At 39.1% G+C, this 144179-nt stretch overlaps 2 protein-coding genes and 2 long non-coding RNA genes across 10 annotated transcripts in view; 3 read left to right on the top strand and 1 right to left on the bottom strand.

Annotated features, from left to right (window-relative positions):
* The window catches only part of LOC117244462, an 87486-nt gene extending 70189 nt beyond the window's left edge, over positions 1-17297 (top strand). Inside the window, exons 5-9 of one of the 4 annotated variants that reach the window (XR_004497630.1) lie at positions 12564-12707; positions 13649-13848; positions 13995-14141; positions 14523-14572; positions 17016-17297. This is a non-coding gene — a long non-coding RNA (uncharacterized LOC117244462). Of the gene's footprint in view, positions 1-12563; positions 12708-13648; positions 13849-13994; positions 14149-14522 lie in introns of all 4 variants that reach the window. The other 3 variants (XR_004497628.1, XR_004497629.1, XR_004497627.1) reach the window with 3 other exon arrangements.
* Positions 17298-28408: 11111 nt separating this feature from the next.
* Positions 28409-90498, top strand: EEA1 (early endosome antigen 1). 4 transcript variants are annotated; one of them, XM_015628036.3, is made up of 30 exons: positions 28409-28529; positions 36390-36482; positions 38992-39114; positions 49548-49675; positions 53458-53512; positions 53631-53696; positions 54525-54564; positions 55355-55462; positions 55598-55719; positions 57148-57303; positions 59710-59826; positions 61757-62095; positions 65222-65371; positions 66360-66479; positions 66706-66909; positions 67615-67815; positions 68020-68133; positions 69345-69500; positions 71239-71378; positions 71937-72267; positions 73687-73788; positions 74870-75064; positions 76298-76480; positions 81596-81781; positions 82228-82359; positions 84091-84276; positions 84579-84817; positions 86258-86378; positions 86719-86817; positions 87846-90498. In XM_015628036.3, exons 1-30 carry the CDS (start codon positions 28506-28508, stop codon positions 87966-87968), a joined length of 4353 nt encoding a protein of 1450 aa, XP_015483522.1. In that variant the 5' UTR covers positions 28409-28505; the 3' UTR covers positions 87969-90498. The 4 variants fall into 4 exon arrangements, with proteins under 4 accessions (XP_015483522.1, XP_015483523.1, XP_033370094.1 ...); XM_015628037.3 differs by lacking the exon at positions 38992-39114; XM_033514203.1 differs by lacking the exon at positions 55355-55462.
* LOC117244399 lies at positions 39122-42293 on the top strand. Its single transcript, XR_004497380.1, has 2 exons — positions 39122-40160; positions 40343-42293. It is a non-coding gene; the product is annotated as an uncharacterized LOC117244399 (long non-coding RNA).
* A 4195-nt stretch (positions 90499-94693) lies between the features above and the next one.
* Positions 94694-124942, bottom strand: PLEKHG7 (pleckstrin homology and RhoGEF domain containing G7). The gene is made up of 15 exons (XM_033514688.1): positions 124211-124942; positions 123034-123056; positions 118226-118353; positions 116947-116987; positions 115014-115109; positions 113896-114045; positions 111802-111897; positions 108101-108214; positions 106289-106463; positions 104786-104901; positions 103891-103984; positions 103339-103418; positions 101875-102034; positions 97925-98022; positions 94694-96409 (listed from the first exon to the last, which is right to left on the bottom strand). Exons 1-15 carry the CDS (start codon positions 124913-124915, stop codon positions 96302-96304), a joined length of 2184 nt encoding a protein of 727 aa, XP_033370579.1. The 5' UTR covers positions 124916-124942; the 3' UTR covers positions 94694-96301.
* Positions 124943-144179: the final 19237 nt, after the last annotated feature.

Below are 144179 nucleotides of genomic sequence, written 5' to 3'. Positions count from 1 at the left end.
TAAGTCATTTGTTATTATTTCCATTACCTAATTGGAGGAGAATAATTTATAATTAGCAGGGTGAGTTTGGCTTTCTGAATAAGGTAGTCATTTGTGGGATGGGGTTTAACAGGAAGTGGAATTAGGACATTTTCCCTTTCCTTGATTATACAGGTCTTGTCCTTAGAATCAATCCTGGAAAGTTAAGTTATTCTTAACACTTTAGGAAGGGAATATCTTGGTTTTAGGAACTGTATGCTATTTAAAAAGGAATGCAGCTCTACACTTGATAATAATTGTGAGAGATATTGTCAGTACAGTTTGGTTTATGTCAGGGTGTATACAACATGTGCATTGTGTCTATTGTGTACTTGGATATCTTTGATCTATGGGCTGTGGCTCTTCAAGCCACCCGTCAGCTTGGACCTGTGATCAGTGATAGAAGTGTAGACAGAGACTAAAGGTTTGGTGCAGGGTTCTAGTTAAAGCCACTCCTTGCTCTTAAGGTGGCTTCTTGGTACCTTCTGTTCTGTGGTACATGTGGGTAAATGAGTTAGGATTTTTGATAGTTAAGAGCCAGGAGTTTATTGTTGCTTCCACTTTTGGTTGGACTGGAAGTGTTTATAAGGATACATTTAATGTTAAAGTCAGGATAATGATGAGAGTCAGGACTAGTTGGAGACTTCAGCTTCTGCTGAATCTATATAGGGATATTATACTCTGGGTAGCAGTATTAACTCTGGACAAATCAATGTCATTATGTTGCTTAAAATATTATTTCAAGCTTCAGTTTTGGATTGATTTTAGTAAGTTATTCTTTGGCATCTGAAGTTTCAGTTCGATCTGTATTTGGCTTTCAAATTGCATTTTGAACTCTGCCCAGTAAAAATGAGAGACTGAGAAATAGAGCAAGACTTAAATAAAAATAAATAAAAATAAAAAGTGACAGGACAGTGCATTGAGCCTCTCACTGGTCAGTGGTGAGTGTTTGAGTATTGCTTGGAGGGTAATTTCAACCTCTGAGCTTATACAGAAATGATAAGTTAGATGTTGCAGTGAATTATATTCAGGAGGTGCTTGCCACTCTTCAAGGATTATACAGAGGGACTTGTGTGATCTGGTTTCTGACTCAGATGTCTGCATTAAATACCTGCTTCTAGATAGAATTAATCAGGTCTTTTTACTTTTTTTTTTTTTTTATGTTGGCAGTAGCACTAATGAGGATCACTGAATTTTCAGTACTCCTTCTCTGGAATTTCCTTAGATTGTTTTGTTCAGTGACTGAACTTCTTTTCAGTTATTTTAAATAATGTTTTGTGTCCTTTTGGCAAATACAGAAATACTGTGAAGATGGGAAAACTGGAGTGAAGGTAGGTTAGTTCATTCCAACTTTGTTCAGGCTTGATCTAACTCTGAAGCAAATGCTTTTCCACAAAATGTTGGGTGGAGACATCCCAGATTCTGTAGCTCAGCCAGTCTGGCTATTTCTGTTGGAAAATTTTATTCATTTTATACTTCTGTTCAGGTCAACTTTCTGCTTGTTTCTTCTTTCTGACACATGTACAGACTCACCTGGTTCCTATACATTTAATAGAGTTTTCCCAACAAGTTCAGTGGTGTGAAAATATTCAGTAAGTAATACTTAATCACTCTGCCCCACCCCTGGAAAGAAAATTGTAGTGGTGAAGAGGCTTGAAAAGGAATTGAATCTTGCTTATCTGAGGGTTGGTATGAACACAGAATTCATTAATCTGCAGCTCTAGCTCAGGCAGGCATTTTCATTGCTCTTTCCTCCTCATTTCCCCTCATCCTCTTGGCTGCTTGTCTTTGTCTGGCTCTTCCTCCACCATGGTTGTGAGTATGACTACAGAATATGTTGGACTGGGAACTGTTCTGGATAGAAAAAATTATTATGATATTGGTGGTACAGATTATATTTCAGCTGATTCACTTCCTTAGGAGACTACACAAATGTTTGTGCTGGGAGGACACTGCGAGAACCAGGACTGGAGGTGGAGTAGGAACGGCTTCAGCTGGCAAAAGCATCACTGCTGCCAAAGCCTCAGTCCCAGGAAAGTGCTGTGAAAGCAAAGGCAAAGCTGATCAAGTGACCAGATATGGTGTTGGCAGTGGGTCTGCTTGGAGCAGGGTGTTGGACTAGGTGAGCTCCAGAGGTCCTTTCCAACCTTAATTATTTTGTGGTTCTATGATTCAGACTTAAATCCTGTTTCAAGCATCCTTTGGCTCTGCCAAGCATTGGCACACATTTCATTCCGCACAAAGATCAAATATCAAAACTGTTCAACAGAGATAGAGGCCCTCTGAACATTTGGTTTGTTCAACGTAGTAAAAGTTAGATCACATCCATACAATTTTTATTTATTAAGAAGAACACTACTGTTACTTTTCTTTACTCTTTTCTGCCTTATCGTAAGAATTGTGAACACAGTACTAGGTAGGCTGCTGTATTTCAACTTGTTACAATTTGTTAGTTGTAAATGTTGTGAAATCTGAAAGGGTGATGTCTAGGTACAAACACCACTGCCAAATTTTCTGTGGTACCCATGCCTGTTCTTACATAGCCAATGACAAAGCCAGCAGTGCCTTCTGTGGTATGAGACTATCCTTGAAAGCTCTGGTATCCTCTCTCAGGATCAGGGCCACAGTAGTAGGTAGTAGGCTGTATAGTGATGTTGAACATATACCTATTTCTTTCTTCCTTGCCATGAAGCTGCTGCTGAGAGCCCTTTTCCATTCCAGGTGCCTGGACTCATGCAAAATGCAGAGGGAGCAAAAGAGAAGGCAGCCCCACTGTAGCTGCTGTAATGCAGATATCAAAGAAAGTGCTGAATTCCATGCTTCCCATCCATCTGGCATGTCCCCCTGCTATTCCAACTCTGTCAGCCCCTACTATTTTCCAATGAGATGATATTCAAAAAGACCACAACATATTGCACAAAGAGATCCAAGGCCAAAAAAGGAGCACTTCGTCCAGGGCTCAGTGATGTACCATGCTTTTTCAGCAGCCTGCACAGTATCAGTTAAAAAAAAAATCCATAAAATTATTTTTATGCATGAAAGTAAAAACAGGACACCTAATGCTGAAGTGTAAATATTCTGAAGTGTTCTGTAGCATTTTGCTGTGTGGTTTGCTGCCTCAGGTGGCTCTGCTGCCACATGTCCATGGTGAGAGATCATATGTACTGACCAGTCCCTGTGTCCTCTGAGTGGGGTGAGCCAGGCTGTAGTCACAGCACCTCTACTTGTCAGTGACGTCAGGGGTGAGACAAAGTAATCCTGAAGGAGAAGTTGCCCTATTAAAGGAAGGCAGGGAGCAATTGCACATTACATGTTGGCATGATATATACCGGTTATTTGAACTAGAGAGGGCAAAATACCTTAGGCCTGTTGCCCAGGCTTTATGGGTTTATTTAAGTATGTTTGACAGCTTGCTGTCCCCAGCTCTGTACCTCACCCAGGATGTGCAAGGTGCCTCTGAGTCAGCTGCTGCATCACCTCTATTTACATCATGGCTGTGGTCTGGAGTATAATAGGCCTGATTCATGTTGATTCATCAGCAGCTCAAATGTCTATACAGTCTGTGCTACATTATTTTTCTGGGACATTATTTTTCTCCTTTCTTCCTATCTGAGGTATTCCTACTCTTCACCACTCTTTGCCATTAGCCGAGCTTGACTATGAGATGATTTAGTGTTCTGCAGTGAATTGCTAGAAGTTCTTCCTTCTCCTGCCCCCACCTCTCATTTCAAGAGACTTTTTTCAGTCCTCATTTGCAGAAGCACAGTGTCAGATGGGTCCTCGCTGTGCTGCCAACCTGTGCGTGTCTGCAGGGGGCTGCCCCTTCAGTTCTTGATGGCCCATTGAGGCAAGTATTTGGCAATTTTGTTTCCTCTGCTTTTCTGCTGGCTTAACTGGGTCTTAATCCGTTCTTGTCCCTTTTAACTTCACGCAGAACTGAAGAACATTATGACACAACAACATTAAAAGCATTGTAAAATGCTCCTGTGTTTTCTGCACAGCAGTTGTGGACAAAGCTCACAATATACTGGGTTATTATGAGCTGCAGGGAAAAATAATGTCTATTGTACACAGGCTGCTTCCTTGCTACTGTGAATGCTCCTTTCTGAGCCCCTGGTGCTCTCTACAGGGCAGGGACACCCTAAGCATTTCTCTACCTAACCTCAGGACTTTCCTCCTTCACCCTATACTCAGCCTTTCATTCCCATCCCTGCTCCATCCTGCTGGCTGTGTCCCTGCAACTGCGTGCCAGGAAATGGATTGAAACCTATTGCAGAAATGATTAAAACTGAAGGAAACTCCATTTCTGAGGGTTATTTATACTCCTGATGGCTGCAGCAGTGTAGTCAGCAGCACAGCACCATCATCCAGTTATCAGGCAGTGCCTGGCAGAAAAAGTGGCTCTGGCTGGATAGGAACCTCTCTGGTGGCTTTGCCCTGCAGAAGACTAAGTTTTGTGGAGCTGCTCACGCCTGCCAGGGGCCTGTCAAAGGAGCTTCAGTGTAATAAGAGTGGGGGATCCAGAGGATTGGCTCAGCAAGGCCTTGAAGAGGTGGTGGGGCACGGTGAGAAGAATGGGAAGATAGGTGGAAAAGAGGGTATGATAACTCAGTGCATCTAGACAAGGCTGGGGATGCTGTCAGAATGGAGATAGGGTTAGAGTAGGCTTTACTGGGGAGGGAGAGAGCTGAGCATCAGATCAAGTAGAGAGAGGGGTGTTGAAGGGGAATGTCATATATTGCTCAACAGGTATAGCTAGAAAAAGCTCTGACACACTTCCAAACACGCTGACTTTCAGTGGCATGGAGATGAGTTTATGTGCCTGAAAATCTACTTGGTTCCTATCCTTATAATTTAGTAAAAGTAAGACCTTCCCATACAGATATTGCCTTGGTCGTGTTCTCAGGCCATCACAGCTCCAAAAGCTACATGAATACAACCAGAAGAAGAGACAGAATGTGTGGGGAACTGGCAGTTGGTGGAAAAATTCAAAGGCAATTCTTCTTGCCAGATTTCCTAAGGCCTCTAACTTCCTTAAACAGTCTCTGCCCAGCAGTAGATGTTACATTCTCTGGACTCCCTAGAGTTCAAACACCTTTAAGGTCTAAAAATGCTCACCTCTCAGTTTTAAAGCCGAGTCCCTCTTGGCTTTCATCAAAATTAGCAGTGCTACCCAAATAGTAGATATGATGAAGATCAGTCTTTTTCTGTGAACAGACACTGTCTGGAGGAAGTCCCCTAGCCTATGGTAACACACAGCCCTCATGTTTTGGGTTAGGGAAGGGCAAGCAATGGTATACAATTTCAGGGAGGATCACTGGTGTGCAATTTCTCCAGGAAATTGTAATGTTCACTTAGCCACTATCCTTAGTCTGAATACGTTAAGCCCACTGGTGAAAAGATAGCCACAATTTAAGTTAATTGTACAGTTACTGGAAACAATAAGAGCTCTCTTTGTAGTTAATCCTCCCACTCATGGTATCAGCTGGTTTTGTATCCTTGCTATCTCACACCACAAACCAGTGGAGAGAAAATAGTAATACTTGACTCTTTAAGTGGAGGAGGCAGCATTTTTGCCTTCTGTGCAGCTTTATTCACCAGCAAGTTTGCATTTAACTGCAGTTTTCAAATGTCTTGCAAAAGATTATCACAGATATCCTGAGAAATATCAGCAGTGGAACTTCCACTTTATTGTGAAGAAAGAAAAGAAGATGAAGTGAAATTGAGGGAATTGGTGACAAGACTTTCTGTCTCTAGGTTTAGTTTGTTAGTAACTGTTAAATGGGGAGCTGAGATGTTTTCAAAAGATTTTTTGATAAATTGTAATCCAATGCTTCCATACTTCCATACTTTTCTCTCCCATTTACACCACAGGGCCATGGAATAGGTAATGAGGTAGTATTCTCACCAGTCCTTAAATCCAGAGAAAGCAAGAGATAGAAAAATAGGCTGTTTGCCTCTGAAGTGCTAAGAGTTGACTCCAAAGGATCATGACAAAGCTTCTCATTGATAGGAGAATGCTCTTCTTTGAGTGTAAGAACACTATTTTGGGCTTTATGGATAGGGGCTCCAATGCTGGCAAGATTTAGATATTGTTGTGCAAAGAACTTTTCCCTGGACATTCAGAAGGAATTTTCAGTAGCTCTGCACATTTACTCCCTGAAGCAGGGGTTTCTATGTGCTTTCTGTGGACAAATGCTGGTGAAAGCAAATGAAAAACCATGGCACCTAAATTAAAGCCAGAAAAACTGCTTAGAAAACCAGATTGTTCCCTTTCCCTTTTCTCAGTCAGTCATCTCAATTCTTATGGAAACCTTCTTAACAATTGCAGCATAAGCATTTGTATGACTTTGTGGGGAACTATATTGCAAAAATTGCATATTTTTTCCCAGGGGCTGTTTTTCATCTGGATCAGTTCCTTAATCTGGTTAACCATGCAGCCACACAAATATTTATGATGGCACAGTACAACAGATGATCTGGGAGAAGTTGTGGGAGTGAGAGAAAGTGGGGAGTGCTTTATTGGTAATCATGTTCACTTAAAAGAATACCAAACTGTAGCTTAAAGAAGGAAGGAATAGCAGTGGAATGACACATCTGAGAAGGGAGTTAGGGCATATGCATTATTCTCCAGAAATGAAAATACAGCTTCAAATATCAAATGGTGCTGTTACAAGGGATGAATATCAGCTGACACAGCCGTTTCCAAATGTTGCAGTCTGCAGGCAGAGAGACTTTTCAGTATTTCGATACGTCTGAAACTTCACTTTTGAGGAGGTTGGGAAGCAGAAGATGCAGATGGTGGATCCAAACAGGAAAAGCAATGATCGGCCTGTAGATCGCCCTTGTGATTCACAAGATCTGAAGTGAGATGCTATGTGAGAGTATTTTGGATAAATATGCTGGTGTCTCTGTGTGTTTGTGTGTGTGCACAGATGGGTTCTTGCATGATATTCTTCTCCTGAAGGTACTCGTTGTGGGTTTCTTTTGAACGGGTTCTGTCACCAGAAGGAGAGCATTGCACACAGATGTATTTACTGCTATTTTCTTATGAAGCTGTGCTACTTGCAGTATTCTTCTGGGCCCTGCACATTGCAATGGCACAACAGCCTTTCCAAGTCCTCACAGAAAGATGACGTGGCTCCTTGTTCCATATTGCTGGTGTTCATCCTCACTGCTGGCACTTGACGGCCTCTGACATTTCCTTAAATATGTCTGAGTTTTATGTCTAAGTATTCTAATTCCAGTGCATTCAGGTTGAGAGGAGAAAAATTGAATAAATGTTGTTTCCTGCTTCATGAGACTCTACTGCACTTTTTAAAACCTCTCAGAGACAATTTCCAATCCAGAAGGGAGTTCAAAACATGCTTCACCATTACTAAGCTAAAGCAGTTGCCAAGTCTATTCAGAGCCTTACTGCTACATGTGCTATGAAATGCCTTTCTGGACAGAGGTTCAAAGTGCTGGGCTGTGTCAATGCTGCAGTTTCAACTCCCAGTTTGTAGCTGCTCTTTCTCTACAGGACCCAAGGTATGCCTTAGACAAATCCAAGCTAATTTTGAACATGTTAACTCAGTTGCCTACGGCAGTCTAGTTAAGGAAGCAAGGAGTTAATAAAAAATGTCCTGTCAAAAAATCAAGGTAGATTAGGCAGCAATGAGCTCCATGGTGCTGCAGGTTTATGACTGTCCCTGGTGCAAAAGAGAGAGATTTGGTTCTTTTCACATGATACAGTATTTTGGGGGCTGTCATACTTTTACATTGTGAGGGACTATGCTTCTTGAATACTGCTGACAAAAGTATTCCCTGTTCACATCTGCCTTATAAGAGATTCTCTAGACACTACTGCATATAGTCTCATAGTTGTACACAAGGTAAGGGAAGAGCTTTCTGCTCTGTAGTCAGTGTTGTAGGAGGATGGACTATGTTCAAGTACTTTGATTCTAGACTAAATGCCAAATCTGATTTAGCCTGGCACGTCTTGTATTAGTGTTTCCAGGGACGCATGAACCAGTTCCTTTCAGAAATGTTTTTTAATGAATGAAGTTCTGAATATCTAAGTGACACTTCATTATTCACTGCTACTTTATTTCAGTAGATGTTCAGTCAGTATCTCCCTAGCTTTTAAGTGAATAATGTCATTATACCTTCACTTCTTCAGAGGCTCCCAGGATCAAAGATGTCAACTGCACTGTGATCTTCATTAAAAGGGAAAGACAACAGGGAGAGGGCTGGCTCACGCAGTGAGAAAATATTTTAAAACTCTGTCTCTTCAGACCATAATAATGGAAAAATGACTCTCACTGGGTAATGGATGTAGGGTAAGAAGCAGAACAGTGCTGAAATTAGACAATTTGGTAGTTTTCTTCTTTTGTGCATGGGGACGGTTCTTTCCAGATCATTACAAATGCTTTGTTGCCCCCACGTTCAACTACATTGTAGGAAACCTGATGGGAAGAATGACCTTGGGAGTAGGTTTACAATTCCAGCTCCTCCAAATATAAGGGCAGGATTGTTGGCTTATAACACTATGACTGAAAAAGTAGCAAAAAATAATCAATTGCAGGACCAGAAATACGGACAGCTATTTTAGTGCTAATGTTGCATCTCTGCATAACTATACCAGAATCCTGAGGGCACCCCCGTTTCTGAATCCTCTTGCCCAGCCCTCTGGGGCTCCCCCCACACTGCCTACAGCCCAGGATCCCATGTCAGTCCCCTGAGGCTGTTGGTCCCTGCCCAGTGATGCTTCAGCCCCTCTCCAGCTGCCCACAGCTGTGAGTGCCCCAGGCTGGGACCACCACAGGCAGGCCTATGTCCCCATCCCCACAGAGTTACCCAGTGCCTGTGGACAGGACTCTCTTGGGTTTCCTGGTACCTCCCCAACATTTCTGTTTTGCTGTCTCTCATAGGAAGACCCCAGCCCTTGCAGGGCCCTAACAGTCAGGTTGCTTTTGCTGGAATTCAGCCAGCACCTTTCTGAGGGCTTTTTTCCTGGTGCTTTCTCAGATACATGAATACATCTGAGCTGACTAAAAATATTCTTATCTATTATTCAATAATCTCTTCATCTTTCACCTTGCTGCTGGGTTGCTTTGTAAAACTTTAACAATAAGCTCATTTGATTGAAGTGGAGATAAGGAGTCAGCTCATAAATGCAGATTTTTTTGCTGGGGAGTGATTTGTGAAACCCACGTGCCTTTGGCCTGTCTGCTTGTTTCAAGACCTACAGATACTACCATAGGCAGTGCCCTAAGAAGTGTGTGCTTGCTTATTTCCACAGACATTTCAAGTATGTAACATAGGACAAACATGTTCTTTACCCTTTATTTAAAAAATATCTATAACAAAAGCACTGAGCTTGACTCTAATACCCAGGAATAGCAAATGAGCTATTCACCAGTATGAAGCAATGCTCTAAACAGAGTGTTCTCATCACCGTATTTGTTTTTTTTTAATGATTCTTTTTCATCAGAATATTTGGTGAATGTATTTGACAATGTTGCCTTTAAGAATTTATGACAGCCACATGTTTGAGGCTGGAAGAGAGGGAGGAAGGGAGGGTTACTAATGTGAGAAGATATTGCAGACCACAACAACCCCCTTTCCCTCTTGTCCTGTGTTGGCTATTATGACACGGTTCTGGTTTTGGAAATAAGGAGTTTCTATTTATGCTCCTGAAAAAAAAAGAAAGGGAATATTTTTCAACAACATTGTGAGAAGAAACTGTAATTTCCCAGCCTGCACAACATTTGCATGCACTATACACAGGTGATGTGAGAATGTCTGTTTCATGAAGATTTGTTCAGGAGTGATAAGGGAAGCCTATCTCTAGCTCAGGCCATGGTAGTATGTGTGCTCTGAAACACTGGTCCTACCAACCTCAGAAAACTCTACTACAAAGTATCTGAGGGGTTGCCCCAGTACAGATTGGTGCTTATCTGTCACCTTGTCTTGCTTTTGCCACCAATGTGATAGGTGTGATAGCAGTGACTTTTTTATGCTTGCTGAAGAATCTCTTTCACTTGAGATATCCCTCTGGGTTTCCTGTGTAAGAAGTGCTGAAAAATAAACTATCTATTTTCTCAGGACTTCCTGGAATCATGGTCTCAAAGGAAGGGAGGGTAAAAAGCTTTTTTTAAAAAAGAACTTATTAATTAAAAATTAATTAAAAAATATCTTATTAAACCTCTTTGGCCTTAACTGTACTGAGAAAATATACTGATCTAACACATAACTTGCATAAACCACAGTTGTGTATAATACTGTCAGAGCATGTCACAAATTTCTGCCCTTGCTCATTCTAAAGACAAAACGATGTTTAACATTGGGAAAGTTAGAAAACAATTTTACTTCATACATTTTAACACTGCATTTTCCCTGTACAGTGTTGAGCTTAGTTATTATAATTTTGTCTTCAGTAAAGTGTTTCTAGTTTTGTTGTTGTGGCTGTTGTTCCCTAAGGGTATTTGGAAATGAGATTTAGCATTTAGAAAAATGCTTAGATATAACAGACCTCCAATAATGAAAACAATGAAAAGAGTATTTCTAACTATAAATCCTGAATACTTTATCATTAATACATGAAAATTGCTACTGTTTGTTGGGTACTGAGTTTTCCATTCCTGGTGCATGTAACCACTTATTTCTCCTGGGCATATTCTGTGCACATCTGGAAATCTCCATTCAGAAGGGCCAGTTGACATGTTTTCCACCAAAGTGTATGTCAGATGTGCCAGAATCCACAGGGAACCTTTTGAAAAAAGAGGGCTGTGTCACCAGTGCAGTGTTAGGGCATTATGACCAATAAGCTAGTTTAATTTGGAAGCAACAGCAGAAATTTCCTTTGAGATAGAAATAAGTGCAATTTTTCTTTCGCTTACCTGGAAAAGTTGGCTTACTCCAGATCTGGAAGGAGGCATGTATGGCTAGGCAGGATTCAGGAACTTTCCAACAGTGACTCTTCCCTACCTCTGTGCAAAGGTGATCCATATTTTGCTATATGTGCCTTCTCAGGAGACAAATTTTTCTTCTGGGGGGGCTCTTCTCCATGCTTCCTTGTTGACAGCAGCTTGTCTGCTTTACCCTGCATCTCCTCTTTTTTTATCTGAACCATTGAGGGAATCAGGAGGTAAAAGGAAAGTCCCAGACCAAGAACTTTGGAATGGCCAGTGCTCACTTTCCCTAATGACCATAGCATCAATAAAGAAGAATCAGCAAAGGTGCCAGTGGGGCCTACACTTGAAGATTTCTTGATTTACATACCTGTAGATTACTAAATATGATAATGTGTTCAAAAAAGACTCTTGCTGAGTCTTGTTTTCCAAATATTGGCCCAGAGCAAGTTTTCACAGCTGATACACAATGGCCTGTTAGAAATTTTTATGGTAGAAGTTCTGCCACGTATTTAATACCAGCAACAACCTCACTGGATGACTTTGTTGTCAGAATGACTCTTTCTTTTGCAAATGACAATATGTTTGGGGAATATTGCTTGGTGCTTCTAAGAGTAGAGTCTCTGTGCTGGTTGGTTGTTAGCCAAGCCCACAGGTCCTGGGTGCCAATGTCCCCGTGCAGCTCTGCCAGGAGCAATAAGGGTGGGTGCTCATGCAGCACTTTTTATCTTCAGGTGGGTTCACAGAGGGTGTGGGACTTGTTCCTCACCAGCTGCACTCACTGTTGGCTGCCGAGCTCCGGTGGCAGCTCTTCTGTGGCTCGATGCAGGAATGATCCTGGTGGTACATGGGACACATGCCACCTGTCACTCCACATGTTGCTTGGAGAAAAAGCAGCATGTGCCCTAAGCCAGGACATGCAGCACACCCCAGCTCAGGCACTCACTGCTTGCCATGGCTGGCTACCACATCATGCCTGCCTGGAGACAGGACTTTTCTATCAGCCTATATAGACAACCATGTCTTTACTAAGATTTTTTTAATGGAAACACACCCATGAAGCATAAGGCTTCCTAAATTCTTTTCACTACTCTGTGTGTGACTGTGGGAGATTTTCTACCTCCTTTTGCTCCTGATTTAATTTCCCAGACTTGGAGCACTCCTGATAAAGAATACCAAATAAGTAAAAATATATTGTGTGTCTGAGCAGTATTCAGTGTCCTCATGGAAAAAACGTTGACATGGCAAGCTCATGAGATGGCACTCTGCCTTTGTGAGCTGGATGACCTCTCTGTGGACATGACCTTGGGAAACACTCAGGAACAATGGTCTCACATGTTGGTATGGACAGAAGCTACCTAGAATTTGGATAAAAAAGCAAATGTATTTGCTGAGCCATTCTTGGTAAGACAACAGCTTGTACTGTTTGATAACAAAATATATTTGTTATCATTGGCCTAATTTAGCAGCAGGTTTTGTTCAGCACATAATGTATAAAAACCCATGAAAAATAATATTGTGATCCAAGACCACTGCACTTTAGCTAACATGGTACATTGCCTGCTTTCAGTTAGGCTCAATTCAATGAAAATTAGTGCCAGTTGTGTTTCATTAGGACACCAAAAAGAGAGCTGTGTTTTTGTTTTCCAGAAAGTTGCTGAATCACATCACTGTGCAGAGTACATTCCTCAAATGGCCTTTCTCTAATGATGGAAAAAAAAATAAGCAAAAAAGAAAGCAGAAGCAAACCTGCATTAAAAGTCAAATGATGAACCAACCATATTATGAGGAAAAGTAATAGTATCCTTTTATTTTATTTTATTATATTTCTATTGCTGCATTGCCTTGGAATTGAAGGGCATAGAGTACTCCTTTTCTGTTTTACTGCTGCATGGCTTGTGCTTAACAATTTATGTTGCAGTGCTAAGACCTGCTCTTGCTCCCCTGGAGAAACACACTAAAGTATTATTAGACCTAAGTGCATGGGAGGAAAAGCTCTTAGTATAATTTTTTATGTATAAATATTGCATACTTTATAGCCATTCTTAGACTTTTACCAAAATATAAGTTATCTGATGCACACTCTGGTGGCCAGTCTTTCTGCAAGAAGAACTCACAGGTGCAACATGGTAAATAATGCATGTGTGCTTGCCACATATTGTGCTCTGTATTTTATTTCTGATTGTAATTTTTAGTTCAAGAATGCACGTACCGCTCGGTCAAACAGATGTTTTTTAGCTGCTATTCCTTTGGTCTCTAAGATTGAAACAGGGTTGGTTTAGCAACACAGCTCCCTATCTGTTAGAAAAAGGAAAAAATCTCATCCTCTGTTTTACTGGACTATAATAAACACAGTAATGCAGAAGCTTTTGGTACAGATTTCTGTCATGCTCAGCAAACACAAATCTGTCTAGGATGGACCTTCTGGGCTTTACAGCCATACAAATAACCACCAGCTTTCTGGACCTTCACTACAGGTATACATGGCTTAAAGACTTAAAAATTTTTGTGTATGCATGTGTGAATTCAAATACATGTAATGTTCTGTTCAGTTACTTAGCCTCTACTGACAATAACTAACTATGACATTTCTGCATATTCTGTCTTCTGAACAGGCTCTGCTTAATACTGCTTCTCTTATGTTGTCTGTGACATGGTTAGCCTTTCTTTAGTTTTTATTTTTGTTCAACAGGAAATGCCAGGCTTTTCTGAGTTCATCTTTCTTTTTCTTCTAGGCACTGCTCTATTACTTTGGCTGTAGGTGTTGGAAGATGAAATTCTGCTCATCTTCCAGGCAAGCAAATCCCCATCCTGAAATGTGCAGATAAACTGCTAAAATGCTGGGACAGATAGATTGGGGGAAACACTAAGAAATTCCAGACTTCCTGTATGGCACCAAGTGTGAACACAAAGAAGAGGGGTGAACAGAAGGACGGTAGGTGTGAATCTGCAGCTCTCTTGTCCATCCCCTGAGAGGCAGGTCTGGTGCTGCTCTCCTTGTTTGCAGGGCAACTGCTCTGGCCCTTGCGTAGGGCTGTGCTCCCTATGACATTTTCCTCCTCTACCTTTCCTTTCTCTCAGGGTCATCACTTAAGGTTGTAAACTCCTCTTGCTAAGGAAAAGAAGGCGGCCTGCTCCCTCTATAGGCTTCCCTGGTTGTTGCTTTCACAAACCAGCTGTCCAGGAGATCAGAGCTGCATGCTTTTGAAGACTGTCAAAAATGCTGAAGTGAGAGGTGTTTTGTCTTTCTTTTAAATTTAGAGATGGTTTTTGTGTGTGTACATGTGTGTGAATATGCATTTGTGTGTGTATGCACGTGTATGTGTGTGTACATATGCCCACACATGTTCTCTAACATCTACGTGTAAAACTACTTTTCCTCCAAAAGTCACGTATGGAGCTGTTTTACTGTTTAGTCTTTTATTTAGAGCAAGTGCATAATCCTTTTGTGTGAACTTGCTGTTTGTTAATGGTTTGTGACAGCAACCTCCTGACTGCATCTTACCCTTATTAATGGAAGAGACACCATCTGAGCCAGCAGTTCCATGAACTCAGGCTTCCTCCCCAGTGTCCTCTATCCCAACTGCTTTTCTCTCCTCTCTGTTCCAGGACTCTGGCTCCTCAGTTGCACCAGCACTGCAATTTCTGGCATCGTTCTGGTAAGAAAAGCAACCTGTATTAAGAACAACTCTGTAAATAAAAAACCTATTTGTAATTTGGATCAGCTCAGTGACCTGATTTTGAGCACAAACCCTGAAACAGTAGCAGAGAAGCATGAGTGTGAAGAAGCAGCCAGAGGCAAGGCAGGGAAGGGAGACAGACGTTCCCAAGCTGTCCTTGCAGCTGAAGTCCCCCTTTTGTATAACTGCAGCTGCCGGTGTACCTTTGCTCTGGCACAGATATCAAAGGGAATTCCCCTGCGCTGCCTGAAGTAACACTTTAGGGAAAAACTGACACATTGGTGAGTTATATATTAACCATTATAGAGAGTGGCAGTATGAAAAGGCAGTGAGTTACAGATAAAAAAAAAGAGCAACATATCCATTATGCAGGGCATGGGTAAGAGCTCCTAGGAAAAAACAGCCCAGCTTTTTCCACTAAATTATACTGTTTTCAATTCTACCATACTTTCAGAAATGTGACTATATTGTTCAGATGTTTTCCATGTTAATAAATGCCTCTGAGTGTTTCTTGTGGGTAGCTGAGGGGAGAAGGCAGGAAATGTTTTAGCTAAAATGATGCAGCTATTTCCAAGGAAGTGTCAGAAGAGCAGTATACAAGATTTCAGGAGTTACAGAAAAAAAATAATCGTAGCAGTCATTCAGCACTGCGCTCAGTTTTCCTTCCCAAGCTCTGACCTTGCTCTATGTTCAGCATTATCAGAGATCTGCTGCAATGAAGTTTAGGTTCTTATGTCTCTTAGGACACAAATTAATTGCTTTAACTTAAGTTTAAAAGCAGAACCTTGCCAGAGATGACAAATGGGAGTATTATATATCACCAGTAAAATGACTTATGTTTTATTTGTCTTTGAAGTTCCTGGTGAAAGCTGAAGCATAATGGTGAAAGAAAAAAATAATTGAAGTTACATAACACCTCACATATGGAATTGATAATGCTCTGTTTTTACATGGAATACATCGCTTTTCAGTGGTTATATACATATATATCTCTCTATATATAATGAAGATGATTCTATTTGCTGTCCAATATGTGCTGGGCATTTATTCAGGAGATTCAGGAGATTTAAATTTTTTGACTGAAGATGAGATTTTTTTAATAGAATATTCTTCTTTCAGTCAGTGTATTCTGCTAATAATGAAAAGAACCCTGTCCATGTTTCAAGTCAATGGTTTCATTGTCTAGAGACATCACAACTGACCTTCAAAACCAAGAAATGATCCTTGCTTTAGACTAAAACACCATCTTTTTGAATTGAAAAAAAAACAAACCCAAACTAATGCCCCCCCCCCCTTTTTTTTTATTTTTTATTTTTCCCAAAGCACTTCTTATTTCAGTAGTAATATATTTCCTTAAAGTTGTGTGCTTGGAATTGAGTTGCGCGAAATTTATGTGGCCAAGGCTTTAAGCACTCTTACATAATGAATAATACAACCAAAATCCCTGAGGTCTTATCAGGAACTGAGTTAGACAGGCACTTAGAGAGACCCTTTTTCTACTCCCAATACTATGGGAAGTGTACTCTGCACTTGACAAGGTGAAATAAAAAGGGATTCAGATAAGGATGGTAACAAATACTAATGCTTACAGGAGAGTTGAGGGTAGGCCATGTTCAGGACAGGATATTGCTCAAGTGTATTTGGGAAGAAAAGTACTGACAGGGATTTTCTCTCCACCCCTTAGATCTGCTGATCTCTTAATGTGGGTCAGGGTTGCCCTGGCATGTGGAGGCTGCATCTCCTTTCATCCCACCCTGACCTCTTGAAGAAGACAGAGGCAGGAGTAAGGGAGATGAATGATTTTGCTTAAGTAGCTGGTGCTGGCTGCCAGGGAGGCAAACTATGACAGGACAAAAGTGGTGAAAGGCAAAAGGGGTAGGCAGGATTAGGTCAAAAGAAAGGCTAAGCAAACCCAGAGAGAAAAACATTTAGGCAAAGGTTTAGCCCAGGGATGAGTGAAGCAGAGTTTCAATTGAATTGATAAAACCCAGGATACAAGTGTACTTAGGAAAAGCATGATTGTTGTTTGGGTGCAAGGGCATTGTCTGTATACTAACATTGCAGATACTGATCATCTCTAAGCTGGTGCCAGAGGTCTGTCACACACACCAATTTGGAATTGCTGCTAGTTTTCTGAGTACAGTGTGTACAGATGATTATTACAAGCTTGCAGTAAGAAGCACACAAGTTATGTTTGTACCTGTTATTCAGACTCCAAGGAAAGGGTAAAGAAATGTGGGTCTTTTATGTGACAATTTTGATCGGTCTCATCAGAAAAAAAACCCCAAACAAACAAAAACAACAAAACTTTGTACTTGCCCATAAATCAAACACCTGTTGTGATTCAAATACAACAACATCAATTTCCGCTTGTTGTAAATGTCTTGCATGCAGGCTTTGGCAACATCATTTCTCCTCACAGGAAGAAGACTGTAAGACAACCCAGCATTACCTTTCAGAGGGTTGTGCCATCATGCTACTGTATTGTACCACCAGGGTGTTGCAAAGAATGCCTTGTAATGTGGAGCTACCCAAACCTAACAAGGCTTGGGAGCGACGTATTCATTACTATATGTGTGACCTCATCTTCAAAGGAAGATTAGCATTAGCTAATGCTAATCTTAAGCATTACAACAACCTAAGATGATGGAAAAGGAGGAGTTGGTTTAAAATTAATTTCAGTGACAACAGGATTCAATAAAAAAATAAAATCCATTCTTGTCATTGTCCTCTTTGCCAGTACTACATGAAACTGTTCTTTTTTATTTCTGCAGAGGCAATCACCACAAAAATCAGGAGGAACAAATTTCTCATGTATGTGTCAAAGCAACGTCAGAAAGTGGTGTTCAGAGCAGTTGGTATGGCTGTTTGGAATGCTCAGTGGGGGCCATGAAGATCATGCTTTGGGCTGGGGGCAGGCACCTGTGACTGCAGGGCAGTGGAGGGAGCTGCCAGTAGCTGCCAGCAGCTCTGGTGTCAGACTTATGCAAAGCATGACTAAAACAATGCCACTTCTGAATACAAAATTCCCCTGTTTCTTCCTTGCTTTAGTGAGAAGAGCTCTGCAGATGTGAAGACAGGGACAAAAGCAGCCAGTATTTCCTCTCTTTCTACATGCTAGTCAGCCCTGTTCATGGGGCACTGGCTCATTCCTCTGGCTTCTGAACTGAGAAAAGAAGATGCTCCTCTTCCAAGTAACTAATGAATCATCCCTTTTAGTACATAGCATGCATGACTGCATTGTTAAAAGCAGTCTTAATCACTCACTGAGAAAAATGTTATTGATCATTTCTCTCTTTTAGTTGTTAAGTGGAAGCCTTGGGAGTTGTGACTCACAGTCTGTGTGCTGTGGCAAGCCCAGAGAGACTTTAGTAGATTTTCAGATAATTGTAGGAGCCCTCTGCATCTTATTCCTCCTATCTTCCTAGCATAGCTATAATTTGGAAAAAATGGTCGATTTCTTAGTTTTCTATTATTCTAGAAATCACTGTTTTGCAGATGGATTTGGCCTGAATTTTACACCAAAATTCAGCAAAGAGAAGGATTTGTGGTAGGCAACTGACTTGTAGCAGGGGATAGGGCAAAACAACTTCTAGTCTGGAGGAAGCAGAGAAAAGCGATTAAGTAAAAGGTTTTCAATGTGACATAGAAAAAAAATATATCTGTAGCTATTTCAAATATAGACAGATATACTGATTGACACACTTATGTATTAACTGCATAAAAATACTAGTGTGAAAGATTATTATTAATGCAAAATGGTAATGTTTTCAACTGGTGCAGGATGCCATAGTTAAGACAGTCTGTACCCTCTTAATTCAATCTTTTTATGTTTGTATGAGTTGTATTATATGAGTATAATATGGCTCATATATGAATGAATATAATATGAATATGTATTCTATTATCACATCCAACTTATTTAATTGATTTAGTCACTTGTTCCACAGAAAAGCAAAAGAAGCTACAGGAGCTCCATGGAGATGAGGAGGAATAAGATATGTAGGGACATTTCTGGTAGTGAGTGATTGAAGCATGTTTGTTGTAATCAATTTTTTCTGTTATTTTCCCATAATAACCTTCCTCATTCAATCTGAACAGAGAGCTTCCCCACATACCACTCCATGACACTACATGCCATATTTCTGGTCAGCAGGTCCTCTGCTCTCCTACCACAGCCTTCCTTACCTTCTGGAAAATGGAACCAACCTCTGCTGTGACCAGACATTTAGGAGGCAGAGGTAAGAGGAATAAAAATGCACCCAACTGTTGATTGATGGTGTAATGATACTAAAAACACATGCATTACAAGATTTCATCCTATTTGACTGTGGCTGGGAGAAAAGGTGATGTAAAATATCACCTTTTGTATCACCAAAATGTATGATAATAGTTTTCTTTCAGCATCTTTGCCTAGCACCAGATGAGTAGCTTTTTGTTTCTTGAACTGTCATTGTTGGGTAAAGTATTTCCATCAGCTGTAGGTCTTAACCATATCCTTTTATATATGGAAAGGAAATGGGATTTATTTTGAGACAGAATCTTGTCCCCCGTGTGCATTGCTTTGGTGAATGTGGTCACTTGATGGAAGCATGCTGCCAGGGGGGAACAGCTCTCTGGATCTGTCCCTGTGTCAGCTCAGCTCTGAGAGAATGACAGAAATCATTGAGGAGGAAGCAGATGTTCCCAGTGGTATCACAAAGAAAGAACAGACAAGAAGACATTTGAGAAGAAGGGCATGCTAAAGACCCTAGCAAAACTGCATTTGGCATCTTCAAGAGAGGATTCGGTGAGAGCAGAGATTCAGAGTGAGCCTTGCTGGGCATAGCTCTGGAGAAAAGCGAGAAGTTCCAGAGGCATCCCCAGCCATCACAGGCTGTTGGTGGGGGTTCACATTTTGTGTGATGACCCTACAGGTGCAGAGGAGCACTTGTTGAGCTGAAATCCCAGCCATGCTCTGTATGGGGTCTAAAGGGTCCTAAAAGATCAGTGAGAAGCAAATAATAACTGTATAAAATTCTAGCCTTTACACAGTTTTGTCATTGTAGGAAATACCTTTGGCCTTGACAGCTGAAAGTGAACAGACTTGCTATAATCATCTGTAACAGTTTTTGCAGAGATGCAGAGATAGTTATAGTAGCTAGCACTTGTACTTTGTGAGTAGTAGGCATCAGGAAACCAACATCTTTAATAAGAAACAGCAATTTGAACTTCTGACTGGGACTTCAGTTTGGAGTCTCTCTAATACTCTTAAAATACATTTCAGTTTAGTAACCTCATTCAGCATCAGTTTTTGTTTGGATCTGAGAGAACCTTTTATTATCTGCTGTTCCTTATTTACAAAAATAGTACTTAAACATCAAAGGAACCTTTAAACAAATAAGCTTCTTGGAACACTTCAGTAAATGGCTTATTGCTACTAATTGCCCACCACTTCATAAAACCCCTTTCTCTTTTATGGCTCTTCCTTGCAAAGCCCCAGTGAGACTGAGATAACTCCATATCTAGTATCCCAATATTTAAAGTATAAGATTGTGACCCTCAATGCATTTTTTCCCTTCCTTTCCCCATGTATTTCTAAGTCTCAGGTCTGCTTGTGAAACTTCAGAGCCAGGCCATTGCATTGTTCATCTGGAGAATTCCCACTGGTTTCCACACTCAACCATGTCTATGGTTATAGTCTTATACTCCTGTCTGATAGGAACATCCACATGCTATCCACCTTTGCATGTCAACAGTGCCCCAAGCTGTGTTTCCACCTAACAGGAACACCAGTCCTTAACGGGAATCAAAAGTCAGGATGACCAAAAAAGCCCTGACCAGTCATGATCCATGTGTAGTGGGTTTTCTCTTTCCTTAGTGTACGCTGGAATATTGATTTCAAAGCCATACTGAGGTCAGGTCCCACTATGTGCAAGAGAGCCAAGAGTCCAAGGTTCAATATTGGGACATTTCTTTGAATGTCTTGAAACACTGAATGTCTCCTCATTTCTTTTTCTGCCTTGAGCCAGGCCACAAAATGGACGTTCTATACCAATTATTTGGGACATAATATTGCTGGGCAGCTGAGAAATGATGTAGCAGTAGATGACCCTCTCCTCCTTCCTAAAGACAAATGACATTTTTCAACTATACTGCCAGAATCTGGGAATACATTACACAAGCTCAAAACTTACTTGATTTTCCATTTCTTGATCATTCAAATCACCTGGCAAACTCATCAAGAGATTTTGGTGCATTAAACACATATTCTAGCCGGGTAGTTAAACCACCACTGAGAGATTTTTTCTGTTGGATGATTTTATTTGGTTTTGTAATCTTAACTCTTAAAAAAATCCTTATATGATGCTTTTCTTGCTTCTTTTGTTTTAAAACTTTCTCAGGCAGAGATGGCTAAAACCTTCTACAATATATATCCAGTTTTGGGGGAGCCATTTCAGTGCCAAGCTGCAAGTAAGGAGTGAATATTTATTTTTGGAGCAGATATATTACTGGCATTACTCTCATCATTACAGCTAACAGTCATCGAAGGAAAGAGAATTGTTGAGGCCAGGCGGGGTTACATGGCTTGGCAAATTGGGTTTTAGAGTACTTAACTGTAGATCAGGAAAGTTACCAGAACAAATAGCAAAATTCCAGGTATTGTGCAAATTCATGCTACCCAACAAAGTGTATTGACATTGTTTTAAAGCAGTAACTGTCTTCTGGACAGCTTTGTAATGGATTTGATGTGGAAGCTTTTTGCCTGCAATCAACAGAAAGTATAAAACTGCTTTAACACTATAACTCACACTCTTCTTAGCTCAGACAATACAGAAATTCAGTGGTGCATGTGTTTTTGTTCCAGATTAAATCTGTATTGTTAGTTGACCCAGTAATGCATCTAGGTGGCATTAATGGAAAGGAGCCTCAGCTGTTGAAGGGTTGATCCTTGCTAACTGTGTAACCATGTGGCATCTCATCATGCCACAGGAAATGCATTTGTTACTTTTTCCTTCACTGGTGCCCAGTGCCTCTTTGCTCTAGGCTTTGGTACATGCATTTTATTTTCCATTAATAAATTAGATGGCTTGGAGTTTTTTTTGCTTCAGTATTTTATGAAATTGCAAATTGTACCTGCTCTATACCAGAACAAGATGAGTGAAAGGTCCTACTCTTTTTTTTAGTGAGAACATCTTAGCTAAAAAAAAATAAACCAAAAACAAAACTAAAAGCAACAAAACAAAACACAAAACTGAAACAAAAAATCAAAACCAAAAGCCCCCCAAAAACCACACAAAAAAACAAAAAACCAAACCAACGAACAAACAAAAAAAACAAACCAGAAAAGGCTTAGTTGAGAAAGATTTTTAATCCTCCTTTGTTTATAAGCAAGATCCTTCCTCATGTCTAAATCATTACTACAATTGCTACATAGACAGGTTTGGCTAGTACTACAAGAAAATCAAGGGCTGCCCAGCCAGCATTTAGCAGTGTGTGCTTAGTTGTACACCTTAAAAACAGCATTTTGGTTCCTAGATGCAGTAGACTTTTAACATTAAATCTGGATGACTTTGAGAAGTTAACTTTATAATAACAGATACCATTAAGCATTATGTGATTAGTGTAATGCTACGGGTGTATTTGTTTACTGTTTTAAGAAAGCCTATTAATCTCCTTTCATAGTTAAAATTCAGCCTCTTTATTTAGCAGCCTGTATTCTGACCATTTAAAAATGTTTAACAGAATTGCTGATGCAACACATGTACACAGTGACTTTCAATAAAGCAAACATTTATTGCATCTACTTATATACAAGGCCATGAACAAATAGTGCATTAATGTTCAGAGAGAGAGGACAGTGTTTGAAGCAGCGCTGTATGGACTTTCCTATTTAAAAAAAAAACAACCCCAACCAAACAAAATAACCCAAGCAAAAACTTGTTATTGTGCTTGGTTAGATTTGTGTTTGAAAAAAAACCAACCCATGTCAGACCTTCAGCATTTTTTGCAGTTATGCAGAAGGTGACCAAAATGATGCCCCTAACTATTATCATGAAATCTTCAAATATTTAATCTCCATACACTGAAAATTCATCTAATGTTTCTGCTGTATTTAGGAAAGTCCTACTAAGGTTCATTTTAATAACCATTAATACTGACATGCAAATGATGATTATTTCCCCTAATTCTTTAATTTGGCATTTAAACCATTTCACTTAAAAATCTTTGAAATAGTCTCAAACATGCCTAGACTGATGGGGTGAATAAGTTTATGTCTAAGGAGGAAAAGAGACGCTACATATGTATATTAGCACATGCCAAGGTGAACAGATAAGTAACCCCAAAGAATATGTTATTCAAAATATTTTAATTTTACTCTGCAGTGAAATTCCACAAAGCCTCTTTCTTGTTCCTTTTGACCCATTTTCTGTGCCATTTACTGGAAAGTACCTAGGAGAATTGCCAACAACTAACATCTCTGGACAGAATGGCCAGGGTATCACCACAGCCTTTGATGGTGCAATTTGAAAAGGTTTCTTCTGTGACAGGCTTTCAACTTTATGCAGAATAATTTTTTAGCTAAGGCATTTGGCAAAGTGTGCTCTGCATGACTCAGCAGCAGATCTTCTCCATCTCAGATTTTGGTTATATTAATATGAGGTTTATTTTTTATACAAACTTATACATATTTATGACTTAAGTTCCCTTGCATGCTGCTGGGCTTTCTCTAGTTCCTGTCTCTCTGGCTACACCAGCAAAGCTACATGGCATGTGCTACACAGGGATTCAGTACTGAGGTGGGTGGAAAAGGAATCAGTGACTGGAACAATTATTTTTGTTGATAATAGAGATAATTCTGTTATTCTGTCCTTAACTGGAGTTTCTTAGGGAGAGCTGTGCAAATTTTACAATGTTCAGATTCTGTAATACTAGAATGAAGTCATGACTTGGAGCTCTTGGATTTGGTATAATGCTAGCCACGCAACCTTTATTAGTACACACGCTCATTACTCATGCAAGTAATTGCACTCACTTGAAAGAGGCTCTCTGTAGCACAGGAACCGGCCCCGAGTCACCAGCCCTTTGTTAGACATCACCACAGAGTTAGCCAGGTTCTAAAGCAGCTGAGCAAACACACTCTAATACATGCAGGAGGAAGTACTGGTGTTCCAGCCAACCTCCTCAGTACCATGAGTGAAGGATTATTTTTGTTATTTTGTTATTTTTCCCAATAGTGAGAAGGGAATGGGTCAGGAACCATTGGTGATTAGTTCAAGCATAGACTAAACTACCCTATGGGTTTTGCCTAGGTCCTTTAGGGAAGCAGAAGTGGCTTCTTGTGCCTTTCAATGTCCTTTCCCTCTGCTCCTCACTGCACACCTTTTGAACTCATGGAGCAGTAAATATCTAAGCAGAAACAGGTGTAGGTATCTCAAAGGCGGTTACATTTCTTGGGCTTCTAACAAAATTAATGACTGGGTAGAGGTGAAAGATCCATGTTTGTGCTACTGGAAAGATAAGCAATTTAAGCTCCTGTGCAGTTCTGAAGTGACTACAGCACATCCTGTGTGGTGGGGATTTTGAGTGGCCTGGGAGAGACAGAAGATGAAGCTTCTGTCTTCATCTGTAAAGTTGTGGGAGGTGTTTTTAATAGGACAATAGACTTAATGTCTTACACTGCTCATAAATAATTTGGTTATCACCACCTTACTGGTTGCCAATAAATTTACTAATTTACTAAATATTATTAGTAATATTTGACTCTTCTATAAAGTTTTTCATCACAAAAGTCCAGTGTCTTTTCACCATTGAGAGATATCAGTATTTCCTTTTTTAGTAACTGGAGAGTGTTACACAGCAGACAATTTTGGCCTGAGTATGAAATTATACAGAATTACCATGTCTAAGATTAGTGCCCAAGCAACTGATTATTTTGAATTTGCTAACAATGATTTAAAACCAGCCAAAATATTTTTCCAGGTTAAACACATTTATTTCTGCTACTAAAGCAGAGAGGGAAATGAAAAGTCAGTAACAAAATACTGAGAGTTCAGTCTAAACTGTCAAACTCTTTGAAGGCAAGATATGCTATAATTTTAATACTTAGCTATATTCTATTTTTAAATATATTCCATGTAAATAGTAAGATCAGTAACAAACACAGATTTTCATAATTTGAGAAGTCTGAAAAGCCTTTTAGCTGTTCTTGATATCTTAGTTCTCCTGTGGCTGCTGTGTATGTACCCTATTTATGCCAGTGGTAGGCAGGAAGGGACTGACAGCTGCCAGCTTTAGCACTGTCTGGCAAGGTCTGTGTACCCCCATTACCCAGCAGTTGTCCATATGTGCTGCTAAATAGCCTGGCCTTCAGCTGGAAATGTATTTTTGCCCAAATCTGCTCTTCATAAATCTTCCAAATTTTGACCTTTCATAGAGTCATTGAGGTTTTTAAATGACCTTCAAGATCATTAAGTCCAACCTTTGACCAAATATCAGCATGTAAACTAAACCATATCCTTTTAACAAACTGTGTTCAATTGAGTTTCATAGAGCTCAGCTTGAAAGGACAGAGCTTCAGAAAAAGATATGGGTAAATTTGAAAGCTGCTTACTGAAAGTATATGGAACAGCACACAATGACAATCAAAAGTGTACGTTTAAAGAGCTACAGAGAAGAAAACCAACCAGAGGCCAATACCTTTCATAAATAGGATATTTTAAAACAACATCTTGAAAAAATGGGATACTTTTCCAGTGCAGCACATTGTGAACCAAAGGAACTTGTGACCAAGCAATTTTGAGGTCAGGAATTTTACATGACTGAAAATAGTCATCTGTATAAACACTGAAAACATGTAGGACAATAAATAGCCCAGAAACTTGTAGGCTGTAAGTGTAAGCAAGTATATGTACTGTGCATGTACCAAATGTGTTCCTTGCCATTTTCTACCAAATGACAGTTTCCTTGTAGCCCTCAGTCGGGGTAGAAGATTGTGTGAACACCAATTCTTGTGAGCCATGGTCCAGACATAATTGCTTTTTATTTGACTATTTGCATAGACATTAAAACCAAAGAATAACTCCCCAACAAAACCCCAAAGTTATCTATTGGAAAATCTGAGAAATGCTGGTGCACACCTGAGCCACCCTGAAAACTGCTTGTACAGTCAAAAGACTGATTTCAGTTCTGTACAGAAATAAAAAAATGCTGGCTTTGACAGATATGCCAGAGGCTGTTGTAGTTCAGACTCTCAGCCTTCAGCTTGTGTTTGAAAGAAAATGTACCTGTTCTCAGCTGGTTTTGGAAGAATCTTTGCTGTGATTGTGTTCTGACACTTTCTACCAACAATCTACTCTTTAGAAAGGCACCTTCTAACCCTCCAGTCACCAAACCCTTAACAGAGTTAATGAGCTTGCATAAAACGAAAATTTACAGCTCCCAAGCCTGAGGACACAGCCTATTTACCAACAGCTGAATATTCTGTTGAATTTTAGGAGAGCACATGATATGAATTCATAGACATTACCATACACACAATAATTAAAACCAAGGACTTCCACTATTTTTTTTATTAAGTTGGATTTAATTTTTTTCTCCTGGATCTCTTCCCCAAGAGTGAGATTTTATGTGCATTCTCTGGTACGTAAAAGCAAACACACTGCAATCTTTCCTTACAGCCAGGATTCAGTAGGGTCTTTCCTCTCCCTGGCTACCTATTTAAATTTGTAGGAACTTAGTATCTTTGAGCCTCATCTGACTCTGCTGTATTTGAAACTGGCCCACAGATTAACAGGTTACTGAGGGAATGATGCTTGGACAAGGAGACAGATGCATGTGTTCTAACATCCACACAAGGAAAGGATCATGTATTTCCTTTCAAGTCTTGGTAAGAAAAGCCTCTTCTGATACAAGGCTTTTAACTAGTGTCCTCAAATTCTCATCTTCCTCTGAGCACTCAGGAATTGGTAATCTAGGAGAGTAAAAAACATTCTACAAAGATGGTTTGGTCAAGTTACTTGGGTCTGGCAAATTAAGCACTCTGGCAGTTTGTTGTGTAGGCTGTCACTCTTGTTGAAATATCTATAAAACTTGCAGTCATTTCTGTTTAGATTCAGAGTAAGTATCTATGGTTTGCCTAAATATTTAAAGATCTGTAGAGCTGTACAAAACCACTCTTGTTCCCATTATTAATCCCAAATACAAAATTCAGAAAAAAAACACCTAACTGCCAAATTTCAAAGCCATCTTGTACTACGTTCACATGAAAATGATGTGATAGGTGTGGCCAAAGTCACCACTCATCAGCTGAAGCCATTACCAAGTGTGTGTGTGCTCTTAATGTGCTTCAGTTGTGGATCCAATGACATTAACATGAAACACACTGGAATCTCTAGCTGGAGCAAACTGAGTCCAGTCGCATAATGCTGCCATGCTTCCAGCCTCCAGCTGCAGCAGCCAAATTCTTCTGGTCATGTGCTCACAACTCACGCAATGTCTGAGGATTTTAGAGTACTTAGAAATGTCAGCTTCTGGGTGGAAAAATGTTTTTGATCTTTACAGCACAACTGGTGTTCTGCTGTGATATTTGTTCTGGTCGGCACAATTAGTCATTAAACAAGTTTATTATTTACTCGTGACCCTTTGTCTGGCATCCAACATGTGACAGTTGCAGCTTTTGGATAAAACAGGGAACTGTAACTTGTTGAATTACATATTCTAGAGGGTACAGGTATTCCAGCAACTCTCCTGCCACATCTGATGTGGGGTTTTGCCTCAGCACCTGTGGATACTGATTCTTTCTCAGTTAAGCTTGTCGGGAAAATTAATCCACAAACACCAGCAGTTTATTTCTAAAAAGGAGACAAACGAGTGCTGTAACTTTATCCAAATAAAGGGAGACGTCATGGGGCATTCCCCATGGAGTTCTCTCAAAAATTTTAGGGGATGAAGCTCCTCCTTTTTATCCTGATTTCCCGGCTGCATTTTCCCTCTCCCTTTCCCCACTGGCTGAGGTACTTCAGAGGTACAGACTCCCTGAAACGCCTAAAGACCCCCTTCTAATGGGTTGTGCCTTTTTTTTTTTTAGTTTTTTTTTGAAGGGAGGTGTGTGTTTGTGTGAGTAAAATGTTCTTTACTGATATTTAAAAGACACCTAATGGGTCACGCCACTAGGTCGTCTTTTCAGCTGAGGGCTTAAAGCAAGTAGTGTTCATCAGAATTAAAATTCCGGTTAATCATCCAAAGAAGTTTGGTTCAACAACCCTCACTGAACGCTAATATCTCAGTACTTTCCGTGCCACACGAGTAACAAAGTAACACTGCGCTGCATTTGCGCTTCGCCTCCTTCAGCGAGCCCTCAGCAGCACGCTCAGCCTGCAGTCCTTTTGCTTCTCTCGGCCGATGCCAGATTGGTGCCAGCAGCAAGGGGCCCGCAGCTATGGGGAGCCTGGGGCAGCCCCCGAGGGGAGAACGGCCGAAGGCCGGGGCAAGACACGGCCGCCCTCCCGCTGCCTTCAGCAGCCAGGACACCTCTCGTGCGGCGGAGACCCCGGGCACAGCGCAGGGACAGCCAGAACTGCGGCGCTGGGCCCGATGCGGCGGGAAGGAGCAGGGCCGGGGTCCCCGTGGAGCGATCGGTATTCGGAGCCCATCTCGCCCCAGCGGCAGCCCCCTGCCCGCTCCGCACCTCTATCCCGTTCTACCTCCCCCGCTCCTCGAAGCCGAGCGACGGCCACAGCCCCTTCCCCGCGGGACCCGCCCCTCCCCGGGGCGGAGCGCGGCCGCTGCCCCGCCTGCCCGTCCGCGGCGGCTGTCACGGGGCGAGCGGGCCGCACCGGGCTCCTGCGGGGCGGGGGCGGCGCTGCGCGGGGCCCCGCGGCTTCCCTTCGGCCTGGCCGCGGCCTCCCGGCGGCATCCGCGCTCTACCACCATGTTCAGGCGGATTCTGCAGCGGGTAAGGCAGCGAGACCCGCCCCAGCGGCGAGGGCGGCGTGTCGTGCCGGTGCCGCGCCGGTGCCGCTTCCTGGTGCCGGCCGGGCTCGGAGCTGCGCTCCCCGCGCCGAAGCCGGAGCCACCGACCCTGTCCGGCCCGTCCTGCGGTACAGGGTGCGGGTTAGGGCCGTCGCGGCCCCGGAGGCCGTGAGTTTGTCCGCCCCCGCCCTCTCGCCGTGGGATGGCCCGAGCACCGACGGGACAGGACGGGCCGAGCCGGGCCCGCCGTCCCGGCTGGGGGCGGTGTCGTCCCCCGGGCTGGGCGGAGGTGCTGGCGGCGGGCGGTTCCTGCGGCCGGGCCTGTCGGAGGGGCGAGGGGCGGCCCTGCCCGGCGCGGCTCCTTTCCCTAGCGCGTCTCCGCCCGTCGCCGCGGCTGCGGCCGCCCGCGCATAGGGCAGGATAAAGGGAAGCCCGGCCTGGAGAGAGCCGCCGCCGGGACCTGCGGTGATTTCCTCAGGGCTGGCAGGCAGGCAGGCTCTTAACGCCGAGAGCCAGCCCGGCAGCCACCGTCCGGCTAGCTCCCGTGTTAGGAATAGGAACCGGCTTTTCCGGCAGCTCCGCCGGGCTTGGAAAGCCAAGTTGTGACACTCGTTTATGAAGCCCTTCTCGCTTGGCCAGATCCCCGTGCCGGTGCTGGTCGCCTCGCAGTTGGCCTGCGGCTGGGCTGGGAGCTGCCAGGAGGCGCTGGCGCAGGGCGGGTGCCGGCGCGGTCCCGGCTCCGTGCGGCCGCACGGCGGGCGCTCGGCGCGGGGATGCACCGAAAAGGGTTGAGTCACGCCGGCGGTGGGCAGGCAGCGCTCCAGATCCCGGACCGCAAGAGAGCGGTGTCGGTGTCACGCAGGAGGCGCTCACGGATAGAGAGAGAACCCGCTGCTCTCCCCGTTTTATCTGCTGTTGCTTCTAAAGCGTGCTGTCTGTAACACCTCTGGGAAAGGGTGTTTTATTGGAAACGCTGGCTTGCTCCCCATATCTGCCATACAAAAAAGAGTTGCTACGGTAATGAGAGTTAGGGGAAATAAAGTAAGAATGCCAACAACTTTTTCAGTGTAAAACATACCTCATTATTTTTTGGTCGTAGACCCTGAGCAGGTGAAGATCTTGGTCTATTTGGAACTTTGTGTTTACAAGGAAGAATTTCCTTCCTGAAGCTTAATGGGAAGTCCTGCTAACAAGCAGGGAAACTTAGTAAGGACCTAATTAAATATTGGCAGCAGTTTACTGGGTGTTTATTGATTCTGAGAAATACCAGGCCATCAAGGAAGGCTTCTGTGAGAGATGAAGAAGCTTCATACAGTGCCAAAGGATATTTGCCCTAAGTATTAATTCAGCTAAACATATTTTATAAAAATGTAAAGTCAGTCTGAAAGTTTTTGTGTTAGAAACAGACACCTTTTCCTAAAAGACTGAACAAATAGTTATTTTCCAGTTGCTCCTGAAAATTGCAGGATTACAGGAGAGCTTATTGTCAAGAAAGGTGAAACAGACTTCTTGCTGCCTAAAAATTAAATAGAGAAATGCCAAGATTTTTGAAGGTGTTAACCTTTTAATTGCTGAAAATAACTATGCTTTTGAAAATTCATCTCATACTTAAAGGGGCTTTAGGGATTTTGTAAAAATGGTTGCATGAAGTACCTAGTACATACATACCATTTGGACTTGCACTCTGCTTGGCAAACTGAAAAATGCTTCTGCTGTACTTGGTATTTAACAGAATCTTAGCTTTATGTCAGATATTTTAATAAAGAAAATAGTTATTAATATCTTTTGTGTGTCTCGTGTAGTAATTTGAAGGATAAGAAACCTCCTCTTGACCCTCTTATTGTCCATCGTTTGTATAGCTGGCAAAAACCCCCTCCCTTTCTGTCACTGAAACATAGCTTCTTGCATATGTTTGTTGTATGATTGTAGGTGATGCCACCCTTTCTAGCTAGAGAGCTAATCATTAATGGTGATACAACTTGAGTTATAAAATTATGTTTTTGAAAAAGGAGTTCTTTATTACGTTCCTTTTTGTTGTAACTCAGCTGGCTGACAAGCTGCAAAGGAGGAAGACAACAACTACAAAGATATGGTTTATAAAACATCAGATGTTTTGTTTTTATACTGCTTTTCTACCTTGATCACCTTTTTATTTCTTCCACAGTTCTAATTTCTGATTTTAGAAGCATCTTCACTGTGACTTTGAATGACATATTTTCAAAGTAGAAGGTATTATATTCTGAACATTACTTACTTAGTTTTTGAGGTTAGTATCTCCATGCTGTCTTCAACTAGCTCCTCATTTTACATCCTTTCCCTACAAGCTTCTAAATTTTTTACAAGTTTCTAAATTTTATGTGTGTTTTCAACATGACATCTCAGGGATCCACCTGTGTTTTATGTTTGTACCATAAACCTCCCTTTCGTACATTGTTGCCACTTCCTGGCTTCATGCACTGTTCATCATGCTGATCTAGAAAAAGGTAGTTTTTCCCAAAAGGCATCTGCATGGAATGTCCAAGACACAACTTTCCTGCTCAAATAGTTTCATTTTTGTCAGTGGATTCCTTGGAGAGCAGTCTTTTCTTTATTGTGTTCAACTTTGATGCCTTTTGTGGGCATTGTGTCATCCCTCTGTTGTTAATCTACTAGTAGGACAGTGGTAGTTGCCTCTGGCCTGTTAAAGCAGAGCTCATTTCTTGTATTTGCAAGGAGGAGGCTTTTATTTTCAACTGGTAGAAAACTGATTACTTTGACCTCCTTCTGAGCCTTCTTTCCATTGCTGATGATTGTTTAGTGGATGACTCATCTATTGGACCAGTGTGACTGCTATTTATATTAGTAAATAACATTTGTAATATACTAATAAATAAGTTAGTTATAGAAAATAATGTCTCCCTTATTTTTCTTTAACTGAATGTCTACAACTGTTAGCTACTGTGCTATGTTTGGGTGCTCTCTGTACTCTTCTGTTGCTTTCTGTTTCTAACTAATGCTCAAGTTTTTGGTCTTGAGATCTTGGTCGCTGGGAGAGAATGGGGCTTTGCAGGCATTTCTATAGCTCAGGTAGTACAGTCACCTTTTCTCTTACTCCAGACTCATGCACAGAGATATTTACTTGTGTGAAATCATTGCATCTCATGCCTGACTTATAATTTTATTTTCATATGTATAAGTGCAGGGCTCGCTTGATAGCATATGTACTTGGAAGGATGCTGAACTGCATTGTGCCTCTGCCCTCTCCTCAGGAGTCAAAGGGAGCATGTGTGCCTCCTCCTGGGCACAAAAGTGTGCTTGTGTGAAACTGATGGTATGATGGGAAAGAAAAGTTTTATGCCCTCTGAAGTCAGGAGTCATTTCATTTTACAGAGTCATAAAGCAGTGTCATACTTCTTTAGAGGTAAATGGTGTTACTGTTCTGTATGGCAAAATACACTGTTCCTGGCACTGAGACTTCTTTGGCAACAAGGGCTTTGGCCCTCTTACCTTCTCATTTTTGTATCTTGTTTGTTGCTTCAGGAGCTTTTCATGGTTACAGTAGTACCCTGAGTAGTAGTATTTAAATCTGTGCTGAAAAAACTGTTAAATCTGTATTTTTTCATATTTTCTCAAGGCTTTACATATTTTTTCAGTGGTTTTAATTTATTCTGAATTTAAAATTGCTGAAAAGAGTATTCTGACTGAAAGCAGCATAGCTATAGACAGATGAAAAGACTATGCAAAAATGACTGTTAGTGGTCTGTATTTATACTCCCTCATCTTAAAGCATTAACTCAACTCATTCATTATATAATTTTCTATTCCTTTTCAGAAAACAAGCTGCAATCATTGTCATCCTTTTTGTTGTTAATGATGTTTCTTTATATTAGCTTGCAGTTTTGAGAAAACACAGAGAATGGCATTATGAAGTTTAGCATTTTACTTCTACAACTCTAGGGCTAGCAATAGAAACATATGCTTCTCTGCAAAGTAAACAAATGTAATTGACAGCTAGGAGAGAAGTATGCTGGATCAAAGACTAATTTTGCATTAGTCTTTCAACTCTGGGTATGCCTTCAGATGTTGAATGTTAATTTTGTAATTGTACATACACAGAAGCCTGTGTGGAAATTTTCTTTTTCTCTGGGATTAGTAAGTAATTTATTTGCTCCCCTGTATAGGCCATCTGAAAACAAAGAACATCATTCTGAGTCCTTTTGTAGATCACAAAGTCCAAATTGTTCAATACGTTGTGATTCCTTTTTTTTTTTTTTTTAGTGGAATGTGATAGCACAGTGGTACATGAGCATAGCATAACTGTGTGTGTGAACCAATTTGATAAGGCAGTGATAAATTAAAAAAAAAGACATTCCCTATGCTCCATTCTTTATTTGGATGGTGAAGGATATTTAAATTACATTACAGATTTGAAAGATGAGTTAGTTTCATTTTTGATTTTGGCTTCCTTAACATTCTTCCAATTTTTTAATTTAATTTTTCTTGCTACTCTGTATATTTTGAAATTTATACTATGGGCTATAACTAGAAAGTTACTTAATGTCCTCTTTCTTTCCTGCTCTTCTTCCCTCGCATGGCACTCACCAGAAAATGTGTCTAAATCTAGCTTGGAATTACGCTTTCTCTTTTCAAGAGCACACATTGATTTTTGAAAGGTTAAAAGGATTTTACCAGGTACTGTGTAATAATTTCTGTCATACAATGCATGCCGTAAGACATGCCATCCAGGGCATATTTCTGTGATTATGGCATGTCTGAAGTGTTTCATAAAGTGAGTACTTTAAGCAACCATGGAGTAATAACAGTGTACAGTGGAGCAATAACAGAAGAGCTTGCATCCTGGAGGTTGTAATAATCTCAAATTTGTAGTGCCAGAATTAGAAGAACTTAATGGGCAAATCTCATTGCAAAATGAAGTCAGCTCTGGGATGGGCAATTAACAGTGTACAGTAGTGTTGTATGAGGAGTTATGAGGTGAAGAAAATATTGTAGTTTGGGTTGAAATGATGCATTAGGTGTACTGAAAGTGTATGTTCAGATATTGCAAAAGTACAGGTAGATGCTGCCTGTCTAAAGAAACAGTTGGACCATCTCTTAATGCCACTGAAATGTTAGATGCAGTATTCTAACTTTGCTCTTTTCCTGGGAAACCTGGCTACAAGTTACCATTTGTTTTGGATACTATTGTTCTGATTGTCAATGGAGCACAATCCACTTGATCATTAATGGAGTTACTTTACTTGTATTTCAAAGCTTTCCTGTGGGATGTGTATTTCTGTGGGCAGCACTTCTTAGGCTACAGAACAATTGGGACAGGAAGGGAGCTCAGGATCTCCATAGTCTGAACAGTGAGCAGGATCAACCTGGAGGTCAAGAGCAAGTTGCTCAGGCCTATCTCATAGTGGAAAAGCTGTTCTTTACATCCAATAGGAATCTCTCATTTCAGTTTTTGTTTCTGGTCTTCCCACTGTGCGCTGCTTAGACCAGCTTGGCCTCCTCTGTTTGATGGCCTCTTCATGAGTGATGGTGTGGCTGAATTTTAGTACTTCCAAAGTTGTCTCTACTTCCAGGCTGAGCCTGCCATTCCCTCAGCTTCTCCCACAGGTGAGATGCTTCATCCCCACATGTGTTGGTGGCCTTTTGCTAAAGTCACACTGGTTTCTCAGTGTTCTCCCTGGTCTGGGAGAGCAGTATCGTGACATGGTCCAATGGGGGCTGTGGGCCAGTGGGGAGTGATCACATCCCTTGATCAGTTGGCTGGGCCCCTTGTTAGCACAGTCCTTTTGGCAGCTGTGTCTGAAGACAGGGCACACTGTGGGCTCCTGCTTGGCTTGCTGGCTGACACAAGGCCTTGGTCCTTTTCAGCAGAGAGACCTCTGTCACTGGCAGGAATTTTCCTTCCCTGGCACAGGACTCTGCATTTGTCCCTGTTGAATTGCATACCCCTTGGCCTGTTTCTCCTGGCATTTCTAGGTCTCTCTGTGGCAGCCCTGCCCTTGAATGTATCAGCTGGTCCTCCCAGTTTGATGTCGTGTGGAAACTTGAAGGGTGTACACCTGTGGTCCATGATGGGATGTACCTTGTTTAGTGTCTGCATCAGTAACCCTGGGAAGAAGTACCAATGCCTTCCCTTTGACATGTTTTGCACATGTATAGCATCTCTGCTTATCCCCTTTCTTGCCTCTCCTATTATTGCTTTGCAGAGCTTGTGTTGCTTTGCCTGTTGTTTTTGTGTGCTGTACTAGAAGGAAATGGTGTTCATATTATCTTTTGATACAACTTACATGAAAAAGTCATGGAGCAGGAAAGCCAGAGTATGTTGATCACTTAACTGATGACCTCAGAGAAGGCTGGAGTGAGGAGAGATGGTTGTTTTCTCTTACTGTCACCAGCTCCCATAGCTTAGTGCTTCGTTCCTCCTCACTTCCCTTTGGCCAGTCTTCAGAGCCTTTCCAAAACTGAAATGTATTTCAGTGGGAATTAAGTCCTTAATCAGTGAACCTGACCCGTTAGCAACATATTTTCTAGATTTGATAAATAGTAAAAGGCTGTTAGCTTTGTTGTCTGTTATCTTTTTTACCTATGAAAGTTGCAAATACAACTTTCTTTTTAAAACAAAGCAGGACAATATACTTAATATTCAAAGAACAGGAATAATGTCTGCTGTAGATATTTTATGAGGTTATAAAACTGATTTGTCTTAAAAAAAAAAAAGGATCTATTTGAGCAAGAAAATTCTCCAAATAAGATTTTTGAGGCACCAAGAACAAGAAACTAAAACTCTGCCCCTCTCTCTGTAGATTTCAATCTATATATTTAAATTCTTTATCCTCTTATATTAAATCATAAAATCCTTTATAGTGTTACAAGTATTTCCAGATGGGCTAAAATACAGTAGTAACATTATCCCATTTGAGATTGTCATACTGGAACTAGATAATGAACTTCTTGTTCTTTGTTGAAACTAGGATTGCATATTGAGATAATTTTTAAATGATGTTTGCTTTGAGAATGCTTACTCTTCTGCCATCAGTTAAGCAGTGACATTCTGGAGATGAGTAAGAGAAGTTAAATAAAATTTAAATCAAAGTTATTGTTAAATAAGGATTATAAGATACAATCCATCTACCCAGATTTTGAATTTTGTAATATTTAAAGTTTATTTGCTTATTTTATCCAAGTCTGTAGTTTCAAGTCAATACTGTTGTTCTGATTTTCAGCATATTCATAGGAGTATATCTTTATGGGTTGTCTTACTGATTAACATGTTTCAGCTTTACCACAGCCTTGATTATTTTTTTTTATTTTTTTCCAAATCAAGGCAGCTTGCTTGCTTGTGTGCCTGTTGAATTGACAGGGTTCTCAAACTTTAGTCTTTCATATGTTTAAGAGATTGTCCAGAAGGTAGACAAGCTATCAAGAAAGTAGGATGATACTAGTTTACTACTAATGAAACTTTTTAGATTGTAATTTCTACTGTTTTCCTGTAGGATATAGTGACCTAATTTAACATCTCTGAGAGTGATACAAGGGCAGAATTTAACCAAAGTTTTTGTTTTGTGGTGAGCATTCATGAGAGGAAGCGGTTTAAAATCCTGGCCTTTGCTTCTGGTATCTGCTTGGTCTTTTATGGATGGAGAGTGTTGGATAGAAGCTTTTGTTGAAGTGTTGTGCTGAAAATGATATAGTTGCTTGTCAACCTGTTCACTTCTTATGGAGGGAAAATACCTCTGTATTCCAACAGGTAGAAGAGAGGCCTTTGCATAGGATATGTACTGTGCTTTATTAAATATTTATTAAATATTAAAATGTGGACTCTCATTTTTGTCTTCCCCATCTATTTCAGACTCCAGGTAGAGGTGGGTCTCAGAGTTCGGATTCGGATTCATCTGCCACACCTGGAAATGCCGTGGACGTGAACAACGAAGGCTCTTCAGAGGTACTGTGCACCATACACAGGACTGGTGTCTTAAATCTTGGATGCTGTTTCTCTGATCCATGGAGCTGTTGCAGTAACTTTTGATGCCCTTCCTAAATATCAACTGTACTAAACAAATACTTGCAAATGTCATATTCTAAAAATTGTTTGGTATTTAAATAAAAAGAGGAAGACTAGGCCATGTTTATATGTAACTATTAATTAGGCTTATCTATCTAAGTGGTCACAAGCAATGCTTCCTGTAGTTTTAGAGATGAATTATTAAAATTGAGAGCAATGAGATGTAAGCTTAAGGCTTCTTGTTGATAAATCTTTCATGAGAGCTGCAAAAAACAAGGATTGACATTTTATCATGCTCATCCTCCAGTTTCACCTTGCTTCTGCTTAAGATATAATGTGTACTGGAAGCCTCTTCCTTCTTGTGAAATATCAAATATATTTGGTTATATTTGATGTTGGAGTATAAATCCTATCAGTGTTTCATACTGAATACTGTTCCATACTTAATCAGCAGAATTAGTTCTTGCTGCAATCCTATATTGCAATGTCTTTGTTTTTGTACAGTGTAAGTCTCAAAAGTGCAAACTGACTTCACTGGCTGTTGAAGCTTGTTTGTGCTAATATAGCCTGATTACCTATCTTGAAAATGTTTTGAGCTTAACATACAAATGCAGGGCAAGGTTAATTACCCTTATTACAACATTAAAGGGAGCAAAGTACCCTTTCTTACACTGAATAAAATGTGTGATGATTCAAATACTCCTGTGTGTGATACGATAAAAGATAAGATAAACTTTCACTGTGCTGTTTAAAATCCTGTCTGTGCATCTGCTTGTTTCTTCTTTCTTGAAGCCTTATTGCCATCAATTTAATCAAACATTGCTGCATGTTATACGTGTCACACATTTTTGAGTCCAAATCTGTTTTGTGTGCATATTTAACAATCCCTGAAGCAAATAAATATTCTTAAATTATAGACTAAAATCTTATTACTTTTGCAGTTGATTAAGACATAAAAACATGCAATGAGATGATTACTTCTTTCTAAAGTTTGGCTAGTGATACAGTTCTGTTAATACAGGTGCAACATTGCTGACTGTACAGCTTGTGGCTGCCGTAACATATCTCAATACTAATGGAGCAGTGTTTTCTTGATGTGGGAGCTTTCAGTGTGCTGGTGTGCCTGCACTATTGCCCCATTGGCTGTTCTTTCTACTGAGTCAAAACTGGGTCAGACCAAAGGCTGCCTTGTCACTCTTGATATGCAAGTGTTACATTAAAAAGTGTCTTTTAGTTGTCCATAATGTCCATCATTTCTTGCACTGAGTATTGTCTTTAACATAGAATTTCAGTCTGTTTGAAACTGAGCTCTGAACTTGGTGATGGGTTTTTAGATTCACATGTAATGCTACTCGAATCTGTTAGCCTTACTTTTCCCTCTCAGCTTGCCTGAGGGCTCGTCTCTCCTGGAGCTTCTCTTCAGGACCATAGTTGGTCTCTGCAGAATGTTTGCTGTTTGTTTTATTATGATATTCCTACCTGGTTCTCCATTGTTACGCAGTCAGAAGTCCATTAACTTGTTTTCACTCCAGTTTCTTGGCTAGATTTTTAGATTTGTATTGTTGTAAGATTCAAATGGAGAATAGTTATTAAATCTGTGCATATTTTTATGTTTCCTTTCTCCTCAAACCTGGTTGAAATAAATCCTGATTTTTAAGAATAGTAGTATGAAACAGAAGGAGTGAGTCTGAATTCAGACTACTCACACTGCTCAAGAAAAGGTAAAAATTTGGTCATGTCTTGTCTGTGACCATGTTGGCACTTCAGGTCACAGGTAGACCCATAATGAAATCTTTTATTCACTGCAATCTGTCCATGGGGGAAACATTTGAGTCTCTCTTACCTTTTTAGCTTAGGTCCCAGTGCAACTCTGTCTGCAGTACAGGGTTGCTAAATATTCCATTCTTGCAGTGAATCTACCAGTGATGAGATGCTCTCCTTAGTGTAATGTAACTGCGTTGACAGGTTTGCCTCAGCCTCTCCTGCTGCTGTTGCAAACTTGCTTATTAATTTATAGAGGCATTTCTGCAATCTCACTGCACCACTCCTCCCTCTTTCTCTGAAACATCCGAACACCCTTATGGGAAACCTTGCGATGGATGTGACATAACGCCTTGTAATGCTCCATTCACAGTTTGTTATGGAGTTTGTTCCTCTGTCACATGAAGGGGGCACCAAGACTGTAAGGAAAACACATAATTGTATGCAGCATGGTCCTAGTTTTTAAGGCATATTTTAGATTTATTTATTTTCATGTCCTCAATAACTCTTCCTTCTTGCTTTCTCTATGGTATTGGTATGGTTTGTGAAAGTTCTTTCTCCAAAAGGAAAACAGACTTTGCTTTTGGTGACTGTAGAGAGCTTTCAGTATAAGAATTCAAACTTTTGATTCCAGATCTGCATTTTTTTTTCTTTATTAGTTTCTTAAAATCAAATATGCATTTCACAGGGCTTCATCTGTCCATTGTGTATGAAAGTGTGTGTAACTCCTACTGATCTGTCTGAACATTACCAGAGTGAGCACCCTGGGATAGAAGGAAGACAGGAGCTTCGTGACCTCCCAGCTATTAGTGTGGGTCTTGTTTATTTTGTTTAAATAGCTTTGGTGATGGGCTGCTTCAAGTAACTACATATTTTCCTGGTGTTAGCCTTTTATATTGTTTCTTTTGATTTCTTGCTTAAACACAATGTGATTTCATATGCATGATTCCAAAGTATACATTCATCAGAAGAATTAATTCAGGTCTAGTTTTCTGTTCTGCAGTTGTCTGTCATATGAGACATTTTCAGTATTGGAAGACTTAGTATCATGATAAGTATGGTGTTAGATCAGGTACATCCTTTGTGAAAAGAAATGTTTTGAGCTCTTATTAGCTAACTTTTTAAAAAAAGTGGATTTCTAGTGCAAGACAGGTACCTTGGGTAAAAGAAAGCAGAGGGTGGTAATATAAAAACTCAGAAATTTCTCTTTTAGAACATGTTTAAGGCTTATGTATTGCAGCAACTTTATAAAAATAATTAGAAAAACAAATTTTTAATAGGTAATCTTACTGGATGTTTTTATCCCCCCAAGAAAATGCAAAGGCTGTTTCAGCTAATAGATGTAAATTGTAGTGCATTTCTAATTTATTTCCAGTTGTGCGGTGTAAAACTGCACATTTAAACCAAAATGTGTGGTTTCATGCTGCAGGACTAGAAGAATTTAGATTCTGGAAGTTAACAGCCTCCAGCTGCACAAGGCTATCTGATTCTTTTTGCTACAAACTGTGACAGAGTAGATTTGACTTCTGGGGATAGGCAGCTTGCTGTGCACTAAATGGCTTTGTATAGAGGTGAAGTTTTGCATTATTTCTGCCCATGTTACTTTTGTTGAGTTTTGAAATCTTAAGTGTTTATTCTAGGATGTATGTGTGATGCGGTTTTATTTGGTTTGTTGTTACATTTGCTAGGTAGTGCTTTTTCCTTCCTTATACTTGGTGTGTATTTGCAGTGTATTTTTGAAGGGAAAACTTCAAGTTATTGGATGTTATTCTCAAAAATGATGGAAGGAATCAACACCTTGATTATTCTAGAGATAACTTGAGCTGTCATTTCCAGTGTGAAGTGTCACCTGCTAAAGTGAGTAGGATCTGTGGTAAGACTGAGCTGTGCCGCTCTCTAGGAGTGGTGTGGGATCAACCTCCTCAGAGCCAGGGCAGCTTGAGTATGGCTTTTGATGGACTCTTGTTGAAGCAGAGGCTGTCAGTAGTGCTCTGTTGTGGTCAAGTCAAATTCTTATTTTCTTTATTATCTGATCACAGTGCAAGTGCTGTACTTGAAGAAGCTGTGGCACTCCTGACGTGCTGGTGTCAGTAGATCGTGGGATGTCAGCCATCAAAGGTGGTTTGATCACCTGAAGAAGTTACTGTTTTGTTTAAGCTGCTTGTGCTTAGCATATTTTATGGATTTGACTGAAGGGTTCTTGCCCACTGTGACTTTTTGTTTTTCCACTGACTTTTTGTCAGTTCCTTGGTCAGTACTTTTCACTTGTCAAGAGCTGATTATAGCTTTTAACTTGATAAACCTATGTATTGACTGTATAGTACTTGAAATATACATTCACTTGTTTCTAGCTGTTGTTGTTTCCTGCTGCTAAAGGAAGCTGTGTTTCTTTGTGCTGTGGTTCAGTAAATATCTGTAAGACATGAGAAAGAAGGAAAGCAAATATATGTGTGGGGTTTTTTTCAAGTTGATCTTTTATTATATGAGAATGCCTAGAAGCATTGAAAAAGTGGGGAATTCTGTTAATAACTATAGTCAATACTAGTATGAAAAGTTTAAAATGTTTGACTATTGAGAAGTCAACAAGCAAGCTGATTGTTTGCTGATGGAAAAGAATAGTTTGCATTTGTAGTGAGCACATTGAAACAGAAACACAGTATCACACCTCAATCTCTGCCGTTTCTGTGACAGCATTATAACAATGATCAAATGTTGTCATCTTACATAGCAGACATATGAAACATTGCTCATTTTGCCTTATTTAAATTGTTTATGTTTAGTGGTATTGCTTTTGGATAGTACTGTGGGTAGTACGTAGTCCTGGGAAGAGTTCAAATACCTTTTGTTGGAAACTGCTGAAGAAACTTGTGAATTCAGGATTTTTGCTAGTGAATTGTCCTTAAACAAGGAGATAAGATATGTAGCAAGGCCAGTATTTGGTTACACTTTCTGAGACCTGAAAACTTGTTACTTAGTTAACAAAAGCCTTAGTACCTTGCATTACATGTTAGATTTTATGTGCAGTTTCTTTGTTAACACTTCTTCCACTGATACACCTATTAGCTGATTAAAATTTTAGCAAGTGCCCCTCTGTTCTCCTTGCTCATCCTTCCTCTCTGTCCTGTGTGCAGTGAGAGTTGGTCTTAGTTTTTCAGTCACAAGCATTCACACCTGCAGTGTCCTGTTGTGGGAAAGGTTTCTTGCCACTTGCCTACAGCCTGACTTATGGCCATCTTCTTGAACAGCTCTCTGCAGCCCTCTTTTTCAAACTGGGGGTTGAAACATATGATGACTGGTGAAAAGGTCAGTGTAATACTTCCCTTGCCCCTCAAGCTGTGATGAAGCCTTGCTTTAAAATACAATGGCCTATTCAGCTGCAGGAACAACCACCAAAATGTTGGCAAATATCTGTCCTTGTATAGCCAAATTAACCAAAAAAATGCTGTATGAAAGCCACACACATCACCCAAACATTGTTTCCCAACTTCCATGCATACAGTGGTGTCACTTACAAAAGCTGAGTGGTGGTTTCTGTTTTGTTTCCTTATTTATTTATTTTTTTTGAAAGGAATGATAGCTTTCTAAACTGTGTAACTGTGCCCTGCATTTCCTGACGATCTCTGTTGGATGTTCAGAACATCTAAACAGTGAGTCAGTATAGAGGCATAGTTTGAGACTTCCTGTCCTGTTTTTATCTGAGGCATCCAAAGCAACCACTGAATAGTACCCCTGCAGCATTTAGAATATAGCAGCTGTTAATATCTGTTGTTGTATCTACCACTGGGCTAAATCTAAGACAATTTTCAGATGGTTCTTTCGTGTAGTCTTCATAAATTTCCAGATGTTTAGTAAGAATGTGTTTCTTGGCTGATACAAGGAAAATATGACCTTGATGTTTTCTGAATAGGTTTTCTGAATAGATTTACAGAGACTGTAAACTGGCATAATAGTTGTGCAAAAATGTGTGGTTATTAAATCAGTCTTTAAAAAGACCACGTTCTTCATGGTTTTTTTTCCGACTTGTCTCCTATTGTAGAATCTTCTTGATTGAAGATTGAATTGATTGAATCTTCTGTTTTTATGCATGCCCTTGGAATGTTGCAGACTGTTACTGCACAGAACATCATGTCAGTGCTTTAAAGCTGATATTTTATACTCTTTTTGTTGCTTCTCCAATTAGGTTGTGATGCCTGTTCTCACCTCAACAATACTTGCCTACTTTGCACGTGAACAAAAATTATTGATTGAGTTGCATTATCATATTAACTTCCTTCAACATCTGAACAATATTAAGAGGATGAAGAATTAGAGATTCTGATATGATTTGACTTGGCCACGGAATATAACTTTTCCTTAAGAAATAGAGATCCCACCAGATTAGAATTTCTAACTCATGACATAATTGTACTCTTGTAGGTTGTGACACAATTTTAGTCTTACTCATCAATAGCAGTAAAAAACAAAAGAGAACTGAAGTAGAAATTATGTTGGTTCTATTCTTCTTAGGAAGAACCTAGCTTCTTTTCTAGGAAGAAATAAATTCTAAATTCTGGTAGAAAATACTATATAAATACACCTTTGCTCTATTTGTCCAGAAATTTAAATACTTGTAATATTGAAATGGACTGCAGGTCTTAATTATATTCAACATGACCTTTTTACCTACTTTTCTAATTATTAAATGGAGATGTTATCTGAGAAAGCCGCTGTCATCTTACTGTTTACATAGAGGAAAGGGCTTTAACTGGTGAAAGACATGAAAAATGTCAACTGTATTTTCTTTTTAATAGTATATGAAAGGAGTGACCTAATTTATTTATTCTTTAACTTAAAGTATGTCATGATTTTTTAAATCAATGTGTAAGCCTTCTGAAATAAATTGTGAAATGCCCTTGCTGTCTAGGCAGACCATTTAATCTGCTTCTGAGACCTTCCTGAGGATTCACTTAATTGCTTTGATATATATTTGGAAAATACAATCTAGAAGCTACTTGATACATCTTTCAACTCTGAAATATCACTTATGTTTCTGTCCACTGGCCCTAAACATATAGTTTCTGATCTTCCATCATGTAAAATGTTTCAGACTTTAAATCACTGTGTAACTGGAGAATATCTGGGTTTTAGCTTGGACTTACTGTTTGAGTGCTGGTGAAGATGTGTATCTTGTATTGAGGAAAATTGTGGAGGTTCACTTGCAGTGGAAGAAGCATGAATGGTGAGCTTCCTAAACACACTGGACTTTATTCACAGCACACAGCTTATTGTACCAATACAGCTGCGTGAGAGTTGCTAATGTAAGTCTGGATTCTGGGAGATGGGCAAACATAGGTCATGCCCAGAAGGAGTTACAGCCCTGGGCTTCAGACACTGCTATTGGCTTTTTGTTCATTCAGCTCACTGGAAACAGGCTGTAGCTGGGGGTGCTGGCCTGGTATTTCTGGAAGGTCAGTGGTATAAATTAGATACTCAAATCTATTTAAACTTAAAGCCTAGTCATGTGAATGCCAAGCATGTGTCATGAAAGTTTTCCATATGGTTCAAGTGTCAGTTTTCCTGAAGTGATTCTATGGGGCAGAGTTTTTTTTATTATTTTTTTTGTTTGTTTACCACAGTTCTTAAATATTTTCCAAGAGTGGAAAACAGTGAAGCAGTGAATTTACTTGGTTCTCTAAGCTTGACTCACAATGTAAGTGCTGGAATAAAAATACAAGATGTTGCAAAAGCTTTGTATTAGTAAATGAAGTTCTGTGCCATATGAAGCTGTTTGTGCTATATGGCTCTCTACCACACACAGCTGTAGATCAGCAGCAATCATAACATCCTAATGGGACCACTTATTCAATTCTGTGCAGCATTAAAATGGGATTGAATGCACTACCATCAGGTACTGCTAGAAGGTGCTAAGGAAGCTGAGTTGCTACAGCTGTGACTTTAAAACTTATATAAGGTACCTTATTGGATTCTAAGGACATGAGCACATCTGAATTCCATCCTGTAAAAACTGTTTGGTCCATGGGACTGTCCTTCATGAGGTGTCATCTGTCTGCCAGGTAACTCCCGTTTTAATTTGTGAAAAAGGAACTTTGAGTAAAGTAAGCTGTGCCTCTCCCTTATTAACTAATTAAGGAAGGATTTCATATTAATGCTAAAAGACCATTTCATTAAAGCTCAGGGTAAAAGGAGGGCAGAGAAGAAGAGATATTGAATGCATCTGTATGTAGGGTGTCTCAGGCTCCAGTTACTGGTGATAGAGCCCTGGGAGTTGTTATGCTGACCCTACCTAAGGTTATACACATTTTTTCAGTCAGATGACTAGTTTCTTGCTCCATTAACTGTGTTGAATAGCTCTGCATTGGTAGTGATTGGGGAGTAGACATCTACATGTAAATGTTGGAGTTTTTTTAAACCTCAGTTGGGAGCCTTCAGCTGATGAAAAAAAAATCATTAAAAGTAAGACAATATTCTGAAAAGGCTGAAATTTTCAAAATACTTCACAGCCAACCCTATCACCCCTAGTCCTACAGAGTAATACAAGGAGAAGAGAGAAACCCAGAGACCGTTCAGTCCTACACATTCATTTTCTGGTTACATAAACTATTTCTGCATTCAGTTTAAAATTGTGTGAGGTTTAGTAGGACTCTGTGGTAGCTTGCAGCTGGTCTGGTTGTGTCTGCCTGTGGGGCTGGGCCCTGCTTTTGCTATTTCAATGTTGTAGGCCAAAGTTCTTCCAATGGTTAATAGCTCTCTAGATTATTTTAGTACAAAAAAACCCAAACCCCATGCTAGTTTTTCTAGCAAGACTTTCCTTCTGGTGTTGCTTTTAGTATCCTGGCATAGTTCCCAAAGAATGCTGTCTTAATGATTCATACAAATATTAATGTTATCAGAAGGAAATTATTTACCTTGAATGGCTTTAAGGAGATAGAGCACTGAGAAGCTTAACTTTATCAAGCCTGAAAGTAAATCTCAACTATTAGAGGGGAAAAGTAGTTTTTTGTTCTTTGGGCTTATTTGTAAGTCTATCTTGAGAAAGGTAAGTAAAAAAGTTTCTGGTGCTTTCATGGAGTCTGAGATTTTCGGTGAAATCTGGCATAATAACTCAAGCTGAATCAAGAAGCCTTCTTACAAAACTTTTTTGTAGCAGTTTCTGTTCTGCTGTGAGTGAAAGCCATGTGTTTTGGAGTCTTGGCACTAAGGAAGGCCTGTCTCACTGCAAACAGCATGGTCCTCTGCTGATGCTTGATGCTTGGCATGGCTCATGGGCCTCCTGAAAGAGGAACGTTTCCCTTGGGATCCGAAAATTGGGATTTGAAGTTTAGCATCTCACTCGTTTTCATTGGAATGCCTGGACTATTGGGTCAGGGACTATTCTGAGCTTTAAGTTGTGTGCTGTCTCCTAGTTGGTTGTTTGTGCACGTATATTGGGTTTTGGTTTGAATGCCTTTTTTTTTTTACTGCTCTTTCTGTGTATTGCTTCAGAAATTTTGTGGTGATCTCAAGAACTCTTTCATGATGAAAACTAGTGCATATAGTTGTGGTTTATTTTTTATTCTCTGCGAAACGGACAGGCATCTGCAAAAATCTTTGGATTCAATAAATTGTCATTTCTTGGTGAGAAGATATAAAAACAAACCCAAGTAATCATCATTTAACTTTTTCTAGGCTCTTTCCTTCCTGTGTAAAGTGAGATAAAACCCAACTAGAAACATCAGCTGGGGCATCTTGAATTATGGTGCAGCACTGAAGGGGATATAAGTGATGTCTTCGCTTTAATAAGTGAAGAATGTGAAATAACTTTTGCTTCTCTGTGGCTGTGCTTTATGCAAAGTAATTCCTAAGTACATGTTAAAAGGAAACCGACAAAAATTCAAGATCCTCCCATGCTTCTCTGAAGGATCTTCTTCTCTAAAGAAGTCTGTTAATTAAGGTATCCAGGTGCAGGCTTACCGAGAAGGATGCCTCAGCTCCTCCCCCAGGCTGTGATGACCAGCATTACATCTCTTGGTTGTAGCTACACAATCTCTTTATCCAAGGCAGGTGTGGTCCTGATGTAGGAATATGTTGGACCTGATAGGATACTGATTCCTGCAATAGGAAATAAAACAGAAATATTCACTAAATTTAAGCATCTCAGACCATCAGGTTTCTTCCCCTATTTTTACATGTTTGTCTTTAGAATAGTAAAATACACTTTAGAACATATTTACAAAGTTCATCTCAAGATGATTTTTTTTATTTGATAAAATATTTGAGATTTTTTATTTGGCTGTATTTAATTATATATTTTTTTTTAAGTGGTAAAATTAGTGATCCACCAACCCATTTTCCCAAACAAGGTTGTCATTGGGGTTGATAGTTACAGATCTACTTCTGCCTGTTACTGCCTGCTGCCAGGAAGATCCTGATAATTCTGATTTTCCTGCTCTAAAGAGAACTTAGTGCTGCTGACATCACAGTCAACACTGGATATTTTCAGTCTGGGAAGTGCAGCTGGTTCCTGGGTTCATGCTGTTTGAGGCTCTGATGTATGAGTGGTAGTTGCCTGCATCTCTAGGAGCTGGTATTCCTGCCCATCTCTGTACAGGAAAGATGACATTTCCCATGGCAAGGGCACCTTGTTGCTGGAGGGTGACGGCTCACTCTGTTAGAGCCTGGATGTCAGACCTCTAGCAAAAGCTGTCTTAGATTAAGGGTGCATGTGAGAGCTTATTCCAACAATGCCAGGTCCTCCAAAGCTGAGGCTAGGCTTGATCATGACAGTGCTGGTGGAGAGCCTGGGACTGGTGGATGATGCACACTTTGTCTCTGCTTGTGTGAGGTGAAGGCAGTTTCTAACAAGGAGGAGAGGAGGAGGTTTTGTCCATGTTTTCCCTCTCTGCCAATGGCAGTATGCCTGCCTCCCCAGAGCTCCCATCCACCCTGCAGGCACATTCCCTTTGCTCAGCAGCTCTGTTCTGCCTCTGGCCCCTTGTCCTTGTGGACCTAGCCATCAAATCTGCCTGCCTGGGAAATCTTGGCTGGCTTTGCCCAATAATTGAGATGAATGATTGCTGTCCCCCTGGGCTAATTGCACACGTAATCTATTCTTTCTTCTTCTCTAGGGCTCCTATTTGCACAGAATAAACCCCAAGCACAATAAAACCACAAAAAACCCCCAAGTGAAGAAACAGATTTTGCCATTTAAATGAAAAGAGATAAATGGCAAAAGGAAGGAGAGCAATTTTTTACACTCATTCATTCTAGATGCAGTTACTGGAACTATGAGGAACATATGCTTTTCTCTATGAGCAGCAGATCTTCCCATCACTGGGAAACTAAACACAACACTGAGAACTGCTTAGTAGAGTTTCATCCCAAAAGGATCCTGTCATTGTCATTGTGTGGAACTGACTGCTTTCTGTGTAAAGCTTACTAGGAAAAAACCCCAATCCTGTATTTTGTGACCCCCTATGGTTCGTTGCCTTTTGCTGTGTGCCAGGAAACTCTGTCTGGTTCTTGCGCTCAGACTCTGACAGGCATCCTATGCAAATTGTATCAGATAAATATTACTGGGAATCTAGTAGCTCAACAAATTTTCTTTATGCATACTTATATATTAATTAACTTGATTTAATCTGGAGTGATACTGTGCTGATCAACTGTGCAAATAAATGGTAGTTAAGGTTAAATGCCTGTTTCCTGCTTAGGAAGAAGAGTACACTGTTTTGTTTGGTCTAGTTGTGACAAAACTAGTTTTCCATATGATATGTGGTGAACTTGACAAGTGACTGTACTTAGTAATTAATTTCTGAAACACTAAATAAGTAATAGAAATTATGAAGGCTCTATTTAGAGCTTTGGCTACATTTGAGTAGCTGAACATGGTAGTTTTCCTGGGTTAAAACCATGTAAATATTGATCAATTCTTAGTGACTTATGAAACAAAATACTACGAATGACTAGTTAATAAATGAGTGCTATTTGTGGTTATCAACATAGGCATCAAATATGTTCACTTTGTGCCAATATTTAAAGTGTTGTGGCTTGTCTGTTAGCATCCAAATGCAAAGTTAAGAGCAGAAAAGTGTCAAAACTCTTCATAAATCATATGTGAGCCTGTGTTAGGTGAAGTGTGATAATCCCATTTAGAGGAGTGCTCTCATCTTGGGTACTGGACAGCCTTAGTTTAATGATGGAGTACACTACAATTTGTAGCGGCATAAGAAATATACATATAAATGTAAAAATGCATATTTGAAATGAATTAAAGAGACAGGGGGCCTTAAAAAAATTAAAGGCAGGCACCCCACTTACATGAGGTCCCTTTCACACTGCTTAGAAGTACAGGGAGTCTTTAGTGTGAGGTGTTCAGCTCTCACTCTGGAATGTCCCAGTGTTGCTACTGTGTTTCATTTTGGGCTGAAGTGTGGATGGGAATTGAGCTCAGAGCATGATAATCACATGAGCGAGGAGCCGCAGTGAAGTCCAGCAGCCAACACCAGATGTAATAAACTGAAAAATTAGGTGGATGGTGCTTCTGGTAAGTGGCAGCTTGGACACTCCACAAATGTTTTAGAGAAACATGAAGAGGAACATAACACTGTTTCCATTTGTGGGCTAATGGGTAGAAAGAGGGCATTGATCTGCTAAATTTCCACTCTGGTAAGCTTGTATATATGCTAGATAGAAAATGGATGATTTCTGACTCTTAAGGCTGTAGAGATCTCATTTTCTGGATGTGGTATTTATCTGAATGGTATTTTTCAATTAATTATATGGAAGGTAAAAAGTGATTCTTAGTTGTCTGGCACATATTAAAATCAATGTGGAGATAATTGGTTTATGAATAACTGTGCTTTAGAGTGGGTCTTTATATCTCATTTTTCAAGACCAAACTCCAGGTGCTACCTTCTATTTGGAATAAGAATGTGATTTTATGGAAAGTTATATTGAAAATTGTTTTATTGGGGGGTGGGGCGAAGAAATTGCCGAACAGTCCTTTTTATTTTGCTAAATAAAATATTGTTGCTAGTATGTAATGGTGTTGCGGAAGAACCTCGCTGAATAATAGAATATACCTTTTTTAAGCATTTTAAAACTTTTTAATTTCAAAAACTGTTATTAGAGCATGAAAGAATTAGTATGAATCTTCAGAATTGCATTTACTAGTCCTTAAACATGCAAACAAACTTCTGTGTAAAAATAAGATGGAGAAGAAATGTGTCTCATATTTTTTTTGTTTGTTTTTCCTTTTTGTAATAGGGCTTTATTTGTCCTCTCTGTATGAAGTCTCATGGATCAGCAGAGGAGCTGTTCAAGCACTATGAAGCAGTTCACAATTCTGGCATTGATTCAACTCGTGGAGGGGAAGGTCATCTGTCACTGGAAAGGTGAAACAGTACCCATTTGTGCATGTGCTTTTGTGCCAGTGTTGAGCTGCTTCTAGTTACACTCAAGGTTTTATTAATTTGAACTTATGCAGTCAAGTATTTATGTATGTCCCATTTCCAACTAGAATTAAAAGGCAGCTTGTAACTTATGTTGTCTGATACTGATCTGACAGTAGGTGAAAATCAGATACATGTGTTTATAGTACTAAGCCACCTGTTTCAGATTCAGCAGACAGTGCAGCATTACAGACCAGAATGATTTTACAAGTGTAGCAGAAAAAATACAGGTTTCTCCTAATTTCTGACATAGAGCTGAAATATCATTGTTTGAGAGTGGAGCGGACAACCCTAAAGATAGAGAGGAAACCCAATTTTGTCCGTAGTTAATTAGGATATTTGCTGCATAATTACAATATCAGTATATGCTTAAATAGCTTTCCTTACTCTATATTATAACCTATTCTATATTATAACCTAGTTATTTGCAAATCTGTGTGTGCCAGTAATTCTCCTTCTGTGTTTCAGAAACTCCATGTTGATCTTCAGAAATCTTAACTAGCTTATTTAATATTTTTCCTTTTGTCAAACCTGTATTGTTAAATACATCCCTAGGGAGAATATCAGATTGTTTTATTTTTGAGAGGGAGGGATATGTAGCAGGAACTGATAATGTGAAACTTTCTCTAGAAATGTTTAACTGAGTAGTCTGAGCTGCTTTGGGAAGGTTTTTCTTGGGGGTAAAATTTACATAAGTTTCCACTTGCTTCCTGCTAGTTCTTTTTCTGTTCAGTGCTTCTTTTTACTATTATAAATAGCAGTCCATGGTACTGTTTTGTCACAGGCCCCCAGACTCCCCTGGTTTGTACACAGGAGAGTCAGAGTGAGCAGCACAGAGACACACTGCACATGACCCTGTGGCTTCTGCTGATCCTGGGAAGTAAATAGTTCAAATGTTTTGTCACAAGCAGAAATGTGAACCAAAATGACAAATAATTACATTGAAAGAAATTCATATATTTATGTAGCTAACTCAAGAGAGAGTAGCTCTTTGGTGAGAAAAGAGTGTGGAATATAGCCTGTTTCAGTTGATACCCAAATACAGATATGCATCTCCCCAGTACTGAGCAAAGCTGGCAGGCCAGTAGGAACCAGCATTAGCAGAGATCTTGGATGACTCCTTCCTTGTGGATAGCTGCCTTCTTTCTCTCCTGCTGCCTCAAAAGAAATCAAAATCAGGCTTTACACAGGATAAAGTGTTAGGGTACTAGTGAAGTCATATCGGGCTTAATATGTGCACATTTATTCAGTAATGAATATTTCTTCTTTTTATGCCTGATTTAAGTCTTTTTGAAGTAATTTAACTAAGACTTGAAGTGATACTTTTGTTAGATAATGGCATTCATATGAGGGAATTATTGGTCATAACTGTATTGTTTATATAGTTTATTAAATACTTATTTGTATGCCTACAAATTTCCAAAGTCAGCCAGATGTTGTCTGGTGAAATTTAGATATTTTTTTCCCTGGCTTTTGACAGTTTGAGGACAAGTAGTTTTGTTTTCTCTCACATAAATGAAAAAGTGGACAAGGTCAGGGAGTTTTGATGGAATAAAGGGAGTTTGCTGAGAGCCATTGTGTAACACATGAGCTGTATTTTCCTGTTAGTGTGGCATTCTTTAATGCTGCACATTTGCCTGCTTGCTTGAGAAAACTCTCATTCAACATAAATATGTTTTTCCAAGCCTTGGAATTTCATATTAAAGAAATACTGCAGCATGGAGCTACTCCACTTGCTCTCCTTGTGTGAAGCTTATGTGCTTGGGACCAAGATTGGGAGGTGAAATTCCATATGTAGTCAATAGGAAAAGTTAAGTACTGGGAATTATACAGTTTCTTCTTCCTCCCACTCCCCAGTAAACTAAGAGTAAATCATGTAACTACCCCCAGTGTGATTCAGCAAGACCATCAGTAGTCAGTGCTAGGGTGGAGGCACTGGCATTGCAAGTGGGAAACCTAGTGGACTGTAATGAAGAGACACTAAGGGTTTTCCAGATGGTAGGCTCAGATGTGCTGAGAGGAGAAAGGGATTGTCACAGCACTAGCAGAAAAGGAGATTTGGTGAGGATTAGGATGACGGGAAGAAAAGCAAAGTTACAGTGCTTGTAGTGATCCCTTACACCAATTCCCCCCATGCATTTTCCTCTGGTTAAACTAAATTTAGGTTTCATTTTATTATGGTCTAGCAAAATTTTGTTGAGCTATCAAGGCAACCACTGTAGAAGGCTCCTTACATTACAAACTCATTCCTTTCTCCTCCCCTCCGCCTTATCATCTACTAAAAACTAGCTTAATACAGCTCAAACCATTCAATCTATTGTGAAGACAAGAGCATCTTAAATGCTTTGGTATTGCAGGTCTGGTATATGTTCTGCCCAACTTCAATACAGTTAACTGTTCCACCTGCTTATTAATTTATAATCTTAGATCTGAATCTTTTCTCTCTTACTTTTACTGATGAGAAAGTGGCTTGCTCTTCACCCACATCCAATGTACAAGTTTTGAGATGCAGCTACACCTGCCTCAGTAAAGCTGTATTTGCAAACCTCCAGTAAATGTATCACACTGGCAGAAAAATGTGTACATAACAAAATTTTCCTCTGAAAAAAGTAATTCTCCCAATATCCCATGTTTGTTTTGTCATTAAAATTGGTCCACCTTGGAGCTCTTGCTCCACTGGTTCAAACAGATGTTTCACTTGCTACTTGATGACCCAGACCTGATGTTAATATGCTAATGTAGATTGAATTTATTCTGCACCAGTTTAGATAAGGAATAACTTTCTTTGGTGGTTTCTTTTCTCCTAAGTATGAGATAATTTGATAGAACATCTGTGGAGGAGGGGATAATGCATACCAGCAGCAATAAAACTCTATGATATAAAACAGAGATGATTTGTTGGCACCTCACATATATGTTCTTTGTAACCCTTAGTGTTGCCACTGTACAAACAAAAAGAGTATTTTTGAATAATTTTAATTACCCTTGTATTCTTGGTGTGGAGTGGCTGTATCTCATTAATGCAACATTATCCTTGTGTGTATAGTTGTGCAAATCTGTAAGGAGACCTGTGATTTTGAAGGGTGCTGTGTGAATCAATTACTAGCAGTTATAGCCTTGGATCTTGTGTTCTTGTGTGGCTGGAGAATTGAGCATGGAATTTGAGAATTTAAAATTTTAAGGCTTTAAATGGTCAGACCATTAAGTGAATGTGTCTGTGGGGCAAACCAAATCGTTGTGTGGGTGAAAAATTACGTAATTGCATATTTCAGGAGTAAGATAGCATGCTGTCACTTAGCATTGTTTTTCTACATTATATGGGAAATGGAAAAGAAACATGTCCTTTTTGTACAAAGGCATGCAAAGCAGTGAAATGTTCCAATGCATAGCTTTGTCATTCTGAGCTCATGTGGTAGAGCTGATGCATTGGTTTAGATATGCATTCTAAATTCTAGATTTTCATGAGAATTTTTTTCATATCTACTTCTTTACTTATCCATTTAATACGTTTAGCATTTTTCAAGTGATGTGCAAAGTGATATTACTCTGGTTTGTTCCAAGTTTAAAAGAAATCTAAAATTAAAGATTTATAATTATGTAAGTTATATTTATGTACTACATGGCTATCAGTCCAATTACTTAACACACGTTACAACTTGTATGTAACTGACAAAATATAACCCCTGTGTATTCATTTTCTCCACTCTGTGGATGTATTTATTCAGAGATGAAGTATCACTGCTCCGACAAGAAGTCCAAGACTTGCAAGCTTCGCTGAAGGTTGGAAATGTATTTTACTTTCACTTGGTTCTTTGTTTCGAATTGAAGTGTTCCACTGTCTTAAGCAACCAAATTTATAGTCTCTCTCCCCATCTTCTTTTTTTTTTTTACCCCTCAGGAGGAGAGATGGTATTCAGAAGAGCTGAAGAAAGAACTAGAGAAATTGCAGGGGCAGCGGCAGCAAGTAATTGCTTTAAAATACTTGAAGCAGGTTTATCGTCAGCATTGACATTGAAGATTAAAACCTTTTTTGTAAGGCACGTGGCCTGATTTAGTTAGTTCTGTAATTTAAATATTGATGTGTTCTTGAAAACAAAGCTAGTTATCTCTACATAATGTAACTATATATATAAATGTAAAGAACGAAGTCAGAATAGATAACAATTCTTCCATACTACTCACTACAAGCTCAGTTCAGACTTTTCCTTCTGTTGAGCTTATTCAGAATTCAGTTTATTAAACAAAATAAATTGAGTGTGGTGTTTCAGACAAGGCTATGGAGTCTTTCTTTTAAGAACTTTTGAAAAACAGCAGTGGTATTTCATAGATATCCAGCTGAGCTTAAAAAAGAATGCAAGGCAAATTGTGATGTGTTGTGCCCTAAAGGAAACTCTGGGTTTTTTTTATTACTATGAGCTGCTTAGATGTGGGATAGTTACAAACCTCAGAAATTGTTTTCTGATAGAACTCCCTCTCAGGATGTACTTCTTGATGTCTGTAACCTCTGTTTTTAGGACAGATTTCTATCTTGAGGAAAGGGAGGGGGAGGGTATTCTTGCTGGAACCTTATGAGTGAAAACCTTTATAGTAGCAATATATGAAATGAAAAGTCATCTTGGCCTTTTCCAGTCTTCCAAATATAACTGTTTGAATTCAGGTATTTTTATACTGCTGTGCAGTATTTGAGCACAGAAGTCTTTATTTCCCTGTCTTTTCCAAAAAATGGATGAACTTTGGAAGTAGTAGTTTTTATTCCTATTGTCTAATGGTGCATTTATTCTGTTTTCTTAAGGATTCTAAATCTGATGGATTGACAACAGCTACGTCTACAGGTGGCTAACATTTTATTATATTAATTTCTACACTGCTTTGGAATTTATTTTGGTTTAGCTTTTAGGTAAATTAGCACTTCTGGTAAATTAAAGAGCTAGAAAGCTGGAATATTACAATTACTGGCAAAAAAAAGTTTATAGTAATATCTACTAAGAGCTATTCATGTTAAGCAGTAGGCTGTGGGAAATATTCCAGGGCTCAGGATTTGAAATTTTTAGAAGCAAAACAGGAGTTCTTCTGAATCTGAAAGCAGTTCTCATGAGACATTTTGAACACTTTTTTAATAATTTCATATATTCAAGCAGTCAGATATATACTATACCACTATACTGTATAAAGTATAGCACTTTTCAGTGACGGCTTTATGTAGTGTTTTTCTGTGCTCATTGCTAGCAAAGAAAACAGTGAATTTTTTATTTTTTATTTTTTTTGTTTTGAATACCTGTAATTTTTGCTCTGTTTATCTCCATGAGGCATTCACAGAATAAAATTTTCCCTATTTGTGCATAAGCTATCTAATTGATACTGATTAAAGTTTTTAATTGCAGTTCAGGGCTTGGAATTCAACATCATGTTGCAGTGATCTGAAGGGCCATTTGTGACAGAGTGCTCAACTAGGGACAGTGATATCATGTTTGCAGATATTTAACTTCAGTAAAGTTTGCTAAGGTGATTGGATGTTAAGGGATTTTGGATTACATATTCACCTCATGTGGTTAGTTAGGGGCATGAGGAACTGTATTGTCCTAATTCTTCTAGAAAATAATACTGTTCTTTTTATGGAAATAGAATCATTAGAACGGCAACTAGAAGAGATCCAAGTAGAAAATTTTAACATTAAGCAAATGAAAGACTTATTTGAGCAAAAAGCAGCACAACTGGCCACTGAAATTGTGGGTAAGTGTATTAGCATGAGATCTGATTCTCTCCTTTACTTGTGCAATTTGTGAAAGGGATCATGTATTCATCTTCTTTCTTATTAGATCTTAAATTATGATGAAGAAATAATTTATTCATCTTCTTTCTTATTAGATCTTAAATCAAAGTATGATGAAGAAATCAGCCTTCGGGAAGGTGCAGAACAGAAAGTGACAAACCTGAGACAAGAACTGCAGAAAGAGAGAAGTACAGTAGAAGACTTAAAGACAGAGCTGGTATTCACATCACATTAATGTTTTCGTTGTTTTCAAGTCAAGGGAAGAGTTTATTTAAATGCTTGCAAACACAGTTTTAAAGCAGTTCAACTCTGTTGAACTTGAAGATGACTGCTTATGGGCTGAAAAAATTCAGAGTACCATTGTTTTTAGTCTGCATTTTCAGTGTTTTTCCAGTGAGAAATTATATGTTGTTTCTGACATATATTAAAATTCACCCTGCATTACATTGTAGTCTTCTTACTTAATGCTCTACCCTTCAGCATTTCTGCAGTGTATTACATGTATAGATGTGCTGCACAGACCTAAACCTGGAGCATGCCATTGCCGACTTGCACAGCTATCTTTAGGTCACTCTTTTTCCATGAGGTGTTATGCTCTGACTGTCCTTGGGCAGCTGGATTTTTAAGAAGTGCTCAGAGAGGTGTTTTGTGACACGGTGGCTGAAAAACTGGCAACTGTCATCATCATGCCTATGTTAATCTTGTCCCTCTTGTGCTTGGCTGATAACACCAATGTGTGTGTATTCCAGGATTTTGGCTGCTGGTGACTTTTATATTCAGCCATGCCTCCAGGGAGCATTCCCAGTGACTCAGCAAGTTGGGCCACTTCTAAAGCAGTAGTGCAAGGAATTTACTAGTTTCTCCTACTCAGCTACTCCTTAGACTCTAGAGGAAAGGAGGATTTGTGCATCTCCCTTCATCTCTGTAGCTGACTGCCCTCAAGGGCCTATTGGCCTTGCCCAGATGCTGGACCTATCCACTGCTCCCTGTTCAGTTGTTTCTTGCATTCCATTTTTCTTATCTTTCTTCTGTTCCTTTTCTCTTCTAAAGATGCCAACACTCCTTTTCTCTGTTTTCTTTAGTGCTCCTAGTTTCCATCCCTCTCCTTTCCCTCCATACTGTTTCATGCTGAGGGGTGTTACGGTTCTTGAGATGCAATTACCAACAGATTTTACCTGTGGGTTTGGTATGAACCATATCTGATAGTATCTTCAAGACAGTGCCTTCAGCTGCCCTTTTGTTTTGTCTGTGGTGCTTTTCTGAAATAATTCTTGAAGACAGGGACAGTATTCTGTATCTAGCCATCTACCTACATAAATGTTACAAAAATTAAATCTTTGAAACAATTTTCCATTTGTCAGATTTGGTTGAAATCAACAAACTCAAGATTTAGCAGATAGAAACTGAAAACTAGCCCTTAAATTCTGTTTTATTTGGGATTTATAAGCACTTCTCTGTGGTTCTGGGGATTTTTTGGGAAGGTTTTTTATCTTTTTTTTTCTTTTTTTTTTTTTTTAAGCCTAGCTCTAATGCTGTATATGTTACCTTGTCTATAAATTGATGATTTGATAGATTTTTAGAAATGACATTGACACTGGAAGCATGTCTGCCAATGTGGTGTTGCTCACTACTCACAACTTTTCAGCTACAAAGGCCTGGTGTGGAAGATGTGGCTGTCCTGAAAAAGGAGCTGGTCCAAGTTCAAACACTGATGGATAAAATGACTCTGGAACGTGAAAGAGAATCTGAAAAGCTGAAAGATGAGTGCAAGCACTTGCAGGCAGAGCAGGCTAACTCTGAGGTAATAGTCATGCATAAAGATGTGTATCCTAGCTTGGCTGTGATTATCATATGAAAATGGAAAATAATAATTAATCATAATGAAGAAACATCTTTCTTCATTGAATCTTCTCACTTCTCCAAAAGTTTTGGTTATTCTGCTCTTCTATTGGTTAAGACTTCCACTTCCATACAAGCAGAGAAAAAGGTGTGCAGCATCTCAGATTTGGATCTTTAGGAAGAACTTTACTCCTCAAACTGTTTCAAACAGCTTCTGGCTAAAACACGGTTTTGCTAAGTGTTACTCACAAGAAAATAAGAACTGGAAGTCCTTCATTGACACATTGGCTGCAGTGCTTGACATAAATTTTTGGCAATGTTTCATTTCAGCTTTACTCTTCAAGACCACATCATGGACTGAAATTTTAAGGTGGTTTTTACTCTGTCCTTGGCTGTTTTTACAGGCTGGTTGGGGATACATGTATAAATATTGGGTTTCAAAGTGAGTATCTTTAAAAAAAGGTAAATGCTCAGTATGGGTAGAAAGAACAAAATATTACTAGCCATATAAGAGCATCCTCAAATACTGCAGGAGAGGGATGTGAAGGATAGTGTAGTCTACAATTGTCACCTAAATCTCTTGGGTGTTTATACCTTTTTTCAGAGCTGTACCTGAAACTGGCATCTACATCTTTCAGATGAATATTCATACTGAGCGGCTTCTTTCATCTTGAGTTTCTCGCTATAGTGGCTCCTGCATAGTAAATGTGCTATGAAAACAGCTGCACTGCTTTGGAGCTAAGCATTGCTATAAATCTCTGCTTATTGGGATTTGTTTCAGTATCTTATAAATCTTCATTAAATGCAGCACCTAGACTTAATCGTTAACTTGAGTGTCCAGAGAAATAAGCAAAATTAGTAGCCTCAATTGAGGGTAAATTTAATAAAACCAGGACTTGAGTTTTTTTGTTATTTTTTTTTTCCCTCACACTAAGCAAAGGCATTAGAAACACTGGAATATTTATAAAACAAATCAGAGGAAGTGTGCCTACTACAGCTTTTGTGACAGCTTATTTCCATCTTTCATCCATCCATTTTATTTTTCTGCTTTCTAATAGAGACATTTAAATTTGGGTTAATTTTTTTGGAAAGCATTTAATTTTTATAGCAAATTTCTGTCATATCTAGACAATTTCAAGATGTTATTAAATAAAAGCATTCGGATTTTTTTAATGGTGCATTATTCATACAGATGCACCAACAAGAAAATATTAGGACTGAATATTTACCTAGGATGTATTTCCCTGTTTAAAGAGAAATGCAGGATGATCTTATTGAATTGAGAACAAGAAATGGATCATTATGCATTTGAATTATGATTCTAGTTGGAAAGGCTGGAGTGATGTCCTTAGTTAGTTTTTGCACATTTTCTGAATTATATTCTCTCAGTATGAAATATCCATATTTTTTATCCATTGTTTTCTGATAACATCCTGGACTGTTTGGCCAGAGGCTGATTCTAAGATGTGTTTTAACTAACAGCTCTGTTATAAAACAGCATTGTAAAGCACAGTGTTGCAGAAAGTCAGTTAACTATATGCAGTCATAAACTGTGTTCTTATGTTCTCTTTGGTGTTTCTTTCTCTGTAGGAAGGTCGTAAATTGGATGGTCATTGTCTATTACTTCTGTTCTGCTTTTTTTTAAATTCAGTATTTATTCATTTGTGCTGAAATCTCTGCTTATGAGAGGAATATGAAAGAAAACTTCTTTATAAAGGTCACTGCTATATAGTGTATTTGAAATGAGTGCATTAATACATGACATGTTTTAGGGCAGCTGTGCCCTAAAGTGCTTTTCTTGTTTTCTTCCATTACTGTGTTCAAATACTGTGCAGTCATTGATATATTCTGTTCTGTACTGATCCTGTTTAATGGGGTAGTATTGTTCCTCTGATTATGCTGACCTGCAGGGTTGATGTGTCCAAAAGTCACACACCAAGTGTGCATCAAATGCCAGACTTGGCTTCTAGAGTCTTTTCCAGCACATTTCCCTTCCTAGAGTGTTCAAGATTTTGGCCATCTAACTGTAATGACTTAGAGAGACTTCACCTTTGGCTAGAACTGTGATAATTATCAATAAATAATATGTTTTGATTTTCATCAGTTTTGGGTTCAATCTGACATTTGCTATTAGATTGGGTCAGATTTTCACCTTCCAAAATAGAACATAAATGAATCTCAGCTGGGAAATTGTGCTCAGTGATACTTCTGATGGTGCTCTGACCTTAGTTTACAGGTGATTTTTTTCCTTAGGATTTTTATTTGTATAGAAAATTTATATTTATTTTGCTACCAGACACCTTGCTTTTGTTGGATTATGCTTGCAAAGCTTTGTTTTAAATGTGGAGTTTTCTGTTTGTCTTTTCAGGCTACCATTAACCAGTTAAGAGCTGAACTTGCCAAAGGACCTCAGGAAGTAGCTGTGTATGTTCAGGAGCTGCAAAAACTTCAAAGTTCAGTCAAAGAGCTAGAACAGAAGAATCAGGTGAGAATGCTATTATTTCCTATGCTTGTCAGCTCACATTAAAATGGAAACACATTACATACTGCCTTTGGAAGCAGTGAAGACTAAATTCTTGCAGAAGTTGAGACTTCCTTTGCCATTTTGTCTAGCAATTGGACTGTTACAATGCACAAGCAAACACCATATTTTAATGATCATCATATTCTACAAGTTGAAGTTGTTTAGGTTGTTATGATTGCAAATTTTGAGTTGCTGCAGTATATCTATCATTAAGCAGAATTGCCATCTCACACTCTAAAAGTAGTACCCCTGGAAGTAATACATTTTTCTAAAAATCATAATTTGAAAGATATTCTGAGCTCTCTTCCTTGGTTTTCCAGTTTCTTAGCTTTTAGATTGTACTTCTGTCATATTTTTCAGGCCATTTACTGGCATCATGAATGGTAGAAAATGGAAATTAATTCCAGAAACTTCTCAATGTATATTCTTTGAGAGCTGTTATCAGAGTTCTTTGAGCTTGCTGCATTTTGTATTTGTGTTTAGAAATCATGTGTTGTGGGGGCAAAAATGGAAATAAAATACATGCATTTACAAAGAGCCTTGTTAGCTTTGGAGAATAGGAAAAGGCAGGGACCAAACAGAGTCTATTTAATGTAACCTAATATTAAAGCATTTGCAAAAAATGTAAGAAGGTGCAATTAAAATTTGGTAAATGAAACTGCCTTTAGCAGGATGACTCGTTGCCTCACTAAATCGGGTGTGGAACTGAGAAGGTAAGAATTGTCAAGCTATAATTTTCCACAGACCAGCAACAATGAATCAAGCTTTTGGCAGAAGTGTTGCTGTATAATATAGAGCCCTTTCCTGAATCTGTTAATATTTCATTAACAATGTGTAGTGAAACAGATTGATGCATAAGTTAGCCACACATTAAGAGAGAGTCCTCTGCTATGTCAGGATAATGCCAATCACCACATGAGGAACAGGAAAAAGAGAAGTGGCAGTGAACTACTTTTCCTTTTTCAGTTTTAGTGACTTAAAGCACTTTACAGCCAATCTCCTTATGCAGCTTTTTGTAAAGTTTATAAGAATATTCCATAAGAATATATTCCATAAGAATGACATGCTAGCTAAGGAATTTTGGCCCTTGAGGAGTTTGACCTAGAACTGGAAAAGGTAAGACTAGCTTCCAGTGAGAGAAATTGCTTCCACTTTAAACAGTTTGTCATCCTTGCATCCTTGAAAAATCTGTCAGGGAGGAGTCATTATTTCATGATAGAACACATTGTATGTAGAATATAATACATTTGATATGAACATTGATTTATAATTCAGTTGCAACGTGGGAAGAGATTTCTGTGCATTGATGCGAAATTTTTCAAGCTCATGTACATCCTCAAGCAAGAAAGCTGTTTCTTACATTTTCAGGAGCTATACTGAGAACAAAGGTATATGTAAGTATATGTATAAGCATAAAGGATCAGTTCTCTGAGACCAGCAGGAACTCTCTTTTTATTATTTTTAAAGAACAGTAATTATGGGTCTTGGCTAGCCTTGCAGAAGCCAGTAAGGGCCTGTAGCTCAGAATATAGCTAGCATGGAAAACTTTTCAACTTTTCTCCAAGCAATCACAGTTGTAATAAAGTTAATTTGAACATTCAGGGGAAACAAATTATTTTCAGGATATGGAAATAGAGTTTGTGTTGTGTTCTCAGTAAGAGGAAGTGAATTTATGTGAGTGTGAAAAACAGTATTTCCACTTGAAATTGTGTGCTGTATGGGCTCCAGAATTGACATGTGTAATACAAGATACAGGTTAATATTTTCTTTAATGATGTTTCTGAACACATTCTTCACTGTTCAGCATCAACAGTTAGAAAGAAATTTGAATGATATGTTGAACAGCTGCAAGCAGAATTGTACTTGAATTGCTATATAACTCTCTTCACAGAGTCTGACTGAGAAGCTGCTGAAGAAAGAACAGGACTACACCCAGCTGGAAGAAAAACACAATGAGGTATCTGTGAGTAAAAAGAATGTGCAGGCAAGTTTTCACCAGAAGGACCTGGACTGCCAACAGCTTCAGGCAAAGCTGTCTGTGTCTGAAGCCTCAATACAGAGATTACAGACAGAGCTAGGTGAGAAGGCAGAAGCAAGCCAGAAACTTAAAGAAGAGTTATCCGAAGTAGAGACCAAGTACCAGCATCTCAAGGCGGAATGTAAACAGCTCCAGCAGCAGAAGGAGGAAAAAGAGCAGCATGGCCTGCAGCTCCAAAGTGAGCTCAGTCAGGTAAATTTCCTTAATGCTCCTAGACCATCCTCTTTGAATGGTTCTTTAAAACCATCTCATAAATTTTAAAACACTGCATATGCATATTTCTTATGAACATGCATTTACATTTCCGTATTTGAAGGAGGGTAGTTAACCAGTACTTGTGTTTTACTACACTATAGGAAGTTTGAGAAAAGTGAATCTTGGTTTTACATTAGAGCTGAACAGTGCTTGATTGGCTTTAAGTCTGAGTAGTGAATATAGTAGGGAATACCTAGTGTGAAAAAACAGGTCAACATGAAATCTTGATATTGCTTCCTTAGTGTTTCTCCCCAAACAATTTCACTTTATGTTGCTGATAGCATAAGAGAAAACTACCAGAGCATACATCCCCCCCCACTAGAACCTATTATTCTGCTGAGTCAAATGTCTTAGAGGACTTTCTTACAACATTGAACATTTTGAAACTTGAGGCTGGTTGAATTTAGTTTGTTTTTGGGGTTTTTTTTGAGAGTAATGTGTTAGACTGGAGAAATATTTGGGTGTCAGTAATGTCCAGTCTTAAGATGTAAAAAATTATATCTTTATTTGTTAGTATGACATACTTCATTTTAATCTTGCTAAAGCTTATTTATTTTATAGTGAGTGTTTCTGAGTTTTCAACCCTTTGTAAAATCTGAAACAGATCAAATTGCAAGCTCTTGTGTGTATAGTTTACCTTGGAAGGACTGTGACTTGGCTTAAACCACGTTTATGTGTGTATTACATGCCCAGAATGTCTGTCTCCTATTAGTCTTTTGTTAGGGTGAGAGAGATAATTATGTTAGTTATCTGTGTAGGAGTCTGCATTTTGTCAAACTGCCTCAGTCTGCCTGGGCAACAGAAGTATAGCCAAGAGGCTGAGCTGAAATCTGTCTCCAGCCTGAGAGGGGATTTTCAAGAAGGATTTTTGGGGTGGGAAAATGAAGGAGGAGGATGGTGAGTAAAGCATTGCTGAATGCATTCCTATTACTTCAGTGGAATTACCTTTTTATGCATGTAGTCCATGAGCTTACATTTAAAATATGAATTCTGTTTATGGAGGTATATGTACAGTTGTTCAATCAAATCCCAATTTTTAAGAATCCTTGTCATCTTCTCAAAATTCATTTGAATGGGTGCATGTCTGGTTAAGCTTGTACATTTTAGAATTTTGGCCATGTGGAAGAAGTGATCTTAATGGAAGAAACCTCAGTAATAGTGTTGGTCCCAGCACAACAGTAGACAAGAGAGTATGGACTCCTTCAGTTTTGAAGAAATGTTGATTGCTAATAAATTCTATTGAGAAAAATTGAATCTACTTGATTGTATCTTTTAAAGTCTAGATATTTTTTCATGATTTTTTTTTTTGCATTCTGTAATATAGGTTAGTCCTGGATTTTATGGTCCTGCTTACTTAAATGTCATCTTAAAGTTCTTCAAAAATACTTAACCATGCCTGTATTAAAAGTAACTAGTGTAAAATATTGTTTACTGATTTCCCTCTTTCAAAATATTTTTTCCTGGTATCAGCATAGCCATGAATAGTTAATAGTTATCTTGTTGCACCCTTTCTTCAATAGATTTTTTTCTACAGTTCTTTGTATTTTTGGTGAGGAGGAAATATTTGTAATTTGGTGATCCTTCAAGAAAAGACAAATGTTCTTTGTTACTGGAGGAGAGATTATGGTCTCTTTCCTCACCCTGTCCTCCCTCTTCTCCTACCTCTGTCCTAACTCTACAGTCACTGTTAGCAGTCAGCATCTTGGCCACATGTCAAACAGCTTTGCACTTATGATTTTTGTGGTTGTGGGCAGATAATTTAGCTTGACTTTTTAAGAAGGTAAGTCATGGCTACATTTATATCCCTGTCTCCAAACCCTTTAAACTTTTGCATTGTTTGATAACTTGAGCTAAATTTTGACATGGCCCAAAGGACTTCAGTCCTAAAGTTAAATTCTTTGGGGAACAGACAGCAGGAAAGAGGCTTCACCTCCCCTTAATGCCTGGGTGGAAAGTATAATGGTATCACAATCACTTTCCTTTTTCTGCTCTGCTAGGCAGCCAGTTGGTCAAACAGTGATTGGTTGCAGCGACCAATAAAATTGGGCTGCCTTTTGCATAGATATTAGTAGGGATTTAAGGGAAGCAAGAGGGAAGGCTTAGGGGTATTGAAGGGAGGACCTAGAATTAAATGGTTCAAAGGCCTCGGACATAGATGCATAGGGGAGGAAGCTTCATTCATAGCTTTCCCACAACCTATGGAAAGTTCTTGCTGTGCTGCAAGGTCTGCATTCTCTGGTTTTGAACTGAGTTGAAAGGTCATTGTGTCCTTGAACGTGTTCGTGTAGAAGTAGGCAGGAGGCAACCCAGGACCTATTGTGGCAGTAGAGTAAGCTGATTTTATGAAAAGAGCTTTTTAGAACAGTGAATTGTAATCCTTGCGCTTTGAAGACGGTGCAGTACTGCTTTTGATGACTGATAAAATCATGAAGCAGATTTGTGTCCAGCTGGAAGAGCATATCCACCTGCTTTCTCTGTGCTGCTGGAAAGTACTGGACTGTAAGCCACCAAAGTTGCTGTGTACCCTACACTGACTGCTCATGTATCTCTTCTCTGCAGAGAATGAATGCCATTGATGTAGCCAGCTGAAGCTAAAAATTACACTCTTAGTATTCTAGCAGTGCAGAACAGTATATTGTGGGAGGCAGTGGAGCAGGTAAAGGCAGGGTGCTACTGGATCTACAGGAGTCAGTCATTGAACTGGATAAGCCTAGATGGCTCAAAGCCATAACTATTTTACATGATGGTCCTTATGATTTTGAAGGATCACCCTCTTTCTGTTATATCTCTGTAACTTGTTTTGAAGGGCTCCTGTAGATAAATGAGAATGTTTCTGGGACCTTCTGACCAACTTTTTGAATATCTCTTTTTGCGTGTGCAGTTGATGCTGTCTTTTAACATGGTTTGTGTTTCTGAGATGTATGAGGTACATGCATGGCTTCAGAAGGTCATGGACTTGTTTTGCTCTGGGTTATGAAAACTTCACATAAACATTGAACAAAATGAATCTAAATCACTGTTGGCTAAGGAATGACTGAAAAAGTGGATGACTCTTTTTTGCAGCTGCACAGTAAACTCCTAGAAACAGAGCGCCAGTTAGGGGAAGCGCATGGGCGGCTCAAGGAACAGAGGCAGCTGTCCAGTGAGAAGCTGATGGACAAAGAGCAGCAGGTGGCTGACCTACAATTAAAACTTTCTCGTGCTGAAGAGCAGGTAGGAGTTTTTATGCAGATTCTATAGTTTGTTCTGGTTATAAGTCTGTACACATACTTGTGGTGATACTGCAGTTTATAAAATTCGTTCTCGTGGGAATTATTTTGACTAATAATGTCAAGGACTTGCAGTAAAAATCCAAATCTGCTTAGAATCTGCTTGTCTTTACAGATGTATGTGTGTTTGTGGTGCTTAAAAAATGAACAAAAGTTGTGCATTTTTCACCTACGAGTTTTGTCTAAAGGTCTTATGAAAAAATTACTTAGGTGCACATTTGACCCCATGGGTAGTTTCTTTTTTTAAAAAATAAAGCCCTACATGAAGCAAAAGTGACCATGGCACAGCAGGTCATTGATAGTTAATAATCAGTGTGGGGTGGATGGGCAGAAAACACTTGTTTTATTAATTTTTGATTTGTTTTAATGGATATCTTGTGTATGTTGCTGATTTTCTGCTGGCTGTAGGGGGATTGGCCAAATATCTGAGTGGTATGTTGTCAAAGCTTTAAACTTTTCTGTAGCTAATTTGCAAAGCCTTGATTAGTATAGAAGTGGAGAGACTGCTAAACTGAGTTGCTACTAAAATAATGACTGACAGTTGCTACTGAAATTGCCAAAAAAAGTAATAATAAAGTTGTTTTACAGGTATCTGTATTATCAGTCATGTTACATCTTAACAACTATTGCAAAAAACATACTAAAAATCCCTTATGTTTTAGATTATGAGCTAAATTACATGCATCTGATAATTGTTTTATAGTTCTTGCTTGTGATAGAGAATCTCACTGATTAATTGTAATGAATGCTTTGATTAGATTTTGATCTAGCATTACAGGTTTTTGTTTTTACAAGTTTTTAAATATCCATGTTTACACTAAAAACTTTTGTAGTTGGAGTGAACATTGAGTACAATTGGCATATTGAGTGGTGCTTTTTTCCCACTCAGTAGTCTGGTTTGTTTGGTATTTGGTTTTGGGTTTTTTTTTCAGCTAAAGGAAAAAGCAGCAAATTCCACAGAATTGCAACATCAATTGGAAAAGGCAAAGCAGCAGCACCAGGAGCAGCAGACACTTCAGCAAAATACGACAGCAAAACTACGAGAAGCCCAGGTAATGTAGTTGTGTATCTTCATGTGAAAGCGGGTTCCAGGTTTTCATTGTGCTAAATACTTTTTCTTTCTAAAAGTGACTTTCAGGAATTATGGTAGTTTCAATAAATTAACTTATAGATCTGGAATAGAATATATGGAAAGTGTTTGATAAATTTATCCAATATTTTATACATTAGGCTCAACTTTTAAGGTCCTTATAATTAAACTATCATATTCTTGTCTAGAATGATCTGGAGCAAGTACTACGACAAATTGGAGATAAGGACCAAAAAATTCAAAATCTTGAGGCTTTGCTTCAAAAAAGTAAGGACAACATCTCTCTGCTAGAAAAGGAAAGGGAGGACTTATATGCAAAGATTCAAGCTGGTGAAGGAGAAACTGCAGTTCTTAACCAGCTACAAGAGAAAAACCATGCATTACAAATACAGGTAAGAACTTGGAGATCTGTTTCCTTTCATTCATTCTCGTTATTGAATCTTGTTTCCCTTTTTTTTCCTATCTCATCAGGTGTGACACTAATCTTTTCTATACTGTTCCATTTCTTTAGAACTTACTTTCAAGATCTTACTGTAAATTTCACACGACTTGTGTTTTGGTGACTTCCATGCTACCAGCATAGGGAAATGAATTCTTAGATACTTCATTTGTACACATGTTAGTAATATGTATTTACAAATCGTTATATTATATAGCTATATAACTATATATATATATTTTTATATGTATATACTTGTAAAAAACTGTATATATAGTTATATATAAATAAATACAATACATATATTTGTTTCACTCATTTTAAAAAGAGGTTTGATTCCTGTTTTCAACAGCAAACTTCAGTTTAGCCTGCATCTGTTATCTCCTTAGTATTTTTTTTCTGTTGCATTAAGGCCAAGTTGACAATTCCCTTTTGCTTCTATTTTCAGCTGGTAACCTATTTAAATCTGGTGTAGCGTACAATATAGCTTTATTGTAATAGTTCAGGAAAAGAAATGTGATAGCATTTGGTCTCCAGAGCCATAAAAAAACATACTAAATTTTTTTGCTTCCTTGGACATGCTGTTCCAGCCTTTTAATGTTTGTTTTTTGTTTTTTGGTTTTTTTTTTTTTTTTTTGGTTTCTTCTTTCCACTGCAGGTAACTCAGCTGACAGAGAAGCTGAAGAATCAATCAGAAAGTCATAAACAAGCCCAAGAGAATTTGCATGAACAAGTGCAGGAACAAAAGGCACACCTAAGAGCTGCTCAAGATCGTGTGCTTTCCCTGGAAACAAATATCACTGAACTAACCAGTCAGTTAAATGAAAGTAAAGAAAAAGTGTCACAACTTGATGTGCAGGTAATGGATCTCTGTGTTTTATGGTTATGAACAATTCTGGTTGTGATTCCCCATTTGGGAAAAGGTGCATTTTTCTACAAGGAGATACATACACTTACACATGCATACTGCTGATTTTACTATTAAACTTACTGGTGGCTATCAAAAAATTAGAATGAGCTATGATAAAACAGATGTTTTAGTGAAATACAATTTGTCTTTCAGGTAAAAGCAAAGACTGAATTGCTACTTTCAGCAGAAGCGTCAAAAGCTGCTCAGAGGGCGGATCTACAGAACCATCTGGACACTGCCCAGAATGCACTTCAAGATAAACAACAGGTATTAAGTGACACATAAAGTTTCTGTGTTACCTAAAAACTGCTTAAAAAGACTAAGAATAGTCTTTTTACATGCTCAGTAAACATGTGAATAAGTACTGGGAAATGATTGTTTAGGATATTTTAACCATGTGGTATTAACTCGTTTCCTTTTGCTGCTCCAGAGCAGATATATTTTGCAGTGTAAAGAATCTACTTGGGAATCCATTCCTTGCTATAGGGTTATCATTCAGAATCTAAGCTTTCCTTAGGTATTCTGTAGGTATTATTCAATTCCTGTATGTATGGTATGAAGAAAAGATTGTAGAATGCACTCAGTGGAAGCAAAAACTCAACTCCTATTGCTGACTCAGATACATTTACTATCAGCTGCCAGTATTCACAAATAAGTCTCTGTGTGCCAGCTGACATAACAATTCAAAAAGCTGGTGATAAGAATTAAATATTTTTTAATTTGTTTTAGTCCTAGTGAAGCATTTTACTGTTTGTTGAATCAAATATTTGCATAGTTAAAATCAGTGCTGCTGTGGTCTTTGTGGAAACATCCACAGATGTTAATGTGGCATTTTGTAGCATGGGAATGTCATTATTTGCTGTAAACAGGAGACAACTTTTTGCAGCCATTAAATAATTAATTGATAACTACATCAGCTTCTTGGAGAGCAGTGAACTTTGATGTAGCTGTCATCATAGTGGTTACTAGGTGAATGTGCTCATGTCTCTTGCAGAATTTATTTGTTCTGTGTTGAGCAAAATGTTTTGAAATCATCTCTGGTATTTGGAGAACTGAGCATTTCCATTTTATTTGCTTGCCTCTTTGATGGTTGATTTTATGACAAAGACATCAAAAATTTTATCTAGGTTTTTAAACATTATTTTCTAGTAACTGCTTTACTATTTTGAGGATCTGGTGCCTTTATTACCTACAGTTCCTCTTCCATTTACAACTTGAAACACCTTTGTTAACATTTAGCCCAGAGCCTGTAAGGTTTGAGAGAATACTGAGGCTTTAAAATAATTTATTTCAGTGAAACAGAGGGAATTAGCATGTGTGTTTGTTTCCCCTTTCAATTTCCTGCTCCTGAGAATAAAAAAAAACCCATTATTTTCCTTGTTAATTTGAACACATTAGATCATTTAAAGCATATATGACATTAGTAATTTTTAAAGTTATATAAAAGGTAGCAAACTTTGTATTTTTTTTTTACCCAGGAGTTAAATAAGGTCAGTGCTCAGCTGGATCAGGTTACAGCTAAGCTGAATGACAAGCAGGAATACTGTACTCAGCTGGAAGCCAGTCTTAAAGAGTACAAAGAAAAATGCCTTTCTTTAGAACAGAAAACTGAAGAACTGGAGGCTCAGCTTAAGGTTTGTATTGAACACAGTATCTGAACTTACGGAAACTGATCTCTGCTGTTAGGCAGCATGTGGTAAAAGCTGTGCTCAAATTAGGGGGGAAGGATTATATCAATACCACTTCTGTTGGTTTTCCTTCTCACTAATGTTTCCTAATTTAATCCTGTTCTTCCATGCTAGTATATCACATTAAGAAGATAGGCCTATGACTATACTGTCATTTTCCTGTGTGGGTGCTTCTACCAACCATTTAGCCACGTGGAAATTGTTATGTGAGGGAACATGAATATGTCCCAAAATTAGAGTTTTGAAGTTTGAACATAAATACTTTACAAGTAGTGGCAGGGAATATATGTTACATTGGCTGGCCCTGCTTAACACCACCTGTCTGGTTTAATTTATGTTTGAAGCCTTTCAGTAGGCTTTTTAGGAAGATTTATTTATCACTATTTCCTCTCTTATCTTGATCTGGAGTTTTGCATTCTAGTTCTGAAATCAGTTTTTATTTTAAAGTCTGCATAATTCTGGCAGAAGGTTTTCAGAACTTTTTGGTGTTTTGATATAATAGTATTTTCAGTGGATTAGTCCTAATGCTTGAGAGCTTTAAAATTTGGGCTTTGACCTTTGTTGACTATTTTAAAAAAACATCTTGGTAGTCAATATTCATAACACACCAAAGCATTTGATACAGGACTCATGGGAACAATGCAGAACTGGTTTTGCAGTGTTGTCTGTCTGTTCTGAGGGAGGTTAGTAGTCTTTATGCTCAAGACTGAGTTGGGTGTTTTCCCTAGCTTTTGTGCTCTATAGGAGAGAAGAGAGATTGTTTTCCATGTGTGAAATTTTAAATCAAATGCTATTAAAAATTAAAGCTGTCATGTATTTAATTATCAGCATAATTATTTTGTTCTTCCATCTCTTCTTTTGGACACTGGGGATTTTTTCTGCCTACTTTGATTTTTGTTTTTAGTTTCCATTCTTTTGCTGAAGTTTCACAAGTAGCCAATAGACACAAATGCTTGGGAGAAATGCAGAGCTTCCTTGTGTATGATTTTATGAGGTTCCTAGTAGCTGAAGTGTGAAACTGAGCAGGGTTGTTGATGCTGTCAACAGGAATGCAATTCTATCTTGGCATCATCACCATTCTTTTAGATTATCCAGTTGAATGTGTGGCATTTAAAAAAATAAAAAATAAGAGAAAACAAAAGGCCCTCAGGAATTTTTTTTTGAGAAACTTGGCCACTTTGTTTTATGGCCTCTGTGTGAAAGCAGAAGTGCCTGTAAAACAGCCAGTATGTTAAAGAGTCTAAACAGTGCCCATTTGCTGAAGGCTTCTGTGTTCTTTATACTCTATTTGAGTGAAAAAGTAACTATGGAAAAAACCAGAATAAAACCCTCTTCCAAGCAAGCATAGAATTTCTTCACTGCTGTAGTTTGTGTCTTAGCTTTTGCTGTAAAGCTTTTTATCTATTACTGTGCAGTAAAATGCCTGCTTGGCCTTTCATTTAAAGATGCTTTCAGAATGTTTTGCAAAACCAAAATAGTTCAGTCTGGAGGAGCAGGTGATGAGCAGGAGCTAAATAGTGAAAGATAAATCTCAAAGTGATTAAACAAGTAGATGATGTGTGAGATTTGTGACTGCTTTCTACAGTTAATGCTACTCACAGACTACATGACTCTGCTTTTTATTGCTATTTTTATTTTGTTGGCTGTGTTCTGATGGCTCTATCTTTTTATTTTTCTCTCTCAGAAACTTGAAGGTGACATTCTTGATGCTAGAGCAAGTAAAGACCAAGCCCTTCAGGAGTTACAGCAACAGCAACATCAGTCTAAAGAATTAGACCTCCGGACAGCAGAACTGAATAAGCAACTTGAAGAAGCAAGAGAAGCGTATGCATTTCCTGTTTTACAGTACTTTTCAAAGTCAGACATAAAACTGGGGCAGTTTGGACTACAGTTGAAATTTTCTGCTTCTCTCCTGTGATTTCATAATATCATAGATAAGTGCTGAGTCCCCTATGGTACAAGAGCTGTGTTGTATCCCACTTGTTGTCTTTCATTCCATCTGCCATGTTGTCTCACAGGAATCACTGACTGCTGTGATTCACTACACTACTTTATTTGATTCACTGCTCTTGTCAGCTAAATATCTGAACAGTTTGATGTAGTGAGGTTCATATTTAAATATGCATAGCTCTGTAATCTTTTTCAAATACAAATTTGCAATTTATGCATAAGCAGCAAAGGAGTAGTTACTGTTCATTATAATTGAGGAAGAAAGAACCATCTCAATACTAGTTTCTGAAGTTGCTGTTCCATCTTAACTGAAGAGATGTAATGCCTATGAATGAAAAAAGAAACATTTAAGGATACAAGATAACCTGTGAAAAAGAAAAAAGTTTTATCTTTACAAAACTTTAAAAAAGTTTTATCCTTTTGTATTTGCAGGATGTCTAATGCTCAGTTGAATTTGCAGAAGAAATCTGAGGCTCTTGACCAAGCAAACCAACAAATTTCAAAGCAGGAGGCAGAAAAGGCCAGTCTCAAACAGAACCTTGAGAAATCAAATCAAGATGCAAGTAAACAGCTCAAGGAACTTGATTGTAAAATGCAAGCAGCCACATCAGAGCTGCAACAAGTGAAATTAGAGAAGGACGCTCTATTAAAGGACCTTGCAGATACCAAAGATAAGCTCTCAAAAAGCTCTGAATCCTTCAAAAAAAGAAAGGAGGAATTAGAAAAAGAAATTAAAAAAGGAAAAGCAGCTATGGCAGAAATGGTTAGTAGGTTCTTTAATTAGGTGTTAAGTTTGGTGTATATACATTCTGATAAAACGATTTTACTTACTGTTTGAAAACAGTGTACATATGATGACTCTGAATGAAAATTTATTATTGTAAGGAAGACCAAATTGTGATTTTTAGTAGTTCATACATGTTTCCCAACTTAAATTTTTGCCTGGATATTTACAGTAGTAAACATCAGTCATACCACATAACAGGATCCTTGCTTCTTGCTGCATGCCTTTAACATAGTGAAGAAGCTAAATGGAGATGACAAGTGGTGAAACAATTTGATGGGAAATGTCCCCCTTTTAAAAAAATACATCAACCATATTATAACAACACAAAGTTTTAGAACCTTTGCTAAAGTGCTGTTGCATTGAAGAAGTTATTTTTCTGAGGCCATTTTCATTTCCTTTCTGAAGTCTTCATATATAGAATTTCCTGTGCACTTGTCTGGACATGCCGGAAAGCTGCATACTGCAGGCAGAGAGAGTAACATCATCTGTCATTTGGGGAATGCCTAGCTTAAGGTATTATTGAATTTTAGAATGGTCTTACAAGTGACAGTGTAACAAATGCTTGACCACTAGAGCAACCTTTTATGATAAAGAAAGTAAACTATTACTAGGGTTAAAATACACCTTTTTCTTACCTCTTCTGCCTTGGTGATATGATTGGGCACTGTATGAATACAGTTGTTCTGACAGCCTTGTCTCAGACATGGCAAGGAGTGTCCTTCTCATAGTCTTCTCATCTTCTTACATGTCACCATTTTCCAGAACCCATTCAGACCTGCTCTTATTCTAAAAAAAAATAAATCTGCTCATAGTTATAAAGAACATTTGTATCTTACTCATTCACCTTTTGAAGAAAAGCTCTTTTGTTTGCTTTTCTTAGTTACTGCTGTTTAAAGATCTGTTCCTCCTAAAAACTTGAAGGATTTTCTACCCGGTTTAGGACTTAAAGATAGTAGTCCATATTCTGCTTCTAGTTCTGTAGTCTTTTGGAGGGTCTCCACTGTCTTAAATGCACAGTATTTGGGCTTAACATGTGGTTGCATATGCATGGAGGTCTGCAAATGTACTTGCTTGTGAGTTTTAGAACATGAGGGAATGAGCCTACTACTTCATCAAGAAGGGGTGCCAAGCACGGCTTCTAACAGGGAGATTCTCCCTAATCAGAAAATCTCTGGCACATGCCTGAGTTTATTAGTATAGGGCATCAAATGTGTGGCTTAGATTTGCCACATAAAGTTTTGAGAGGTTTTGAGCTGAAAGTGTCTGCAGATGAGAAGGTATGATTTTTCATTGAAAATGAAAGTGTTGTTTTTAAGGATATATAACCCCTGCAAAAATACTCTGCACATGGTCTGAAAAGCTAACAGGAATATTTCCTTGTCTTATGTTTTTTAGGAAAAATCTTGCCAAGAATTAAAACACCAGCTTCAGATACAAACAGAGTCTGTAGCTAAAGAGAGGAATGAATTGAAAAATTCACTGGAGAAAAAGGAGGGGGTAAGTTGTCTGCTTATTTTCAAAAGTCTAAAAACCAATAATAGTAAATGTTTAAAAGATTGATTTTCAGTCCCAGACCTGCTGGGACTGATGAGAGATAAAGAAGTTTCAATTCTCAAATTGTAAACTATCTTTGACACTGAAATAAGGTGATACTAAAACTTTCCTAGAGGGTAATGTGAAGCTTTAAAATATAGGTTTTAGTCTTAGTTTTCTGTGCTCCACATACCGTAGCAGGGGATTTTAGTCCTTCAGGTTTTTTCATTAGTGAAACTGTTACTTGGTATTACTGTGTCCCCATTTTCTTTTGTACTTCCATACAATAAAAGTTGTTATTTCATATCCTTAGATCAATTTTATTCTCAGTCTTATTCAGCATGTTCTCAGTGTAGTTGGCAGGTCATTCTCAGATATCCTTCAAGGACTGAATTGCTTTTCCAAACTTGTGTAAGTCATTTTCTCGTGACTACAGAGGACCCAAATGTACTTCTTTTTCAAAGATGAGCGTTCAGACGAACGCAAAGATGCAGTGTGTCTGGCAACCTGAAGGACATGTCTGCTTTCATGGGTTTCTTTACCCAAGCCATCTTCTGTTCCCTAAAGGAATCAGAAAGGATTTGATAGTGGACATAGTTTGATAGACTGTGATGGACACTTACTGTCTGAAAGAGGTGTGCAGGTGTAATGCTAATTGCTCTATGACTATTGCTGCTACTTCCCTGGCTCCTCACTCGTTCAGCTGAAGTGCTGTGGTGCTCAGTGGAAAGTGCAGAAGGATGAGCTTGGTGTATGCTGCAGTTGGCAGCAGGAGAGCCCAAACCACTGCTGGTGTGAGAAAAGTTGCCGATCTTAATTTAGAATGGATAAAAAAAAGACTTCTCTTGATCTCTGGTTAGTAAATTTGGAATAACAGATTATTTGAATGTGTTACAGTAGTTCTGAAAAATCGACTTGCTAGTGTTCAACCACATATCTCTGAAACAGCAGTGGCACTGTGGGATGGTCTGATTCTGTGAACAGCATGTACAAATAGTGATTTAAGTTTAAATTATATACAGTTACTTAATATTTTTGAATATAGATTTCTAAGCAGTTGTCTATAGACCTTGATTCAGCAAGAGCACAAGTACTGGAAATCCAGGGTCTTCTGAAGGAAAAAGAAAAAAGTGAGCAACATCTCCAGGGAAAGCTGAGAGAGTTAAAGGAATCTTTTGAGCAGAAGAAAAAACATAGTGAGACACTGCAAGCTGAATTAAAAACTGCCCTTTTAGAAAAGGTAAGACTGTTCTTTCTTACTCTTACAAGAAAATGAATGTAAATTCCTCTGATAAATACTGAGGCTTTTATGTCAATAACTTTGTGATAAACTCTGTTTGCTGTAGTCTTGTTGGAAATTATTAGGTCAGGATGTGGAAGTAAGGTCTTCAGATGCTGTTGGAGACAGAAACAACATCAACAGCAGTAATGAAAAGAACTAGCGCTGAAATATGAATTCCATAGGAATTTAATTTTAATAAAGGGATAAAATAAGCTAGACTGAATGTGGGCTTTTTGCTTCAGGAGCAAAGCAAGACCTTCCATTTTCTTGTAAAGCAGTAGAATTTTGTGAGAGTATTTTTAGACAAACTCTGCAGCATTTTAAAATGTCCATGGCAGTTTTAAACCAAGTCTTCTCATATTATACCAAAAGAATTTATCTGATGAACAGTATGAAACTCATAAACCATAATGGAAAGAGTTCAAATGTCTAACAACATTAGGAAATGTTGTGCTGTGTGCCATGCACTGTTAAATATGGCTCCAGCTTCGGCTGCCCACTGCTACATGTCCATATTTGTGCTTTAGACAGCCTGTGGAAACCTTTAGGTCTTGGTGTTGTGGTTTAACCCAGCTATCAACTCCACACCACAGAGCCGCTCAGTGACTTGGGAAGACAAACACCATCACCCCAAACTCCCTTCCCTTTCTTCTTCTGCCATCTCCATATGCTAGGCATGATGTCATATGGTATGGAATATCCCTTTGGTCAGTGGGATCAGCTGTCCTGGCTGTGCCCTCTCCAAATTCTTGTGCATCTTCAGATTTCTTGCTGGTGAGGTGGTGTGAGAAGCAGAAAAGGCCTTGGCTCTGTGTGAGTGCTGCTAAGCAGTAGCTAAAACATCCCTTTGACAACACTGTTCCCACCACAAATCCAAAAGACAGCCCCCATACTAACTACTGTGAAGGAAATTCTACCTCAGCCAAAACCAACACACATGGAAACATTATTCCAATATTTAGTGTTTAGTCTTAATATAACACACTAATTCACTTAGTCTTTTGTCGTGAATTAAATTTTGTTGTTAAATTAGTTATAAAATGTTGCTGTAAAATCACAAATACCAAATTACTGAACTGTTATTCCACAAGAAGAACAAAATTCTTGCAGTAGAAATGCATTTTGTTGAAATGCTTAAGCTAACTTTACTGTCTGTAACTTTAACTGAAACTTTCTATGCTTATGTTTCAGGCAGAGCTGGAGAATAAACTACAACAACAGTCTATTTTGTCAGCACAGGAGCTTAAAGCAGAGAAGGGCAAGCTAGCAGACTTACAGAAGGCCCATGATAAACATAAAGAAAACATGGAGAAGCTGCAGCTGGATCTTTATGGGAAAGAGTCTGAGCTGCTGGCAACCAGGCAAGACCTCAAGGTACTTGCAGTCATTTTAATGTCATGTGTGATTTAGTGGGATGTTATTACTCATTTTGAAGACCAAGAAACCATGCAAGAGCTGTGAATAAGTGAATTCACTTCAGTAAGTGAAAAAAAAACAAAACCCTTCCGCTATATATAGAATTTAGTGCTTTAGTTTAATCCCTTCCCCCAAGACAAAGGAAATTCTGAAACTAATTTAAAGGCAAACATATTTATCAGTTTACCTGAAATACCCTTGAATTTCTGGAGCAGCAAAGTGAAAGGTTGATTTGGTTTTATATTCATTAAAGAGTTATTTCTTTAATGTTGCTTTTCCTTGTTATATACTGTAGCTTTTAACTAATTGATATAGCATACCTAATTAGGGCAAGGTCTGCCAGTATGTGAGTAACTGCTGTCTTCCAGATGATTTAAATAGAATATTCCTGGCTGATGGTAGATGTTAGGAGATGTTGAACTGATAGAAACAGTAGGCTTACGGACCTCCTTGGAATACAAGTGCCAGAATTTAGTCCTTGAAGTTTTTGCTGTTCCTAAACTGAAGTTATCTGGTTTTGTATTAGTGTGCAGTGCTTTCAAAGAGGTATCGCTGAGAATTGAGCCAGTCAGTAAAGGTGTTTTTTAGCCCTTTTTTTCTGCCCTTCTGCTTTGTGCCAGTACTAAGGCAGTGCTTCAGTTAGTCCCAGGACATAGTGTGCCACAGAGACTGAACCCCAGGCTCAGGTTATTTTAAGAAACAGAGAAATACCTCCTTTACATATAGGCCACTGCAATTTTATTAGACTTGCTCCTCTGTAGTATTAAATTACCTGCCATGTTTTCCTGCACGTTATTGAAGCTTTACTTTCTGTGCACCATGGTTGAACTGCTACATTAAATTGTGGAGAATTTCCGCATGATTGACAAGCAGTGGTGGTTTAAGCATATTCTTTCTTTCAGTTTATTACTACTGCACATATATATCTGTGAGTTTATTTCCTGCCATACATTTAAATCACCATTTGGTAACGGAGTGGCCTGTTGGAGCATTGGATGTGTTCAGTAACTTGGGGTTTTTTTTTGGTACAGTTTTCATTAAAGAATCAGTTGTTGCAAAGTAGCCTTGAATAAGTATTGTTACTAAAGTACTTTGATGACCTCTGCTTCTGGCAAGTACAAAATAAGACAGTAAGTGTCTCAGATGTATTTAGACCCCATGGAGATGGTAGCAAGAGTGAGGGAGCGCTCTGTGCAAAAAGGTCAAATAAAGTGATGGCAATGGGGAAACAAGATTTTTAAGGTGTGCAATTGGGTAACTTGATTTATGATGTAAGTTTCTGTGGAGCCTACAGAACCTGAAGAAGACTGGGGTCCTAGGTACTGACTGGTAAACCAATTTGGAATGTGTTTGCTTGATCTAAAAATTTTGTAAAAAAACATATGTTAATTAGGATTAGTGGGGTCTAATTGATGCCATTTTTTTTTTTTTCTTTTATTCTGGAAGAGGGAAAAGGTGGGAAGCTGAACTTTCATCATGGCTGTGCTACCTCAATACAACCAACAAAAGCTTGTCTTAGAAAACCACTAAAGAAAAAAGCACATTCAGACAGCCTCGGAGTGACAATGTTAGTCTTGAGAGGTGAATATCAAAATGCCACTGAAGGCAGAACTTTATAGTAGAATTTAACAGCCTATTAAAATCAGTTGTCTGCATGATTTTTTTGCCTCGGGCAAGTTAATACTACTTAATAAAGGCAGCTCATTTGAGCCAGGGCTGTGTGTTTTGACTGAAGTTTGGAACCAAAGCTGATGGGCAGGCTGAGCTTTAGATTGATCTTAATCTTCTTAGTAGGCAGCGGTAGAAGTTTTAAAACTTGTCTGTATGTAGGGGTCAGCTTGGGGTTCTTTCAGTGCAGGATTTTTTTAGCAGAGGTATGAGCTCCGTGCCGAGCAGTGTTGAGCCAGGAGCCCAGCATTGTCCAGAGCAGGCCTAGCCAGGCCATATCGTGACATCCTAGCAATGCTAGATTTAGAAGGGAAAACTTAAACGTCCTTAAACACAACTTAAGCATGGTGCTGTGGCACCGTGCTGTTGGCGGGGCCAAGGTTCCAGGCGTGGGGATGGATCATGAAGGGCTGGTGAGGTGGCGTGGTTCCTGGGAGGGCACGGCGGGAGATGGGCTGTGCACCGAGCACCATCTGCTGGCACTGTCGGGAAAATCCCTGCTGGGATCCACGGCTCAGCTCTGGCTGAGCGGAGCTGGGCACTGAGGCGAGGATCGGGCACTTTTGCGGTGCGAGAGCCGGCGCTGCCCGAGGCAGAGCCACTGCCATCCGCACCGGCAGAACGCCCGAGCCGTGGGCCTGCGCCCAGCTGCCAACCCTGAAGCTCCGAGTCCCGCAGAGGAAACTGAAGTCTTGTCATTAAAAAAAAAAATAAAAAAATATAAATAAAGAATAAAATCGGAAGTGGGAACGGAGTTATAATTTTATGGATACTATTTGCTGCAAATTTAGTTTGGTTTAAAAATGTCTCTTAACGGTAACTTTCACGCAAGCTTTTGTCTTTGTGACTACAAAAAGAAATAGGGTAGAATTTCAGTGCTTGTTAAAGCTGTAGTTTTTGATAAAAAAAAGGATATATATAATTAAAAAACCCACTAAATTATTTTTGTATATATACACATATTTATACAAATATCTGTGTGTGTGTGTATATTCACACAATTTCTTTTAGTGGGAAAAATATACTTTTTATATAGAAGAGTTAATAAAAATGTACAAACTGTTATTTTTGCCTTGATTTTGACTTAGTGTGAGAATACTTTCTGTGAATGTGATCTCCTGAGCTCTGCCAAGTATTCTTGAGTTTTGGCATTTGTGCATTTTGTAGTCAGTCCTGGTTTCTTCTGTGTTTTTGAAAGAATGTTTCTTTGTCTCCAATGTTGGCATTGCTGTCAGCATATATTCAGTGAATGTTCTGGAACAGAACTCACACTTGCCAGACCTCAATTCTGAGGAGCCCAAGTTACATACAGTCAGTCAAACTCTTTTTCTTAGGGAGTGAAGAGAAATCAGGTTAGCATCTGTGAATAATTTAATGTTGGTCCTTGTGGACTGGGATGAGGGAGCACAGACTGAAATGATTGTTTTTGAACTTAATGTTCTTGTCACCCTGCTAGGACCAGTTGTGATGCTGGTGCTATGATTTGCACTGGCACAGCCCAAGCTTTAATGAATCAAACTGTAATTTTTTAATATTTTTATTTATTTAAACTCTCTACCAGTCAACCTAGCATTTCTCTTTTATTGACACAAATAAGTACTGAATGACCTCTTTTGTTCTGTATCTTGTCTCAGCCTCAGTATAGATGCAGTGAGATAACCTGTACAGTGCAGATACTTTGAGGGGTGGGTTGAGAGCGAAGTACCCACTGTGTGTGGGTGTCACTATCCACTTCATCAAATTTCATCATCTGGTGCTAGCAAGTTTGATGGAACCACATTTCTTCTGCTGGAAACAAATTTGAATAAAAGTTGTGGCTTTAGTATGTTCTTTCTAAAACTTCAGAGACTGTTGGGTTTTCCTGTGAAGATATTATATGATGATGCTGGACTTCCTATCCTTCCTCAACGTTAGGAAAATATGGTATTCCACTGCACACAATGGAACAGAGGGAGATAATTTTGCTTTCTGAAATACTCACCCTACTGAAACCTCAAAACTGCAAAAGTGCCTCCCATTTTTTTTTTTAAACAAAAAATTCTGAGTCAACACCTCTAAAAGTATTAAGTAGTAAACTCTAATATCTCAGAAAGCAAGTAAAGTAATTTGTCTGAAAATTAATTTTAAAAGCTGGTGTGAATTTTTTAGAGTCATGGGGATTGTTGAAAATGCTGTTGAATCAGCAGTGTTCCATCACTGCTGTTTCAAATTAAGTCTGACTCTACAAGCAACAAAGGAGGGTCATGAGGCATCAGAAATGAATTAGCTTTTAAATCAACATTGGAGAGACTTAAGCATATGCATAATTGAATGAAATGAAAATTCTGCTTATAGTTCCTTTTAAGACCACTAACCTTCAAGAAGAGGTTTGAGTAATATTTAAGCAAGAATTTCAAGAAAAATTGAGCTTATCTTGAAAGAATTTAAATGTTTACTGCTGCAATGAAGGCAATAAACTTATTACTAATAATGAATCTCAGCTCACCTTCTGTATCATGGCATCCAAAATTTCCATAAAATACCAATATTTTGGGAAAGCGGAGGATGAGTTTATTGTTTTTTTTTCTTGTTTTCAACTGGGACTAGTCTTTAACTAAGCTAGATTGTTTAAAAAACCTTCAGAATATTAACTCAAAAAGTCCTCCAAAGTTTGACTTTGCTGTAAGCCAACAGAATGAGCTTTCACTTTGGGTGCAAGTTTTGGTTTGTTTCTTGGGATTTTGTGACCTGTTTCAGCGAGATAAATCAAGGTTCTTTTTCTAGCTAATGGTGAGAGTCAGAAGCAAATAAAGTATCATCTCTGGATTATAAATGAAAGTTTAAACTTAATGTTTACAATGCTTATGCAGCAGAAACTGTGAAACATTTTATCCTGATATTAGCATTTTTATCTTAAACATTTCACTTCAGAATTTAAAAAAAAAAAAATTACAGTTGTCCTAGCACTAACATTATTAAGTCATTGATGAAAAATAGCATTGAATGTTTTTCGAAATCTTCAAACTATAGCTTCACTGCTTCTTAAGTAACAGCTGTATAGAGTTTTAGAACACTTAATTTGCCTAGATAATAAAATTAATTTGTGTGAGCAAATTCAAGTGTATTCTCTTTTTGTCAGTTACCTTTTGTTTTCTGCCTTTCTGCATGTTTTCACCTTTTGTTTGTGTAATGGTGCAAGCTGGAATATGTACAGTAGGGTTTTGTTCCTGGAAATGATGCTGGCATAGTTTCTTTTTACTTGGGATAACCTTGTAAACCAGAAGTTTTCGTAGTGTTCTGTCAACACAGGAAGCTAAATGTTGCACTCTAGCTAGCAGTTTTTCTACTTGGAAATGCTTAAGTTTCTGTTTAGTATCCAAAACTTTTATACTGACAGATAACTTGCAGAACTCTCTTTTTAATTAGTCCACAGAAGAAAAACTTGCTCTAGCTCAAGAAGAATTAGTTTCCAGCAGGAATCGAATTGCTAGCAATAATCAACAGATTCAGGAACTGAAGAAAGCTAAGTCTACACTGGAGCAGGATGCATCAAAGAAAGAACAGCAGCTGGGTGAGAAGACCAAAATGCTACAAGATCTTCAGAATGACAGGGTAAATGCTTCTGCCTTTTGAAATCACCACACAGGAGATTTCACATCCACCCCATGCAGGCACCCTTTATTATTTTCGATTACATCCCTAATATGAGAGCATAACGCTGTTATAGTGCATAATAATGACAATTTTACTGAACCTCTGGTGAAAAGACTTAAGAAAGAGACAATTGTAGTGAATTTGGTTCAGAATATGCTGTTAATTTGTTCTAGGCAAGTTTGTGGCTAGATAGGTGGGAAAACATTATTAGTTTTAAATCTAAAACTGCAATCATGCTGCTAATTGCTTTACAAACTGTGGACAGTTTGTAAAAATATATGGCAGTTGTTTGCCCATAATTACAAAGCCACCGAGTAGTTTTTGGGCCCTGGATGTTTTTAATTGGTTGGGTTTTGTATTTTGTGAACTTTGTAACTTTTCTAGCACTTCTATTTCTCTTCAAGATTTTGAAAGACAAAGATTTGGCTAATGAAAAATGTAAAACGGCAGAGCTCCAGGAAATAAGGAGTAGGCTTGAAAAAGAAGGTGCCAAGCTGGGTGAAGAGCTTAGAGTCTGCAAGCAAGAATTTGAGAAGGTACATTGAGACAAACTAAGTTTTCCTCATGTGTTCGGTTATCTGATGAGAAGTATGTGCCTACTCACTCGGTAGATGTTATCTGGAATGGCTTTGCAAAGATGGTTACTGTAAATATTGGTATTACAGGTAAGGGAACCAAAATCCAGATTTTATTTATCTTCCTCAGCAATGATGTCTTGGTAGGTGATGATCCTTAAGTGCCAGGCCTAGTGAGCCAGGTGGGCTGTGTATGTCCTGACTTTTCTTCAGTTCCACTGTAAATTCATTCTGCATACCCCTGCTTGACTATTCTGAAATGAAAAGCTGTCCAAAAAAGTCACAATGGTGAAGTTTTCCAGATATTCTAGGCACATCTGGGACTTCTCAAGGATGCTTGGTAGAGTTGAAACTCCCTTGGTGTTGTTTCTTAAAACATCTTAAAAAGTCACAGCTGGGGAAGCCTCCTAAAAGGCAAATATCAGGAGCCTCATAAAAGACAAACTCTCCTTCAAGATCATACTAATCAGTTGAGCTCTCTAAAGGATTAAACTTGGGAGGCTTTAATGAAATAATTTTTAGTGTGCAGTAAAACCGCTTCTTGCCACACTCTAAGGTTTTTAATCTCTATAGCATTCCTAAAAGGCTGCAGTTTGTTTTCCATAATGTACTATTAGCAGTTATATTTGCATCTTAAACACACTTTGTTTGAATTGTTGCAAAAGTATAAATGCAGGTACAATTCCCTATACACTAATAAGGAGAGAATAAGATGATGACTTATGACCTTCAGATGTTCTTTTGTTCTCCATTGTTTAGAAAATGGTCTGTAATTTTTAGGTGTAAGTCTGCACTTTGTTTCTCTCGAGCACTCTGTGCTTGGGGAAAGGTATTTTAATTCTTGTTATCCCTGAAATCTCTAGCCTAAAGAAAAAAAAATTATAAAAATGTAAAAGGTGTGCAAACCAATTAATAGTAATTTCTTCATCTCCCTACAAGCAATCAGACTGAAAGTCTCCTAAAGACTTAAATTCTGTTTCCCATTTCCTAGCAAGGAATGGATGTATCTGTAGGGCATCCTCTTGTTCTGAAGATATGTTCTTTCCACTGTCCTGGCTTTTCTTTTAACTAGTATTGTGAATTTTGATTTATGGAAAATGGTCCATCCCTATTAATCTTTTAGTACCTATATGCTTGGCTGTGTAATTTTAAGGAAAAGGATTTCTATAAATTAAATTTACTATTCTGCTTGAGTTCAGTCACAGAAGAGCAAGGAAAGCCATTATTTATATCATCCCACTTGCTTAAAACAGAGTAATTTTTTATACATTGAAGACTAATAGAAACTAACTTTCTTCCATCAGCATTGAGTTTTACATTTTCATTTATGTAGTTTTTAACCTCATTATTGCAGCCAGAGAACAATATGAAGTAAATTTTTGAACAGCACCTAGGAAATGACAGTGGATGTGTCATTTCAAGGAATGGTAGAAAACAATTCAATAGATCTTCCTCTGTACTTTAGCAGAAACATGCATTAACAGTATTTTTAAAATTTTAAAATTGAATGTTGATCATAATATAATCAGTGATCATGAAAATCACTGATAGTTTGCTCTATAAAGTTATCCTTTCTTCCAGTGACAAAACTAAAAATTATTGCTGTCCTCTCCTAGGAGAGGATTGCAGTATTTTTGAATTTAAATCCATTTACACTTTCAGTGCTGCTACTTTAACTTTGTATCCTAACAGGAGGTGACAAATCTCAAGGATGCAAACCAACTATTGATTCAACAGAAATTAGAACTGCAGAGCAAAATAGATAATGCGAATTCAACTCTGGAACAGGAGAAACAAAAACATCAAGCTATCAAAGATCAGCTGAAAAAAAGAGAAGAGGAGCTGAAGAAAGAATGTGGTGAAATTGAAGCCAAACTGGTTAGTATGTTAAAGAGAATGAGACTGCTGTTTTGTGAACATGCCTTTGGATTCTTTCAGGGACAGAAAGGAAGCAATGGGTTGACTTTAGTTTCACTTTACATGAGTTTTAAATTACAAGATCAAAAATCTTTGAAGCCTTTAATGGTATAGGAAAATTCAGTGAGGCGACAGCCTTGTCTAGTAGAGTATGTTGATTAAAAGTGATTCTATTACAGTAAGATTCTTTGCCTCAGTTAAATGTAGGGAAGAGGGAAAGAATGCTCGGAAGCTTGTTTTTCATTTTTCCATTGTTTTTATAGCACGCAGAGAAAAAAGACAAAGAAGAGGAAAAACGGAAACATGAGGAAAAGGAGACTAAGCTCACCATGCAGGTCACAGCCCTGAATGAAAACCTGGCTACCATGAAGAAAGAGTGGCAAAGCAGTCAAAGACGAGTGAGCGAGCTGGAGAAACAGACAGATGATTTACGTGGGGACAATGCTGTCTTGGAAGCAACAGTTCAGAATAATCAGGATGAGAGAAGAGCATTGCTGGAGAGGTAAGCTGTGGTCATGATGTTGTGGAAGTGTAGTTTGAGAAATTAAATGAACCTAGAATGAAAACTTGTTTGAGTTGATTTGGGATTCTATATTCATGCTTTATTTAAATCTGTATTTGTTCTTAGTGGCTATGGGTGCAGTTTCCAGAGTGCAACCTTCTGTCATCCCTGCCAAAGCACAGCAAGAGGTTTTGTGAACCAGCTGTGTTTTTTGTGATTGTTCTGTAGAAAATAAGGCAGGCTTATCATGATTTTTACTTATCACCAAAGCCACAGCCTTGTGCTTGCTCTCAAAGATTTATGTCCACCACTAAGAGCCTTCTAAATCCACTGGGCTCCTCTGAGATTTCAGGTCTATAGGCTGTGGCTTCTCATCTGTTGTGTCAACCTTGTGAGGCCTGGCAGAGAGAACTTTTCTTACCTGAACTAACTGTCCTTCTCCATCACTCTGAGGCTCCCATGCCTTGATTCAGTTCAGATGCATGCCAGAAGCTTGGAAGGACTCCTTAAGTAACACAGGATTAGCATAGGAGCTCCTAGGTGTGCCCACTTCTTTGTGTTAGGAGGCTGAATATGTAATTGGGTTAGACAGACTAAAGTTCACAAAGGAGGCATTTTCTTCCTCCTGAAAACCCGCAGTCTCATTTTCTCCAGTCCTGCTGTTGTCTCTACAATATATTTAAGTCTTAGGTAAGCAGAGTGCTTTTCCTTCAGGCAGCAGGAGGCCTTGCAAGGCAGTGGGAGCTACCTGAATGCAGTGATTTCCAGGGTAGAAGAAACACCTGTGAGACAGGAAGCTTTCTTTGTCCTTATTTCCTGATGTGTTTGGTGAAAGCAGAGGGGAAAACTTTTGTTGGTACTGTCAAGCTTGTTGATTGACTTTTGAGCAGTAAACCTTGAAAAAGCATGGGATCAGTTCAAGTGAGATCCTCTTTCTTTGGCAATCCCTTGCTGTACTGAGTTGAACTCATCCAGTAGCTGTTTACAGCTTGGCAGAAAAATACCCTTTGCAATTTGGTTTTGAGCAGTTAACTGAGTTTCAGCTGATGGCCTTGATAGAATAAAAAGGCTTCTTTTCTGCTCTGTTGCCTGACCTGATATGTGGTAGCTGGTTTGTGAGAGTGTCCTGTTGCACAGGGGTATTTATCAGGGCTTGCTGTTGAGGGACAGCATTCAGCACTGTCCCTGGTTTGGGGTGTAACTCCAGGTATTGATAAGCTGCACATACTTGGGAGCAATGACAGTATAATCTGTTTAACTGATTGTTAAACAGATACAACAGAATGTGTTCCTAATTAAGGCATCCAAGAACTTTTCAGAGCAAGGATTTTTTTGGCTGGATTTTAAGCAGCTAACTTCTCAGACTGACAACCAGCCCAAGGACATAGAGTCTACATTGTCTTAAATGCTTTGAGCTGACTAGTTATTATTTTACCTCAGGTGTATAAAAAGTGAGGGAGAAATTGAAAAGCTTCAAGCCAAACTTGTAGAAATGAAGAAAAAGCTGGACAATACAACCGCTGCCATGCAGGAACTTGGCCGAGAAAACCAGTCATTGCAGGTATAATTTGATTTGAAGCTGTTAAACCTCTTGATTTTCTGTCTGGGACCCTAGGAGAAGTTCAAATTTGTGTCAGATTGGTGGTGGGTTGCCTTTCTAGATGAATTAAGGTGTTACGTTTGTGGTGTGTGATACTTCTGCCTGTGTGTTACTAAATCTGCTTATAGTTTTGAATCTTGGAAGGTCTCCTCTCTGAACAAACATAAGCCCTGAGTATCATGACAGAATTGGTACTTTTATTTTGCAATGGGTAGTGCATGCTGTGGAAATTAGGATATTAGATGTAATTAGACATGCATTTTTTAAAAGCCTGATACTATTTTTTACATTTTATGTGTAGATCAAACACACACAAGCTCTCAACAGGAAGTGGGCAGAAGACAATGAGGTGCAGAATTGTATGGCCTGTGGAAAAGGGTTTTCTGTGACAGTAAGAAGGGTAGGTGTGTTCTACTCTGTGTCTATGGCCATTTTCTATTTTTATTGTTTTCGAACTCTTAGATGGGATACAGACTTCAGAAAATGGTCTGAATAGTGCTGTGATTCTCAGGACATCTCAGAATATTGTTATTGTTTGAAATGCCTTAACATATTAAAAATAAGGGCAGTGGAACTTACTTTATTCATGATTCTTTTTCCATTCGAACATCATCAGTTTATAAACAGTATTAAAATGCTTCCATCCCTATTTTGCAAGCAGGCAAAACTACCATGTATAAATATATTTATAACCAATCTGAACTAGATTTATGGGTATAAAAGGAATGTAAATTCCTTAATGAAATTAAGTATGTGTGAAAAGATGAGGCATCACCATGATCTGGTGCTTTGTGACTTTACATTTATAAACGTGGAACAGAAGAAACAATTGGATGTGTTTCAGGTCTGTGGTCAGACCTTGCTTGAAAAACTGGTGGTCAGCTAAGATGTTAGCTTCAATTGGCAGGGTGTGCCCTTCATCCAGAGATGAGCACCCCTCTCCAACAAGTGATTTGGCAATGAAGTAGATGAGGGATATTTGTGAGGTTCCTTTTTGCAGAGCTCCTTGATATAGTCTTAGGTGATTCTCCCTGGCCTGCACTATATTGGTGATGTTCTTTGGGTAATCTCTGAACAAAGGCTGCTGGATCCTTTGATTCAAGGATACTTGTCAATGTGAAAGCACGTAATTAGATATAAGAAAACCATTTTTATCTGACCAGAACAAGTTCAAGAGAAAAATTTATGAGAAGGGTGAACTTAACCATCTGTTTTCTGAAACTGGTATATTCTCTTGACTCAGTGAAGCACTTCTGAATGTTTTACTCATATACCCTTTAGAAAGGATGCCAGTTAAAAATTAAGACTAATTTTTGAAACATGAGAGTTGATTTGTCTGAGAGTTGACTTGACATGATAGTGAGATCTCTATTGCTGATCACTCTCTGCCACTGATATTCAGCATGCATGTTTCTTCTTTTTTTGCAGCATCACTGTAGACAGTGTGGAAATATCTTTTGTGCCGAGTGCTCAGCAAAGAATGCCTTAACTCCTTCTTCCAAGAAGCCTGTCCGAGTGTGTGATACTTGCTTTAATGACTTGCAAGGATAACTGGCTATCGTGAGTGACAAAGAAATGTTACACTAAAATTTACTATTTCTGTTGATGCACTTCATTCAGCACTCAGACTACTATTCAGTTTGGACAATGATTGTAACACTTGGCAAAATCTAGTATATTTTAAAATGTTTATTGAAACCAAGCAAAACTATTGTATTTTTTTGTGAGACATGGGCTCAGATCATCCATAGCTTACTAACATTAATCATGGAAAGAGCTTTTATGTCTAGATTAGAGATATCCAGTTATTTGTAAATAAAGTTTAAACAGAGGAGTAACAAGGTATTTTTTTATCTTTTATTTTTTTGTTCAAGAGAAACAGCATTTATGTGATATTGAAGTTTATTCTTGTTTCCTTCAAAGAAAAAGGAAGATGCAAAAACTTGTGAGGATTTTATGTACCGAATGTTGCTGTAAAAACATAACTAATTGTTGCATTTGATTGCATATCTGATGGTCTTTATAAGCCATTTTGGTTTCTTTTTCTATCTCTCTTGTTCTTGCATTTTTCTCTCTAAAGTTTGAACTCCACAGTGAGGGTAACAACTGGACTCAACTCAGTTTTATTTGCCCACTTGTAGTGTCAGCAGGCAAGTCCTTATCCAATACAGCACTGGGGTGCTGGAACATCTTTACACATATGGTATTGCACAGTTGGTGTGTGAGTGCATCTGTCTCTCTGAGAGAGTATGTGTGATCAAATGAGGAGACAAAGTTTATCTGGCATTGTAGCAATATTATATGATACATTACAATATTTCATCCCACAGTGATCTATTTCACTTTTACTAATTGGTTGACACATTTTAATATTCGAGGCACCCTTACATGTGGGTTTTAAAAGGCAAACAATGCTGGTAGAAGCCCGTAGCACATCTCTGCCCCTGCCCGTATCCTGGGAAGCACTGGGAGATCACTGCTGTTCTAAGGGAAATTCAGACCTTCAAGCCAGGTATCCAATTAAGAAAAAGTATTTTTTGAGACAGCTATAGTTTTTCTGGCCTTTTTTTTTTGTCCCTTCCTTCAGCTTTTGGTGGAAGAAGCTGAACTCCTGCTACACCTTACAAACCTCACTTCTCCATTACTCCATCTGACCCTCCATTGCTCTGAAGTGTTCTGTTAGTTATGTGATTTAGTCTGCTTAGAATGGAAGACTATCTTTGTTATAAGCCAAACAGCTCTAACTAAGAGGCCAATATATTACTATAAATATTTATTCATATTTTCTGTACTGGGAAAGAAAGTTTCTTATACAGTTCATGTAGGCTCCAGACTTCTTTTTTTGTTGTGATTTTGTTTGCACCTCTCCATTTTTGCTGGCCTTTCTCTAACTTTTCTTCCCTTTGTATCTGGTATTTCAAAAACCTTAAGATTATTTCTTCTAAGCAGGAGTTATGCCTTCCAATATTTAGGATTTTTTTTGTCTTAAACACCCTAATAAATTCTCCACCCCTAAAATGCTTCAGTATCTTTCCAAATTTTGCCAGCTGTTCAGAGAAAAAGGTTGTGTCCTGAATTCCTTTACTTCTTTCCTGAGACAAGGAATCAAATTCTGTCACAATATGGTAGCTTAGTCATCATTAGGAAGATTTGTTTGCTTTTATCTAGTTACAGCTCTATATGTGAATGAAGAATTGTCTCCTTTATAAAAATGTCTTGTCTTGATTAACTGTCAAGTGAAAAAACTTCATCCTTCTACTCCAGAAGTAGTGATGTATATGTTTCATATTCTCTTTTAACTTACCCAGGAAGTTCTACATTTGCATTGTCAAGGAGTTTTCTTAAAATTCAGTTCTTATTTCCCAAAAGCCAACTAAATGATTTAACTTGTTCTTGTCACTGTAAAAGGCTTTGGGCTACAAATGTGGTTCATACAAAGCACTGACCTGCTTTTCTGGTTTGAACTTGAGAGTTGTTTTTGGATTTTTTTTTTTGAGAAAGCAACTGCTGCAACAATTCCATATGAACAGAGCCTCTGGACTCCCTGTTTCTCCTCATCACTGTAACTGTTTGGCATGAGAATATTTTGAATAGAAAATATGATCAGAATCACTCTGCCTCTGGGATTTTTTTTATCTTTTTGTTTGTTTACTGAGAGAAACCAAAAAATTTGCTTTAGAGTCTTTCTATGTCTGACTTGAGAAATGTGGGAAAACTAGAGCTGTGACAGTCGTGCTCCAGCCTAGATGCATTCCATCCTTTTCTGTAATGCACAAGAGCCTTGTGCTGTTCTTAGAGTGAATGAAAACCACATAGAACAGGAGGGATTTTTGTGTGGGGAGAAACTTCCCACAGCTGCCTAAGCTCAAAACACATGAGGCAGAGGAAGATGGACATCTTTCAGGCGAGCTAGGAAAGTGGTTAGAAGATTCAGTTGTGTTTAGGCCTTTTGGTTGGGAATATGTGAAAGCTCAGGAGAGACTTCTGCATGGTAGAAGCTCTGGAAGGGTTGTTCTTAATTCAGCCTTTTGGGATGCTGCTGTGTAAAGACAAGCAGAGTCACTTTTTTTTAGCAGGCTGCTAAAGTAGTGCAGTTGGTTGGCTGCAGACCACACCTTGGTGTGGAGCTCTTCAGCTTCAGGGGCAAAACCAGCTTGATTGTTGAAAATTGCTTTTTGCTGGCCAGTTTATATACGCAGATTTTTGAGGGGATAGAAATGCTTTTTGAACACACATTTGTAGAAAGAATCAGATTGTTAAAATCTGGAGGAACGGTGGGTGGAAACTTTCATGCTTGAGCTTTGATTCTGCAGCAATAGGTCATGATTTCTGCAGCTTTTCACTGGAGTGAATTTATGACTCCATTGCTGAGTCCTGTGCTCCTTCTTTTGTACTTGCAATTCTTAGTGCTGGTCTGTATTTGTTGATGAATTGATGGTATACTTGACTTCACTGCCAGGTTGGAAGCTGTGTTCAAGCTCAAGAAAATATCCCATAATAAGGGAAACTGGAAGGTGAAAAGCTGTGCATTCACAAATATGCTTGCAGAGTCTTAAGTGTTTTGATGGGCAAGTTTCAGTGGGAATGTGGGATTTTTGTTTCACTGCCTTAAAATCTAAGTAACAGGAAAACCAAGTAAAAAGCCTGGTGACTTTTACCACAGTAAAGGATTCCAGGCAAAACAGTTTAATTCCCTGATTTTTCAGACTGCAGACACAGGAACAGAGGGGAAAATTAATAAAATGGCAGAAGAGACTGAGTCTTGGAACTGGAGGATGAACAGTGGTGTGTTTTTACAGCCTCGGGAAATAGGCAGATTGCTCTGATTCACTGAGGAGTGGCCATTATAGAGGAAGAGGTGAAAATAGTGGCAAAACCAGCACTCAGACCAGTCTGTGGGATCCTCAAGCAGCCTTTGATTACTAGTCATTACTGTGGCATCAGGAGTGGGACAATGAAGTGTGGGCTTTGTTCTTGAAACTGTCCCATCTGCAGGATACTCCATCCACGTTCAGAATTCTGCTATGAGAGCAGAATGCGAGAGACCAGCTGCTTCATGGGCTGAACAAGCTCAGAAGCTCAGAGACAAGCTACAGAAGCTTTTGTGAATGTGTAAAGGATGGTCTTACAAAGGGTGGGGAGAGGTTCTTTTAACTTCCTGGAGACGACACCTCTCTTTCAAAGACCCACAGTCCCTTGTATTTTTGCCTCACAAGTGCCAAATCCTACTGTTCCATTCTGGCCTCATGTCAGCAGTACATCACTCTGGAGACAGGTAGCATCGCAGAGGTCAGTGGCAGGCTTTTGATCTTAGCTCTGCTTCACTGTTATTTATTTCTTCTCCCCATGTACTCCCTAATGTAATCTTCCCCCTTCTGCAAAGGTTGAATGAAGAGGATAAAAGTAATGAGTCACAGTAGGAAAAGTTGCTGTCTGGAGATGAAGAGACAGAAGGAATTTTCTGCTGCAGCTTCCAACAGAGGCAAGAGGTTTAGAGGGATCTCATTTTTCAGCTGGCTTCACTCTCTGGCACAAGAGTCCAAGGTTGTAAGGTGAAGTGTGGGTTTTTGCCTCTGTTTTTGGAAGGTGTCAAGTAACCAAGTTGCCATGGAGTGTAGAGCACAAGGTACACAAGAACAATGAGTAACTACTTTTGTTGGCTTTGGGACATGAGGATTGTTTGTGAATCCTCACTGGAAGAGCTTTCTTATTAGTGAAGCAAGAAGGGATTTGGGAGCAGAAGCATGAAGTAACCTCTCTGTGTTTGTATCACATGAGCCATAACAATTGAGCTTCTCATGCTAGATGTAAGAGAAGTGACATTCATAAAGGGACCTGGGAAACTCAACTGCTTTTCTGGATTGTTAAGTGTCAGTTAACCATGGAGTGGGAACAAATGCTTGTGGCAAAACTTAAAAAAATGTATGGCCAGTACTCAGTGATGGACAGAAAAATGCTGGAGCTGAAGTTCAAATAGAATCTAAACTATGCCAAGAAGAATGATATCATGGTTTGAACATGTTGAAACTGATAAATTACTCTTCCAATTACCACCCCTCCTGCTCTCATATTCTCAGAGAATTAGGAAACACTGTCATTTGCACTGTGCACTTTTTGCTGTCTAAGAGAATCTACAGTAAGTGGAATGGCATCATGTGCATTGCATGTGCTAGCTGTAGCCATTGGACAGCAGGTTTTTAATCAGCTGGATTTTTCACTGTATACATTTGGCCCTAAGGAGAATTGCACTCACGGTTCCTTTTACCAAAAACACAATCATCATGTCAGAGCACATGTAACAAAAACCATGTTAGTCACACACATGTCTTCGTAGACTTTATTTTTATGTATTTGTAAGGATCTTGCCAGTTGTCCATTTCTTTGAAGTCTTGACCTCAGCATTCCTTTTAGAATAAGTTTAAAATTATTATCCAAACACAGCCTCTCCAAAAGCACTAATTGATGTATTTTTCAAAACCAGCTACAATTGTATATAAGTCCTGCCACAGAAATGTGGTTTTTGAGGTATTTTTTCTGTTTGTTTTTAAAGGGACACTGAATAAAAAAGTTTGCATGTTTAGAGAGAACATTAGACACCACTTAAGTTCACGGTAATGAAGAGTGTAGGTACTAGGTAATATAATAAACTCTGCTGATTGTCTGTAGCTCCCCACATACTGTACTCTCACTATGCAGAGGATAGAGAAGTGTCTGTGCATTTAGAGATTGATGAAGCCCTGCTACCCCTTTGGATCAGTGTTATGTGAAAGCAGGAACCTGGAGGACATATCTTCCAATTTCCCTCCCCCTGTGACTGAAACTTAACACTAAAACCAAATTTGTCTGTATTTCCTGCTTTTTTTGGGGTAAAGAGCATTGGGAAAGGATGTCCATTGTTATATGTCAACAGGTCAGTGCTGGCAGGTCCAGGCTACTGCTGTTGGCTTTATGGCAAAGTCCTCCATTGTATGATGCTGGAGCTTGATTCCTGGCACAAAAGGGATGTTTGAAAGAACGTCTCACTGGGTTAGCAAATACCAGAACTTTTTATAGTAATATGTCCAAAATGCTGCTTGTATAGAAATAGTCACTTTTGTAAGAAAAAAAAAGTCACACCCCTGACCCCCCATTTGATGCCATTACATAAGATTTCATTTAAGCTACCTCTCAGTGTGAAATTCAAACGTTAGGTAAGTTTAATAAGATTTTCTCACTGTTATTTTATGTAAAAGTTATAGTGAATACCAAAATTGCAGAAGTTTATCACCAAAAAGGAAAAAAGTTAAGTTTTTTTTTTTTTAATGTGTATTTGAGAATATCTAACAGTTTTCAAGTTATTGTAAATTCTCTTAAATTCTTTTAACTTCTGTAGTTTCAACCTTGCAAACTCTAGCTGCTGGACAGGAAATAAATTATAACCACAAGCTTTCATAACTATGGTCTGCTGGGTAAAACGAATTTTGTATGGAGCTTTGTCGTTTGGATACAGATAGCCTCAGTCACCAAATGTACCATTCATTTGGTTGTGTTTATTTTTCTTCTTCTTGAGACATGAACTCGATGAATGGTGTGTTCTGTAATGGATGCGTGCCACAAATTACATGGTCTCGTTTGCCTCTTTTCTGACTTTTAATGATCAGTTTATTATTTCAGATGTGAATATTGTTCATACAGCTTAATTTCTGTATAATTGTATAAAATATAAATGGAAAAAAATATAAGTTTTTACTTGTTATTTAGAAGTAATGTATTATAAAATACTTATGTTGCAGTTTTACTTACAGAGTACTGTACTTCTAAACTGGATCCTGCCATCTTGGTAGGTGTAGATAGATCTTTTGCATGAGTCTGGTTTAGTTTTAATTTCTTTTTAATTGAAGTTTTATTCTCTTAAGTTCTGTTTTCAGTGTTTGTGTTTACTACTTGTGATCATGTAGTTGTGCCTTACATTGTAAAAGAGTTTAGTCCAGTGTGCACTGTAATTCTTAAACTCTGTGATCTGGAAGATGGCTATGGATTTGAATGGGAAGGTGACACCATGCACCGGCGGGTTCTGTATAAACTATGATGAATTGTTTCTGAAATGTCATTTTTGTTTTCTAATCTGTTAAAGGAATGATTATTAATAATAATAATAAAAAAAATTAGACCTTTCTAATAGACCAGGTTATATCATTCAAAACGACCTTACCCCATTTCAGACAGCAAAGCTACTTTGAAATGATGGATATGTAGTTTTACAAATGAACTGTAGGGAAGCCATATATGTAAGAGCAAGCTAAATGTTACAGTTTCTTAGAGTTGCAGGGAGCTGCAACAAAGGCTTTCACATTTCTGAGGACACACTAATAATGACTGTTTTTCAAATCTGTTTTCTTCACAGGTTAAATTCAGAGTAGTCTTTTCATTCCACAGCAAGGCTGCCAAGTATCCCACATTTGATGAAAGTCCTTCTGTCACACTGGCTGTGTTCTGACATCACATTTGATGTAGCAGGACAATTGGCATAACTGGAAGACTCAAAAGTAGCTCTTGTTTAATTACAGACCAATAAAGGTCTCACATGTGAAATGGAAAGCTCTTTCAGGGTGGAACTGTGTTGCAGAGAGAAGCCAGATGGTTAATGTGGGAAATCAGTCCTGTGACAAAGCCACTATTGAATTATGGAGGCACAACCAAACAATCCATGTTTAGCTATTGAAGCAGGGGCTCTGTTTAGAGATGGAGAGGAGATGTCTCCTCTGAAAGGCAGTTTGAATTGGGAAGTCAGTTTCTGCCTCAACTGCTTCCTGAGGTGTCTTTCTCTGCATACCACAGAAAAACCTATTGAGCTCTCCATGAAGAGAAGCCCATGTGTAAATACTTCCTTCCTCTGGGCTGTCCTCCTTGGAGACATGCAGGTCTCCAGGAATGATTGCTTGTCTGGTAAAGTGAGTAGACCTGGCTAAAGACTGTTTTGGTAAAAAGTATACAAAGTGAAATACCCTCTCCCTTCTGCCAGCACACAAAGCACAGATTTTAGTCTGTCAGGTGTGACGACTCTGGGCTTGAAATATCTTTATCTTGTCAGCACTGGCTTCAGGATGCTGTGAGGTTTTGGTGAGCTCTCGGTGTGATGTGGTGTGCAGCTGAGCATGGGATTGGTGGGATGGAGCACAGCTATGTCAGCCAAGCTTTGGTGAGGCATTGGCAGCTTCTTGTGTGATGCTCTGGTACAGATCTGTCTGCGCTCTGTTCTGCCCTCCTGCTTCACACATTCACCACTTGGCATGGAGCCTGATGGCTGTTCCTTTCCTAGAAAGCCATGACAAAAACTTGCCCATGATAGATGTGGGGGAAGAGCAGGAATTTGTTTGTCACAGTGGCCAGGCTGTATCTGAAGAGCACTGGAACAGGTAAGTGCATACATATGTATAGATACTTACACAGGCTTAGTATTAATGTAAAAACCATCTCGTGATATTATAGGTTAGTGGGTAGAGACACATAAATATCAGGAGCTATTCTAATTAACACAATTCTAATTTAATGGAATTTATTAATACAGTTTGAATGATGCAATAACCCTTCTAAACTTCTCTGGTGAATGAGCTGTCCTTACCAACACAGGGTTTTTTTTCCTTGTCATGCTTTCTAGCAAATGACAGGCTCTATTAAATTGTGGCAAGGTGGCAAGAGCCTTCCCTAGGTGAAACAAAGTGATACATCTGTTGCATGCTTCATTCCCCTCCTCCAATTTATTCTGACTTGGTGTCGTCTACGCACCATACTTTTGTCAAGTCAGAAATCTGTTAGCTTCAGAGACCTAAGGCATTTTGAAAGAAATAGCCATATTATCACCACAATAGTCTTCCACTGGCTCTGTCAGAGCAGTGCTGACATTATTAAATTTCAGAGGATTCAGCAGGGAAGCAGAAAGCAGTGCTTTTCTTGGTTTGATGTTGTGTGGTGTATTTGGAGATTGCTGTATCTATCTGTGACATCCATGCTTTCTGTAACAAGAAAAAGTGTTTGTAAACCAAGACAATCTAAAAAATTTCCAGTAAGCTAGATGCATAAATATCCAGAGCCTTTAGTTTTATTTAGCCTCTCTTTAGGCTTGTGCTCATAATTGCTGAAGGAAACATGAATTATCCCACAGCTGAGACTCTCCCAGTTATTCAGGCCACTATATGCTGGTGGAATCTCTGTCTGGGGCCAGGGATTTCCAGTGAGTTCCATTATTGGTTGGAAGGCAGGATTTTAATGCTCTGCTTGCAGTGGTGTAGTTTGTTGCAGGCTATTTCACCCCTTTCTATGTAATGTTTCTTAATTAGCTTAATGCTGTCCTTGCAGTTTGGGCTCCTCATTTTTCTTTTTAAGACAGCTCCAGTCCTATCAGCATTACAAGTTCTGTCCCCTTCCAAGATCTGCCATGTGCTGCCAACTGAATTTCAGTTTCTGTTACCATGCTGACAGCATTCAGGTCTATGTTTTCTGTCATCAAAGTATGAGGACAGGGGTGATGGAGAGAGAATTTCAAATATATAACTTCCTTCTCTCTGCTAGTCCAGATAATCTGGTCACAGAAGTTGAGTTGTCTCTGAATTGCTATGATTAGACACTGGACTAAACTTAAAAGGGTTTTTCCTTTGGACTAAAACCTTTAAGGGCCATTTCAACCCAAACTATTCTATGATTCTATGACATTGAAAAAATGGTAGCTGTGGTATGAGGGCAATTTTGGAAAGGGAAGGTCATATTTCAGTAACAGGAGAAAGTAATGACTTGAGTGGATAGCTATTCCAAGTACCAGCCAGTGACTTAAAAATGGAAAGAATCCACTCAATATTTCTCTTAGAAAAAGTCTACCACCATTTACTTGAAAGAATTTGTATTAGTGGTGGTCAATTTTCTGTGCATTAGGTATTAGAGGCGGGAATTCAGCTTACATGAGAAAGCAAAATACTGCACAGTGCCTGACACACTTTCAGATGTTACATGCAGTGCTGTTACTAGAAATGTGTCATGGTGTGAAAATGAGGGGTAAATTTATATAACAGTGGAATTAATCATACCATCTGTTCAGTCTGAAATTGCAAAATACATGTTGTGAATAGATGAGCATGAGACATTTTCTTAACTGAGTACTATTGCATGTGAGTTGGGTTTAGGGGGGGTTGTTTTGGTGTTGACTTCTTTGGAGGGGCTGACCATCTTCTGTGACTCAAGAAATGGATCTATTTTTTTTTTTTTTAACCAATCAGAATTGATAATGTTTTTCAACAAGAATATGACCTGCTATCAACCCTGATAGAAAACTGGAACATGTTCAGCAGCAAAAATTCTGTAACAAATATCTGAGCCAGAGCACTGGTGTGTTATTTTGTTTTGTTTTAGTTTTGGTCAAGTGTCACAACTGTAAGAGATTCTTATCACAGCATGACCACTTTTAGGCTGCCACTCTCCTTCAGGGGAAGCATAGTTGTGTAATTAGAGAAGAAAAAAAAAAAAGATGTGTTACCTACCTTGGCAGTTTCTGTCTGAGCTTGTAGCAAGAAGACTGCTATGCACTGCCGATACCTGTTCTCATGCTGAATTAGAAAAGCATTTCGCAGGCTGAAGACTGGGAAAATGTAAAAAAGTGATCTAAATGCACCTCATACAACCGTCAGTCCAATTTTATATCACATTGATTATGATAGAAGAAATTATATATGTAAGCATCTTTTCTATTTCTAAAAGGGCAGTTGCACCTCATAGGGTAAGTTAATTTTGTTGTGTAGGAAGATTTCTTTTTTCGAAACTTTAATTCTACTTCCTTTTTTTTTTATATTTTTAATTGCTTCATCATGGTGCAGCTAAGATGCTTTTGAGTCTGCCTGAGGATCATTAAGAAATATTTCCCTTCAAAGTGGCCTAAACCATAAGTGAAGTTAGAGAAAAACAAGTATCAAAGATTAAAAAGAGAGGTCCCATTTTTATTTTATTTAAGTAAGTCCATATGATGGCTGGCACATGGAGAAGTGGCTGCACTCAGGCTGGTGTTGCCTTTGGGTTCTCCCTGGGAATGTGCCTGAGCTCGTGCTCTGGGGGATGCCCTGGTTGGCTGCTGCAGCCAGGCATGTTGCCTCTGTTTCCTACAAACTTCTGTTCTGAAGATGAATGTGAGCATCATGTAGTGCTTTACTCTGCAAGGGGACAAAGTGAAACCAATGTCACACATCTGGAATAAAAGCAGGGCTCAAGTAAGTGATTTTCTAATCAGAAAGTATGTTGCTGCTTGCAACCTTCAGAGCTGGGTTCCTACTATTATATTTACATGCAAAGTTACATCTCTTGTACAAGATCATGGTGTTTGCAGATAGTTCTGCATTTAGGGCACCTTCCTGTTCTTATGGACACACCATTTTATCTTCTATCCTTTCACTAATGCATAGAAGGCTTTGGACAAGAATTATCCTGCATAATTATCAGCCTCCTGCCTGCTGCCAAAAGAGTTTTTCTAGGATTTTGCAACATATATTTTTTTTCAAGTACTTGCATTGAGCTTTGTTTATTTTCAAAGTGATGTCAATCCTCAGCAAACTATCAGATGCAAAAGTACTTGCTAGATCAAAACCCAGGATTTCATTTTTGATTAATGTGATGGATCACATGACCTTTCTGAGAACATGCTTACTAATCTTTTAGTGCCACCAGTAATAAAAGTCTCTTTGAGACTGCAGATATATTGGCAACATTCCCCAAGGTCACACATTCCAGACAATATTAAATTTTTTTTTTTTCTCCTGCAAAGGGACATTTTCTGTTGACATTGGAATGTTTGCTTGTTGTTTTACACAGAATGTGGGAATCTGAACTGCAATCTCTCTATGGTAATTTTTCTCACTGTTTTTATTGTACCTCACCCCAAGGGGTCCTGTATTAGCATGGGGCTTCCAGGGTGTTATAAGACTACAAGTGAGTAACAGAGACTGCCATGGCTACAGCTGTAATAAAGCTGGTAAGAATATATGGGAGAGAAGCAACAAGGACGAGGGTGCAGGGAAAGGTCATACCCAGTGGACAGAGCCTAGGCTGGAATGCAGAAGACAGATTTTTCTACTATGATGATTGCAGCTGGATCATAAAGATTAGAAAGACCCTGGTTAGGATCTCTAATGGGAAATGCTGGCTTGGGGAATTAAAAAAAAAATTCCAAAAATATTATTTCCATTTCCATTGTAGTTTTTATGGTCAGTCTATTAGGCACAAACTGGAGGATGGCTGCACTGCCTTCTCCCAGTACCTAGGAGCTGCTGGCCTTGCATTCAGCCTGGGCTTACTCAGGATGTGGTGCTGCCCTCCCCACCACCCTGCAGCCAAGAGGTGGCTGATACATTTGCTCTGTTTCTGTTGGTTTGGTAGGGGGTCTAACAAGGCAGGCAGACAGTGCCTGGAACACGTTTAAAAAAAGATTACCATTCTTTATGTTCATCCACTTATCTTGTCTTTAGTAATTTGCCTTTTATTGCCTACCTTTATATCCTCTCAGCATTGATGCTGAATGCTAAATAGTGTGAATGAATTTCGAAGTTATCATAAATTTTACAGACTCTAGGTTTATTTTCCGTATCTGTTGCTTTCTCACAGAGCACTGTAGCTCCCTAAGGTTTTCCTCTCAGTCTTTAGGATTAGGATGACCCTGGAGCCCAGAGATTTGTATTTCTTTTCATTCTCTTTGATGTAGGAGGCTCCTGTTATCTTGGCAGTGTTAGACTGAATCATTAAGGCTTGAAAAGACCTCCATAGTCTTTGAGTCCAACCTCTGACTGAACACACCACCATGTCAGCTAGACCACAGCACTAAGCATCACCTCCAGTCATTTCTTGAACACTTTCAGGGGTGCTGACTCCACCACCTTCCTGGGCAGCCTGTTCTAATCCTTAACCACCCTTTCCGTGAAAAAATTCTGGGTGTCCAACCTAAACTCCTAGTGCAGCTTAAGGCCATTTCCTTTTGTCCCATTGCTGGTTGCCTGGGAGTAGAGGCTGCCCCCCACCTGGCTACAGCCTCATTTCAGGTGACTTTAGGGAGTGAAGATGTCACTCCTTTTCTCCAGGGTAAACACTCCCAGATTCCTCAGCCACTCCTTTTAAAAATTACTCTTGAGACCCTTCCCTATGTTCACTGGTCTTCTCTGGACACACTACATTCTCAATGTCCTTCTTGTAGTGAGTGGCCCACAGCTGGACACAGTGTCTGTGGTGTGGCCTGACCATGGCCAAGTGCAGATCTCTTCCCTAGTCCTGCTGGCCACGTTATTGCTCATACAGGCCAGGATGCCATTGGGCTGTTTGGCCACCAGAGCACATGCTGGCTCATGTTCAGTTTGCTGTCAACCAGCAGCTCCAGGTCCTTTTCCTCTGGGCAGCTTTCCAGCTGCTGTTCCCCAAGATCATAATGCTGCATGGTGGTGTTGTGACTGAAGTGCAGCACACAGCACTTCACCTTATCGAATCTCATGCAGTTGGCCTCAGCCCATCAATGCAGCCTGTCTAGATCCCTCTGCTGAGCCTTCCTACCTCCAGTGGATAAACACTCCCACCCAAATCAATGCCATCCATGAGCTAAGGGTTCCCTCACTCTCCTCATACAGGTCTTTTCTAAAGGTGTTAAACAGGACCAGTACCAATACTGAGCCCTGGGGAACATCACTAGTGTTGGGGAACACCAACTACATGTGGCACCATTCACCACTAAAGTGAGGTGTGAGAGTCTGCTGCTGAGACCAAGGCAAGGCCTGATGTTTCATGCCTGCTCCCTGACCCAAAACCTGATTTGGTGACTTCAGGAACCTTGTTTTGGCAGGGTAAGGCTGTTCATTCCCTGTGGTTCTCTTTCACTCCACACCCAGCTGCACAGCAGCAAGGGATAGGAGGCGTATTCCCCAGTGACGCATTTGGATGTCTGAGAGCAAGGAAGCACTTGTACGGTGGGGCTGTGAGTAGGAGCTGTGGCAGGAGGTAAATCTCTTCTCCAGCTTCCTTGAGCATGGCTGCATTGTATGTGGGAGGACACCCAGGAGAACAATGCTGTGGTGCAGCTGAAAAAATGCTGAACAACTAGTATGGAACTGAAAATGTTCTTGGGAAAGATGCCCAGGCTTTGATAGAGTGTGTTAGGACAGTTAGGACGAGGGAATACTTGGCTTGCAGTAGGAGTCTTGATACCTCCTTTGGGGTGAATGGATAATACGTGACTGTCACTGGTGTGTGAGTCACTGCTGGCAGCAGGGGCTGTGAAGTCTGAGGCAGTAGCTCATGCCTCACAGGAGCAGAGCTGTGAAGCCAGGCAGTGCTGAGGCACCAGTGTTTGCACTCCAGGCATCTGGGGGTGGTTTGTGGGCAAACAGCAGCTTCTCCTTATGCTACCGCACACACAGTGCACTGACATGGGGTTTATGAAGGCATTCAAGTGCATGCAGGCACATACCTGTAACTTGGATGGGTTCAACATTTTTCAGTACAAGTCTGTCTAGTGGGATGGGCTGGTCTAGGACTGTGCAAAATCCCCCCTCTCTTATGAAGGACTGCAGCTCAGGAGTGAGGGAAGGACAGACAGGGATTAAGCTGGTGTCTGAGCCTCCATATTTCTGGGAATAGAAAATGAAGTTGGTTAGCAGGTTGTCTGCTATCTGCTCATGAAATATAGGCGCTAAACAATTCTAAATTTGCTCTAAATGTGTTTTCTCTTATGAAAGATACAGAGACAGCTTGTTTTCATGAGGAATCTTATAAAAACTGGCTGGTACCTGAAGCTCTCCTGCAAGGTCACACTTCACGTTAAAGAGCTACAAAAGAAGCACAATACAAGGCCACAAGCAGAAGATAGACATTCCAAAAGTATTTTTCCCCCCTTTCCTCATTATTTTAATAGCAGGTTTTTACCTCCATTCCTTGGGGGTAAGTTTCCTCATCTCCCCTCATGTACATGCACAAGACAGGATTCCTGGAGCTCCAGATGAGTTGCAGCCCTTCACAGAAGTTTCATCAACACATGTACATGGGACAACCCTCAAAGAGATTTGCCTAAGAGTACCAGATCCCTTGAATTTCAGCTTCCTTCAACCAAACCCATTGCTAAGGGATGGTGCTGCTAGTCTAAAACCTGTCACTGAATGCTTTCTCTATCTCCTTTCTCTCTAAAGCAGAACACCTGCTTCTTAAACAAATAAACAAACAACAAACCTAGGAGGTTTATCACAGGTTCATTTAGACTCAGTTTACATCAGTTTCATAAACTTAATTAGCTAAATGCACTCCTACACTGAAGCTTTAGGAATTTCAGGTCATCCGGTTTTTCTGTTGGCGTCTAAATAAAGATATTTATCATCTATAGAACTCTATAGCATCATTCATCAAGAAACATTTTCTTAAAAGGAGTCATATCCCGATTTTAAACTTGGGGAAATCAAGACAAAGAGAGTTCAACAAGAAACGTAGAAAATCTTCCATTATTTTAGCCTTTCCCTGTTTTTTGTTGTTTTATTTTTTATTTTTTTCTTACTTAAGTTTTTTTCTTCTTTCCAACAGTTCTGATATCTCTGGGATAAAAAAAAAAATCAGGTTGCAGGGACTATTAGAAAAAGTCTTACATTCCTGAAACTTTTCTGAGCTTTATGAATCCAGCACATCAGAACAACATCAGGAAGATATTAAGGTCTTGTAATATAAATTCTGCCTGTAATAGTGTTGCTGTACCATATTGAGCCTAGAAGCAGGCTTTTGAATCAGTGTTATGGTTTGCTAGTTGCATAAGGAAGTATCAGCTGTTCTTCATGCTGATTAGTCATCTTGTATTTTTATCATTAGATCAATCTTCCAAAGTACATTCAAAATCCATCCAAAATCTAAAAATATAACAACTGCAACCATATATATCTGTAGACATTATTACCTTTTTGTTACGTTTAATTTTGGTAATCAGTAGGAAATCATCAAATAAAAAGAGATAGACGTCAAGGAGTCTTGTGCTTTCTAAGAAGGAAAACAAAAAAAAAATCAGTTTTATGGTGTGATTATTTGAAGGAATTGCTGCTTCTAAGATGGGGCACATGTATGAATCACTGAACCTTACAGAATGCTTTTAACAAAGAAGCCCCGTTTCCCGTATAGTTCACGACTACTCATCCTCCAGTCGGCGTTCTCAAATGCACTAAATCCTACATCTCAGTCATTTTGGCTACTAAATTTGTACCTTGTAGCAGCTACCTCATTCTGATAAAACTGCTACTTGCTTGCCAAGAAAAAGGACAATAAACAATCATACAGACTACTCATCCTATTGGCAGCTTGGCTGTATCTTAGTCTCTCTCTGATAAACTATACAGTTGCTTTTCCTTTCCTGCACCTGCCCAAATGCTGTTGCAGAGGTTCACTATGGACCTGCCATAACAATGTATAATTCTGTTAAGCCATCTCTGGACACCAGGAGATTCAGGGACATTACCTGCTAGCATCAGCCTCCCTTCATGAAGGAGAAGTCTGTTTGCTGAAGACAAAATGTTCTCACTGGTGTTTTCTCTTAAGTTTTGCTTCAAACACTTGACCCAAAAAGAGAGAGAGAGAGAAAAAAAATGGGGAATCATGCATAATGGATGATGAACTGGAAGGCAACCAGCAGCTAAACAAGATGAGCATATGTGTGTTCTTACCTCAGGCTAAGTACATCACACAACTGATAACTGAGCATGCCTGTGTTTCTACAGCAGTGCTATTGCTTAAATGTGTTTATGCTTTTGAAATGTTAATCTGGGTTTTACTTTTCCAAATTGAGTTCAATAGTGCTTGCAGCCATGAACAGACATAATCCTTGAGATGAGACCCACTTGATGATGTTACCATAGTGCTGCTTAAAGTCTGTGTGGGTAACGGGATAACTGCAGCAGAAATGTGCACGCCCAGGTATGCTGTGTAATGTTTTGTAACATAATTTAAGTGTAAATGGAAAGTTCTTTGGCTCAGCTTGAGAAGTGAAAGAGGCAATTAATTTCTACTTTATGGAATGCTGGTAATACTTACATCTGTTCCATTTCATTCTGTCCCCTAAAAGCAAGTATGGTAGAGTCCTCCTGGACTGTGTATCGCTGCCCTCTCTTGGATGCTGACTGAGAGCAACCCATGCTGCCGTCCAAGGCCCTGTGTATGTTCAGCTGCAGTGCCCAGGCTGCAGCTGCTCCTGTTAGAGCAGAGCCATCCCCACTAACTAGAATACAGCCAGCCAGCCAAATTTAGACCACACTATGAGGACAGATAGGAAACTAAAGCCTCCTCTAGAAAAAAAAAAATAAAAAAAAATAAAAAAAAAATAAAAAAATAAAAAGAGCCCTTTAAAATCTGCTTACCTCTGGGACAAAGAACCTTTTGTCACGATCCCAGACCTGAGGCCAAATTATGACCTCTTGCAGTTGCCTGAACTTCTGAAAGTTGTCCAACCACTTGACTTTACCTTCCAGATCCCCTGAAATGTGTGAAACACCAGTTACTGCCAGGGCTGACAAAAGCAGTCCTCTTTCTAGAAGATGCTGAATACTGATTTTCTCCAGTGAAAGATGAAGTACTTCACATGTGAGGCCCCAGATGAAATCTTGATCTCATTGTAAAAAATGCATAAACTCTACTTAGATCAGCAGGGACAGAATTTCAATTCATGCATTCAAAGATGCTTAAATTCACTGCTAAATGAAAAGGTTGTGTTTACTAATCTGTCTGGAGAACAGGAATTCATATAAAACTCAATTAAACTGCAATCTTAAAAATGTCTTCAAAAAAAGTCCTGTCATTCTAAACTGTCTGGTATAGTGAGAGAAAAATAATTTTAATTAGATACAGCTTGATAAAAATACTGTTGAAATTAATGAGAATTAATTTCAGAGGAAGTGTTGTCAGAAGTGACTGAAGTGGGGGTCCTTCAAAATGTGAAAAAATGGGGACTGTGTCTTTGCTGATTCAAGGCCATTATGGGGAAAGCTTTAATGGACCTGCAACTTAAATTTCAAGTCTTTGGGTGGAGTGATATTGCAGATAATGGTTTCAGACACATACCTCCCCACCAGAAGGGGAGTGCTTGGACTACAACCGTTCTTTATGTTACTGGTTCACTGATCAAAAAATGAAGGCAGATCTTTGTCAGGTGTCTGTGACTAAAGAGGGGTCACCCTTCTATCTTTGGTTTCCTTGATCCAGAAGTGTCTAATTTCTGGAAGGACCTATTTATTCTGCCGGTAATACTCTCCAGACATCCAATGGTCTTTTGGGGCCACACCTAAAACTGCTGTCCTTATATATGTTAAATATACAAATATTTAAAACAAAATGCAGGGTTAAAAAATAATATTCAGACCATCCATTTGTTTTCTGCAATAGCTAGAGAAAATATGTAACTGAGGCAGCTTTACATAGTAGGACTCTGTCATTAATGAAAGGTCAGGGACATAATATTCCCCTTGTGAGTGCAAATCTATCCTATTAAGGATCAGCCCTAAAAAAAATCCTCCTTAGACATAAATCCAACTGAAAGACTTCTTTGTTTGAGATCTTTCTTGATATGTTCCAATTTGAGATCTGATTATAATTGTTTGCCTGTCACTGCAGATGATTCTGAGAAAATACAAGTGACTCACTTATTTGGGAGTCCTGTGACATTTCTCTGAGAGGCTTTGACAGCACAAGGTGGCCAAAATCATTCCCTACAGAATGAGGGTCAGGACTGTAGAAAGGCACACACATCTTTGTTACTTTTCTCAGGAGACACTTGACCAATTTGCACTTCAAAAGACACACATAAAAAAGCCATGTAACTTTCTAATTTGTAACTGCATACTTGACTTTTAACCTTTGTTACTTACTTATAGATTTTTCCACCTTCTCTTTAAGTGACTGGATAAAACTTTTCTCTGTTTCATCAGTGCTCCTCTTCCAGATGTTGTGGAGGAGGAGGGGATACCGTGTCAGTCGATGCAGAGGAGCAACCAGCAGCTCTGGCAGATGCAACCTCTTGCACTGTTCATTTTGTTCACACCACTGCTGAAGACAAAGAAAATCTGCCTTAGGCTTCAGCTTCCTTCTGGCTAGGAGGTAGCAAACAGTCTTCTGCATCATTAGCTGACTGTAATGAGACAGGGACTAATGAAAGATGAGTTTCTCACTCAGTGAAACAAGGGCAGTATAAAGGATCTTGTCATAGTTTAACCCAGCAAGTATCTAAACAACACAGCCACTCCTTCATCCTTCACTGCTTCCTGTGGGATGAGGAAGAGAAATGGGAAATAAAAAGTAAAGTTTGGAGTTTGAGATAAAGGCAGAATAAAAACAGAAAGGGAAAACATAACGGGACGTACAAAACAAGTGGTGCACAATGCTCACCACCCACTGGTCAATGCCCAGCCAGCCTTCCCTGTAGTTTATGCACTGAGCATGACTCCATATGGTATGGAATACCCCTTGGGCCCGTTGGGGCCACCTGTTTTGGCTGTGTCCCCTCCCAACTTCTTGTGCCCACCAGAGTCCTCGCTGGTGAAGGTGAGAGACAGAAAAGTCCTTGATTTAATGCAAACTGCTTAGCAACAAGTAAACATCAGTGGGTTATCAAAGTTACGCTCATCTTAAATTCAAACCACAACACTATACCAGCTACTAGAACAAAATTAACACTATCCCAGCCAAGCCAAGGACAGCTCTCTACAGGGGGAATTGCATTGTCCCTCCAGATTCACCTTCTGCATTGCTGCTTACCATTCCAGATGCTGTGGCCATGCTATCATATCAAGTAGGGCTCTTATTTATCTGCTGTTTTAATTTCCTCAGGAAGACCTGAGAAAGTTAACCTGACTTAGGTTTGAAAGCCACTTTATATTTTAGCATCACTGCTACTTGTTAGGGAACATTTTTCCTAGGTGTGAATGTATGAAATCCTTGTCAGGGAGCAAGCAATGTGAAACTCCAAGGCCCAAGCTGCAGAGCTTGCCTGGAGCAAAAAGACATCCTTCCAGTTTTGGGCTGCCTGTGAGAAAAGCCCACTACTTCAGATTTCTCTTTCTAAGCCTGTAATATTGAAGATTAATCTTAAGTATTTAGGGGGCACACAGGTCTGCTAACAATGCCAGAAAGAGCAGAGCCTGAGATCCCCTCCACTGCACTGGTGGAGTTGATGCTTCAGGCAGGTGCAGTGCTCTAGTGCTGCATCTTGATAAAGAGTCCACTGATAGCTCTTTACAGCCTTAGAGGGAGATAAATTCTCCCTTACTGGTATTGTTTTGATGCCAAAGTAAAACATTTGAAATTGATTTTTGTGTCTTTTTTTTCCCCCTGTAATCATTTCGCTTTGTTAAAGTGGACTTCACTGAGTCAAGAGATTATGTGGAAAACATATGAAAGAGGCTAGTAGATTGTATTTTCTGCCTGCAAAAATGCAGCCTAGCTTTTCCCCCTCTTATCTGTTCTAAATTACAAGTAGGGACTTTCACACATATACTCAGAAGGGTGACTTCCAGTCAGTCAGATAGGCTCTGCAGTTCAAAAAATCCATGTTAAATGCTATCTATACAGTTTTGCTTCTCATGAACATTCCTAATTTGCTGTTAAAATCCTGTCATAAGGTAGGGAGGCTGAAGACAGCAACAACAAGAAAAGCAATAACAACAACAAAACCATAACTTCACCTTCAAGTAGATGCCAAAATCTTCTCTCTGTCTCAGTTTTTCCAAGTAGAAGACAGCAGAGGTATAATTAAGGCAATAAATCTGGTGTGTCTGGCAGAGGTCACCCTGGAAAAACTGCAGAAAAGGTTTGGAAAATTATCAAGAAAGAAAAATATGACAAAGGAAGAAACAGGAGTTTTGGGTTTGTAATGTTCATTTTATCTGAGATTTCTTTGTACCTAGGAAAATGGGGAAAGAGGAAATTAAAAAAGTCAAGGGCAGTTAAAACAGCAAGAAAACTGTAGTAAAAATGCAACAATACTTCAGTGATGCATAGGAGTTTTAACAGCTCTGCAGAGGTGTGACACATTCTTAGACTTTGTTCTCATTAGAAATAAATTATGTGAAATTCATATGGAAGTTGAAGATGAAACTATTTCTGAAACAGCTTTGATGACTTCATGTAGCATTGTATTTTATTTCTGAGTGTGCTCTTTGAAATAATAGAGTAGCCTCATTTACATGGAGATGTTGAATGTCATGCATGATAAAAGGCAGCTTTGTCTGGGATTTTGCCTGTCTACCCAAACATTATCAATAAGAACACCTGAAGTCACAAGGGCAAGAAACCAAGATCTAGCCTTAATTTCTCTGTTAAAAATCTCAAGACTGTGGTAGAGTCTTTTAGTATTTTCCAGAAGTTTTCTAATGGCCTCTACTGGTAGGGAAGGCTCTGGTCAATCGGCTGCTTTTCTGTCTTCATTAATATTTCTAACTTTACAAGCACTGGGGAGTTGAGCAGGAATTAGAGCTCCTGTAGATTGCTGTTCAGACAGCTGCCTTGTTTACCACACAGACTGACCAAAAGGAAGGCAGGGCTTGGCAGTCGTATGACAACTGTGGCTGCTCTCTCTTGCTTGAGAGACACAGGCCAAAGTGTAATTTCAGTCCCAATGAGCTCTTAATTAAGCTATTATAAACACTTGTGGGTCTGGTGCATGGAGTAAAGGAGGATCAGTGTGAAGGAGTGGAAGGAGGCAGTGATGGGGCTGGGAAGGTTCTTCTATAGAGTGGGAAGCTTGCTTCTGCCAGTGGAAAAGTCTCCTCAGAGTCTGGGCTGCTGTTCCCCAGGAGGAGAAAACCTTTCCACACTTGATTCTACACACAGAGCGCCTTTCCATGACTGCTTCAAACATGCCAATGAATAAAAATAAAATCATCCTTCTGATAGGAGCAACCTGAGACTGAGACCAAATTGCCTGGACAGATGGCATGGATTTGACTGACCTGGTTGCTCTGGAGCACCTGTGTGCCATGATAAATGGTCTGCTGCTTGTATTAAAAGCAAGAATACTGCTAATTAAGTTACCACTCTGAGTATGGAGCTGAAATCCATGGGAGAGTCTGACTTGCTGACATTCCTCTTCACAGTTTCAAAAAACATTTTCAGAAAACTGAGACTTATCTAAGTAAGGGAAAAAAAAAAATAGCATCAGTAATCCAAAATTAAGATTAAAGCAACTTTATTTCCCATCCCTGGCCTCCCTAAAGGCTCTAAGTGTAATGGGTACCTATACTTATCTCTAACATTCCCAGAATTGTCTTCAGAATTATGCCCAGAATGCTTTAATTAGTCAGAAGCTAAGACAAATATACACAAATACCATATGCAACATAAGTGACTATGTTGTGATAATGCCTGATGACAAAGGCTTTGGAACAAGATTAGCTAGTCCATTAAACTTGTCTTAGAGTAGCAGCTGTTTTTAACATTAAACATTAAAAATTTTCACATTAGAAATGGCAATGGGTATCTGCTGGAAAACACTGATTGCATATGACAGAGCTGTGACAATTAAGGAAGCCTTCACGGTCATTTGAGGAAGACATCATCTTTCATGGTTTGAGTTTATTTCATACAATTGAAAGTGAAGGAAGTATCCATAAAATACCACAAAACCTCACATATTCCCCATAAGTTAACATGTTTATACTGGATTCAAAATGCCTACCTTCTCAGTCAGACAGGACTGCAAGCCTGCTCCTAATCCCACATTTTCATCCTGAACACAGTGTTTTCACAAAAATTCATGACTGGGCTAAGTTGTTGGCAAAATGTTAGGCCAGAAAGGCACATCAATCCCCTGTGATACTGCTACAGACTGTAGTAACTGCAGACTGATTTGTTTGGTGTATTTATGGGGGCAAGGATGCTTATAGGATGATTCTTATTCTTTAATTTTGACTTTTACAATGTTACAGCATGCATTTTTTTCATGGATTCAGACTGCTGTCAAGAAGATATGCATACTGTAAAATGTATGAAAAAAGGCACCAAAGGCATTAAGAGCAGATTATTTTTTCCTACATTTAATCAATATTTAAAATATGCATAACAGATTATAATTTATTACTCATCAATAAGGACAACAAAATTAGAAAGCAAAGCAAGACTTTTTTTAGGATAATTTTCTCAAGACATGACCAAGTTTCACTCCAGCCAAGCTCAAAGCTAAGTGAAATACACACACACACACACACACTTATATATATATCCCACTCCCTTCTTTGAACAAGAACAAGAGAATCAAGAACCACACGCCTGCTGAACTCCAGTGGTTGCCTGCATGTACAGTCTTAGACCACAATAAGCCAAAGATGAAACCTATCAGCTAAAAATATTTTTCCTTGTATCTCCAAACCTACTGGTTGGTCATTTAGCAGCTCACCAGGTGTGAGGTCTGTGACTGAGCAGCAGTGCCCTGCTCCTGTGTTTGAGTTCTGGCAAATTGTCCCTGCTTTGAAGACCTTTCCCAATTTTCTTGTTTTGGCTACAAATGGAGAAATTCAGTCTTAGGGCAAGGCAATTACAGTAAGGGAAATAAATGGAACTAAACAGCTAATTTAGGGCATATGATGTGATTGTGAGTAGTTATTCAATTAAGGCAGCTGCAGAGTTCTTTCCAAAATTCACTTTGCAATGAAGGGTGACTTGTCCTGTAAAAGGGCCCTCTAGCTAAGAAATTTTGTTTTGTTCCTAAAGCAATGTGAAAGCTATTTTTGACTTAGGGGTTTTTAACTTTCAGGAGCTGAAAATGGTCTCCCAGCAAATGGCCAAAAGCAGCAAAGAGCTGGAGCACATCACAGCCAAGCCTTGTGGCCTCCCTCCTTCTGGACAATGCAGAGTAAGTAGTACATGAACACAGAACATCCAGCCTCTGTGGGAGAGATCCTTAAATTCGTGCCAAGGGAAACCTCAGCTGGAGAGAGGGGGTCAGCATTTTGTTTGGACTTGCTCTTTTGGAGTGGCACAACAGGCAGCAAAGTCTTTGTGTCCATCTGTTTGTTATGTAGTTATTTTGCCATTCTTACTGTTTTGCTGCAAGGATTGTGTTGTAGTTTCTCCTTACAAATCCTTTTAAAAGGTTTCTGCTTATGAGAATTCCTCTCAAACTTGATTTTTCTTCAGAAAGATCAGCCAAATGAGCTCTCTCCCATGTTTAAAATGCCATGTATCTTTGGCTGGCAATACAAGAGAATGATTTGTGCAGATGATATTTGACTCTCACTGATATCCCACAGAGAGAAGAAGAAAAGATGAATTATATGAACAAAGTTCCAAATGTAAGCATTGAAACTGAATACAAGCTTTTGGTTTGTTGTCTTTTTTTATTGGACTGATTAATTTCTGATCTGAGAAACACTTCTCTTTTTCTACCTACCTTGTTTAACTCCTCTAAATTTGCGAAAAGTCTCCACAAATCCACGTCCAAGAGAAATTCATTACTCTGGAGGTATTTTAGAGTGTTCATAAATATCTTTAAAACCAAAACAAATCCGTGTTAATTACTGTTTGTGCCAATTCAATAAATATTTTCCCCCTCCCCCGCCTCCCAAAATAACCTTTTTTACTGAAATTCTTATGAAAGGATCATTTGGTTTAGGGAGGGCAGAAGATGGCATTGTGAGAGAAGTTTCCTGATCTGCCTGAAGGTTAAATACTGAATTTTGTGCATAAGAGGGTATGTGTGATGTCTCTGGGGTTTCTCTGTGGTTACCATGGAGGCAGCTGTGTCCCTGCTGTGCCCTTGGGCAGAAGAGGGGCAAATGAGCCCCCTGCAGATCCCTGTGTGAAGGGCTTAGTAACATCAGAGTCACAGTTACACATTTCTGTGACCTTTCTAAATGTTTTCCTTCCTACCCCATGAATCTGCTGCTATCTAGATTGTTTAGAGTTGCTATGAGGAAAAAAAGATATTCTTGGATTAAGGTAAGTAGAGGTCCTGTGGAGGTTTTTCATCTCTTTGGATTATTTTATTAACCTGCATTGAGTGAAAACTCTGTGTGTATTTATTGGCTGTTTAAGATTTTATATTTTTTAAGCTGATTGAGATGTACTGACTCTGACCTGAATCTGAAAAGGGCTTAAAATTTACAGGTTACTGAGTAGACTTTTTTTGTTTATGTGTATAAAGTGTTATGAAAAAATCCCATCACCCAGGTGCCAAGACTGAATAGCTAGTGAGAGTGTTTGCTTAGCCTTGTGTAATTCTTTAGTTACCATGACCAGGTTACCTGAGAGCTTAAATTTATGGTGGATTTATGGTGGTCTTAAAGCTCCCTGTGGAGATTCATTAAAATCAGTGGAATATTTCTATACTTGGAAGTAACCAGGTACCTTTAAAACTGGTAACCCAAATGCAATGGGTTCATTCTGTAGTGGGAGAATTTGGGAAGCTGGCATGGACTGAACAGTTCATCGTTCATGGGCCATGCAGGGCTGGCTGAGGCTTGTCTGTGGGTTCCTACATCAGACTCACAAGGAGCCTGCATGCCTGCTGTTATCAGCTTTCTTCCCAGTATTCCACTTTTTAAACTTTCCAGATTTCTAAATAAAATGTAGAGAAAGAAGAATGCTCTTCTCCTACCTTGAACCAATAGCTGGTCCTGTTATCCTGTTTTCTGTGCCTTCCTGTTTTGTCCCACCAAGGAGGAATTCAGCCTACTCCTCTATTTATTTCCTTTACTTTGAAGTAGCTCTTGTATTGTCCAGGCTAACTTTTCAGCAAAATGGAAAGTGTTTCACAAATCTCTTTTCTTTGACTTAATAAAAATTCAGAAATTGTCTGTGCCAAGTAAGAGAAAAATGGTAGGACAATATTTGTGGAAGCTTCCATCCTTTTAAATGGATACATTAACTTTTGATGTATGGTGAATATAAATAGTGCAGCTATTCTTCTAACAGTATTTAATGTTCCTGTCCATATTTCAAGATCTTAAAATTCACTTTATTCGAGATAATATAGAGTTTTTGGGTGAGGAGTTGTTTTAAGTATACTTGTTTTCATGGAACATTAAAACTACAGATTTGCTGAATTCTGAGGTTTTCATGCTCCAGTCAGGATTATCTAACCACAGCTCTCTCTGAAGTTAAATGACAAATATAGTGTTGCACACCAGCAACATTAGCAATTGGGATAGTCCAGTACAGAAATTACCATTTGGAGCATGGCTTCAGTACCGTGTTTGTGAGAGGACTAATGGAATATCAGTTGAATATCCTGGGAAGCTCTGCAGTCAGATGGTAATTGCAAAGCACTAGATTCCATCACTGGAAAGTGATGTTCAGAAGAAGAGATACCAGCATGGAGACAGAAAAGGGAGCTATGGAAACAGGATGAGCAGGCAAGGGGGGAGAAAAAGGCAGGTGCTCATTCCCCCATGGACCTCTAATGAGAGGTTTCAGGTGGCTTTGTGTCCATCACAGCAGAACAAACAACGTTTCATTATTTTTGCGAAGTGAAATCTGACGTTACCATCTTGAGAACCAGCAAATGATCCAGAAAGTATGTGCATTCACTTGTGAAAAGCTCCCACACTGCTGCTTCTTTTTTCGCTTCTAACTGGCTGTTGGCATCTTTCTGCTCAGTTTGTTGCTCATTCATAAACTCGTGCCAAGATTTACTCTATTGATTGAAGAAGAAAGAAAACTGCCATTGGTTGCATCAGCTTCCTCAGACCTTATGGAAAGAATCTATGTCCTATTTACTGTGTAAAATCTGCTATTTACCAGTATTAGCGATTTTTCTTCTGAAGGCTTGAAAGTTCCTTTAAATATTTTAAAACCTGCCATTCTCCTCTAAAATACAATATGAACACACAGAATTTGAAAGTAACATAGCAGGATAGTCTATGTTTAGGTAAGTTGTATCAAAAATTAGTGGGAAGATTGCAAATGCTAAGGAATTTGATCTGTTGTGCTGCTCTTGGGTGGATGGTATCTTATTTTCTGGATGATAAAATCAAGGTACCAAAGGACGAAGTCTTTATAAGTCATTCTTTATAGTCACTTGGAAATTGTTTTGTTTAGTCCTATGGTGGCCACTCTGACATTATGGATTTGTTCCAAAGTCAGATGTGTGTGTATATATATATATATATATATGTTAGGTTTACTTCAGAGAGGGAATGGTGTTAGGAGGCTAGGGGCCAGAAGCCTTGTTTTTCTGGCAGACAGGCTTTGGTGCCTTTTCTGCAGCCAAACCTTGCTGTTGGCACTGACCTCCATGTACTGCCTTTGAACACAGTAATGGGGGTGGCTGTGTCCCATTTGACCTCTCTCTGATGCTTCTTTTCCCAGACCTGTAGGTGCTGTTGAGAAGGTTGCCTTGATACCCTTTTCTGAATGTGGTACCTCCCTGATCTAGGGCAGCCTGGAACCCTGGCAAAATCCACATGTTTTTGAGGGCCCTTGCAAACCTACTCTGACCCTCCATTTCAAATGACAAAAATATACCATATACTTATGAATTAATTCAACAGAAAGGTCTCATATCCAGATTAATGAACTGAGAAATGTTAGCTTATAAAGAACACAAAATCCATCCTTCCATCCTTAAGTATCCTTGATACAGTATACTGAGTATTTTGATACCTTAAAGCAGAAGAATTCATCTCTGCAGCAGTCTATGATCTTAAGAGTTGAAAGACAATTTTCCAGATCAGATGCTTGCTTCTGTTTGTCTTTACCCTGTTGAATGACAAAAAACCACCCTGACTCATACAGTGTTTTGAAGCCTGTTAAGAAATGTACCCAGCTCTGTAACCTTGCCCTAATCTGTAAGGAGTTTGCCCTTAAATGAGTGATTTCTTTATATTTCCAGGCTCTTCTACACAGAGACAAGGCACTGATGGCAAGTTTCTTTGTAGCTGTGGGTGGGGTGTGTAAATGCATCAGTTTTGGACATGTAAGACCTTATTTACATAATACACAAGTCTTTGACAGGGAAATCATTGGCATGGCAACAGGCAATGAGCTGCCCTTGGAAGACAGAACAAATGAAATGTTTTGCTTCCCTTAGCACTGTCAGAGATAGGGGACAACAGATTCATAGTTGAAATCCTGTCATAGGTATACAAATTTATGTGTTTGTTTATTTATTTATTTTAATTTTTTTAGCTACATATGGAAAAAGCTCCTTGGTCATTTGCAGAGTAGTGCAGTGTAAAATGAGCATTCAGAAAGCTAAAAGAGCAGCAGGAGTTTGTGTGAGGGACCATGAAATAAAAACAATTGCTTTTGTTTCAGCTTTGTTTATTCAGGCCTTGTAAAAAATTTAAACATTATTTATGAACTCTCATTTAGTGCTGTGGGCACAGAGTTATAAGGTGTTTGCCTAAGTTTTATCTGTTCTCTGGAACAGTATATTCCCACTTCATGGATTTCTATTGCTTGAACTTTAGGCACTGAACTCCAGCCAATTTTGAAATATGTGTTTGATTAACATATTTGAAACTTAGGATTTAAGTTCAGCTCCTAATTTTGAAAGATAGATTGAAATGGAGCAGAAAAAAATAATGCAGTTAATATATATGCACACTGAATCAGTGTACCAGCAAATGAATCTTCATGAATTAAACTTTATGGCATTTAATAGTCTTAAAAATCACTTTTGTCTAAATATCAAATGCTTTTTATTGCAGGTTTAAAATATTTTGCTGAATTAAAAAATCCTCAGGTTTAGATTATGTTCCTTCAAATGCTATGAAACTGCTATCAAATGAAGATGGAATTCTTGTACATATTAACCTGAGCATTGGTTCTGTATGCACAAACTATTTGATAAAATGCAAAAAATACTGGGAAGGGACTGTTCTTAATTACATGCTTAGGGAGAAAAAGTTATCAAGACACTTGTAAATAATATTTTGAATGCTGAACTGTACACAGAAAGGAAATTCAGATACCTTCCTAAGAAAAAGTTTTCATCAATGGAAAATACAAGAGTTGTATTAGACAAGGAAATTCCCTGAGTTGTGCTTTCAGTGGAGTGTGAGGGCACCATGAGGACAGGAAAGGTCTAAGAAAGTGTCCTGGAATGCTATGTTATAGGTAAAGCTTAGATCCCTTCCATGTGAGTGGGAGTTCATCACATTCTCCAAAGCCCTAAGGCATGCAGAAAACACAGGATACACAATGGTCAAAGCAACGATGCAAGTGATTTGTCGACCTTGTGCTGCCTTCACCAAGGGAGATGCACTGGGCCTGCTGCCACCCCTGAATGACAACTCATCCCACTCTGCCCTCCTGCTGCCAAGGACACCTCTCCTCCCACCACCCACAGGGATGGGCAGCAGTGGCTGTGTTTTCATGTGCATCACATGCAGTGGCAGCTCTGGAGCCACCCAATCTTCATTGCAGATTAATGTGCAAGCAGTCCCAGGGTGGGCTGAGAGCTCTGAGTTCAGCTCACCTGCTGGCTGCCTTTCTCCAAGGGCAAGAAAGTCAAGAAGCTGTTTTTACCCAGGTTAGTTGTGGAATAAAGCAAGGTCAGTGCAAGGAAAAATAAAATGGTAAAAATACTCACAACTCCTCTTTTGGCAAATGGCCACTTTGACTTTTTGGACTCTAATGGGTAAAACAAATGTTATCAGTAAGGAAACAGATAAAAAAAGAAAACTGTTATTTATATTATTTATATATGCAGCTTACAGACTATACCCTACTTGGCTCATATTTAATACTTGAGTTTAAGTAGTTTATAGGCACCAGACTTAAAACCTATTAGACTTGTTGGGTTCCTCCCAGCAAGAATTATGACTATTTGTCGTGGGACCTTGGATGGTGCTAAACACTCCTACTTGTTGCAGGTGATCACTATATGATTGCAGTTCTTTACCTGGGAAAGCCATCATACCTCAAGCCAGTTTTTAAAGGTGTTGTTTTAAAGCAAGAATTAGTCTATGCCTTCTCGCTATGGTAACTTGGAGTTATGCAGGTATTTAAATCTCCAGTGAATAAACCATCCTACAAGCTCTAAGCCTCAGATCTGTCATGGGGCTGGCACAGTCAGGCAGACTGTAATTTGTATCCTTGGTGAGGCACAGGAGAAGCTGGGGATCTAGATTTAGGAATGCACTGGTGACTTGTGAGGAATGACTGTGTTCAGCAAGAAATCTGAAAAGGTTTTTTTATGTGGCACCCATCTTTGGGTGTGTGACAGGGAATCACAGTCAAAACTTTGTGTTTCTGGATTTTGAAGGTCTTGGCCATTCTGGGAATGGCTGGCTTATTTGCTGTCATGAAAATGCTGGCTGTGACCTTGGCTGACTTGCTTTTTGAGAAAGTTTTGATCTCTGGCCACCAGGATCTCTGCCAATCACACCTCACACTATACTATATTCTACAGTAGCTGTTTGTGGAAATTACTTGCAGGTCTGCAGTTTTGGAAAGTCTTGTGAGCAACCTCTAGCCATGAATTGGGTTTGCTTTCCTTGTGATCAGAGCACTTCTGCAAAGGATAGCATGGGCCACTTTTGTCTCTGCTTGAAGCTGTGGAAGTAGGAAATTGTACCTCATCTGCTTCCAGATGGAGATCTTGGCCTGGGTTCTGGTTGCTCCTAGCCTGTGGAGGAGCAATGTGATCTGTGTCCTACCCTCTCCTCAACTTGCATTTTACATTCAACAGTAAAATATGGGGTTGGGTTGGGAGGGGGAATTTTAGAATTGGCATTGCAGTCACTTTGGTGTGGGATCCCCCACAAAGGCTGTCACCTCCTCATTGTATCCATCCTCCCTCCCATCCCTCATGTTCCAGTCCCAGCTTTTGCTGGGCTCAGAGGAGCAAAGCCCACACTGTGTCTGACCTGCACTGAGCAGGAAGGATGAGCAGGGCAGGTAGTCCATGGCACTGTCTGACACCAGGAGGTCTCCAGGGAACACCTCGAGTCCCGGCAGACTCACCACCAGGGAGCTGCGCCTGCGCTCCGCTGATCTGTGGGATGCAACAACAACACTCGTCATCTCTGTCCGCTTGAGGCTGCAGGGGAAGCTTCTGGAGGGCTCCTTGCTGATATGGGGGCAATCAGCTAAAAAACCAAATCACAGGAACTGTGATATAATGTGTTAAAAGGACAACGAGTAGAGAATTTCAGTGATTGACAGAAAATACCTAATTGTCTTTTCAACTCCACATTGTTGCTGAGATCAAGGTTCTTATGGTCATGGCTTGCCTCAGATAATAAGTAGATAATAAGAGCATGTAAATATTGAAAATTCCTGTTTTTTTCTGAGGTTAGACAAAAAGTGACTGGGGATTTTAGAATCTGTGTTTTGGCAGTGGAATTTAAAGGAGCAATTATATACTGTTTTTAGCTGACATGTGACTTGTTACTTTTAACCTTCCTGTAATGCAGGTGATTTCAAGAAAAGACAGCATACTAGTGAAAGAGTAAAAATGTTAGGTTTTAAAAAAAATCATTTAACCTTTTGATAGTTTGCTCTATTTTCTTTCTAAGTATTTTTGGCATTTTTTCCTGCTATTTCAAATATTTTGAATGTAATATGACTCAGTGGTCCTACTGATTGAAAACAAATGTCTCTTTCCAACTATTGTTGTTCCTAATGGAAAACATTTTCCAGGATCTAGGTCGAGTAAGAAAAGTGACACAGGCATTCTGTATCCAGCAGTGTGTTTGTGCCAGAGGCTTCTTGCGTTCACATACAGAAACTGTTGGTTCATATTAAAAACATTTTTGTATTTTGCTAATAACTCACACTGATACCTTATGAATTGTTTTAGTAAATGCTGCAGAGGGACTGCTGTCTGCAGCTGCTGTTGCCTTCAATTGACTGATAGATGAATACTGCATTAGGGCTCAGAGGGTCAGTAATTCAGTAGCTGAGGGAGGAGGCACAAAATACATGTATATATATATATATATATAAATTCTATTTTTCAGTCACCACTTATTGTGCATGGTATTTTTGGTCAGTTAAGCATGATTCTTACTGAGATCTTTTTTTGTCTAGGCAGCTATCTTACTGTGAATATCTAGCATTTGCCACCCTTGGTGTGAAACCTGGCAGGTATATTTTTTCTTTTAAGTGCATGAATAGTTACTTGACAGCTTATCAGCTGACAGATGAGCTCTGAGGTAGAGAACTAGGATTTGATATGTATAGTAGGACATTTTTTATGACCTGACAGTGACATTGCTTGCAATTGCCTTAGCTAAACAATTGAATGGTCTAGATGAAAGCTGCTCCTAACAAGAGAAAGGTCTGTAGGCTATCAGGAGGGCAACTTTAACACTTGAACCATGGACATATCAGGGCTTAAAAACTCTGTCTTGAGGAGCTTCAATGTGCAATGCAGGAGTTCTTTGAAAGTTTTCCTGCTAGTTCTACTGAATGGAGAACATAGGATCTATTTATTTGGCTTTGGGGTTTACAATGAAACTCTGTGGTTTCTCATGAAATTGATCTCTCAGTATGTGGTTTGAGAGCTTTAATGGATGGGGGGGTCTGTTTCTTGGCTGTCTGCAAGCCCATACCAGTGCAAGGGAGAGGAGTTCCTCTCAGGAGTACCTTCCTGAGACATGCACTGAGTGCTACCCAATGCAAGTTTTCAGTGCTGGTAATGATTGTAGTAAGATGCCACTGAAACCTCTGGTTATTACATAACACAATCTCTCAGGCAGCTGGGCTATTCTACAAGTCAGGTGCTGCAATATAGTACAAGGATAATCCTCAAAGGTGTTATTACTGCACTAGGAAATTCAGGAGATTTATTTAAGCTTGGCTTAACAGTAAGATTTTCCCAGTATATTGTTGAATTTTAAAGCATCTAGCCTACTGCTATTTTCACAATATATTTGAAGCTGCAGGCTAGTGGCTTATGAAGGCTAATAATGGAAGCACAGAGTCACTGTAACTGAGTTAAATGATATTATTGACCAGATCAAAAAGGCTTTAAACTTCAGGCACACATATGGCTAAACAAGCTCTTCATGTGAAATGTGAAGACCATTCATGAAAGTTCACAATGTGAAATGTGGGGGCATGGCAAGATCACTGGGGTCTCTGTCTACAGTATACCTTTGCAATCTGGTGGGCCTGGGCTGGTTAAAGGCTTACATGTCTAAATTATATACTCATTATTTCAGAGATGGAAGCACAGGTATCTGTGGTTTCCTGGCCTGATGCCTGTAGACATACTGAATACATCAGAGGCTTCTGTTGTTTTTTTGTCTGGAGAAATTAAATTACTGAAGTGCTAGACACTCGAGGAAGGTATTTGGACTCCCTGATTCAAAAAGTTAGCATGGAAAATGGCCTATTGTCAAGAATAAAATGTTTATATGATTGCATAAGGAGTTAGGTTTAGTGTAATGGACTCCATCCTGTGCAATGGGCTCTAGGATGACCCTGCTTGAGCAGAGAGCTTGTAACAGACAAGTCACTATGGTCCTTCCCAACCTTACCCACTCTGTGATTCTGTGACACTTTACAGCTGTGTGAAACATTAAAAGGAAATACTTCAAGATAGATGAGCCCAGCTCCTTCAAGGCATTGAGTATGATCTGTCTTGGCAGTTACTGTGAAGGCTCTTCATCAGCTGATTTGCTGTAGGAAATAGTGAGATGCAGTTTTCCACCCAGCCTCTGATAATGCTGAATGGTGCAAGGAGAAAAGGAGATCAGAGTAAACCTGAGGGTTTTTTTACCAATGTTTTCTTGCATGACAATGCTGGTTTAGCATCTCACCTTCTCTGTTGCCACATATACCTCTGTGCCACCCCTTTTGCCCTTTTTGGTTATTTATTTTGGATGGTTCTTCATAAACATAATCAGCTCAGCAAATTGCCATGTGACATGGATGTGCTGGCATTCCTGGCTGTTCAAAATGACTATGAGTGCATTAAGGAAGTTTTTTGAAAGTACAGTTTGGGAGAGGGGAGAAGAGATGTTCATTAAAACTGAAGGACAGAGGTATGATTTTACCCAGGACAGTATGTAAGTCAGTCTTGGAGAAGGGTTGCCAGATGTCCTAATGTGCTTCTAGATGGAGAGAATAATCTGACATGTCAACAGTTTTTGCTCGCTTTGATAAGAAGGGATTAGCTGTTAAGGAGTTACACTAATCTTAATAAAGGAGGAGCTGAATACAGGTTTAACCTAGACCTTGGACCAAATTAAATTTGACAAAAAATGTTTAAAGCAGAAACAGATGCATTTTTTAATATATTTTTGCACATATGTATCTAGATAGAATTCATAAAATTCATAATCCCACCCACCTTTTGACAATCTTTCCTGCTGGTGCCTATGGAAAAAATCTTGGATTGTTTCCTTGGGTTGTGTTTTCTTGATTTTAAAAGGTGTCTGGATAGAAATCCAAAGTCAATACCCTAGCTGGCATATAGTTACTTCCCTCTTGAAGCCACTATAGGCAAGCAGCACCAAGAGAAGGTGTGTACACTAAATGTTAGGTGTTCTCCTGTTAAACTGTCTGCATTCAGTATCTTCAATTTCTCCCCTGAAGTTTGTTGCACATCATGCAAATCTTCATGCTGACAGTGAATATTTATGTATTCCTCTTTTGAGTTGGATCAGAGCAGACCCTTCCCACAAAAGGTACAGATCTCTTGTTTTCACATCCAGATAAAAAGATGTTTCCCTCCCCTGCTTGCTCCAACTCCATTGTAATTTCAAAATGCTAGAGAGTGGGTTGGAAATTGCAACAGTTCAGAACATCTAGGAGGTCTCTTCTACAATGAACATGTTATTTCAAATGCATGCACACTTCTCTTGAATCTCATCTAGGAAGCAGCATTGTGTTAAGGACTCCTAGAATGTATCATCAGTCTGCTCCAAACCACCCAGTCCCAAACATCCTTGAGGGGACCATGCAGTACAGTGAACACCACTCCATCAATGAGAAAGGGGTGGTTATTAATGGAGGTACTATCTCTGGCTTCCTTGTTGTGTGGGGAGAGAAGAAAACTTCCCTTCTGTAAACATTTGAACATCTTAAAGAAAGAAATATATCTTTATCCAAATAATTTCTAACAGAACTTTTACTTTCTGATAATTGTTTCGAAGACCTTCACACAATTCACTGCACAGGTCTATGGTATGCAACACTCTTGTCTGCACTAATGTATAAAATCCATGTATTCTATGTATCCTTAGTCTGTAGGATTAACAATCCCATTCTCCAGTAGCACTCCTAGGCCTTCTTTGCTCATGTATAAGAAGAATTTTGAGCTGTTCTGCTAGCTCCTTTGCACCCTTTTCCCTTCCACAAACATCTGAATAATGTCATTCAAGATTATGAGATATTTCACATTCTTCAAGCTGAAATTTGGCACTGCTAAGCCAAACAACCGGACCTTTTGGCATTTAGTTCCTAGTGCAAAGCTCCCCGATGATCCGGATGAAATATTGCGTGAAATGTAGCTAAATGTGCTAGGGAGAGGGCCACCTTTGAAAGAAAATCTCATTAAAAAGTTTAGTGAGCTGGTGACAGGCATTTCACATAGCAAATCTACAAATTAAGGTTGAGTTATATGTACATGACTCAATGTCCGGTTTTGTCTTGGAGTGAAGCAAATTCATTAAAAATGTAGGAGAGTCAAGCTTAGAATCAGATAAAATAAGTATGTGCATACCTTTGCATGGACAGTCCACTCTCCTGAAAGAAAGTGAGATATTCTTAGTTACTTGGTCAGAAAGCAAGCAAGCAATCTGATTTTTTGTGAAAAAGGAACTCCTTTGTAAAGGGAAGTGTACTAATAATAGTGTAATAGGCTTGGACATGGGCTAATTAATTTCACAGTCGAGGAACAAGGAGAATTCTTTTGATATCCAGAATGTTTTCTGTATTTGAAGGGAGAAGAAAAATAGCTTTTGGTTTGTAGTGCAAAGCTAACCAGTTAGTGAAGAACTCTACACCTATTTGCCACCATCCACCCGCAGTAAATCTGTGCGTAGGCGGTTTGCATAAGGACAGAGTCAAATGTGTGTGTGAATTCCACTGCCTCTGCCGTTAACAGTGGGAGGTCTTTGAGAGCAGATCTGGTAGCAAACCTGGCTTGCAAAAAAGCCTCTCCTTTTGTCCTTGTGGAGAGCTGAATTGTAGTTTCCTGCCCTTGAAAGATGCAGGGTTTGCTCCTCCCTTGCTTATTTCTCTTTACTGATGCTGACGCTCACTGGACCAAGGTTTCTTTCTTTTCAGAAGAGATTGCACAATTGCTTCTTTGTTTATGGAGCTGGACATAAAAAGGAAGAAGTGCCAGTGAGCTAGGTAAGTGGAAATAAATAAAGGGAATGGTACCTCTTCCTTTGGTAGTAGCAGACCTTAAGTTTGACTCAACCAACTTGACTCTTGGTTTTATTATGTTTAGTAAAGCCATTCAGCAAAACAGAATAGAGAACTTCCCTGTCTTAGGAATAATACTGCTGAAGGGTTAAAGAGTGGGTTGAAAGAAAATAGTCTTCTAAAATGCAGTCCTAAACAGGATAAATTACTTCATCTTGCTCTTCCATATCCTCACCAACAGTTGTACTGGTGAATGGACAGAGGTGGGAAAGGGTGGCCATGTACAGGAGTGGACTAAGCTAACCTGGTCACCAAGGAACAAGGCCGGAACTGATGTCTATTGCTGATTTGAGAAGAAAAATCTCCTTTCCCTTTAAGTGTAGAAGTTGGTCTGCTGTATTAAAGGATCATGGTCCAACTTGCAGTTCAGGTTAAGAACTGCGGTTTTATTTGTGCACTGGCCCATGATGGACCAACACTGAAAATGAAAGATGGAAAAAGAGGTTGCATCCTCCTATTCCTCTTACCTGGACACCTACCCAAAGTGTAGGGCCTGGGCGGGGCAGTCTCGTAGGAAGTGTAGCAGAGTTGGCTCTCCAAGAGTTTCTGGGTGGTGCATTGGGACTGCCATTGCTGAGAGGATCCTCTTGGCTTGGAAGCTTTGACCTGGGTAGGTCAGACTCTGGAGCTGCTACAGTTCTCTCAGACTTGGCTTTGGATGACAATAATTTTGCATGGACACAAGAAGGCAGTGACAGTGAAGAAACTGTAATGCACCGAGGTGGGCTCTTACAAATGTGATGGAGAGAGCCAGTGTATTCCTTCTGATTCCCCAGCTGAGCTGTGTCAGAACAGTCCTGAAATGACAGTGCTTGTGAGGCAGAGGCCATCCTTAGGCGCCTTAAAGTTGGAGAAGTGGAAATTCTGGCACGAGCGTGACGGTCGAACTGGAAAGGCGCATGGTGGAACCCAATGCACTCCTCTGTAGGAAGCCTCAGAAGTGAAGGCTCTGTGTAAGCTTGTCTGAGAATGTAGTCCTCTGGAGGCAAGGTGGTGTCCACACAAACTGGTACTGCCTGCTTTTCAGAGGAACTGAAGACATCTTCTGGGCTGCTGCTTTTAGACAAAGCAGGATTTTCTTTATGGAGATCAGCTTCTCTGTCTGGAGGTTCCACACTGGTGCAGGTTTCTTTGACCAGGTCTGGAGAATAATCAGAGCTTGGTTGTTGCATTCTGAATTTGCAGCATGAAGATTTATATCTATGCGTACCTAGGAAACATGATCAGAATGAGTTCTTACAAACTTGCCATATGAATTTTCAAGTGGGAAAATAAGCAAATGGAAAAAATATCCAATCAAAACAAGGCAGATACACGCACCTGCATGGAAACAATTACCTTTGCATTGAATCTTGCTTAAATTCAGATTTCAACAGGTTCAGGACTCAATTTTGGCAAGCAGTTAAAACAGCTGCTAACTATGAGAATGCCAGCAGTGTCAGCTTCAGTCAGTAGAATTAATTGGATGGTAAAGAGCAACTGTGTTTAGAAGCTCTGCTCATCTGGTACTGCAGCTGCCTGATTTCTGGTTGCCACTCCCCCATGGATAAATGAGATTGTAGCACTGCTGTACATGGGATAAAAATGAAATCACTTGTTCTCAGAACTTGTTGCAAAATTCTTCGTGTACAAATACTAATTTCTTGCTAAAGAAAAGATTGCTAGTCTTAAGAAAATATAAATTTAACAGTTAGGTAAGGTATGTCTCATCACTCTTGCTTTCTTTTCAGCCTAAAGGTATTTTGTAGTAAACATTATGTATATGTTGCAATTAAATAATGAAGAAAATTATTTATATTAATAACTTATTGGTTGATTAATCAGTAAATAATCTTATGTTCTTTTATTTATGAAGCTTTGTTTTATCATATTTTGATGTTAGTCTCTCTAAAACTGGACTGACATTTCAAGTAATAATGAAGATTATGAATTCGACCTCTTTAATTTAGCTTCTTTGCTAAGAGGAATCTAAAATCTGTTCATGGTTGTGAGCTTATCTGGGAAACTCTTGTTTATTAGAATTAGTTTATCCAATCCTGTGTTGACTTCTTTCTTGAATTATTATACATCACACATTGAATATCTTTTTAGAATCTAAATATAATTCCATCAGATTGATTTACAAAGTGATTATAAAGAAGTTAATTTATCAAGTTTGCCAGTTCAAAGTATTGCTTTTCCAAAAACCTTCAGAAGATGATAATTGAGAATATTACAGAAAGAAAAGCATATCTTTATGGTAGAAATGGCTTCTTTCACAACTGTAGAGAATAGCCACAAATATATTAGCATCTATTAATTTCTCTTTAATGGGAAATAACTAATTAAAATATATGCTTATTAAAAATCTCATTTAATATATTGTAGAATGATACTATTTTCCCCTTTTGAATGAAGATACTGCATACCATTGCTCTGAGATTTGCTGTTATTGCTTTCTAATATTTCAATACTTTTATTTTGTGATGTAATCACGGCTCACTGATTGTTGTTTGGCCAGGCATTCTTATTGCTTTTTCATAAATTATTTTTATTAATTTTTTAGTAACCCTCTCTTCTCCAGGCAGAATTTTGCAACTTGGCATGCAGTTTCCAGATACTCATGTGAATAGTGATCTGTTCCAGAAGTAGAAAAGTTTAAAGACATCTTTTAATGGAAGCCTTATATTAAAAATAGGACCATTTTTTACTTTTCAGTTTAGCAAGCTTTTTTAAAAAGAAGCAAAAATTTACATATTTCTTTCTGGGTATTTCTATGTTACTTTCATGAGTAGAATCTCTCAGCAGTAAAATATTTGTAAAGAAAATACACTGTTAAGAAAAGTGCAGAAATACACCCACACATGCAGAAAAATTATGTGATCAAGACAGCCAATTGAAAATATCACCTCCTTTTAAATCAAATTTTCAACAAGTCCTTGATTAACTGATGCAAGTCTTAAAAGCAGCATTTTCTCTCTTAAAGCCTCCTTTCTGAATGCTGGTATGGGGAACAAGTTTTTTTGTGGATTTATTTCTAGGGCATTTGTTTATCAGGTCAGATGGAAGTGGATTCAGGACCAATCCCCTAAACAAAAGGTAACATGATCCATGCATTGCATTGCCTTTTATATTTCTGGACTTTTCACATTGAGAAAATTTGGGAAGACAGATCTCATGCAAACATATAATAATTTGCAAGAGCAGATTAAATGCTTCCACTCCTCAGAAATATTTTTTTTCCCCCCTCTTGTCTTGATTCATTCAGCTGGATCTAACTATGCATTGTTCATCTTTCATGGAAATATAATAGTGGTATGTCCCCTGGTTTATGTTATTTACAATTAGTTTTTAATTCCAACAAGTATGGTAAGTAGTTAAGTAATTTTGAACACAGAATTTAGTACCAGAATATTTGAGAATTCATCCAAATATTGACAATTCATTGTTTTGTTGTGCTGTAGAACTGACTGGAAAATACCAGAATTGATTAAAGCATTCTTTGGTTGCATGAATTGAAAGTGAAACCTGGGAGAAGATGGTTTATTTGATAGATAACTTATGAGGAAACACTAATGTCTACAAATGTTCAGCTGTTATGTAATTAAGGCACATTTTCAGAGGGCTTAGTGAGCTTGCAAATGCTTGCTTCAAAATAAATGCAACCTTTGCAGTACAATGCTTTCATTTTCTGTAAAGGTTTTTTGTGTCAAAACTCATCCACAAATCAAATCAAGATACCCCTAAACTGGTGTAAGTACCTTTCATTTTGCATAGCATTGGACATGGCCGTGGATTGAGGGAGGATTTTTCTGAGAGGAAGAAGTGAGAAAAAAAACCTCAAAAACTTTATGTGCAAAACCATGGCAGTGTTACATCATCTTTATTAGTATTTATCCAGTTTGGTTACAGGAAAAAGAGATGTGCTCAAACTGTCTGGGAGTTGATAGTACAAATGTATTTGCTTTAAGAAGAACTTTTAGGAATGTAAAATTTTTTCTCTCTTCTTTGTCATCTTTTTTTTTGGGGGGGGGGAAGTGTGTGCTTGTTTTTTTTTTTGGTTGTTTTTTTTTTTTTTGTTATTTTTCTTTGGTTTCTGTTTTGTTTTTACTCCTTATGCTGCTCTCAAGGTGATATTAGTTTCAGGACCAGATGAAATGGAACAGACCTTGTTGCCCGATGAAACATGCAAATGTCTGCAGATTTTAGGGTTCTCAAAGCTGTCCCTTCCTACCCCTCAGGACAGACATGGGCACACTGAGGTGGTGAGGATCTCCAAGTAGCAGTACACTCTCAGGGGAAAGGGGTCAGACAGCCAGCAAACAAAGCCATTCCCTTCCCCAAAGAGGGAAAATCTACCTCTTAGCTGGGGAGAGTCAGCAAGTGAAAATGTGATCTATAGAAGAAAAACAAAACAGAGCCAAAAATACTCCCTATTAGTTGCTATTAATAGAAAATCTTTCTAAAATACTATGAAGTTTTCTATTGAAAGATGATTGCCTTTGAAAGGATTTAGGAACATTTGCTCAGCTAATGGCACTGGATAGAGTAAAGCCCACAAATTTACAGTGCAAAAGGTGCCTCATTTTCTGGAAGAGGAAAAATTAAAATTAAAGTTTGGCATTAATATAGAAATAACCCTTCCTGGACTGCAGGGCACCATATTTTTTTGCAAACTGATTTTAATTGATTAAGGTCTGAGCATTTGGAAAGCATGTAATTAAGGGTGAAAAAAAGCTTCTATTTTGAAACTATAAACCAAGCTCCCTGAACTTGAAACCAATTACAAACTAGATAGGATATAACTAAAAAAAAATAGGCCAGTCCAGGGAGTAATGAAAGATGCTATTCACAATTCATGTATCTATTACTTTAAAGGCAGATTGGTCACGGGGAAGTAGAATAAAGTGATAGAATTGGACTAATGTAGATTCAAACACCAACAACGTTTCATGGTGTCTGTGTAATTATTGTCTAAGCAGCATAGCTTCAAAGCAGAAGGGATGAGGCTTTTGAAAGGTTATCCTCAACAGAAAATCACAAACAAACAAATCCAAGGGAAATCAAATACAAAGGCTGACATTAACCACTAAACACCAGGAAATGCCACAGTTCAGTCTGGCTGTGTCATTGTGCTGCTGCTTTTTCCTGTGCATTATCTCACAGTCTGATTACACAGGTGCCTGAAGTCCCTCAAACAGAATCTATCAGATATAATGACCTCACACAGATATAAACCTGTGTATGTGCTCAGTATTTCTCACCAATATGTCTGTAGCCAGTGACAAATTTGTGGTTATCAGGTGGATCTAAGAATGCATTCAAATGATGACTTAGAGGGCTCTGGTAAAATAAAAAACATACCTCCATCATCTCAAGAGCCACAAAGAACTCTCTAAGGGGGATCTCAGATCTGGAACAGAGCCTGAATGCTCATACAGAGGAGTAGAAAATAATATGTCTGGATGCTGCAATTTGACACATTGCTTTTCCTAGAAATATGAAATCCAAGCTGAATGTGATATGGAACCATGAAGTCCTGCCTCAAAAGGAGACCAGTAGTTGAGATTTCAGAGCTGGCCTCCAGCTGGGACCACTTGTAAGATTTACAGGTAATGTTCACCTGTCACACAGTCTCTCAAGTCTTGCAGCCATTGTTGACACCTCCTGCAATGCTGGTCTGTTGCTGGTACATTGAATTTTGGCAGGCTGCACAAAGTCCCCTAAGCTGAGTCTCTCATCTTTCCTGTTTCTCTGGTAACAGAAATGTAACCTACAAGACTCAGGTAACTATAGCAGAAACATTTTGAGTGTGTATGTGTCTATGTATGGAAGAAAAAACAACACCAAAAAAAGAGAAGACGAGAAAATTCCCGAAAAGGACAGCTCTCTGGGACACCAAAGGATCATCCCAGGGGTACTAAAGGGGCAAATGAAAATTAAGTCAGTTAACTTCCTGAGACAGAAGGGATAAATGTCATCTTCTTATGGACTTGCAGGTCAAGGGACAGATATACCTCATTTCTAAAATGAGTTTTGGATCCAGACACAAAGTTCTTGCAGCCTTATACTGTTTCCTGACTAAAGAATGAAGCAGAACAGCTGCTGTGTTTTAATCAACAGTTGTAGTGTCCCAGTATGTGATGTGATTTCTAGCTCTGCTCTCTATCTATACCATCTAAATTCTTTTAGCAGCCTAGAAACTGTCCATAGCACCGTCCCAGTTGTGCTGTTTCCCTCTCTTCTCGTTCTAGTCAGATCAAAGTAGATGGGATTTTCAGGGATTTGCATGAGATTCATGGGGTGTTATAAGCACTGGCATGGGGAAGGGGCTTTCTAAGAAGTAATGGTGTCAGTCGCAAGCTTTCTTCTCTTGCTCTCCTTGGCCTTATTTCTCATGGCTAGGTCTGAAGTGAAGCATGCTTGAGGAGCAGAGGGAACTCAGGTGTATGCAACATCACCTGGGAGGGGGTGGGGGGAGCTGAGACGTTTTGTAGGGCAGCTGCAGTGAGAAGGCAGGGGAGATAACACTCATAGATGGACTGGGGACTAAGAGAAACAGGAACCCATAGCAGCAGTAGCTGTGGTAATCATCCATGTTCTGAAGTAAGTGACTGCAGGAAAATCCATCCTTCGGTCATGTACTCATTTTCTCTTTTTTTCTGAATTTTCTTATTGTCAGTCTTTGATGTTTTATTGTCTTTGATGGAATGAGGGCTGGGCAGGTGTAGCAGCAGGCTTACAGGGCTGTGCAAAGAAATGCTTTCCTGAGCTGCATAAAACTGGATAGCTTCATCCAGTACTCTGTGACTTCTCACCAAACACCTTGTCAAACTTAATATATTGTTTACCATCAATTTCTGTGCATGGTACTGCAGCCAGATTTTAAATTTTTGTAACTAGTTTCAGGGTAAACAAAAAGGAATAAACAGCTGAATGAAACTTTCCAAAGCAGTGTAGAAGTACCTTACTGAAATTTGGATGAAAATTTTCATTGGCACAATTCTTTCTGCCTTCCAGCTGCTGACAGTACAAAGTGCTAGATTAAAGAGTTTGCCTGCCTGTGTGCTCAAAATAAAAAGTTGCATGAGAAAATAATCAATGTTTCATATGAAGGCAGGTGTTTGGTTCAATGGGGAACTTGTAAACCATGTTTGTAGTAATTTCTGGAATTTGAAGTTGGGTCAGTGTGCCCTACCTCCGTTTTTGTCGTCTTTTCCCACTGCCACATAGGACTCTACATTTTCCTAGAAGACTGGTTTTGATGTCAATTGGTTTGCCAGCTCTATTTCGAGCTTCCTCCTGTCAGAGAGACAGATTTAGAGAGAGTTAGTTATTCTCACTAGAAAGAATTGTGGAGGTCTGGTTGATGCAAGCAGTATAAAAATACAGTCAAGGACTGGGACCATTCACAGATGGGATGGTGCAGATGAGAGATTTGCACTGTCATGGATGGAGACAGCATGCAGAGGAGTATCAGAGCCAGAGGTACCATCCTTCATTGCTCCAAATCCTCCCCCCAGTATTTGGTGGTAGAGATGCTCTTCAGCAGTTTTATTCTTGCTCCTGGAGAGAATAGGGAATGCTCCTTCTCATAAGACATAGGACATTACTTCACCAGATACTTTTTTCAGCAAATCAGGAGTTAGGGGGTCTGGAGACAAGTAAGTTGCCTGGGAGGATACAGGAATTCAGCACACTCCTCAGCAGAGGATGTACCAGGCCCAGGGGAACTGTTTATACCTTGGTTTATCTTGGTAAGCCAGAGGGAAATGCTCTTTCAAACATACTAAAATTCATTAAAGCTTTAGAGAGGAAAACAGGGTCTGGATAACCAGATGTTTGGACTGCATAAACAGGGTAACTCTGGCAGTCGGTAATTAGCTGTTATAGGACAGGAACAGACAGTCTGATCACAATAGAAATAATAATGTGCTGATCTTTTCTGTTTTTCCATGTCCCACCCTTCTATGACTGTGTTCCCCAGAGATATCAAACCTTGACCATAGCAGTTAGAAATGTGGTTTAAACAGCTGTCATTTTGCATCCTGCTGGCTGTTTAGCTGCCTTTCATCTTCCATTCCAGATGCAGGACTCTTTTCATGAATGATGTACTTGCATAACCCTTCTGCTTGAAATACTGACTCTTTCCTGAACAAGTTCTTTCTCAGTGTTATGTAAGACAAGTAACCAACTGCTCTCCCAATAGTAGTTAAATGTATTCTCAAACATTTTTGTTTGTTGATGCTTGTTTATTGTTAAATACTGGCAGCTGGGCACCCATTGTCCTTGATGGTGTGGGTGAATCTACACAGGTACAAACCATACATTTTCTCTTGTGTTTTCTTTTTCACTGGCAAGTTAAAACAATATAGAGCTATTTCAGACTCAAACCCTAAATAAAGGACTAAGAATTTAGCAACTAAATATTTCTAACTCTTGTAAGACAAAGCATCTGAACATCATTTCTGCAATGAAATGAATGACCTGTCATAGAATAATACTATGGTCTGAATTGGCAGGGACCTCAAAGATCACCCCCTACCATGAGCAGGGACACATTCCACTAGACCAGGTTTCTCAGGATCCCATTCAGCCTGGCCTTGAATCCTTCCAGGAATGGGGCATATGCAGCTTCTCCAGGCCACCTGTTCCAGTCCCTCATCACCCTCACAGTAAGGAATTTCTTCTTAGAATCTAACCCTACTGTCTTTCAGTTTCAAACCATTCCCCTTTGTCCTATAGACTTCTAACCCTCTGGATTTACAGACAGAAGTAGGATAAAATACTAGTCTACTACAAGTTTTACTAGAAGTTTACTACCATCAACCAAGTCTGATTCAAAGGCCTCCAAAGGCATAGCTCATATGCCAGGCTTTCCAGATAGGCTTTGCCAACACCTTCAAGGCTATGGCACAGTCAAGGGTCTGCCGGGGTCAGATGACAGCAGTTAGATTTCTCATGGATTTATAGTCCAAATCCATACTGCACCACCTTGATATTGATGGGTATTCCACCTGTGGGTATGGGTGAGTTTTCTCCCTGCAGTGTGAAAGGGACATTTTAACACCTGTTTTTAGTAGGTTATACTATGCACATGTCCTGTGTGGCATCTGAATGAGCACTGCTAGCTTGACAGTGCTTGACAGTGAAGAGACCACCTCAATTACTTCTCCTTTACACTTAAGGATATTTAAATGAATGCATCTCTATTGTCTTCCTGGCTTTTGACCTCATAGTTTTTTTCAGGATCTAGAATGAGGCCACTGAGCATTTCCGTGAACATATATGGAGTGGGTTCTTCAGACTAGGAGAGATTCAAACAAACATGTTACCTTACTACAAATTTACTACAAAAAATCAACTGAGACTTAGAGTGACAGAATGGAAGATATCCTGGGAAACAAAGCCTGATAATCTCTCCATGACTGTTATCTTTCTTACTTGCATATCAGACTTAGGTGATCCTAGCACTTTTTGGGTTTAAAGAGGCCTATGTCTTGCTTTTTGTTTTTGTAACAAAAGGGGAGGATAGAGAGCAGAAGAGAACAATAAGGAAGGGAAATTGAACTAAATGAAGAAAGGCCAGTAACAAATACAACAGGAGTAAGAAGACAGCCACCTTCCAACCTCTTTTTTTCCAGCAGAAATCTTAATGTTCCCATGATTGCCTAAAGCAGATTTTCCTAGTTGCAAAAAATAGTAGAAGATAAAAGGCTCTTATAATGGGCAAAGGGTTAATATGTCAGTGGGAAGTTAAGACCTCAGAACCAAAGTGGTAATTCATATGATACATATTTAATTAATATTGTTTGATTTTAACTTTTTAAAAAATTTTTGCAGCAGCACTTTGACAAACCCTGCACATAAATGCCTTGAGGAGAGGCTGAAGTCAGTGGAGCCCTGAGAGACAGCATTGTGCCTTTGTCAAGTACATTAAGCTAGCTCATTTTTATGACTTTGGGTAGCGACCATCATAAATGTCTGAAAATAGTCTTTATTGTGCTCAGTTAAATATCTAAGTTCAGTTCATCCATTTACCATACTAGATGAAGCTCTATAACTTCCATTCTTTTGTGCTGGGAATGCAGGCATTGCAGACACTGACTTTCTGGGAGGTGGAACTGGCACACTTTTAGTCCACCACCATTTCATAATGCTCATATGAACTGTTGATGATGATGGAATTAATGGAACCACTTCTCACTGATCAATATTAGCACCTCAGGATATTTTCTAATTTACTGAAGGCTTGTCTGATGATCATGTTATCTACTATATTAAAGAAATCCATGGTCATGGTAGTATGGTAACCTTGAAAATCCTCAAGAAATTTATAACTTGCTTGGCACCATACTAAGAAGTTAAGCTGTTAGTAACATTTAACTGATTTCAACAGGTCTGAAGGTAAAAGTATGTGGTGTCCTTAAAAAAATTTGATTTGAGTGGTGCCCAAAGTTTTGAGATCAAGTCTGAGCCTTAATTCAGTGTTTTCCTACCTAATGGACCTTTAAAATTTGGCCCATGGAGAAATAAAACCTTCTGAAAACTTTGCATAAACAGTTAATTACAAAAGAGATATGCTTTCTTAAAAATGTGCTCTGTAAAAAAAATCTGTAAAAAATTTTGTGGGCACCTTGGAAATATCTCACAGGACTTTGAGAGATCTGCAAACTTGAAGCTGAAAGTTCAAAGCTACAGGTTTAAAAAATAAAGAATGTTGTTCAGTGAGCCATCACAGTAGGGACAACAATATTTAATAATGATGAATAGAGAGCAAACTTTTTGTAATGGTTGCATCTCTAATATTTACTAATTAACTATTTTCTTTTAATATCATTCTGCAAGGTCAAATGTTTGCTGCAACAGAGTTTGCCATCTCTTATCTTGGCCTCTGTGTATGTGCTGCTGTGCAATGATTTCTTCACAAGGAAAGCTAATGTCTGTGGAGAGAGGCCAGATCTTCTCTAAGCATTGATTTTGTACGTTGTTCATGTGCAAGGACCAAAATTGTCTTCATCAGGTGGATTTATTCCAAACTCCAAGAAGCAACAGCACTGTAGGAATTTTTCATTGCTTGGATGTGTGTGAAAGACATTTGCACTGTTTGATTAGTAGCCCAAGAGTAGGATAAAAATTTTCTCTGGCTTCTCAAGAAATCCCATTTGTTATGGTGTAACTGTAAAATTTGCTGCTTGCTGGCTAGGAGAAATTTGAAATGAAAATAATAATTTTTCTCTCTCTGTGAACTCTTAAACCATTTGTAAAATATTACATATGCATTCACATATTCACACACACCTTCCTGAAAGTTTTTGTCCTTGCTTATTTTCTGTACAGTGTTGTTTTTGTTGTTGTTTAAATATCTGTGAGATATGAGCTATTCATGCTTTTTAGTCAACACAGGGTGGCAGTAAGACATTGTCTGGTGACATACAGACAAGCTTGGATTGCTTGTTTTCCCTCCTGTTTACTTAGCCTTCAGATAACAAAAGCCATCCTGATGTATGAGCATTGAAAGCAAAAGAGGTTGTAATAACAACGATTTAAAAGGTGCACAGATAAAGCAAATGCTGCAGATAAGATCCCATCTGATTTGCTGCATTGTAGTAAGCTGTATTGTATCATGCTGTGGGCAGTTTCACAAAATGCTATATTACTCTCTTTTTTATTTTCTGTTGTTATTGTTTTCTTAGAATTCGCACGTTAAATAAAGGCTGCTACCGCAAAGGTGGAAATTTACCTGTTTTTCAAGTTGTATTTTAAAAATAACCCAATATTGTTTGAGACTGTACATGTTGGAAGGGACAAAGCTTCCTACCTCAGTTGCTGGTTGTCTGGAAAACACTCCAGTATCATTGCATTGAGCAGTAGCTACAGCAACAAGCTCCTTTTCAAAATGAAGCGAGAGGGAGAAATAAAGAGCAGTGTGCCAGAGTATTCCACTGGCAATATTAAGAGAGGTTTGTTCCTTGCTTTGGTTGGATATAGGTCATATGCTGACAATCCTGAGTGCAGAACATCAAGTTGCCAATGTAGCTGCTGTTTCCTTTATTCTTGGTAGTCATATTCCAGCAGGCCCAAAGCAGATTCAAAGCATGGCTGGGATGCTGGATTTGCTAATATGATTAAAATTCATCCTTGTGGAACAAGTTATGGTATTTTAGGTCCATCCAACTCCCAGCTTCCCAGCACACCATGAAGCATTTGTGCATGATGTTTTTGACAGGATGTTTGCCTGAAATGGAGTTCCGGCAGCACGACCCCAACCTCCCAGCAGCCACTTTGTTTGTCCGTAGCCTCTGTACACACCAGCGTACTTGTTGAGAACAAAACAGAAATTACAGATGTCTCAGACAAAGCTGATGGAATGGAAACTCTGCCTCCCCGTTTCACAAGTTATGCACGTGTGGTTTATTTTCCAAGAACTGCCTGGCAGAGATCATGTTATTTTGTTTTCCATCAGAATGATTCACTTATAGCTTCTAAAAGCCAATCCCACTGCTGATACTGTGAACTCCTGTGCACGTGAATCGCTCACACACAACTTGGAATATGCATCCTTTAGTGCCTATCAAAAAATCTATTAGCTTTCTGATTTATAAAATAATAAATACCATTATAAATATTGTTTAATAGCAATGTAGACCTACTTCTTCCTCTGCTTACCCCTTACAGTTTTGCCCTTGAATACTTGCCAGCTGGAGATGAATTATGGACTTTGAGTCTATACAAAATAATGCCGTTTTCAGGAAGGAAATTCCCAACTACATAATCTTGATTTTATGCTAAGGGTTTTCATAATGAAGAGCAGCCCCTACAGAGCACCTTTAAAGTGGTGTTTGCACTATTCTGAATGTGTGATTTATGCATGAGCACGGGTTTGGTATAATAAAATTATATGCTGTAAAACTTATCATCATCTTTGGTTATGTATGACTGCTCAAGATAATAATAAAATGGAGGGTCATAGGGACTCTTCTGGGAGTCTTCTCCCAGAAGTATTCAGCTGTTGTCCAAGGACTCCTAGCTAAATCTTTTGTGTGAGTTTCATGATTCTGCATCATAAAAATCAAAAAAGTGTTGAAATATTGTTATTATTATTATGTGCTGTGCTGGTAACTGGGTGTCTTCATTTTATAGGACTAAAGATAACAAGTGCTGCAATACTTTGCTGCTAAGTAATAATTATTTGCAGAAAATAGGGACTTCTGCTTCAATATATACCTCCAGTTTCCTTGGGTCCAACAAATCTGATACTGGTCAAAATGTGACTCTTCTTAACATAAAACAGAGACTCCACTGTAAAGGAATCTTCTCTGAAAATCTCTGGCTACTCCTGATGTCTTTCTAAGAGAATTTTAGTATCTGGTAACGTTCCTTTGAAGTTTTTGTATTAACTTTATTTGAACCGTATGTCACCAACCGTGCCATTGATTTAAGTTTGTAAGCCTGAAATAACAGCACATTTTTGACACCCTCATATTACATTGGAATGGCTGAAACTCTGGTAAACAGAGCTATTACATTGAATGCCCATGGGAGGGACATGGGGGGAAAAAAAAGTCAGTAGCATGCTCCAAGAAAGAAATCTGAGGTCAAACAGTTTTCATGGGAGACAAACAACGTGGCCAGGATTATCCTGGCTAATTGTGGGTTACAAGATCTCCCGTGAGAGTTTACCATGGCCAACTGCTGTATTAGCTTTCCTTTTCTACATCTGTTTGTGGGTGTGGACAGCACTCAGAAGTGACCCTTTCCTTGAAGGCTTTTTGTACAAGGAGCATGGATGAAGTGCTAGGACAGAGTGTCTGAATGCTGTGCTGTTTGTTGGCTTGCTGGCTGTGCTCACATAGGCAGCAGCCACGTTCTCTGCCTTTGGGCTTCTCCACACACTGCACAGTTCTCTGGCATGAACCATGCTTTGTATGCACATGAGAAACAACATGATCTCTGCTGAGAAGCAGGGTAACTTCAGGGTTAAAGATACCTTGAGGAATTTGAAAGCAAGGCTGTCTGCATAAACAAGGGCATCCTATCAGTGAAGTGATTTTTACTTTCTGCTTCTAATTAATACATGCAGTCCCATCTTTTTCATACAAACACGTGATTTCCAGCTCTTTTCCCAATCCTACTAAAACTGGTACAACAACCTGTGGTTTCAGCTGGGTTAGGATTTGAGCATCTGTGATTGAGGCTTGCTGTGCAGTTTCAAGGCAAACCAGTCTGAAAAGCTTTATGTCTTAAATACTAGCAATTTCTGGGACTGTATAAAAATTATACCTCTTTCTTTTCTGAGTATGCAATTAAATAGCTTATGTGGTACAAAGTCTGGACTAGAGCACGCCTGTTATATTTACTGTGACATTCACTTCTTGTACACAGAGGCAGGACTTTTGAAGAAGGCAAAATTCTGGACAGCAAGCAGCTGAATAGTAGGATGATGATGATGATGCTTTTTGGGAAATAGCTACTGTTCTGATTTATAATTCTATATTACAGAAAAGATCCAGGTGTTACAGATTCAAGCTTTAGTCAGAGGTTCTTCATGTAGAGAAAAGAACAAAATTTTTAAGTGTATCCTGGATGAAAATTGAAGAGATTGTGACGAGTTTTAATTCTCACAGTAGGTCAAGAAGCCAAATATAGCCCAAACAAGTGGAGAAAGACAGATTTTGGAGCAGTGCAGATCCTGGAATTTAATCAATCCAGGATTACAAAAGAGACTTTGTAAGTGAATTGTAAAAATCTAGCATACTATGAGCTGCATGCTCTTCTTATATCATCAGTTGTTCATAAGCTTATTACTCATCCCTGAAGGCTGGACTAATTTTCTCTGTGGTCTTTATCCTAAGTATTTTGCGAGCAGCAAATTAAAGGAAATATTTTTTTTCTGATTTCATAGCAGAAAGATCTTAGATCCGCACTGAGTGCCATTTGTGTCTTATAATTGAGAGCCAGCTTGACTCTGGGCATAAAGTAAGAGAATTAGACTCCTGTTTCTTTGATTTTTAAGAATAAACTGTTTTAAGGTTAGATTGTGTCTTATTCTATGAAATCTTTGTTTCTATTCCTAAATGCAGAATTATTCTCGTACAAGTGTGTTGGTAGTACTGTCTAGCAAATACCAGTTCAGAACCACAGGACAGATTCTCAGAGATTCACAAGTGTGGAATGTGAAAAGCTGACGCTTCCACCCTCTCTATCCCTTTTTGGCCCCTGGTCTGGCACCAACAGCTCCAGCTTAGAAATCAGTAATTGCTACACGCAGAAGCAGAGATATGTGTATTGTGCCCAACTGTTTGATATGTTGTTTGTCTGAGACAAAGTAAGTGAAACTTTGTATTTGATTTCATGCAAGGATCAAGAGCTGCATGAGAAGTCGGCCTGACACAGAGGGCAGAAGAAATTTGGTTTGGGGCCAGGCTAAAGAGACAATATTTCCTCAGCTTTTCCTGCCTTTGGGTCTTTGGAAGAAAATCAGGTAAATGAGGAGAACAGTTTATTTGTGTCAGGGAGAATAATTAATACTAGGCTTGACTGAGATCACAACTGGTATTTTATATGTGGACCAATATTTTATGAGATCCCCAAATCTGGGGCTAAAATTTCCATTCTACCAAACAAATCAGTCTATGATCTACTTCATTAACCAGCTCATTCCTTGTTCAGGTTAGCATTTCTCCATATTTGGGTCCTTCACCAGAAATTATTGACTGCCATAGATTTATTTCCTGTCCATGTGCTAGCGGCCCCATACAATTTTTGGTTCTCTTTTTTTACTGGGCAGAAGTTATGAAGTTTGCTCTTTTGTAATGCAGCGTTGTTAAAAAGTTTTTGTTGGCTTTACATAAAGGTCATGCCCATAAGTTGAAAGCTGTGGTTTTAAATAAACGAACAAAACACAGGGAAAGGACTAAGGCATCCTAAAAACCACACCCACTCAAACTGGTAATTTTCCAGGTACACGTGGATTGTACATCCATACTAGAGAGCAAAGAAACATGGGTCCTTGTCTCCCCTGCTACTGGTGTTCCAAAACTCTACCTTTAATTCTGGCTCATTTAAAAAAGTGATTAAAAAACGACATTAAAAAGCTGGCCAAAACAGAAGTTTTAAGTTTTCTAAAGCTTCAAACATCTTTTTGTATTATTAACACTTCAGTAGCGGTAGCACACAGAATTTTACAATTATTATTGGTATATTATTTTAATTGGTATATTGGTATAAATATATATATATATATATATATAAATAAATATGGGAATATTTATTCTTATTATAGAGAGACCACAGAAACACCATATGAGTCCTTGTGATTACTCATAATGGGTCACTGCAACAAAACTTGCCTGGAGTAGGCTTCATCAGACAACATGAATGAGTAGCTTTGTTGACAATTTTCTGAATATTGACATCCTGGTTCAAAAGTTCAGTTCTTTCTTGGCTGGAAGGAATGTCAAAAACCTTCCCTAGGGAAGTGATACTACTAGACATTGAGTTAAAAATACTTATTTATCATATTTGATACGTTAAAAACAAACAGAAAGTGTATCTATGCCAGATTTAAAGTGCAAGTTTCAAAGTAGTAATGAAGGTGATTTCAGGGATATATGATTGGCAGTTTCCTAACTTTCCATCTTTCACCATGCAGAAATGGGTTCTTCTGGATCTGTAACCAGTAATACTCCCCCTACCTTATAGGGGTGATGTGAGCAGTAAACTGTGGGTTCCAGATCCACAGAGGAGACCCACCAATTTTAGAAAATGTAGCTGTTGCAGTCTCAAGCTTGTACATCTGGATTGACAGATTAGGAAAAGAGGTTTTCTGCTCCCGAGCTTCCCGGTCTTTCCCCACCCTTTGGTACTCTGGATATGGTACAGTGGGGACTCCTGCAAATGCAGTCCACATGGGGTGCTGTGGCAGGAGAAAGGAGTGGCAGCCACTTGCTAGCTTGAGCTTCCAGGCACTGAATCTTGCTCTGCAGCTGCAGGCACAAAGGACAGACTAATGGAAATCTCTTCCCCATAGGGTTACTCATGTGTTATAGCATGATCGCTTCCAATTTCTCCTTTGAAGAATTTCAGTGTGATTTGCTTACCAGTCTCTCTGCAAGAAGAGCTTTTCTTAAGACCAGGCCTTTTTGTAACCCTCTTTTGGATTCAACATCTTAACAATATCTAAAGGACAGACAGAGCAGTTAAGAATACATTTAATTCTGATTTTTTGGTTTTGGTTTGGGTGGGTGAATCCTCACAACTCCAGTACTTGTGTGATCTAATTGCAGCTGGAATATGCTTGTATGTGTCAACTCTGCCACAGAAATATTGGTCTGTCTTTGCAAAAGCTGGTTAATGCTTGGATGATGAGCTTAAAATGCTTGTGAGGTCAGAACCTGAAAAGAACCTTGTACGAACAGTGTATGAGGGATATATCCACATATAATTTAACAATAGCACTTTCTACTAAACCGCTTTATTCTGTTAAATAACGTTGTTTTCCAGCATGATCTCATTGAAAGGATTAAGTATAATCTCAGAGTCTGTGGCTGAATTTTCTTTAGGCATCTTTAAGTCACAGCAATGGCAGCATCAAAGAGACTGATTCAGAATCTTGGAACTGTGAGATTTAATAAAGAAATGTCCTTAAATGCAACACTTCCTTCCTAAGAGACTTTGAGACTTCAGGCCAGGAAGCATCTACCTTTCTTCCTTCAGTTTGGATGGGAATTCAATACAGATTCAAGGTGCAGGCAAACACGTCTGCAGCTGCCTGAAGATGGGATTGCTGTGCTCCGTGTGAAGCTTCAGGAGGGGACTGAAGGCACCCATGTGCTCAGGAAGACAACAGTTCTGCATTCACAACTCTGAGCCACAGCTCCTGTGAAAGCATCTTGCCCTGTCTGAGCCTGGTGGTACAGCTGAGGACTGACTTCTCTGGGGGAGGAAGGGGAATAAAGGAAACAATAGTGAAAGAAGAAAGGCTGTTTTTATCATGGTTTAGTGAGCTGAGCTGCCTCACTGAGACAGTGCTGAGTGCCAGAGCATGCTGAAAAGGAGAAGAGCTACCCAAAGTGGAGATTTGGGAGGCAGAGCCACACCCTTGGCAGCTGTAAGCTGTTAGGCTGGCAGCTGTATTTCATTTTTGACTCTCTGCTTTGTCACCTCTCAGGTGGCTTCCTTCCCTGTTGTAGTACACTCTGTCTTGTCTCAATTTGCTTTTTGCCTCCTCCTCTGTCTCCAGTCATGTTTCCTTACTGTCTCCTCCTCTCTGCCAGTTCCTGTGGCCCATACATGCCCACCCAAAAACACGGTGCCTTTGAGGATAGTTTAGCTTCTGAAGCTAGTTAGCTTCAGAAGATATTATGGGAAATGGCAGATGGATTTGGTGAGAACATTACCATTCTTCCAGCAACTCAAAGATATTTCTCTGCTGTGATCTACACTGGCCTGAATAACCTTTCCTGACTGTTGCTGTGCTGCACTACTTTAGATCTCCTGGTTGCTAAAGACCTCTTGCTCCCGATAGATGTGGGTTTCCGTAGTCGTGGTTACGTGAAGCTCAGCATTCAAATTCCTCCTGTTTGTGCAGTGGCCTGTGTCATGGCCACACAATAATTGCAGGTGTGCCCTGTCTCCTCCCCAGGGGAATGCTTTGCTATAAAAAGTGCCAGCACTTTGACTTCCTCTGGGTCAGCTGTTTTGACACAAAAGCTGCAGTGATCTGGCAATCAGCTCACTGGGGCTGAAGCTTCAGGGGCAAAGGTCCCTATTCTGGGCTATTTGTAAGAATTCAGAATAAATAAGAAGTAAATAATGACTTCAGCTATGGGACCTTACATCAGTTTCACAAAAGAGAATAAGCCAACAGAAACTAAATTTGCAATTACCCTTTTAATTTTAGTCTCTATATTGGCATATCTCTTCTTGTTCATCACACACGTTTTTATTCATCATACACAGGAAAGTGAGCAGTGTTTCATGCTGCCAAATATTCTTCTGTATAGGATGCCTCCTCAAGAGGCAGAATGTCTGGTGAAGAGCAAAAGCTGCTCAGTGGCAGCAAATATGTCCCATAGGAAGTACATCCTAAGTACCCAGTGGTCAGTAGTTGTGACTTTCTTACTGCTCTCTGCCCTTCAGTGAGGCACCCAGCCTGTCTTCATCTGAGCTCATCACATCATACCCCTAGACCCAGTGTAAAGAGGGTGATGATTAAAGGATGAAAAATATATGAAATGACATTATCTTGCTCTTCCTCTCAAGGATTGCAAAGCATTCTTCACATTATGGCACATTCACCACTAAAAGCTGCACTTTCTAATGGCTTAGTTTAAAACCTTAAAGTACAACACTTGTTTGTACACAATGTATGAGCTTTTACTGCAGTCAGTGACTTTTGGGGAAGTTCTCTCTTGTTTTAATATGTAGTTTTGGAAATTTGCTTTCTCTGGAAGTAAAATCTCCTAGAGAGTTAATTTTTCCTGTAACAGACCTCCCAGCATTAAAAACAGCAACAACAACCAAAATTAAAACATGGATCCAGCAACCTGACACTCCAACTAGGTTCAAAATTCAAGAACACGTCAGAAGCAGAGGTAATGTCACAGCACCACTGTAAGAGAAAAGTTACAAATCAGTTGCAAAACAAAGAAAACAAGCAGAAAACATGCTAATTTAAAAGAGTATCTTTGGTATGTCAAAAGTTTCAGGTCCGTACAGTAGAAAGTGTCTTGGCAAGTGTTCTCAAGCTTCAGGTATGTCTCTTCAAAGATACTCTGAAAGTTCTCTTTCACCTACTAATTCAGAGTACATCTTTTTCATAGTAAAAAGATGACATGTGTAATAAGCTCTCCCTCCCTCCCTACCTGCTGAATGGAAAAAAGCCCTGTGTCTGTTGGATCAGAGCCCTTGGTCCAACACTAGGAAAATGTTGCACCATTTCTTTTGGTTTATGAAACACATCTGTTCAAATGCCTGGTTCAAGTTGTCTGAGACTGCCCCTTCCTTCTTTTTCTCTAGTAAAAATGTGTGAGTTAGGAAGAACATTGGGCACGAGAGTCACTTTTCCTTAGCTTATACATTTTCCTATGCTTCCATATGCTTACTTTCATATGATAAACATTGTCAAGCTTTAGTAGCTGCCTCCTAACAAAAGAACTCTTTATGTGGGAGTGTACCAAAGCAGTCATTGTTTTATTTGCCTTTGAGCCCATGCTGTTCTCTATAAAACTCCAAACCAGGGTCAGAAACACAGCCATATAATGAGGTGAAAAGGCACTCAGTGCAAACAGAAAACCTTAAATAAATAGCTTGTTTTCAACTCATAGACTGACCTATTTAATAGGTCTTGTGAAAACTGCCTGACAATAATATGTTACTACGACCTTGCAGAAGCCTTACCACATGAGAAAGGCAATATATGTTTAATATTTTATTTTAGTTATTGGTAATGAG

The sequence above is a fragment of the Parus major genome, chromosome 1A, assembly GCF_001522545.3.
Source record: "Parus major isolate Abel chromosome 1A, Parus_major1.1, whole genome shotgun sequence".
In the NCBI taxonomy this organism is placed as follows: domain Eukaryota; kingdom Metazoa; phylum Chordata; class Aves; order Passeriformes; family Paridae; genus Parus; species Parus major.
This window is presented reverse-complemented; position numbering and strand designations above follow the sequence as displayed.

Bases quoted from the DNA above. Each gene is read 5' to 3' on its own strand.
- PLEKHG7 (XM_033514688.1), bottom strand. From the start codon at position 124,915: ATGCAACAACCAAGCTCTGATTATTCTCCAGACCTGGTCAAAGAAACC. The intron at 108,215-111,801 runs GTAGGTAGAAAA...CCTTTTCTGCAG, and splicing joins ATTTAGAGGAGTTAAACAAG to TTTTTCCAGGGTGACCTCTG. The intron at 106,464-108,100 runs GTGAAGTTATGG...TGTCTTCAGCAG, and splicing joins ATTTTGGCATCTACTTGAAG to TGGTGTGAACAAAATGAACA.
- EEA1 (XM_015628036.3), top strand. From the start codon at position 28,506: ATGTTCAGGCGGATTCTGCAGCGG. The intron at 53,697-54,524 runs GTAATTGCTTTA...TGTTTTCTTAAG, and splicing joins TGCAGGGGCAGCGGCAGCAA to GATTCTAAATCTGATGGATT. The intron at 66,480-66,705 runs GTAATGTAGTTG...ATTCTTGTCTAG, and splicing joins CAAAACTACGAGAAGCCCAG to AATGATCTGGAGCAAGTACT.